Genomic DNA, 144,179 nt, shown 5'->3' on the forward strand with positions numbered 1-144,179 from the left:
CTTAAATAAACAAGGTATCATGGCTACTTTTTGTCAAAAACTTCAACCCTGTTACATTTGTTCAAGTAAATTCCTAGTAATTATTTTTATATTTTGTGCCTGAGGTGGGGAAATGTAAGTAGTCCACTACCAGATGTTATGACCAAACATTTTGGTTTCATTTTTCAAAGATATAAAGATCCAAAAGGCACCCGATTCAGAGAATACTCTAATTCCGCATACTGTAAGTACTTAGTTATAGTTAAGTACACAAATGACATGACCCATCTCTTCAGAGAGCTAAAGGTGACCTGTGCAGCAACACATTTCAATCAATAATTGTCAATACTAAGAGCTGCTAGATTGTGCTGCTGCAATGGAATATGTAAGGAGAATAAGAACATACCATGTGGTCCAGCTGGAGTTTCTTCTGCCTCCTGATCCCTGCCTCTGGCCCTCTTTCTGATACTTCATCTTTATTCCTCACATATATTTCTTCTTCTTCACTAATGTCTTCATCTCCTCCTCTTCCTCCCGCTTTGACCCTCCTGGTCTCTTCAGTGAACTCTCTTTTCCTTTTCCTCTTTCTGTTCGTCCTGATCTCTTCTCAGATATGTATTTTTGTTGTTGTTGAATCGCTCCTATACTCTGGCCTGCAAGAGTCTACTTGTGAAAAGCACTGGTACAAATGCTTGTATAACTTTACACGTTAGTTAGGGCCATGTAGCCTAGCTAATAAGTAGCATATCATCAGAAAGTATTCATCAAACGCACACAGGCAGCTGTGTTTGGATCCAGTTTTTACGGTAAAGGATGTATCCTGGTTTCATTGATCTGGCCTCATTGCTGTGATGTGTAGTTTACGTGGATTTAATAGTAGGCTACCGCATAGTTTAGCAAAGTGATCGATCTCCCAGCTAACGCTGTCTGCGTAGTATTTTGTAACGTAACGCCCCAAACAGCGCCCATCTGTTAAACGCTATCGATTCAAACGGCAGCGTTTTATTAATATTTAGTTTCAAGCTCTCGTCCTTAGTAAAAACAAAACTAGTGGAAAGGGAAATGCTCCCAGGGGAAGCTGACCCATCGGCGCTGGGACAGCTCGCTCCCTCTCTGCAGCTCTGTGAGCCGCGGTCTGTGTGAACGCCGCTCCGCAGTTTAATGCAAGGGCCGTAGCTGCGTTTTTAACGGGCCTAAACTGATATTTAAAATGATTCACTTTTAACTAATGTAATGCTTGTTTCGTTGCTTGAGAAGCTTGTGGAAATAGTGTAGGTTTGTTTTAGTACAGTTTTAGGGAAACAAAAGTTAGGGGGGCAGCTGGGGGGGAAAGGCTCTACAGTGGGGGGGGGGGGGCAGCTGCCCCCCTTGCCCCCCCGTAGATCCGCCCCTGACTGTAGCACCATTTAAAGGCCTTAAAACAGTGCGCAATGCCCCTTTAAGTGCCTCAAGCTGCAATTATTGAACAATTATTAGTAATAATTTCTGAATTATCGATGTAATTGATCAGATTTTAGTTTAAAGACTTGCTGGGATTGTTTGCAGCGTAACATTCCTGCGTAACATTTCACTGGAGCTCCGCGGGCAGCAGATCCATCCAAATCATGCAGAATGTAGTGACATCATCGATGACATCACAGAGCCTCTCCTGAAAGTTTGCAAATAGAACTCAAATAGTGAACTCCACCAAGCAAAAGACTACCAAGTGCTTGCCCTGTGTAAAAAAGCTGATTGGCAGCTTTGATACCTTGCGGAGCATGATCACGTTGTGACGTCACTCCGAAGTGATGACGTCACCGATGAATACTTGAAATTATTATGGATTAATTACTAATCCCTTTTGTATGACAAAAGCTTGATACACAAGCCGCTTGCCCTGTGTATCAAAGCTAATTGTCATCATGCTGAGTGTGATGACAATCAGCTTTGATACACAGGGCCTGTACCTTGCGGAGCATGATTGTCATGGTACAATCCTGTGATGGAAAGGTAAAAAAAGCAACAAAAAACACTGAGAGCACAGCAGCTAACCCTAACCCTGCTCAGCGAGGGCAGTACAGACTGATAAGTGTAAAGATACACTTAGACAAAAGTCCCAAGAGGCCTGTATTAAATACTCAAGGAGTTTAGATAAACTGTATGATTACGTATAGGGCAGTAAGCGACGGCTCGGCTATTGCCCCGATATTGTCTCCTAGTCGGTGGTGAAACGGAAAAGAGTGGCTGAGCAAAGAAAAAGCTAAATAAAACAAAAAAAACATACTAGCTCAGTTGAGAAAAAAGAAAAAAAAACAGAATGAAAACTGGAAAAGTGTGTTGTTAAATGGAATTAAAAGTGTGTTGCTTGTATTTAAAATACAAGTAAATACAAATAAAATTGAAATTCTTGCACTATTTTAATTTTATTTGTATTTACTTGCACATCTCAAATCATTCTCTTGCACTATTTTATTTATAAAAGATGCCCTTACCATCAGTTTATACAGCTTCACAAGGCACAGCCCATTCTGTGAGTGTAACACAGCACAAGGTAAATGCTACAAAACCTCTCAGCCCTAAATCAACCCTAATGGCAGCACTCTACCAGTGATTTGGATAGAGGATATTATATCATTTTTTTCCCTTGCAGTGGATCACTACACCATTGCAAAGCATTAGACTTGCTAATTTACTCAATTTCTCTGTTCACTACTGAATAGAGCCATAAATATGAATACTTTCACACTCCCCTCCTGGCAGCTTGTCGTGCGGTGAAGGGATTGCGGGTGATGGTATGATATTGTTAATTTGGTTTGCAGGAATAATGTAAGCAGCGAACCTCTGGACAGGCTGACATGCTGAGGTGATGACTTTCCTGCCGTTCCTAATACACAACAGTGTTCTCTGAATATACTGCAACAGAGAAAACACTAACAGGAGACATGCGGCGAGGCGGAAAAACTGTCCATCAAACTGATTTCACAACATTATTTACTTTTTTTCACATAAAAGGCTCCAATTAAATATAAAAAGGGGGAAGACATTAGCTAAGAAATTGTAATTATGTTACAGTGCAGTGAATATCAACAAGTACATAGTTCAGAGTGGACACTTGTCCACACAGATACAAATCCACCCATTAGAGTAAAATCAATTACTCATCTGTTTTTCCACCACAACTTTGACCAGCGTATGAGGGCACCAACAAACACTCAGGCTCTCGACTCCAGAGGTCGTTTTGTCACATGTCTTCAACATGTGGCCCTTTGTTCAGTCTCCATCATCAATAGCTAGCACACTGCGCTGCACTGCATAACACGTGGTTACTATCAAATACTATTGTAGCAATAGTTCTGCAGGAGCACTGCAAAATAGCAGAGGTGAAGTAATTAGTCACATGGTAGGTTTTCTGTTTCATCCAAATCTAAAGGGTTTTTATTATATTTAAACTAAAAAGGGTGGTGTAGAGGAAACTTCTGTGTAGCATGCAATGGAGTCACCGACTCAGGAAGGAGACACGGGAAGAGTCGGAGCTTTGATGTCAAACCACTGTGATTTATTTGGAGTTGGTACCAGAGTATTCACATCACAAATCCAAGAGTCAGAGGTTCTGACTTCACGGTAGAGTTGCCACGTCAATTCTGGAGAGCCTCTCTCTTGCCAGCCCATCTAACTGGTTTCGCAGAGAGTAAACAACATATTTGAGAAGATAGCCTAAACAGTGTGGGAACACTGAGCTACTTGCGTCGGACATTTATGACCTCGAAGATTTCACCTTGGAGTCCACAAATACAGAGAAGGAAGTGTCCCACTGTACCCACAACACAGATCATCTGTGACCCAGTATTGACCGGTCACAGAATGGGAACAATAACATTATTGGCTAAGCCGCCTGTGTCCTTAAAGAAGGTAAACAGACATCAAGGTTTGTCCTGTATGTTACAAATTGGTCTATGATAATTATTTCCATAACAGGTGGTTTAGTGATGTAAGAGAAGTTTCAGATTTGCTTCTCTGCAGGCCAAAGGGACATTTAGATTTTGCTTAAGAATTCCAAGAAAATGTGTTAATCAAATAGATAATATTTGTTTATTTTTAACCACCAGCTACTTTACTGTGCCGTGAAGCTGCAGGATTCACATTTTTGTTCAAGGACACCTCAGTGGGGTGATGCTTGCTGCCAAAAGGGCTCACACCAGGGCCTTCTACAGTAAAGACACTCTGCTTAATACACCACCTTGATGTTTAAAAAAAAACATACAAGGGTAAAGCAACCAGATGGAAAGTCATCCCAAGCCCTGCAGCAAACAGAGGTGGAGCATCTGTTGCAGGGATGTATCCAAGCCCACTTTTAAACCTCAAAACAAGTCCCGCCTCACCTTTCCTGCTGCTGTTACATGACGCAGACTTGGCAAAGAGATACAGATGGGATTGCAAATGCCCCCCGGATCACTTTGAGATAATGCAGGCGTCTCATTAAACGCAAGTCAGATATAATGCATGGTAAACTCCCATTATAGTTTGATTAGAAGGCATGGCGGCTGCCGTCGTGCTGATTGTGTTTTTAATCAGATCCTGCCTGCTGCAGAGAAAACAAGAGCTGAGAGAGAGGCAAAACCAAAAGAAGAAACAATGAAACAAGCTGAGCAAGCAGAAAGGATTGCTTCTCTCTCTAAGTATAATAGTGAAACTATTGTTTTTGGCATAATGAAAGTATATGAGAGTGGATTTTAAATGGATTTATTTTTCTACTGTTATTACTTTGTGACTGCAGAAACGAATAATTTGATGGAACAAAACCAATGTAGAAGCAAAAAGAGAGATTTATCATTTTAATGGTTCTCCTTTAAACTTCCTAAGCAAAATTGTGTATTTGTGTTTTTCAGGCACAGTTTTAGTTCTCAGGTGCATTCTATATCAGCGACATTGATAATATAAATAGCATTGTTTTTTTCTATGTATACCTCATGTTGTCCAATATCACCAATAGTCTGTATTTGCTCACTATATATCATGAAAAACTTTGCCATATAATATAATCTTATTTAAGCTGATTATAGGAATTTGTCTCAGGGGATTATTGATATGTTTTAAAACTGCCTGTAAGGAAAACAGCTGCGCCTTATAAGTTACACTAACTATCAAACGTATAATAAACTGATACTGTCAATGTATATGTATGTGTCCTGGAAACAAATGAAATATAAGGTCACACAACTTTATGTGTAGACCAATTTTGCCCGATATTTAAATAAGTGTTTTTCCACACAGATGGCTCATGGCTTTTTAACATGGTGAGGCAGAGAGGGCTCTGCAGTTGCCTCTGAGCTTGCTGCTTGTTCAGACTGTGATTTATCTTTGCCTCCGCACATTTTCGAGGGCATTTCGCTCAGCAAAGTCGAATCAAGTATATTTGTGTTGCCAAACATCTCATACACTGTCTAATTGGCTTTAAAAGGCACATTAATAGTGGCTACTATATCAGCCCAGGCTCTCTAAGAACACAACAAAATAGTTGGCAACAAACAACATTAGTATCTACATGGAAAAATGAACAGTATGTTAAAAAAGATTCATCAGGAGATGCCATTCAAGGAGAAATATTCCCTCCATTGACAGTTAGGGATGCAATGGGAGCTAATGAGATGAACATTACACCAACAACATCAACAACAAAAAGAACAACAATACAAAATAATAACAACAACACAGAGCCCAAATGTTGGGATTTAATAAATCACATTTAGATATATTAAGACAAATGTGATCAGTCCCAGGAAGTATGTGAAAATGTGTTTTCATGCCATTGAAGAGTTCAATGGAGGTCAGGTTGGCTTGTTCAAACAACTGCTGGACAGTGTAACCCCTCCAATATTGACAACAAAGTGAAAGGCAATAGTGAAATAGCCCTACTTCTGAGCTGAGCCTGAAATACACAGCAGAGACTTTTAAATCCCATCAAATTTAGAAAAAGTATGCACACTCTTAAAACAGCAAGAATAAATAGGTTCCGAGTCTGGATTTGATCATCAAAAGGAGGGCAGCTTTCTCGAGAGCAGCTGGGACTTTACGACAAAGAAGATGGTATTAAATGGCTCTGCTTCCTGAGGAATCTTTCTTAGTTTTGAGCATGTCCTGTAAAGGGACATACAGTACCGTTTTTTTTTTAAAGGTTTGTAGAAACTATTATTTCATATACTAAGAACAGAACTTTATAATCAAGGCTTACTGTACATCAATAGGAAGCCACAGTTAGGGAGCTAAGACTGGATAAATGTGTCATTAGTGACAAACCTGACCTTTTTTGGGGCATCATATAAGCCAGAGAAAATCACATTAGAGCAAAGTGTGTAAATTAAGGGGGTATTCTGTGAGGAGGATTGTGTGTGAGGAGAGACTGTGCTGTTTCTCTCTCTGCTTTCTGTCTCACTCAGCTAAGCCAAGGAGGGACAGAGGGCTTTGCAACAAGACATGATGAAACAACATTATTCTGCTGATTACAGCAGTTACAGCACATCTCCAAAAAAGAGGTGCTGAGACAAAGGAGAGAAAAAGGAACCGCATCTCATTAGGTCTATTTTTTATTTAACAACCTAAACATTTCCTACTTTGATTTGTAGCCTTGTTCACAACAAACACACATAGTAGAGAAACACAGAGGCGAGGCATGTGCTGTAGAAAGGAAGGTGTTCGTGAGAAAAAATACTTTAAACTAAAGGAGAATAATTAACACCAGTGTGATTTCGTGCAAAGTTACAGGAAGGGTGCCAAATCTGGCAGCAATGACGCCGGCTCTGCCAGATTCAGAAGCACTCCTGCCGGTTTTAACACCCTGAATCCAGAGTCAAATGTATTTTTTTTGCTTAAAAATGACATCTCAGTGGGTCAAGATGTGTAGTTTAGTATTGCAACTATTGCAAAACTCAGGGTGAGAGGAAACAAAGTCATTAAAAGAACATTTTTTAATAAGCTTTACGAGCTGCACTCTAGTTTTCTCTCTGCCAACACACTGCTCTATCCCTGCCTTTCTAACAGCGTGAAGCAGCCAATTAGAGGCTGATAGAGGTGAAACAGTAGAGGCGGGACAATTAAGGGAAGTTTAGATGAAAGATATTTCTTCTTACATGCACTGTTATAAATCACACTGTTGTCATAGAGCTGAGGGAAATATTCTGTGATACTGAATAATGAGGGAGTGTGCACTTGTCTGAATGGGCTTTCTCTGCTGATATTGGGGAATACAACAACAGTGGTTGTCAATGAGTAAAAAAGGTAGATATTTACTTAGAAGTATTCTGTGGCGTAAGAGTGATCGGAAGGCTCCAGATGTAACTTTCGTCTAAAAAATCTCAACTATTAAATCTGCTTCAATTACATGTGTTAATACACATCTATTGCAGCTATCCAGTGGATGGCACACATTTGTTATGGTACAAGACAATGTGCCCTTATTATTTTGGCTTCTGACTTTTAATATATTTTGTTTGATAAATTGAAGCATTGTTATGAACCATGTACAGCCTGAGAGCTGCTAACATGGCTCTTAGTACTAATCAACAGAGCATACACACAAATATCCATACCGTAATATGCATAGGCCTACACACACACACACACACACACACACACACACACACACACACACACACACACACACACACACACACACACACACACACACACACACACACACACACACACACACACACACACACACACACACACACACACACACACACACACACACACACACACACACACACACACACACACACACACACACACACACATACTTTTGTTTCAGGTTAATCCAATAGTTTGGCTCAATAGTGGCAATTTAGCAAAAAGTAGATACAAGAGACCATTGTGTTTTTTTAAAACCCCATAAATATAATAAAACACTATAATTGGTTAAGTCCAAGTAAGCGGTATAACAATTAGCCAAAACAAAACAGGATAAAGTTTAATGCAACCTGCAAACACAAATCAGTGTCAAGCCCATTGCAGATTGTTAATCTGAAACAATGATCAGAAATGCACACAAAGCTCCCTAATCTGCTCCGTGTAACCAGTGATGAATATGAATGAGTATATGAATATAGATGAGAACAAATATGAATATTGATGAAGGCAGTTACTCCTCCCTCTGACTGATGGTGTGAGGGCACTGAGTGGAATCAATCCATCATCATAGAGCTACCACATGATTGGCAGGCAGGTCTGTCTCTCTTGTCAGAGCACAGTACCAGCTCAGTGTGTGTGTGTGTGTGGCCTAGCATTACTATACTTGTGGGGACCTAAATCTGTTTACATAATCACGTGTGGGGACTCGCCTCCCTTATGGGGACAAATTGGAGGTCCCCATGAGGGGAATCATTAATTTTAGGGTGAAGACTTGGTTAGTTTTAGGGTTAGGGTAAGGATTAGGGTTAGGGTAAGGGTTAGGGTTAGGCATGTGTTGGTTATGGTTAAGGTTAGGATAAGTCTCCAGGAAATGCATGTAAGTCAATGTAATGTCCCCTGAAGTGATGTATACATGGTATGTGTGTGTGTGTGTGTGTGTGTGTGTGTGTGTGTGTGTGTGTGTGTGTGTGTGTGTGTGTGTGTGTGTGTGTGTGTGTGAGAGAGAGAGGCACATCTCAGAGGAGGAGCTGTTGGTCAGCTGACCTTTTCAGTGTAGTACTCATGGAAATCTCTTTGCTGCATTTGTAACACTTCACTTGAACCTTGCTCTGATGCAGCCTACGTAGTTAAGAAGGGCTGGTACTTATGCTGGTGCATTTTAATCTGTAGTAAACAACATTTAATGAATGCATCTACCCCAACAGACTAATGGCATCGCTACAGGATGTTTGCCTGGATGATGAATTACATGCAAATCAAGCACATGCATTTTCCTTAATGGTTTTATTGTCATACACTGATTAAACTAACGCCAGAGTTTAATGAGGCAAGCCAGTCACATGGCAGAGGAACTGATGGAAGTTATAGGACAAGGTCAAAGGTCAACATTTCTTATTGACCTGCTGATTAATCTATCCTAAGGAGTCATTTTTTCAGTGTCACTCAGTCCCGTCAGTTTGAAACTCCCTCTGAAACGAAAAAGGCTGTAGCTTCTCAGTGCTTCATTACAGAGCTAATGCAGCATCTCCTGTTATACTGCTGTGGGATCATTTACTACCTCTTTACCTTGTGCTTTTCTCCATTTACCCCTGGCCACCCATTACAAATAATGAGTCAAGAGGCACCAATGGCTGAGTGGAACGCATTGTTCGTCCACCATCTGTGGGATATCGACTGTGATGGCCTTGATCCCTGCAAGACAGAAGAGTGTCTAAGTCCAAACTAAAATGTCTGCATGAACACCTACACATTATTGCTTTACCAAAGAGTCACAGTGAGTTCAAGGGCTTCCATTAGAGGGCTGAGGTGCATATTTGCTCTTAGAGGAAGTGGATTTGTACTGATGCTTACCATAGGCTCCGGGATGTACACTGAAGGCAGATTTGTTTACAACCTTGCAAGCCTAAATTGGGTTAACACTGATCTATGAAGCATTGATAGATGATCTATCAACCATTAAATATAGGTAATTGTTGAATATTCACATACCAGCACATTAAATGCTCACAAAAATGTGTCTTCTACTGCTTCATAATGGAAACACATAAGTGTGCTATTGCCCTACACCTCCAACTCTCCGCCAAATACATTATCATACCGTATTTCTCCATTCTTTTAATAGGGTCATTTAAACCCTCTATTGTTAGAAAGGTTATTTTCATATAGGATATAGAATGTTTCTGAAAGCTTGAATGCCTTCTGTATTTGAAGTAAAATGCTTTATTTTCTTCAATAACAGGGAACATATTTGTATGTTGTGTTCTTTGTGATCTGAGATAAACATCTTATTATACAATACTGACACTGTCACATACTGCACATCCCTATTATCAATCTTTCACTTCCATCAAACTGTCAATCACAGATCTTCTGCAACAAGGACTGTATTGACAGTGGCAAGCATCCCCGTGACAAATGTGACTGTGGAAATTGTGACATGTTTTTGTGGTGTGCAATGGGCTATGACAGGCCCAGAAACAACTATACCCTGTGTCATGAGATAGCATGTCAGCACTGTGTGTGACATTCCCCCTGGGGCACAGTTTCTGTGAAAGACCAGTGTCCGTGTATAATCGGGTGTAAGGGCAATTTCAGAGAATGGCCACAAATTATAATTAAATATTTAATTAGACCCCATTGTGCACATAATTTGTGAACAACTCATAACTCATGGCTACCAAAAATAAAGTGTTACATGATCATCTCTAAAAGGAACATAATCAGCTTACATGGATGAAATTCTTTGTACATGTAGCCTCTCTAAAGGCTCTTAGCCCTCCAGAGGTGACATCACTCCGGCGTTGCCCATTTGTGTCTATTTTCTGCTTTACAACACACTTGGCAAGCAGCAAATGGCCACAATGAACTTGAGCAATAGAAGTCTATATCATGAGTATATATTAAATGGCCAAAGCACACAGAATGGCCTACGTGAGATCATGCACCACATTCTTTAATTGGTAAATGGGCTCTAAATTCGGGGAAGGATAAATATTTTTTAAGCGAGAAACTGCATTCGCAAGTGCTATAAATCAGAGTTGTTTCCCTATGGCTGTATTGTACCAATTAGTCAGATGGATGTGCAGTGTTATCTTCACTCTGGCTCATCTCCACTGCAGGCACAGCCCCTGTAAACTACTGCGGCCGAATGGGCCCAGATAACATCAGTAATGAAGAACCACAGTGCCGATATTTCTGCCATCTCTGCAGTTAAAAGATAAAGAACAGAGTTTACCAATATGTGGTGTCGTATATACTCTCATCTTATCATATCATGCAGTACCACTTAATACTGGAACATTATTGAGTGGACTGCTTTTGCATCCTCTACATTCTCTAACCCTGTTGTTAAACTGACTGCTACCGCCATTAGAGGGTTTAGAGTATAATTAAGTGTTTCACAAGATATCTCTTTTGATATTGTTTTAATCTTTTCATCTCATGGAACATAATGAGAATGTCTCCTATCTTAAAGGGATACTCCAGCAATTTAGTATTACACTTATAGTTGGGGCAATGGCAGGGGAAACATTTGAAAACAAATTGTTAAAAAATGTTATACCTTACAATTTGTTCAGAAAGACATTTGGGCAGCGTGATTGCATACGTAAATATTGTACATTTACCAAATAGTTCAAAAAGTGATTGGAGCTTCTTGTTAGCTCAGTCAGAGGCTGTGCTAAACGTAAGCACACAGAGGCCTGCCATCAGTGTGCCTTAGCTTGGTAGCTTCTAGCTAATTGCACCATGAGTTGTTAGGGACAAAAACAGGGACTGGAGAAGCTGGTCAAATGTGTGCGAAAGATGCAGGGCAAACATTTCCTTTGACCCTTGACATTGTGACCACACCATGGCTCTCAAGCTTTCAACTTTATCAATCAGGCTTTCAGAACACAGAAAATGAAAGATTTGTACAGGCAGAGCCACTTTAACAGGTTGGTTAAACTTTGCATGAGTAGAAATGCAACTATAAAACAATATATGAAGCAAAAGAAACATCTATTAACATATTGTAATGAACTAGTTATTATACCAGCTTCACTCTCTTGTTTCTTCCAATTGTTATGTTCCAATACAGCCTCACGCTTCCTCCCTAACATCTGCCATCCTCATTGGTCGCTCTTCTTTAGAGAAGACCAGGAAATTATGGATACACAGATCGTGTTAAAATCAATAGGCACGCAATGACTCTAAATAACAACGATCACGCCACCAAACACACATTAAAACTAAAGTAACGAGCCTGTTTTGAAAATGTGATAAGTAGAAAGTACATGTATTTGTGTTCAAAATGTGAGAAGTAAAAGTAAAAAGTCGTCAAAAACATAAGTCGTGGAGTAAAGTACTGATACCAGAATAATTTACTCAAGCACAATAACAAAGTACTTGTACTAACTACTGTCCATCTCTGGTGGCTGTGAGTAAACAGAGGTACTCATTAAAAGTGGCTCCAGGCTGTGCTTTTAGAGTGATAAACAAAAGCAGCATGTTTTTCTTATAGATTTATGTCAACAGTTCACTGCCCCCACAGCAGGAGCACTGCTTCACAATAGTCTGTGTGGGTTGCATATTGCATTACAGAAACTTTTAATGGATTTTCCCTCAACTTTCCAGACCACCACTTGGTTGAGAGCAATTTAAACTAATAACCTCATTTTGTAGTTTCTTAGGGATCAGTGTTTACATAAACAGATCATTTTGTCAGGAGATTTCTGATTTTACAACTTTAAATTAGTCAAATTAACTAAACCACATTTGAGATCGGAGTTTCACTTGTTAAACACAGTACTTTCAGGAGCTGTATTTTAAAACATTATTCTCTGACTTTCTTTAACAAAGCACACCATGTTGCACAATTTGGTGATTCAGATTATCCTGTAGAATGTTTGGCTACCTCTTTTTATTATTTTCTCTAAAAAACTTCACACTCCCCTCCTTAAGTATTAAAGCACATTGAGATTATTTATTTATAAAAACAAGAGAGGAGGAACAACCATATAAAGAGCCAGCAGGTCACATCAAAGATTGTTCACACCAGATACTGTATCGATCAAACATCAAATCAAATCAAATCAAGTTTTATTTATATAGCACATTTATAAACGATTTTTGGTCGAGCCAAAGTGCTGTACATATAATAAAATTAGCCCACAGTCGAGACACTTTACAGCAAATACAACAACACAGATTGTTCAGAATATCAGTATGAGAAAAACGACACCCTCTATCCTTAGACCCTCACATCGTACAAGGAAAAACTTCCAGAGTTTGAGGGGAAAAAAATGGGAGAAACCTCAGGGAGAGCAACAGAGGAGGGAAACATGCAGGCCATTGATTTACAGTTACTATATTTACTTTATTTGACTGAAAAGACAACTCAATGATCCCAGAGGTTGGCTATGCTCATAAAAACATCCTGCTGGGAAGTAAGAGTTCACTGCCACGCTCTTGAACACTGTTGACACGGTGTGACATCATTAGTTTAGATGCCTGGCTTTGTCTTTGCACTCCAAACCCTAAAGCACCCCCCCCCCCCTTTCCTCAGTGTATCGGACTCTGTGTAGTTGGGACAGATGCTCTTTTTCAGAGATGACGCCCCGCAGGAGCATGGGAACTCGTGTGAAGGATCGCTAGCTCGGGCTCACCCATGAGACTGTGGGTGGGGGTTTTCCTTCTGCCCTCTTCCACATCCTTTTGATGTCCTAAAGGGTCCAGGTTAGAGGTCAGCCCTTCAGAGGTGGCAGGGTCAAACCTCATCTCATGAATATGGAAGGCTGCTGGGAGTAGGAGGCCATCTGGTCGGCTCTATTGGAAGCCGAACAAATGAGCCTGCTGAGAGGGTGCCGTATTAGTGTAATTACTGTGGATTTCCCAGGCCGAAAAAACAACATCACTACTCACTGGGTCCCCCTTTGCACCCGGCGCCTGCAGGTGGATTCAGTCTAAACTGAGACAAAGAAAATAATATCATGCATTAGTTTAATCAGTTTGGGAATTTACTGTAGTTTGTTGGATGATTTGATTTATTTTCCATCCAAAGCTGTTCTTTTGGTAATTTCATTGTTGACAATGATACACTGATTGTTTTTACCTGCTATTGTCTATTATAATAAAACATTTTAATCAAAATTGTTGAACTCATTGGCTATTTATAAGATATAAATACAGTAGTAAACACAGCCACTAACATTGGAATACTGTGAGGTAGTACATATCAATTGAAGAGGACACAATTAGCCTTTCAGTCAAAGTGCATTTAAAGGGAGAGGAAAGACACAGTATTGTTACGGTGTAATGGTGTTTACTTAACAGAATTGTTGATATTTTTACGCGGGCAATTTATGTTCAAGATAGTTTAAGACACAATGTGGATACAAAGAGAAATGACCTTTCTATAGGCTATGAATGTGTAATACATTTAAGCAAGCGCAGCTGTCTGCTGACCTTGATAATAATCTCATCTTGTTTGTCACACTGTGAGTTCTCTTTGTGGGGACTTTCACCAGAGGCAAATAATGGGTTAACCTCTTGCTGTCATTCTGCTCTCCTCTCTCCGTCTTTCCATCATTTACACCTCCCAGGAGTGAAAAATATCAACGCAACTCTGTATGTCAGTGGCTGTCGGCATATTTGTTTGTCTCAAGAGTATTTTTGAGTTTCAATGCCGTGAGCAAAACCCCTATTCTTTTGTATTTCTCACTGATACAGGTGACCTGGAGTCGGTGAAAGCAGAAGCACCAGTCGGCTGATTTCAAAGGGAGATTGAGAGGACCTCATCTGACAGCACAGTCTGAGAGCTTGTTGAGGGAGAAAATACAAACATAGGTTGAAAAGAGCCAAGGTCACAAGAGAGAGGGTGAGCTGTGTACAATATGTTCATCTCTTTGTTCTGATAGAGTCCAGGGGGTTTGATCTTGGTAAGAATAAAACCCACGTTTTCAAAATTGTTTTTAAGTAAATGATTTCATATCAGACTGTAGCGCTTTATCTTGTCTTATCTTTATCTTTTATGGACTAGAAAAGCTACAAAATGTGTTACACTGAATCAGAGCCCACAATGAAAAAACGGAAACGTTTAATTATTTCTATTATGTCCACAAATTACATATAGTTTTATTAGGTGAGTTGAATGCAATCATATTCAGTTTTAATAAAACATATTAGGTTTAACTTAAAATTACTGCTTTCAGCTAACCTAATACAATTATGTGTAACTTGTTTACATAATACATTTCATTAAAGACTACGTTTCAGTTTTTTCAGTGTAACGTGACTTCAAATATAGGATTTCTCTGCCCAGTAGTCAAAAGTGCAAATGTAAGTAATTTGTCCCAAAAAATAAACACATTTAAGACGCTTAAACCACATTAACGTTGCCTCTCTTTAGCAATTATTAAATGGTTTATCAAAATCGATGCCTATTTATTATCATGCTACTGACCAATCCAATATCCTGACAGACAGTATATTGTATACACTTTTATAAAGGTGAGAGCAGGGTGAAAAAAGGGGGCCTGGAGACTGCCTGACAGGCTGAGAGGCACTAAAGATCCAGAGCATGAATAAATCACCACAGTTTGACCCATTTAAATACCAAATAGAACCATGCTCTCCACCGGGAAACCACATGCATGCTCGAACACACTGCTTCATTTCCATCATAGTCATAGTATTATGCAGCAGCCTTAAAAGTGCTTCTGACTGCACTGCTTCTGGCTCTGGGTCAAATGAACAGAGATGTCCCCCGTCTGCAGCCTGAGGTGGGTGGTAGCACAGTAATCTAATGATACTGTAACCCTGATGTGAACTCTCAGCTGCAGGGGCTGAAAGAAAATTCTCTGTCATGCCTTTATTTTTTTTAATTTTCCTTCACTACGCCCCAGAGCATCACCCTCAAGCCTCCGTCTGTAATTGGTCACGGGGTTGATCGGCAGCATAGTCATCAAAAACTGGCTCGCTGGCTAATGGTATCCTCTGTTCCCTTAACTCCACCAGTTTAAACAACTACCTTAATGTAAGCCAGAGCACTTCGAATTTGGCAAAAAACATTAATTTTTCAGTTAAACATGTAGGCCTATTTGCCATTTTCTTCTGCTGATATAGTTTTCTGCTCCCTCTGGAGAAGGTTTTCAAGGCTAAACTTTGTGCTTAGAAGCTTAATCCATGCCATGTGACTCATACCACATTGTAATTCTCTGATGAGATAGCTGTGGTTTGATTATAGGTGTAAAATGTATTTTGACAGAGCTGGTTTCCACCTGCCTCCACCACTACCACCATCTGTGTGACTGTCCCAGAGAGTGTGTCATTTCTTGTTTGAGGGGGTGGTTAATATTTAAATGTCATGTTTGCCAAGATGTGGTGAGTGACAAGAACCACAGCCCTGGGAGCGAGGGAGATGGTTAAAACAGCTGTGGCAGGTAGGGCGGCAGAAAGTCACGGAAAAGCCAGGGGGACGTCACTGATATTAACCCGGGACTAAATCATCTCACCAGTTCAGCTGTAACAGCAATAAAGACCAATTACAATAGACATTGCTGGAATGCGGAAACAGATATTTGGGATAACATCTGCTCTTTCAAGGAAGAATCATTTGAGGCATGTGAAAAAACCCGGTAAAGATGTTGTGAAAAAGCTTACTTTAATGATCCAATGCACAATTTTAAGGTTAGTCATTTCCTTTTGTTTCTTTTCTCAAATGTATATTTATCACTTATTCAAATGTAATGAGGCTTTGAAGAGTTATAACACTCATCGACTGTGTCCCCTTGAAGAGCAGTCTGTATTGATTCACCCTAATGAAGCTCTTTAAAAACTAATCCCAAATGCTTTCCAATTACTGCAGTGAATCCTGCAGCTGCAATTAGTCCCAGAGCTGAAGGAGTGCTTTGGACATGAGCACCTGCAGAGGTGGATCCCTACATCTACACCAACACACTACGAACATTTATGGATCCTGATTTTTAGTTTGTAACAAAAATATATATTTTCAGGAAAACTGTAAATAATGGGCATGTTTGTGTAAATAGCATACAAAGAAAGCCGCAAAGCTTGATGTTAGATCTAACACTTTACAGCTTGTCCTGTGTCTCAGGCAGTGTTTTCATAGTAGACTGCTCTTTTGTGAAAAAAGGTATCCTTGTGTTAGAGTTAAAAGACTTTCTTTTTTTGAGTTTTTCTGTCCTGGACACCCTCCATTCCCACCCACCTCTCTCTATCTTCAGCTCTCTCACTAGAATCAGTGTGATTTATAAAGGCTAATGGCCGCCCACTCCCTTCACCTCTCCATCTATTGATATTATACAACCAGGAAATGGAGCTAAATGATCCCATTCACCAGGTGACCTTAACAGCCCATAGGATTCCGATTTACCCTCTAAGGAATACTCTTGTACGTATCATTCGTACACACACAGTTACACGCTGACAGATCTTAACCCACTGACAATGCGTATACACATTGCAGTTGAATTATGCAGACATTATCATAGTGCTATAGAAATAATTAATCACCATACAGCGTTTTTCTTTCTTAATGGCACAGTGTAAATAACCAGCTATCAAACCAGCACAAAAAGGCAATTAGCATTCTCAAGATAGAAAAACAGGGAAAAGGCAGACAAAGAAATATTTCATAGGAAGACTATAAAGAGGCCACCCAACCCCCGTCTACTCCCCTTGCCCGAACAGTACCCTCAGAGAATAGATCGGTAACGCTCTCCACCAGCCCCAGCAGCATCAGTCTTGCCATATATGGCACAAAAAAATGGGTGGGTAAGCAGGGATAGAAAATTCCATCACACTCCCCACTTTTTCTCCTGATGCAAATCCTCTTCCCCGGTCCTATTAACCCCAATGTGTTTTTATTCACCTTGCTTTTCCCAAGTGGGACAACCCAGCCTGTTGTATAACTCAAAGCCTTGTGCATTTCTTTCTTAAATATAAGTACTGGCAGGCTGCAGGAATTAAGTGCTTTGGTGTGGTGCACATAAAATATATTGCTGTTTGTGGATAACGTATCTTTGACATCATCTCATCCTCTTGACAAGAAAAGTGCAACGCTTCTTCTTTTAAAATATATGATATTTTTAAGGTGAAGCACCGAGAGCAGCAGAACAAAGAGGAAGTGTGTTTTGAACAAGAAAAGGTGCTGGAAAAGCGCTTTTACAGGGACAGCTGCTTCAGCTTCGCACACACTCAGTCCCCCTTGAAATTCTCTGAAAAAGGCACTGATGCTCTAAACAAAAACCTAGTGGGCACAAGGTCTCACATTATCTTCAGGATTATTTCATCCCCCATGTCAGCTGTCCATAGAGACACACACACAAATAGTACACGAGCAGCAGTGCACTATCTATGCCACCAGCATCAGTGAAATAACACGTTCTGACTCCAACTCTCAGACAGAGCATGTAGCTAACAAAGAACAGTTGTCTTTGTTCAGCTGGCGCAGGAGAGGGAGGGGTGAACAAGGAGGGATAAGGATGGAGAGAGACGCTGTCTTCCCTGATTTCTGTTTGAGCACACACAAAAAGAAACAGACCAGCAACATTTCCCCCACTTATCACACACATAGACAATTGTATCTGTTCAGACCCTGAGATGCTTATTTGAAAGACTACTGTGCCAACTCAAGTAGGTTTACTGACAATTATGATATGCTAATGAGAAGCAGGTGTAATTATCAAATCTTAGTTTGGTGTGCTAGCATGCTTATATTTTTCAATTAGCGCTGAACGGAATGTTGTTAGTCTTGCAAGTATTCAGTCATAAAGTATAAGAACAAATATAAAAAGGTCATAGTGTCGCTGAAGGTAATGAGGGGAACATGAATGTGTTTATCACATTTCATGGCAAGCCAGCTAATACCTGTCAATAATAAAAACGAATCAAACTAATCAAGAGAAAAGTCACTCTCTTAACAGTGAGGGACACTGTCTATGAACCCCAAATCTTACAACATATTGTGCCAGTCCATTCAGTACATATTAATATACTCCATAGGTTGAGATTCAACTTTAACATCCTGATGGTGTCAGAGGAAAAGTCAGAGGTTCACCAAAGTCATTGGAATTTAGCTTTTGGGAAACGTAAATGTCTGCAGAAAATGTTATGGCAACCCCTCCGATATTTCAGTCTGGTCCAAAGTGATGGACCAATCGACCGTCATTTCCTTTCACAAATGTAGCCAGGAAAGCAAAAACCTTAGCAAGGGACACATTGTTATAGTAGGTAACAAACCAAAGCCTAAACATGTTAAATATTGAGCTTCCCAGCAAGAGAAGTACAGAGGCACTATGTTGGTGTGACCTACAGAGAAAACAAAGTAAACTTATTTCATTATTAACTCAGAACCTCTTTCCCTGCTTCAGTCTCTGGAGATATCACGCAGCCGCTATCCTTCTATGAGCTTAACATACTGTTGATAATTATTTAATGATGAGACACAGATGGTTAAAATATATTTTACTCAGTGCTGTCTTAGCTCATAATGGATTTCCTGGAGAATAACCTATTATTTTATATGTTATAAATTATTTCAAGCATATTTGAATAGTAGTTTCCCATCTGGGTCTGAAATGTGAGGTTACAAATGAGAACCACCCACAAAATGAGTTCAGATCTGTTCTCTCTTCCATCTTCTTTGCAAATGTAAAAGCTGCTGATGCCACATGTCAATGAAACATTAATGGTCTTTGTCCATTTTTTTCTTTTTCGGATGAACTGAAGAGAAAATAAAAACTTTTCTGGGGAATTTCAATGTTCGTCCGAGTGGGAACATAAAAAGGATGAACACGAGGCTGTTGATGAACTATTCTATTCTATCACTGGGCAGCACACCCAGAAACAATGAACTGTATTAATTTGTTTTTGCAAATGAGTACAAACAGCAATCTCAAACACACACATGCTTCAGAAACTATTTATAATTTTCAATTGGACCGAAACAAATCAAGCCCGGCCTGTGTTGGACAAACCCAAATGAAAGTCAATCCCCAGGAGTCTCTGCTAAATTGCTTTGCTCAGGAGCAATTATAAAGGGATCTGTTGATTTTGTTGTTAAGTGGCTCTGATTGGTTGCGGAGTGGCAGGCTCCTAATGTAGACACTAATGCAAAGTGGCATGTGTAACAGGAGTCAGGCCCTCATCAACTCTGTGGCTATTAAGACCAATTCAGACCAGACATTTCCCACTCAAGCTCACCTTGAGTCAAGCCCTTGGCTGTACAACTGCACGTAAACAGTCAATGCCAGTAGAAGAGCATTGCCTTACATTTGTATAATGATTGACACAGAGAAAACAATCAAATCAATCAAAACTCACATATTATACAGATGGCTCATTGTGGTTTGAACCATTGCATAGATACCATTGAATTGAACAGCAAAGGTTAGCTTAGATTAGCACAAAGACTGGAAACAGGTTAAAACATCTGATCTGGGTGTGTCTACTTGAATGACAATTTGCCAGCTGTGCTTAAGGTCACTTATTAACATTGTTCATTTATTTAACAAAAGGAAAGTGTAAAAACAGATGAAGTTTTACTGGGGGAAATGTGCCAGACTATGGACTCTTGACCAGTTGTTTTTCTCCTTGAGTCTCCTGTGGTCGCCATCGGAAAAACATTAGCACACCCAACCACAATTTGTCATTAACCAAATAAGATAATGTGTTACTAAGTGACCTTTACAGGTAGCTTTAGTTATCTAAAAAATGCTACTTCCCCCTGTTTCCATGTATTTATGCTAAGCTAATAGTCATCTGGCTCTTAGCCCACAGACAGATATTGATCTCTCAGTAAGGAAGCAAAAAAGTACATTTCCCAAAATGTCAAACTATCCCTCCCTAAACAATGTGCAATCTATGAGAGAAACAATGTAACTAGCACCCTTTCTTTACACTCAATTGCAATCCAATATAACAACACGACAATCAATTCAACCACAGTGAAACTCATAATGTTCAATTGGTGTTGAGCCTGGGAGCTGCTGATTCAACTCAGGGGGGATTTACTGAGGCTGTAGTCTCTGCTATTGTTGTGCTGGGCTGCATTACATTGTAAGGTGTTTCTGATTCTGTGCCCACCCCTGGGCAGATGCCTTATTTGTTTAACCAATCAACCTGCAGCTCAAGAAGGAGAGACACAGACAGAGATTGGGACCGTGACAAACATGGTATTATAAGGATTGACGATATTTGTTGTATTCATGTACACACAGGCATGTTTGTTTGTGTGTGTGTCAGTGACATAACATCTGCAGTTTGTTAGCAGTGTTTGCTCTTGCCTGGCAGAAGGTATTGATGGTACCAGGAAAGGTGTGGTTTTCACATAATGTAAACAAGGTATCAAATGAGCTACATGTTCCGAGGCAGGCATATGTTCTACTGCAGCTGAACACAGCATCAAGCTGTTCATATTCAAACCAATTTGTTTAATTTACAGATGAATTTGGTGAACGCACACAAATATTTCTATTAAAGTGGACCTATCATGCTATATGTGAAACATATATTGGATGCATGTCAATTTAAATCAATACATACAACTGTTTTTTAAATCAATAAAATCATTTTCTAAATCCATAAAAGCATTTCAATTAATATTGGGAGTCATGTCGTTACTTTGTTGAGAATGTGGCCATGTATTAAGCAAATTTGTGCACAGATGGAAAGCTGACAGGCAGGTAGGCCATCCAGTTATTTTAGCCGGGCCGGCTCAAATGAATGGTCGTGCTTTTTACAGTACTACGGCTTCCACAGATGACACCTTCATGCCGATCTAGATCCCTCCGATTCGCGTCGGGCTCCTGATCAGCCTGTCGGTGTTCTTTTCCCCATAATGACCTAGTCGCTGCACATTATCCCTTACATATGATTATATAGAGTCATTATTCATTTGTTTGAAAGCAGGAGGCGCAAACGCTTGCCTCGGGGAGGGAGAAAAAGAGCCACAGCGGAGAATAAACAGAAGGGCAACCATGGCAACCGTGCAAGGGAAGTCTTCTTCGCTGCTTTTCTGGCAGACTACAGCGCCATTTACAGGCCTGGCATATGTACTACAGCGTCTCCAGCGCTTTCGAACGGCAATGGCCGGCCGTGGCCCAACCTCTCATTCCCCTGATAGGTGGAGAATTGACCAATAGCCGTAGCGCCACCGTCCTGACGTCAGGACAGTGTTCAAATCTGGATCAGTCGGTATCAGATCCGTTGCAGCCCCTTTTTTAGAGATTTGGGTATTGAGGAAAATAGAGAGGGTTGTGTTTTCTGACACTTGGTGGGTTTCCTGGAACACCGGGGACACATATTCATGTATAAAAGACGTACAAAAGTGCATTTTGCATGATAGGTCCCCTTTAAGTTATTGTTATTTCTGACTGCATTACCGGACCTGGCAATGTGGCCTACATCAGAGTTTCTTCCAACATTCATCTCACCATTCTTCATCACTGCTCATTTAATATTCTACACATCTATGACAGAAAACAAGCGTTGACAAGAAAACTGACACCGTGTCTCCTCCTCAGCAGAGTGTAATGCGGCAAAATGATGAGAAGGCTTGCGAAAGGTAAAACGGGGGGCAGACGTTTCTGTGTGACTGGTTTTCCCAGATGGGCATGTGGAGGGAGCTGTGTGATCAGAGATCTAATAAACCGGTGGATATGCTGCATCGCCTTTCCTGGGAGAGAGTTGTTGCTATAGCAACCACACCACAAGCACTGCAGGTTAATGGTGGGAAATTATGATTTGCCGGTTGCAACTAACACACACTGTGACTGCTGAATCAACTTTCAGCTCTCTGTGGTGGCAGAGCGATACGAGGGGTTCCCACTGTGCTTTGTTTGGATACCAATAAGGTATTTGAGAAAGTTCCAGTTGGCCCCAGCAAAATAATTTCATAAATGCATTTCTTACAAAGAAACTCTTTGCTCTATGTTTGCAACTAGCATTATCATTCATCTAAAAAAAACTATAAGCATATATCAGTGAAAATAATCCTAAACAGGATTTATTTGAACAGGTATCTTATTAATGGTTCAAACTATAATTTTACAAACTCTGTGTCCTGTGTGTCAAAGCTTAAGACCAAATACAGACATCACAAAAACATGTTTTTCAGTTTTTGTTCAATTCTGCACCATGGATTTATTGCAGATTGGCCATACGAGAAACAGGTTGAAGGTCATGAAACATATAATTCAGAGCAAGTACTTTGTCAATACAACCAAGCAAGTAAACATATATGTGACTATACCCTCCATTACTTAAAGCTGAATTGAGTTAAACATACCTTATTTAACATATCAAGTGCCGACATTTTTTAAATGTTGCTGATTGTTTTTCCTGTTTGTGTAGTCTTTAGGGTAAATGCATAAAGCTGTGGTAACTTTTCATGCATTTGATCAATAAGGCCACTGCATAATTGTGTCAAAGATTCTCATGTTTTACCTATTTACTATTCAAACACAGGAAGATTCATTGAGAAGCATTAGAGATGGATGAAGCCAAAGTTGCTTGGGCTGTAGGAATAACTAATAAGAGAAATAACACTGACATGACAACAAATATGTTGATCTTCAGTAAAAAACTGAACTCTCTGCTTCATTCCAACAGCCAAAACTTGCATGCGACATCTGCCTAGCACCATTTCTTGTCTCAACATAGATGATCACATCTCTTCTCTGTAGCCAAGGAAGAAGAACCTGTCAGGCGGCTCCCAAAGCAGCAGCTCAAACAGCAAGTGATGAAACGTTGTCATTTTCACTGCTCCCCTTAGAGGAAAGGAGGGGGAGGAGCATGAGGAAGAATCCAAACAAGTGACAGGTCTGAAAGAAAACTCTTTATCTCTCTTTCAACATGGACTTCTGTATGCCCGTGTTTGTATTGAGACAAAGAGAGTAAACGAGATTAATTATATCCACTTTAAAGCCCATTTTAAATCACCACAATAATGTTGCTATTATGAATGATCAATTAGTAAGTTATATATATATATATATATAGCAGTGGCGGTTCTAGACCAATTTGACTGGGGGGGCCACTGGGGGGGCCACTGGGGGGCCAGTTATTTTCTGAGGGGGGCACAATAAATGCAGGACGAAAAAGAGAACTAGACAGTATGAAGTAATTGCGTATAAGAAAACAATGCAATACAGTTATTGGTATTTGTTTCAGTACACTTATTTATTTAAGATATATCTTATAGTTATTACTGTTAGCTTCAGCTTAAGTTATAGTACAATTTTTGCACTAACACCATATTTATATACAAATAAAGGCAATGAACAGTTACATCTCTACTTTACATCTACAATTACACGGATACAATAGTTCAATCAATCAATCAATGTTTATTTATATAGCCCAATATCACAAATGTTACATTTGTCTCAGTGGTCTTCACAGTTTGTACAGAATATCAGTATGACAATACGACACCCTCTGTCCTTAGACCCTCACATCGTACAAGGAAAAACTTCTGGAGAAAACCCACAGTTTAAAGGGAAAAATGGGAGAAACCTCAGGGAGAGCAACAGAGGAGGGATCCCTCTCCCAGGACGGACAGACGTGCAATAGATGTCGTGTGTAAATTGAAAAGATAATACATTTGCAACATAGGTAGTCCAAATGTTTGGAAATGCATGTGTGTATAATAGGAAGATGAATCCACGAGGATATCCATCCAGGACCTATGATCCAGGACCACAGCCACGACTCAAGATCCAGGGCTCGCGATCCAGGACAGAGGACCGCAGGATCATGCATGACTCCGGATCCCGGCGTATATAGACACCAAAAAGAAAGACATTTGGGGAAGCTGGGTTCATCGGAACATGAGAGTACACAGGTATAGACAGAGAGAAGGAAGAAGTAAGATGTCCCCCGACAAACTAAGCCTATATCAGCAAAACTAGGGGCTGAATCTAATCAGCCCTAACTATAAGCTTTATCAAAAAGGAAGGTCTTAAGCGCAATTATCGTGGTAGTCTCTCGAAACGTAGGTTTCAATCAGTCTTTCTTGGATGCAACAGCCTCTGATGATCCGAGATGAAAAGTGTTTGTTTTTCGCACGCTTCAGCCGGACAGTGAAAGTGAGTGCACCGCTCTAATGGGTCCGACTAAAATGACGAATAACGTTAGTTCCGCCTATTCCGTCATTCAATAAATCGTGTAATAAATCATACATTTTTCATTTTTTTCACTTTTCGTTTTTAGGGGGGCCACAGGGGGGTCAGAGGTCAGTGTTAGGCAAGGCAAGGCAAGTTTATTTATATAGCACTTTTCAACACAATTCAAAGTGCTTTACAAAAAATGAAAGACATTAAGAAAATGGCATTTAAAATCAGTCATTAAAAAGAAAAGCTAATAAAATAAATATTAAAAGAAAAAGTACATGGATAAAAGTTACAGTGCAGTCTAAGATATGAATAGTTCAATTAAAAGCAGCGACAAAAAGAAAAGTCTTCAGCCTGGATTTAAAAGTAGTCAGAGTTGCAGCGGACCTGCAGGTTTCTGGGAGTTTGTTCCAGATATTTGGAGCATAATAACTGAACGCTGCTTTACCATGTTTAGTTCTGACTCTGGGGACAGAAAGCTGACCAGTCCCTGAAGACCTGAGAGATCTGGATGGTTCATAATTTAGCAGGAGGTCAAAAATGTATTTTGGGCCTAAACCATTCAGTGCTTTATAAACCAGCAGCAGTATTTTGAAATCTATTCTTTGACACACAGGAAGCCAGTGTAAAGACTTCAGAACAGGAGTGATGTGATCCACTTTCTTAGTGTTAGTGAGGACTCGAGCAGCAGCGTTCTGAATCAGCTGCAGCTTTCTAATAGATGTTTTAGTGAGACCTGTGAAGACACCATTGCAGTAGTCCAGTCTACTGAAGATAAAAGCATGGACAAGTTTTTCCAAATCCTGCTGTGACATTAGTCACAGCATCCTAGATATGTTCTTTAGGTGATAGTAGGCTGATTTAGTAACTGTTTTAATGTGACTGTTGAAATTCAGGTCAGAGTCCATGACTACACCTAGATTTCTGGCTCTATCTGTTGTTTTGAACATTGCAGACTGAAGCTCAGCGCTAACTTTTATACGTTCTGCCTTGGCACCAAAAACCATTACCTCAGTTTTATCTTTGTTTAATTGGAGAAAGTTCTGACACATCCAGTCATTGATTTGTTCAATGCACTTACTCAGTGTTTGAATTGGAGCATAGTCTCCTGGTGAAATGGTTATGTAAATGTGTGTGTCATCTGCATAGCTATGGTAACTTATTTTGTTGTTCTTCATTATCTGAGCCAGTGGTAGCATGTTAAAGAGAAGAGGCCCCAAGATGGAGCCTTGAGGTACCCCACATGTCATATTTGTCAACTCAGATGTGTATTTACCTATAGAAACAAAGTTGTTTCTGTCCTTTAAGTAGGATTCAAACCAATTTAGAACTGTTTCCGAAAGTCCCACCCAGTTTTCCAGTCGGACTAGTAATATGCTGTGGTCAACAGTGTCAAACGCAGCACTGAGATCTAATAATACTAACACTGAAGTTCTGCCACTATCTGTGTTTAAGTGGATGTCATTAAAGACCTTTACAAGAGCAGTCTCAGTGCTGTGGCTTGGACGAAAGCCTGACTGGAACACATCAAAACAGTTATTTAAATGCAAGAAATTACTCAACTGTTGAAAAACAACTTTTTCAATGATTTTACCTAGAAATGGGAGGTTTGATATGGGCCTGTAATTGTTCATTACTGAAGCATCTAGATTATTCTTTTTTAAGAGCGGTTTAATGACTGCAGTTTTCACTGGCCCCCCCTGCCCCCCCTAGAACCGCCCCTGATATATAGGCTATTATAAACTATGTCCATGGCACCTTAATGTCTTGTGAAGTCCTCCTCACAAACTAAGCCTGATGAGGAATTAACTTTAGTTGACCTGAGGATTGAAAACAAAAACATATTTTTAAACAGGTCAACAAACAGAAATATTCAAACAATGAGATCATCGGTGCAGTGGGGGTGCCAAATAGTTCATCCAGCACTTCCACTTTAAAATTCGCACTTCGCTGCTCGTGGCCGGCAGCAGGGTGGGACTTTTTGTTCGCAGTGTTTATGATGACAGAACAGATGGTGAGGTTGCCTGTTTGGGCACCGCTGTGGGTGTCAGACGCGTTTCAGTCCAGCTGACCTGCGCCAGGCAGCTGCTCGTCACTGGAAGCTTTGCGCCGCAGCGTTTCCACTCCTCAAGTCTCACCGTGTCTCCAGCGCTGGAGATCAGAGCAGATATCACAAGCAAGGGGGGTGTTTTCCACAGATAAGAGTTCTTGTCGTTTTAAAGGCTGATTGTTTCTATTCTAAAACATAATCTGCTACCCCCTCGCGCATCATCCTGGAGCTGCGGATTGTGCACGGGTCAGATACAGTAGCCTGCAGCAGTCTTACGGAGGATTTAGCGCTTCAGAGGTGAGAGCAATGTGCTTATTTTATGCATGTGGTGACATTTTGATACCCATGTGTGTCTATAACATATCTAAAAGAATGTTCTTAATTCCTGCTCGGTAGAAAAGGGGGATTTGTCCGTCCAGTCTGGAGTGTAAAACTCGTAAAAATGTAGTCATCCTTTTTTTGTTTTAAGAAATACACACATCAACAAAGATGAAATTCAACAATAACGCGGTGTCTATCGATGGCATATCCTCGTGCAGCTCACGTTACCTCCACAAAAATGAAAAATGTTTACCTTTCACAAAGAAATATCTAGGCTAACTAAACGGAATGCAGCTCATAAAAGTTTATTTATCGATGTTTTTCAGAATTAATATGCAATGTGTGCGTCGGGTCAGTCTTTGATCAACAAAGCAGCCTACAATAGTTGATTTGCAAGGACACAGTGATCTGCATTCAATGCACATTAAATAATTATTATGAACCTTTGTTAGAATTTATAAATATCAACTGATCAGATATCAGAGGGAGGGGAACCAAACAAATACAATTTAAACCCGTGTTAATTGAGTTGCAAATATTTAGTTATAGCCTATACATGCCCTACTTTTACTTTATCCACAAAGCCAAGCAATACTGTTAACTGTGAGTCTCTGTATGGCTCATTATAAAGCTGCAGTCTTGCCAGCAGTCCTGACATTTCACTGCACTGACACCTGCTTCAACAAACGTGGTGTAACATTAACACAAACCGCAGCATCACTCCCTGCTGAAACAGCTGAGTAGCAGCAATTGGCTCGTGTGCTCCATCAAACCTACTTTGCATACCTAAGAGTCGAGACATTGGCATATGTCTGGGATGAAGACACAGAGGAGAGGAAAGACAATCCATTGTTTCTACTCAGAAGTTTGAGAAAGCAGAGGGAGTCACATTGTCATGTGATGCTTCAGTTGCTGCATGACACTGGCACCTTACTGAGATCAATAACAACCCAATGAACCCACTTATATCAGTACAGCTGTTCATAATTATATAATATATCTACATAGTTATATAGATTAGGAAAGGAGGAAAAGTATGCACTGCTTCACTTGCCGGTTGTTGTCTAGCAACTTCACAACTTGTATGTAGTTTACTTCGTCTTTAGAGTCAAAGCAGACAATTGATCCAGATGTCACCCAATGAGCCAATGATATGGGGGTTTAGGAGGCTCTTGCACCCAATCTGCACAATGCACAGTGATGTATAGCATCAGCTGGGCACGAGGAGTGTGAGAACATGCTAAACAAAGACACGTCTTGGTGTGTGTGTGTGTGTGTGTGTGTGTGTGTGTGTGTGTGTGTGTGTGTGTGTGTGTGTGTGTGTGTGTTTGGGTAGGAGCCATTGTGAGCCATAGGGCCTAACTCTGCAGCATGTGTTAGTGCTGGGGTTCCCACAGCAGAGGAGACAAGGGAGCAACAGCTTGACCTTCTCCCTTTGTGATCCTGATCTGAAGGGAAACATGACGATACACTGTGAGTTTCTTTAAAGATGTTATCACTGAGTCAGCTGTTTCGTCATCCTTTGCTTTTAATAGCAATAAACTGAATTTGTATTTTAGATACAAAGGTGATACAGTAAGAGACTTTAATGCTTTGCAATCTAAGTGTAGAATTTAAAAGTAAAAGTTTCACAAAAACCTGCTAAGACTGTCTTAAAAAACATTTAGAAGCCCATTCTGAAAATCTATTTCAAAGCATTATTAATGACACAATCTTTTTGATTTAGAGGCCAATTTGCACTGCGCAAGTTAATCTTCCTTGACCTCTGCATAGTTTCAAATAGGGATTCCCCTGAGATTAGAGACTTTTGCCCCGTCAGTGTGATTGATCGACGCTCCAATTACAACAAATTGGCTTTTCACAGACATTGCAACAGTAAGGATAGATGAAGTGGAGGGGGAGGATAAGGGCATAAAGGAGAGAGACAAAATGGTGAGCCAGAGAAGAAAAATTGTGTTGAGATCCATCTCAATTCCGCAGGGGAATAAAGCTACTATGGATTTGCAGTAAATGGAAACACAGAGATAATTTGCCTTGCTGTGACTTTTAAACTTTAATGCAGTTTAAAGAAACAGTGTATGCAACATACTTTCCTCTGATTCCACAAGGGGTTTTAGTTTTTCTCATTGTATCTTTCTGCCTTGTTGCATTTTGAGTTGAACACTTTGCTCCTGTGGCCCTCCAATTTAAGGAAGCAGAGCTCTCCATCTTTACTTTCTTTCCTCTCTCTGAGTGAGTCGACATGCATCCTTCTCTTCCTCGCCTCTACACCTCTGCCATCAGCAACTGCACCAAAGCCCTGTGTGATGTGAAGTGAGACGCTTGCATACTAATGGAGCAGGAACAGGATGTCTCTCAGGCAGGCCAGCGCAGTGAGGACATGGAGAAAACATCAGGCAGCACCACTTAGCTTCCCAGCACCACATGATAGCTCTGGGTTGACACTGATTGACCAGAAGAAAAACTGTTCAATTAGAAATGTAGAAATATATTACCACAATGTGGTGTAGGCTGGAGTCAGACATTTTAGAATATGTCAATGATGTGGTTTTGTTTAGTGTTTTTCAAATCATATGTCTGTCATCTTTTCGTAGCAGTTCTCTCTGTTCCTTTAGCCTGATGGCACTAATAGCTTTCTTCTCATTTGGTTATGAAACAGACATGCCGGTGGCATAGCCGTTGCTATGGTTATAGCATGTCTGTGAGCCTGTTGTGTGCCTGCCGATTCAGAAACACTGCTTACATTTTGCACCCAGTGAAAAAGCCCTCAGAAGACGGGGTAAAAGCATAGCCTTCTATGAAAAATGATGCAGTGTGCTAGCAAGAGATGTCCCTTCTGGCTGCACCAGGAGCAAATCATTTTAGCAGCACTGCATTTAAACTGTGTTAAATCAAGCCAGATAAAATATCTTCAAACTTTAAAATTCACATATTTAACAAATCCTTCAAAAGAATGAGTATTTTCTAACTTCTGAAAATAGTGTTCGCCGCTTGCACACACAAACACCTTCAAAGATCTAGAGAGAAATGCTCCCTGCATCTCACTGGAGGTCTGTTTCTTTAGATACTCTAATTAGCTTAATTGCTACCTATATTGTCCAGAGATTCTGTTTCATAACTAAATGTATTAGGGCCTTAGCATGAAGCACACAAAGTTCATTATGTCCCACAATTACATCTCGCTGACTAGCTTTGGGGCCAGTGATCCTCTGAGGCTTTATGGGAACCCAGTGGAAATATCAGCTACTAGGGGTTTTGTGTGTGTGTGCGTGTGTGCGTGTGTGTGTGTGTGTGTGTGTGTGTGTGTGTGTGTGTGTGTGTGTGTGTGTGTGTGTGTGTGTGTGTGTGTGTGTGTGTGTGTGTGTGTGTGTGTGTGTGTGTGTGTGTGTGTGTGTGTGTGTGTGTGTGTGTGTGTGTGTGTGTGTGTGTGTGTGTGTGTGTGTGTGTGTGTGTAATGTGTTCTTGGATTAAAACCTCATAAGGATTGGGTGAGCAAAGACAGTAAATCCCTCCTGGCTTCAATTCCGACAGTCCGCTGGATAATGCCAAGCTGTTGAAGGATTGTTCTGCCTCCTTCCAGAAGTCTGTGCATGCATGCATGCACAGAGTGTGAGTCAACGATTGGGGAAACAGAATGTGTATTTTGTGGCAGTGTGGAAATGGGTGCAGTATAGACAAATATGTACGCATGCATTTTAAATGATGCTTTCTACAGTGTCTTTGCTCTCAACCGAAGAGGCCTGTTTTGCAAGTAAGATAGTTACTGTGAACTCAGACGTAATCTTTGATGCAATCCCAGAGAACAGGGGGGCGGTGGAAGGCATTTTTTTTTTTAAAGAAAGATACCAAAAAATAGAATGTGTTTACTTGTGATGAGGAAATGATTTCTTGAGCTATTATTTCAGATTGTAACATTTATGTAACACAAGTTTCGGTTTTAAAACACCATGTCAAAGTGAAAGTCAGAGGTGTACCGTTCTTAGAGTTAAAAGGTGAAAAGTGAATTGTAGAAGATAGGAGAATCAATACACAATATCGTAGATGCTGTGTAGGGATGGATGGAGTTTGATTTTAAACACAATGTACTGTAGCAGAGGGGCAGAACCAACAGGTGGGAGGTCAGCCTGGAATTTGTCTTTGGTTTACACAGCTTTATTTTAAAAACTGAAAGGCATCCTTAAATACAATAGTTTATTCCAACCACGTCAGTGGAGCTGCCCTGCGGCTTCCAATAGGTATATGTGGGTGTACTAGTAAGTATGGATTAGTGTACTGCAATGATTTTGAAGAAGTCTATCAGTGAAAAAGAGCACATCTTGGTTGGAGCTTCTTGGTTCATTAGGGTCAACACGTACACACAGTGAGAGATAGGTGGGAACGGATGCAGACCCCCATAGTGCTGCCATTCTGCCAGAAACCTGGTGCCAAGAAACAAATATGAACCAAAACATAGAATAATGCACTACGTTGTTGTTTCACTGCAGGTTGTGGATCATCTCCTCCTTGGCAATAAGATGCGTGGTCTTGTTGACAAGGGTGCCAGGAGTTGTATGGGCTCAGCATGAAACCAATGATTACTCCACCTGTCTCCTCCAAATTTAATACCCAGCAGCGCAACACATGGAGGACAGATAAATATACCACTAAGTTCATCTCTATATAACAGGGCATAGTATATCGACGGGCAAGTAGTTAAATTGAAAGACATTTAAATGGATTGTTTGAGAAACTGAATGATGCATTATTAAAGGCAGAAGTGGTTGCCACATATTCACTGGTTAGGATCTGGGAATAGAGCCAAGTGAAGGTGCAGGTCGCTGCTGCCATACTGCAGTCACACTTTGGGAATCGGTTAGATCAGTTTGAGTGTGACCGGGTCATTGCAGAGACCAGCAACATGATACCAGGAACCACATGTGTTCACTTAAACATGGATTTGCAGTGAATGCTTATCCACTGTATTTGAGAAAAGCTGCTTTACTGCGCAGGGCCACTTTCCTGGTATGTTTTACATTTCTATAAACAATCTCATGATGTTGTTGTTCTGCGTAGCATAGTGTTCCATTTTGTATTTGCTGAGATGCTTTTATACAATTGTACATGCAAATGTGGAGAAGAAAATGTGAGGAGGTGTCAACACATTGCAGGGCGCGAACAGACAGCAGATGAAAGGAGAGGGAAAACATCTGTTTTGTGTTAATATTGGAAGAACTTGTCAGTTTTGACGTGAAACAAAATACACCCAGCTATATATTTCTGTTGCACACACAGGCACTAACTGGATGCTCAACCTCAGTTTATTTATCAGGATAAATGCAATTTTCTATGAGTGTGAGTCAGACTAGGAACTGACACTGTGGTGTTTAATGAGTGAGACAAAGCCAGGAGTCTCTCCATTCTCTCTCTTGTTAATGTAAACTACTCTGTAAGGTGATTGTTCCTTTTGTTTGTTATTATGAGAGCAAATGAACAAATGCTTACAACACCTGCACACAGGCATGTTTAGACATTTTTAATATATTTTTAATCATTTAAAGAAGTTTAAAATACAAGGCTCATGGACACATTTTAGAATTTGTTAAAAAAAAAGATGACTGATTTATTATCCGCATTGCTCATGGTTTCATATTTCCTCATGGAAACTGAGTACGTACCTGTCATCCCTACAGACGTCTATGAATTTCTTTCATGAAATTGACAAATGGAAGCAAAAGCGTAACATATTACAACTCCTTTGGGGGCTCAGCCTGTCAGTCCCTTCCAATCTCTCTCTGCTTGCCTTTCTTTGACCAAACCTGGACGAGTGTGGTGTGCACACAACGACCGCAACACTGCATGGCTCCGTATAAAAGAGCAAACAATCTAAATTCACCTTACATGTGTATGACTGCTTTCCATGGGTCTGTCTCATAAGTAGCAAGTGATTAACAGTGAAGAGCACACACTCCCTGTTCTGTTTATTAAGCCTGTTATGTAATGGGCTCACAGACAGAGCTGCGGGCTGTGCCCACCCCACACAGTCTTTGGAGAGGATCACTTGTACCAAGCTGGTATGAAGATACCAGCACCCAGCACCCAGCACAGAGTTAAACATGTTGGTAATCTCTAAGGCGACCGATACACAACACAACAGGGAAGCAGAACTAAGATCATCTTAGATCCTGATAAATCAGTAAAAAAGTCTGCTTCATTTCATGTGCTACTTAAAGCATATTCTATGGTTATCGGGCAGTAGGGTGGCACTGTTTAAAACTGTCCCTGTCCTCATTTGTTACTATATACGTAAGAAACCAAATATGTCCCTCTAATTTACTAATCACATCATCTATTTAGGTGTTTTTAAGTTTATCCAATTCACTTACGTTTTGCAAACAGAAAATAAAAAGTTGCATATTTAGGTTGTACTCTAACATTTTGTTCTCTGTCTTTTCTTAGGTTCAACTCTTTGCATGAGGAAGTGAAAACAGACAAAACTATCAGCAGAGATCAAGTTTGGACCAGATGATCTTCTGACCTGGCTTCTCCCAATACCTTTCTCCTGGATTTGAAGTCACCACAATCAATAGTGCCTGCAGCACGTAGCTAGCAGTAAGAAAGACCAATGCTCATGAACTTTCCCTACAAGCCTTTCTCTAGAACGCTGCCACTCATCTAAGCTGTGTGTGAGCAGAGAGAACAGAAACATGGCACTCAGCTCAGGGCCTCCTCTGCTCTGGCTGTGCTTGGGATTATTTATTTCTTTAATTTCGCCCATACATGGCAAAGAATGTCCTCATTTGTGTGTATGCGAGATCCGACCATGGTTCACCCCCCAGTCGACCTACAAGGAGGCGACCACAGTGGACTGCAATGATTTGAGGCTCACACATATCCCTACCAACCTGTCCACTGATACTCAGGTGTTACTGCTCCAAAGTAACGCCATCTCTCACACCAGAGGCGAGCTGGAGGCACTGTTCAACTTGACAGAATTGGACTTGTCCCAGAACAACTTCAGCACTGTGGAAGCTGTGGGACTCAAAGGCATGAACCACCTGACCACCCTTCACCTAGAGGAGAACCAGATCAGCAAGTTGCCAGATCAATGCCTGGGAAACCTCTCCAATCTCCAGGAGCTTTACATCAACCACAACCAGATAAGCTCAATTTCCCCTCGGGCCTTCGCAGGTCTGCACAGCCTGCTGCGCCTCCATCTTAACTCCAACAGGCTCCATGTCATAGACAGTCGCTGGTTTGAAGAAACACCTAACCTTGAGATCCTCATGATCGGGGAGAACCCAGTGTTTGGCCTACTGGACATGAACTTCAAGCCTCTAAAAAGCTTGAGGAGTCTTGTCTTGGCTGGCATGGACCTCACTGATGTTCCAGCAAATGCTTTTGTTGGCTTGGATAGCCTTGAAAGTATTTCTTTCTATGACAACAAACTGGTAAGAATCCCTCAACTGTCCCTTCAAAAAGTTCCCAATCTGAAATTCTTAGATTTAAACAAGAATCCAGTTCTCAAAATCCAAGAAGGAGATTTCAGGAACATGTTACATCTAAAGGAGCTGGGCATAAACAATATGATGGAGTTAGTTTCAATTGACCGCTATGCCCTGGACAACCTACCAGAACTGACAAAGCTGGAGGCCACTAACAACCCAAAGCTGTCCTATGTGCATAAGTTGGCTTTTAGGGACATGTCATCTTTGGAGAGCCTCATGCTGAACAATAACGCCCTCACTGCCCTTTACCAGCACACTGTAGAAGTGTTGCCTAATCTGCGGGAGATCAGTCTGCATCGTAACCCATTGCGTTGCGACTGTGTTATTCAGTGGATGAGTTCCAACAGAACGAGTGTGCGCTTCATGGAGCCCATCTCCATGCTCTGTACCTCCCCACCAGAACTCAGAGGTCAGCCGGTTCGAGAGCTAAGGCTGCTGGATTCCCCGGAGCAATGCCTGCCCCTCATATCCCACGACACCTTCCCCAGCCACTTGAACCTCGAGCTGGGCATGAGTGTCAGTCTTGACTGCAGGGCCATGTCTGAGCCAGAGCCTGAGATCTACTGGGTGACTCCTCTTGGGTCCAAAATATCAATTGACACTGTGTCAGAGCGGTACCACTTGAACAATGAGGGGACTCTGCGGCTGTCTCATGTTCAGGTTGAGGATTCTGGTCGTTACACCTGTGTGGCTCAGAACACAGAAGGAGCAGACACACGGGTTTCCACCATCCGTGTAAATGGCACTCTGCTCGACAGCGCCGAGGTGATGAAAATCTATGTCAAGCAGACCGAGCCGCACTCCATCCTTGTTTCCTGGAAAGTTAATTCCAACGTCATGTCCTCCAACCTGAAGTGGGCCTCAGCCACCATGAAGATTGACAACCCCCATATCACTTACACAGCTCGTGTTCCTGTAGAAGTTCATGAGTACAACCTCACACACCTTCAACCTGCTACTGAGTATGAGGTATGCCTCACGGTCTCCAATGTCCACCTGCAGACACACAAGTCCTGCGTTAATGTGACAACACGCATCGCTACCTTCGCCATCGACCTGTCAGCCCAGCACCCCAGTGCGGCTGTGTTGGCTGTCATGGCGACCATGCTGGCTGTCCTTAGTCTGGGCACAGTGGGTGTCTACATTGCCCGCAGATGGAAGAGGAAAAACTACCACCACTCTCTGAAGAAATACATGATGAAGACTTCCTCCATCCCCCTGAACGAGCTATACCCTCCGCTCATCAACCTGTGGGAGGCTGAAGGAGAGAAGGACAAAGACAGCAGCGCAGAGGGAAAACCCTCTCCTGTTGACACCACACGTAGTTATTACATGTGGTGAGGATTTAGTACGAGCCCTGGTTGCCTCTCCAGCAGCACAAAAAGACACCCTTTTGCCATTTTGGTGCAAAAGCCAAATAAAGTTGCAAATGTTTTTTTGTATTCTCAGCTTTGCTAATATGAGGCAGAGTGATCAAGGACAGGATTTGTATTAGTATAGCGTATCGCCTTTGTTGGTTTGTTTCTTTATCTTAATTGTTTTGGATTATCCAAGATGGCAGCTGTATTTAGCCTCCAGGTTGTATTAGTTGCTGTGCTCTTATTTCTGTGGTGCATTTTGACTCATTGTCTTTTGGGTTAATAATACAGCAGCAGGGGCCGATGGTCTTCTTGCAGCATTAGTAGCATCAGTGTTTCTTTTAATGTTGTGTAAAACAGGCAATCTGTTGTGCACTGATAGATAATGGAGTTTGTATGAACTTCAGTTAAAAGCTGACAGCTGAGTTAAGACTTATTTAACTGTCTACTGAATGTTAGCAATTGTGCAGTAATGTTGTATCAACTATACCTTTGAACTTTCAGATTTAAATTGCAGAAATTAGAATTTTAGTTTGCTGATTAAATGTAATGTTAATGCTAGAAATGCAAATGTTTGTTAAAACATTATGGAGGTGCACTAGAAACTTTTAGACCCTTTTCTTGTTTTCTCACTTATTTTGCTAGACTTATTTAGCTTATTGCTTAGTTTATTATTTTCACATTTAATCTGTATGCTGAAGAAGTTACAATAAATACTTTTTCTTTCTTTTGCAGACGTTTGGTATTTTTTCAATTCCCAGTTCAGTCTCTTATCCTGTCAGACAGACACTCTCACTTCCCACTGATATTCACTTGAAAACGAGATGGTGCATCTCAAGGGGTTTATCCCAATGAATACACATTTATATATATATATATTATGCTGTTGGTTTCATGCGGAGTCTTAACCGTATGTCTAGAAGAACTTAAACCCATCTACGTCCAAAAACTGTCTAAAGTAGCTTTACCATCACAGTGCTCACATCCTCACAGACAGAGCGTAATGTGTCAGCTTAACATCTCAATATGCACATCAAAGAAACTTGTACTGTACGCAAAGCACATTAATGAGACAGATAAACAAAGATATGCATATTCAAACATGTGCTGCCCTCTGGTGGATGCTACATGATAACTAGATAGCTAACCTGCATCATAATGTTTGTATAGCTGTCAACAATGATACAACACAAGGGTAATAGCAAAGCAGCCTCTTTATATTTAGCATTAAAGCTACAGTTTCCCATAAAAATCAAGTGCAACATTTTGACTCACATAAAGACAGCACTATTTTTATTATGGCCAAATATGACATTTAAGCTTGGGTTGTTTCACCAAAAATAAAAACAAGTCAGGATGATTCCCTGATTATATTTCTTTCACTTAAAATATAAATTCACAAATACAAAAAGGAGAAGGATGAATCGCATTATTTAGGATGCTGTTTGTCACAGATGTATCAGTAATTGTAAAAATGACAAGCTTTTACAGTATGTACAATAATCTTGCAGCAGTTGCACAGTATGCATTTGACATTTACTGTATATTTCACAATCTATTCAGTCAGGTCTATTAGTCTGGATCTCAGCTAACATTTGTGATGATTATAACAACCATTAAACTTCTTCCAAAGAGTTTTTGTCATTAACAAACCATATTGATTGTTGCCACTCCAAAAGCAGAAACAGCGTTATTCAGTGCCTGCTCCACCAATGCTCAGAGATGTTAGGAGAACAGAAATGTCATTTCTTATAAAAAATAAAGTCTGAAAAAAGTTACAAAATATTTCATTTCTGAGAATATCTGCTTGAATGGAAGACGATCTCTATGAAAATGAAATGGCATATATGAAGTCACTTTCATTGGTTAAATGTACAACCAACACAAGAGTTCAGGAGCAGCTAGAATAAGGTACCGTAGCTTTAAGACGAGCAGGTCAGGTCACCGTTTTTCCTGAGAGACACAGCGGAAACCAAGATTAGAGGCGGCACTGTCCGGAGTGTTTTGGCTACGAGCAGCACATCGGTATCTATAACAGTAAGACTGAAAAACAAAATAAAAATGACTGTCAAAACATTCCTTTTTCTCATCAGTGGAACCTGCTTTATTACAGTATATTAAACATTTTCATCCACCACTTCATTCACTGTTTGTGCATGTTTATTACCCATTTAAAAAAAATGTTGTCCTCCACTCCCTCACACAGTGTATCCATGTGAAACACACCAAACCAAATTATGAGGACTTCTTTTTCATGCAATTAGTCGCATTTCCATGGCAACTGGCAAACAGGTGTTGTCACCAGTGGGCGGCTAAAATGGTGTTGCAGAAAAAGTACTTAATAGAAGTTCTCTTTTCAAAACAGGATCTGACTAAGGGACTGTCCACACACTAACACATACACTACTCTAGCCTCAAGTATCAGGATGAAAAGAGAGAATAGGGGAGTGTGCATGTTCTCTGTAATCTAACAGGTGGACAGTCACTGGCTATGAAACAGATTTGCATTACTCAGGGTTCTTACACCTTTTCCAAAGTGAAATTCAAGCACTTTTCAAGGTGCATTTTCAAGCAGATTACAACTGTTGTAAATTACATATGTATGTGCACATTAGGGGTGTAACGGTTCACAGAAGTCACGGTTCGGTACGGGTTCGGTGAAGAGTGTATCGCCAGCCACTAGAGGGCAGCGTCACTGCTGTCGCTGCCCGGATATGCCGTGCTTTGACCCGGTACTGCATAGCGGCCATGTTAGCCCACATGTTATTCATTCACTCCGCCTCGGGTTGAGACGTTCGTCCACTCACACATGTAAGACTGTTTCCACTACCGTTTAGTGTGTCTTTAATATATGTATGTGAATATATGTGTATTGTTCATGTTATACTTTATCAGCTTATCCTGCGGCATTGCTCTATTTCAGGGTGTTGTCATCTTTGTCAATAAAGTACCAAGACTGACATTGAGGAGTGTGTTTCTTCATGACGACACCATGGTCGTTGTTGGATGCCCTGTCCCCGGCTGCGAGTTCGAATCCCAAGACTTATCCGAAGCACTCGTCACTGCTATACTGACGATTCATGGATTTAGCCACCAGCACGCAGCGCCTGTCATGGCCGCCCCAGCCCCTCACGGCCCGAGACTCGATCGGCCCAAAGTGGATGTAGGCGTATCGATAGAGGAATGGAACGTGTTTATCCGCCGTTGGGACGTATTCCGTGCCGGATCAGGCATAGGGGATGCCCAGGCCCACTTCCAGCTGTTTCAGTGCGCTGGGTCTGTACTTGGAGACAGCCTGTTGAAAGCCGCCCCCGACGCCGCTTCCGGACCTTTGCCAGACCTAATCACCGTCATGCGTTCCCTAGCTGTCATCCCAGTCGCTACATGTGTCCTGCGCACCGAGCTACTTCAGTTCCGCCAGGAACGCGATGAGACATTCCGTGCATTTGCTGCCAGAGTGAGGGGTAAAGCAGAGACATGCGCATATAACGCGGTATGCGAGTGTGGTAAGGACGTGGACTATACCGACCACATCATCCGTGATGTGCTGATCAATGGCATCTATGACTCGGACATACGCCGCGAGACGCTGGGGACACCTGACGTCCTGATTAAGCCAGTTAATGTCGTAATCGCACTCGTCGGGAACAGAGAGATGGCCCGTAACGCCCTCCCGTCGTCCTCCCTATCAGCCATGTCGTCATTCCAGCGCCTGAAGACGACTCCACAGACGAGCCCCGCCCCGAGCCCTGCGGACGGGGCTAGACGTGCCTCGTGCCCGGAATGTAAGAGCGTCTTCAACGTCTTCACGGAGGGGCCTCGCGGGTGGAATCCTAAGCCTCACCAGGTGTGCATCGGCTGCTACAGAGCCCGGCGTCAACAGCCGTCGTCCGACAGTCAACAGGCCGCCATGGGGTCGGAGCCGGTCTCCCAGGTCTCGTCGGTGCAAGCCGGGGCCCGCCCTGGCCAACGTCACAGGAGCCATCGCCGGCACCGCGCCCATACGTCGCACGGATGTGTCAACAGGCAAGCACCTATCAGACTCGAGCACCACATCTTCTCCAAGGGCGAATGGAGACGGGCCAGGCTGAGAGACCACCCCCGAGCATTAATCACCGTCTCAATGGACATGCCAGTCGGGCTGAGGGATGGCACCGGCAACCGGGGCACGGCCGACGGAGCTCGGATATCTGCCGTCGCGGACACTGGCGCGCAGTCGGACCTTTGGTCGCTGGAGGAGTACCTGGCCTGCGGTTTCTCGCGGGACGACCTGCGACCCATCAGCCTCAGCCTGTCAGCCGCCAACCGCTCCCCTATATCCATCGAGGGAGCGTTCTTCGCTAGGCTCTCGACAAACTGCAGCGGGGGGCGTGTCACATCCTGCCGTTCCATGGTATACGTGAGCAGCTCGGGCCGGGCCATGTACCTCTCCTACGAGTCATTGCTCAACCTCGGCCTCTTGCCCGTGAACTTTCCATCGGACGATGTTGCAGGGGGGCACAAGGACAGGCGTAGCTCTGACACGGCTGACACGCCAGGCCTGCCCCTGTCCGTCAATACGACGAGGTCAGCCAACGGCGGCTGCGTGGGGCCAGGTGACCCCCGGGACGCCCAGTGCACATGTCCTCAGCGCACGGTCCCCCCGGCGCGCCCCGTAGCACTGCCGTTCCCCTGTAAGCCAGAGAACAACATCAGGATGAAAGATTGGCTACTCGGGAGATATGCCTCGTCTACGTTCAATACTTGCACCCCATCGAGCACTACCATGCATGGAGGGGCCACCTATCGAGATGCACGTGGACCCCGCAGCTACGCCTAGGGCATGTCACACCGCGGCTACAGTGCCTTTACACTGGCAACGGAGGGTCCACGATGACCTACTGCGGGATGAAGCCCTTGGGGTCATTGAATGTGTGCCATACGGCGAGCCTGTGACGTGGTGCCATCGTATGGTAGTCACTCGGAAGCACGACGGTTCCCCACGTAGGACCGTGGACCTCTCCCCCTTAACAAGTTCTGCCAACGTGAGACCTTCGCCACTGAGTCCCCGTTCCACCTTGCACGCCGCGTCCCGAAGGGCACCTGGAAGACCGTAACAGACGCCTGGAACGGCTACCACAGTGTCCCCCTGCGTGAGTCGGATCGACACCTCACTACCTTCATCACACCCTTCGGCCGTTGGTGCTACACCAGGGCACCACAGGGCTTCCTGTCATCAGGGGATGGCTACAACCGTCGGTTTGATGCCATCCTCTCGGACTATGAATGCAAGGAACGTTGCGTGGATGACACCATCCACTATGACACCGACCTGGAGCAGCACTGGTGGAGGACCATCGACTTCCTGACGCGTGTCGGCCGGTCGGGTATCTTGTTGAACTCAGACAAGTTCCAGTTCGCGGAGAGGTGCGACGATTTTGCTGGCTTCAGGGTGTCGGAATCTACCATCGAACCGCTCTCGAAATACTTGGACGCCATCCGTGACTTCCCCACCCCTGGCTCCACGACAGACATCAGGAGTTGGTTCGGCCTTGTCAACCAGGTGGCCAACTATGCCCAGTTGCGTGACATGATGGCCCCATTTAAGCCGTTCCTCAGCCCACGCTGTGTGTTCCTATGGTCCCCCGTTCTGGAGGAGGCCTTCCAGGCGTCTAAGCATGCCATAATGGAGGCCATCCGTGAGAGCGTGGAGATCTACGACATGCAGAAGCGTACCTGCCTCCGCCCCGACTGGTCCATGCGTGGCGTAGGCTACTTCCTGCTCCAGCAACACTGTCACTGTACCTTGGGGATACCGGACTGCTGCCCAGGTGGATGGAGGATCACCCTCGCGGGCTCGCGTTTCCTGTCCCCTGCGGAGCAGCGCTATGTGGCCGTCGAGGGAGAGGCCCTAGCTGTGGCCTGGGGTCTGGAACAGACGCGGTACTTCACGCAGGGGTCCGACAACCTCGTCGTGGTCACCGACCATAAGCCGTTGGTGAAGATCTTTGGCGACCGTACGCTGGATGAGATCACAAACTCGCGCCTGTTCAGACTCAAGCAGCGCACCCTCCCATGGCGCTTTGACATTGTGCATCTACCCGGCAAGAGCAACTATGCCGCTGATGCCACGTCGAGGCATCCTTCCCCCTCGGGCTCAGCAAACGGCCTCTCATTGGGGCTGCCGAGCGGGCCTGACGCCGTGGAGTCAGCACTCATGGCCTCCATCCGCGACGACGCACGGGAGCTCGGAGCCGTCTCTTGGCCCCTCCTCGCACGGGAGACAGCGGCTGACGGATGCCTCGGCCACCTCCTCCAACTCATTGAGCAGGAGGGTGGGATTGATGTGAATGACCCTGCCCTGGCGAGTCTGTCATCGGTCTGTGAGTCCATCTACGCACAGGACGGCGTCCTGCTCTATCGGGACCGCGTTGTGGTCCCCCTCATCCCTCCATGGGAGAGTCCTTCAGCATCTCCATGCCGCTCACCAGGGAACCTCAGCGATGGGGCAGCATGCCCAAGCCATAGTTTACTGGCCCGGGATGTCCGGGGACATTCAGGCCACCAGGGACGGATGTGCAGACTGCAACCGCAATGCTCCGTCACAGGCGGCTACACCCCCCCTGCCGTCCTCACCCCCGTCCACGCCATTCGAAGCGGTGTTCGCTGACTTCTTCGACTATGGGGGCCGCCACTACCTAGTTGTCGGGGACCGCCTCTCGGGCTGGGTAGAGGTCCTGAGCTCTACGGCAGGTACTGCCCTGGCGGGCTCAACCGGCCTGGTTCAACACCTCCGTTCGTTCTTCGCCACCTTCGGCGTACCGGAGGAGCTCTCGAGCGACGGTGGTCCAGAATTCAAGGCGAGCCACACTGAGGCCTTCCTCCGCTTATGGCACGTCAAACACCGGGTGTCGTCCGTCAGCTTCCCGCAGTCGAATGGGAGGGCAGAAGTTGCGGTTAAGACCGCTAAGCGCCTCCTAATGTCCAACACCGGCCCGTCGGGCGGCCTTGATCAGGACCGCTTCCTGCGTGCTATGCTGCAGTTGCGAAACACACCTGACCCCGACTGCAACCTCTCGCCAGCGCAGATCATCTTCGGCCGCCCCCTTCGTGGCTCGCTCTCCTTCGTGAACCGCCTTGAGAAGTTCTCGAATCCGCACATCCGCCTGCTATGGCGCGAGGCATGGGCGGCGAAGGAGGACGCCCTTCGGACCCGTATGTCCCGTACCACCGAGTCCCTGGGGACTCACTCAAGACCGCTCCGCCCATTGGCACTTGGCGAAAGAGTATTCCTCCAGAACCAGCAAGGCCCGAGCCCCAACAAATGGGACAGGTCAGGGATCGTGGTGGAGTCGCCAGGCCACGACCAGTATCGGATCAGGGTTGACGGTTCGGGACGTCTGACACTGCGCAACCGGCGCTTCCTCCGGGTCTATACGCCGGCCACACCCTGCGCCCGTGAACAGCCGGCTGCGCCCTTGCCGCCGCCCGCTGCCCTGGGCCATCAGGCCCCATCAGGCCCCACCTGTCCACCCGGTCTGGTCGACGCCCCAAGGGATCGCTCAGCGGCCGGCTGTTGGACCCCGCGACTCGGATAGGGGCGCTCCCCCACCGGCACCTGCTGGCGAAGCATCCTCTGACCTCACCGTTCCTACGGGTGCCGTCCTGGGCTCTCCGGTGCCGCAGTCGCCGCCGATGCTACCCCAGCCTACTCGGTCAGGCCGCGTGAGAAGGCCGCCTGCACGGTACGAGCCCGAGTCCGGCAGCTGGATTTAGACCGTTAACCTATTCCGGCCCATAGTTTTCCGGTCTGGGGGGGATGAAGAGTGTATCGCCGGCCACTAGAGGGCAGCGTCACTGCTGTCGCTGCCCGGATATGCCGTGCTTTGACCCGGTACTGCATAGCGGCCATGTTAGCCCACATGTTATTCATTCACTCCGCCTCGGGTTGAGACGTTCGTCCACTCACACATGTAAGACTGTTTCCACTACCGTTTAGTGCAGTGGTTCTCAAAATGGGGGGCGCGCCCCCCCTGGGGGGCGCAGAGGCATGCCAGGGTGGGCGCGAGAGACCAGGAGGAAAAATGGTATTACAAAAACAAAAAAAAAATCATAATTTGAAAGATTATTGATTTGAAAATAATATGATACAGTACTATTACGTCTGGGTCTCTGTGTTTCATTAAAGCTCGTGTGTGTGTGTGTGTGTGTGTGTGTGTGTGTGTGTGTGTGTGTGTGTGTGTGTGTGTGTGTGTGTGTGTGTGTGTGTGTGTGTGTGTAACGAGCCATTTTGTATGCGCGAGAGAGAGAGCACACCAGTACTGGAGATCGTTGTTGTTAGCTTCTGGTGCTAGCGAGCTACGCTAACAGATATAAGGAGTTTTATCAACAACAAAGTGGAGGAGAGTCCTCTCCTGCCAGACTGAGAGACTCAGTGAGCTAAAGGACTCTCAGTGTCATCTCAGTGGGTCTCAAACGTTTTGGTCACCATTAATGTAAACAATTATTTCCGAGGCACACGTTTATATGATCATTATAGTTATACAAAAATAAGAGAATACATGAAAAACAGGTATGAAATACTATAATTAAAAAAAGAATAAAGTTTAAAAGGGTGAAAATATCCATAAAGAAAAAGTAAATCTGTTTACAGTTCTGTTTCATCTGGGTGTTGAGAGATGTATCCATAGATCTCTTATTTTGCTCTCAAAGTGCACCAGATTGATGCTTTTAACTCAATATTTAAAAATAAATCTTCCCGGGGGAGCTTGCCCCCGAGAAGACACCACACCACCTATAAAAATAGCACTTTACCCCTGCTTACACCTATATGCCGTGAGCTAATTATCGAGCCTTCATTGTAACAGTCACACTGTGTATTTGCGTGAGGAGTGTTGCAGTAGAACATTCCTCTAGCGCCCGGTCCATTAATGGGAAACCCTAAATGTTTGAGCACCCTCTATGAAACGTCAAGCTACCCCACAGCACCCCAAAAGAAATCTCTGACGCCGCCACTGAGCCTGACTATTTGTGTTGGGGGGGCCCGACTTTTTTTTTTCTCCAAAGGGGGGGCCTGACAGAAAAAGTTTGAGAACCACTGGTTTAGTGTGTCTTTAATATATGTATGTGAATATATGTGTATTGTTCATGTTATACTTTATCAGCTTATCCTATAACAGCGGGGATAAGCTGCTGAACTGCTGTTGTCTTTTGCCGGTGTCAGTACCAGATATGTTCGGGCTACCAGATATGTTCGGGTGTATTTCCGTCGCATCCGTCATCCGTCATATTCGTCATATTTTACGGCAACTCAAGAGGGCCATCACGGTCAAATTCCGAACATTTAAACATAGCCGACACTTCATTCTTTAGTTTGTCCGTTATTATATGTAGAAGATTATACTTTTTCTCCGTCATGTTGTTTCCTTAGCAACAACTTCAAACAGGCATAGCCTACACTTCATTCTTTACTTTGTCCGTTATTATATTATGTAGAAGATATTAATTGTTTCTCCGTCATGTTATTTCCATAGCAACAACTTCAAACAATAACAACTAACCGCTAGCCGCAAAGCTAGCTTCACAGCCACTGCTCCGTTTTCGGAGACTTTGCACACGTTTTTCACAAACATTTTCACACGCTAGGAGTACTTCCACTATCTTCGTCTTGATCTGTAGATGTGATTTGATGTGTCGTGTGTCCCCCAACTCCTCTCCAAAGTTCAGATATTTAATAAAATACTCAGGGGAGTTTCCTGAATTTTCATGCCCAAAGCCAAGCACTAAGCCCTGGGTAAATTAAGAGGCTGATCTCGGGCACTTTTGTCCACTTTCCCTGGTGGTCGAAACTCAAGCCAGACATCCCTGGAATCGTCTCAGAGAGTAGATGATCAGTGGGGCCTTGTTTTTACTGAATGATGTGTTTTTTTATGATGAATTCAAATATGAGCTTATTTTTAGGATTTTCGGAGACTTTGCACACGTTTTCACAAACATTTTCACGCTAGGAGTATGGGAGTACTTCCATTCGCTTCGCCTTGATCTGTAGATGTGATTTGATGTGTCGTGTGTCTCCCAACTCCTCTCCAAAGTTCAGATACTATATAAAAATACTAAAAGGTAAATAAAACATTAAACATAATGACAAAATAACAACCTGAAATATATGTATTCTATCTACACATTTCGTAATTATCTAATCTAGTGGCCTTATAAAAGTGTTGGCTAAAGTAACGCAGAATATATATATTTTTTTATTGTAAATAATTAGAAACATTATTTATGTGCACAAGTACATGGGACCCCACCACAGCACCCCACACATAACAAGCTGTCCCGAGTTCCTCCGGCTGCAGTTCCGCAGACGGCCGGTGTGTGGCAGCAGAGCGCTGGGAGCAGAGGGAGGTGAGTATATGACGGATATGACGGAAGACGGATGCGACGGAAATACACCCGAACATATCTGGTAGCCCGAACATATCTGGTACTGACACCGGGCTCCGTGATTGGCAAATCTGGGTGATGCCTTCTGATATGATTTAGCATGTTCCATTAGCACACCGCACCGCTGTCTAACAATGCCGACACACCGACCTCGTCCGATCCACCACTCGCGCACTTCATCGTTATTGTAGTCCACAGGGAACCCGAAATGTTCCCACACAGCTGATTTAAAAAAAGCAGGTGGGTTCTAGCTCCTGTGTGTTACCTGAAATCGCCATACTAACTTTTCTTCTTCTTGTATTTTGTTCGTTTTGTTGTTGTGTTTCTTTTTGTTCTTCATTTGTTGTTTAAGGGCGGCTGGCAAACAGCTTTTAGGCGCAATACCGCCCCCTGGATTATAAATAGTGTAGTGGATACTGCCCTGAATGACAGACTTTTTTCCCACTCGTAAAAAAAGGCGTATTCGTCGTGTGACTGCTTGTGCCGAACCGTGACGTCCGAACCGTGACGGTACGGAACGAATACGGATACCGTTACACCCCTAGTGCACATATACGTATACTCAAATGATTATTTCCCTACCTCACATTAAATCAGATGTTCTTTATGCTATAAACAACCAAATGTGTGTTTCATAATAGCATTCTACATAAGGATGAAACATTTAAAATGAAAGATAAGAAAACAAACCGCATTTTTTTACTTTTTTTTTTTTAATACCAAACAGCATAGAAATATATTGAGGTAAACAAACCGACATCTTACACAGCCATGGTGACAATTAGTTCCCTGCCTTCCTGACTACTGCGACACTACGAGGCCTACAGAGCCTGACTGTGGCCGAGATGGGGGGGGAGGGGGGGCGACTGAGGGAAGGTCCTTGGGTCAGTAGGTTGTGTGTGTGTGTGTGTGTGTGTGTGTGTGTGTTTGCTGTGAGCTGCAGCAGAGACAAGGCGTATACACTGAATCATTCGAGGCTAAAATAGCATACGGCCTATTAGGGAGTGTCTTTCAGTTCCTTGAGTTTATCAGTTAGCTGTCTCTCCAAAGTCTCCAGATGTCTTTCCTTTTCATTAGCAGCTCTTCGAAGGCCATTGGACTTGGAGATGAAGCTTAGTTTTCCTTGTGACTCAGCTTTTTCTGCATTATGATCAGCAGACTTCATGAGGACCCTTATGTCTTCCTCCATTCTCTTCTTTTTGGCTTTTATCTGTGTTAACTCCTCCATCATTCCTTTCCTCTTCCGTTTATTCTTCTCATCTTGCTTTAGACGTCTTTGGTCATCAAGATACATGTGATATTTCTGCCTGGCAGATGCTGCAGAGAGGAGCAGCTCTTTTGTGTAGGCTATGTTGAGCAGCCCTCCAACACTGTGCACATGGTCATTAATGACCCGCTGAGCAATCAATGAATGCTCTTTGAGGTTCTCCACCATCACTTCCTTGTTAACTGAAAACCCTCTCTCAACGGATGCTTGACCATGTGAAAGGACCAGGACGAGTTTTACCACCTCCCATAGATGATGACACTCTGCTTTGTTGGATAAATGCTCCTAGTAGAATTCATCCAATCTTCCACTTTGTGGGTTGAAGTCCCTGAAGGAATCTGACGCTGACATCAGGCTGTGGTCATAGAAGTGACCAAACTCCCTAATGATCTCATCGCAACATGTTTCTTCAATGCGGCCAGTTTCCACAAGGAGCCGCAGAACAGTAGTGAGTTTTCGTGTGCTTACTTCACCCTTTGTGCGTGACCTGGGCATTCAAATGAGAGTGATTATAGATAACAGTATGCCAGGAGGTTGCCGTTTTAACGAGCGTTGGCTATCCGAAGAAAAATACAAGCCATGGCTAAAACGAGGATCAACCCAACGAATAGCCTCCTGCAAAGTTTGCCACAAAGAATTTCAATTATTCACGATGGGAGAGTCTGCGCTGACAAAAAACACTTGCAGGTCGCAAGCATAGCGCGGGAAGGCCGGAAGCGGAACTGTTTGATGTTGCGATTTGATGTTGTAGAAGCGAAGCAATTATTTTCTTTTAATCTAAAAAGCGAACTATTCAGTCAGACAGCAATTTATTTTAAAAGTAAAGCATTTACAATTTCAAGCACTTTATCTCAAATCCAAGCACCATTCCCAAAATTCCAGCACTTTTCAAACCTTGAAAACACCACGTACAATTTCAAGCATTTTCAAGGATTTCCAGCACCCGTGGGAACCCTGATTACTACATCACTCACAACATACTCTATTGCCCATTTAAATCTAACCACCTTATGAACCATTATAACTGTTCAAACATGTACAGTGGAGGAAATAAGTATTTGATCCCTTGCAGATTTTTTTAGTTTGCCCACTTACAAAGAAATTAACAGTCTATAATTTTAATGGCAGGTTTATTTTACTAATGAGCAGTGGCGGCGCCAGGGTATGGCTGGGGTAGGCTACACCCATACCAAGAAATGGCTTAGCCCCACCATGAAAAATGATGTTAAAGTAAGCAAAATAAAGTCCGCCAACTCGCGGAGTAAATTGCACAGACAGTTAGTAAGATTGGGGGGGCGCCAAAGCTCACAGGAGGGGCGCCAGGCCTCAGATGATTTGAGGCCAAATATCATATTTAGACTTTCTTTTTTTCTTTACTTATAATTGTAACGCAATACATGATTGTCACTAAAAGCCTTGTCTCTACATTACAATAAAATATAAAAAATAATTGATCTATTAAATTTGAATAAAAATTCAAGTTAGTAGCTAATAAAGGCATAAAAAGACAGAAATGTATAATCTTTTCTTTAATAGAAATGTTTCTTCTGCCCGTAAAGTGTCCAAACCAGGCTTTTCTGGATAAGCGCATTTTTAAAAACATAGTCATTGTCCATGCCGGTTTCAGTTGGATTATTTGTCACAGTTGCTCTGATCAGATTGGTCTCCTCCATTTTGTAGATTATTTACGACTTTTGAATCCACATAAACACATCGGCAAAATCCGGCTTACTTTGAGCATGTGTTTTAAACAGTTTAATCCCTTTGTGAATTGTTTCCACTTCTGCGCCGTCCTTTAATTTCTTCATACAGCGGGAATCCAAATTAATTAATCCTGAGTCCAATAACCATCAAAGTCACTCCAATAGTGCTCCATAATTACGCTTTCATCCTCCTTTAACAAAATACTTCACATTCATCCAGTTTGTGACAGTAGTTGTAGCATCTTTGAGACTTTTAAACTGTAATTATCATTGTTGCCCTGTGGGGAAATTGCAGGATTGGCTCCAGGTCGCCCTTTTTATTTACTACAAGACAGATGTGCCTTTTTATTTCATACAGTTCAATTTGGATTGAGACAGGGAAATAATCTAAACCTCACGCGTGGCGTTTCACTGTCAAGGGGAGCGTGTATGTAATTACATCGCAAATACTGACTTGAGCCCCACCACTGTATGGGTTAGCCCTACCATAGATTACCCAACAAAAATACTCTGGCACCGCCACTGCTAATGAGAGAGAGAATATCAAAAAGAAAATCCACAAATGGACATTATATAATGACCTCAGGGAAAATCTTGTCCCTGAAGTCCTTAGACAACTCTTTGGTCTTGCCCATGGTGGAGAGGTTGGAATCTGATTCTGTGGACAGGTGTCTTTTATACAGGTAACAAGTTGATATGAGTACTTTCTTAAAAGGACGAGGACTTATGTAACCGGTTTGTGGGAGCCAGAATTAAATACAAATCAATTACAAATCAATTTTTATCTTTTATATAATGTCAATTTCTGGATTTTCTTTTTGATATTCTCTCTCTCATTTGTAAAATAAACCTACCATTAACATTATAGATTGTTCATTTATTTGTAAGTGGGTAAACTTACAAAATCGGCAAGGGATCAAATACTTATTTCCTCCACTGTATGTATACACTCGGACTGTTTTTTTATTTCAAGTTTGATAAAAAAAAGAAGCTATATAGCATAACAAGCATTTAAGTTATAGTCTACTTTACCTTGTGGCACATATATGACCCTCCCTTCTTCACCTTGTCGGTGCCTGACGAAGGACCAATCTGAAGAAGAGAAGTTATTAGATATTAGCTCAAAAAACCAACCTGAAGAACTTAAAAGCTTAGAGATAACATGTTTTACTGGGTTTTGTTGATGCTCTGTGGTGTGATGAACAGTCCACCAGTCTGAGGTCCATTCCCATGCATTCCCCACAATGTCATGCAGACCGAAACCATTGGCTGGAAAGGACATCACCTGCAGGGAGAGTATTGCCACATTTTAAAGAATTTCATTTGAAACAATTGTATGTTCTGAACGTCTCTTCATTTGATGTAAGCCCTATGGATGTGTACTACTGTAGGTCCATGTATGTATGTTTTACCAGAATGAATGAAATGATTTCGAACTAATCTAGACATACAGCTCATCTAGTGTTGAACTAGATTTCAGGTGATTCAATCTGTTTTTATCCTTCTTTACTATTGCCAAGCTGCTAAAATCAGGTGGCTATTTGAATGTTACATTTGTATCATCATAATAAAAAAAAGCCCCTTCTTTTCAGGTAGTGGGCTCAGAAAAAAATGCAGAAGTGTATACTGTACCATTTAAACATCTGAGTGCATTTTTTCATGCTTGATATCTTTAAATCATGGCTTCAAACCTCTCATGATAGAAAAATAGATTGGATTAACATGATGTGATGGTTTTGCATTTGATATTCTTGTAGGACTCAATCAACTTCTGAGATGAGCTCTTATTTCCGGAAACCGTTCTTTTCCTGTAGCTTCTAAAGGCAGAGACTAAATTATCAACCTTATTCCAGTTTTATGACAATTGCTTATAAGCCCCTCAGTCTTTCATACCTGAAATATGTTGCCGTTTTAACACACCCATAACTACATCCTCTTTCTATCTTTCCTTTTTGGTCTTACTGGTGAAGTTTGAATGTATCCATCCTCTGCAGAGTTATAGTTGGGGAAGTCCCCCTGCCAGAGGTTGGCGTAGTGCTGTCCTTTCGGGTTCAACTTGTTTCCCCAGGGGTAAAGTCTACATGCGAGACATTGACATGGGACATACTGTATGAAAACCACAGCACATTGGAAGCATATTGGCGTATTTTAGTCATATAATGAGTAAGTATTGTACCTGTCTTCAAGGCCCCCTCTGCAGGCGTACTCCCATTCTGCCTCTGTAGGAAGTCTCCTATTGGCCCAGGAGCAGTAGGCGACTGCATCGGCCCAGGACACATGTAGAACAGGATGGTCCAGCCTACACAAACACAGGTTTAGATTTAATTACTGGAGTTGTATTTGCTGAAAATAAAGAACAATTATAATCAAATAAAAGAAGTAGCTTTGGATCATAAATATTCAAAATGTTCACATTCATGTTTCAAATCTGTCTAAAGCAATGAGTGAAATAACTTCTGGTTGTTTGAACTTAACCTACTTGTCCACAACGCTTGTAATGAAATCCTTTCTTACTGTGAATCCAGTGTAAGTGATAGAAAACTAAATCCACAGTCCTTGTGCTCTTTAAAAAAAATGGATTGTGAAGTGCAAGTGAAGCTTACAGCAGTCGGAGTTAAATTATTAAATGGATTTCCTCCAATTATATATAAAGTATTTTTCAAGTTCCTAATCCCCCGTGTTTCTTTAAAATAACGTATTCAGGGACGGCTGTTGATAAGGCTTGCAGGTCAAATAGAGTTCAGAAACAGCAGCCCCCTCAGTTTTTATTGGACAGCATGTCATGAGCCAATCAGCTACTTGGAAAAGTTTAGTGTTATATTGGCTTGGTTTTGTAGTTTTTGTCTGCCAGTTCACTCCAGAGTTTGATGGATATATGTGAAGTAAATGTTGTTTTTCTGGTTGTTTTAGGGGTTAAAAATATGTGGGTTTGCTTTTCTTGCATCCATTGTCAAAATATGATTCCATCAGTGACTTTTATAATGAGGTTAAAAACACTATTGAAAGCAGGGGTTTTCTACAAAAAAGGGCCATAACTTTAGATGACCCCACTTCTTATTGTATGTCTCAATCACTGCTTAAGCCTTGTCCTTGCTTAAGCTAAACTTGGAAGAGAACGGAGAGTGTGGATTTTGTGCCCTATCACTTAGACTGAAAGCTCATCCAAGGACTATTTGGGTTTCAGGGATAAAAAGAGAGCTTTCTACCGGTCTGTGATGTTGGAGTCTGGACCATTAGGGTGCCTCCAGTTGGCACCTTTGACTGGAAGCCACCAGGGGGCAGCAGCCACCTGAAAACAGAGTAATATAGATATAATGGTTACAGACTGATATTATTTTTCTTTCATACTCTTCATTCCATTTTCTCTTACATTTACATGTCATTTGGAATTTTCTTATGTCCACAGATTTGCAATGGTACTAATGGTTTCCACTATGCCACACTAATGGGTACACAGCACTTTCCCTGCCACATGAGAGCTGAGATGAAGCAGTCAATACTCTGCTATCTGGCTTACATCTGTGGGAGGACTGTGGCCTCAGGCTCTCTGTGAAGATTCCCAAGACTCTTAAATAAGATAAGTATATGTTTACATTATATCTGTTTATGACACCGACCATGGGGCAAGGAACGTTAAATAAATATCAGTAATAACTATAAATGCACTTGGAGAGCTAAGATCTCAGACAAGGCCGTTTCCTAAAGTTAAAATAATGTTTCTACAGTATCAGCCCCTTGATTGGGATCGGACTAAAAATGCAATGTGTCCTTCTTTGACCAAGCTACACCCATGCAGCAAGTTCAATGAAGATCTTCCAAAAAATAAATAAGGTAACCCCCCCCCCCGCAACCTACATCTGAACAGAGGGTATAACACTATGATACATCTGGAAGACAATGAAAAGTGTACAACATGTCATATATATTTCTCCCCACATTTATCATTCTTTTAAAAATGATTACGTGTTTCTCAACGAAGAACAATTATCAAGGTGTACATGGCAGGAGTTTTTACACAGGGCTACAAAAGGATGACGCCAATAATCATGGTACTAACAATGCTTTATCTGGATGTAGCACAACAAAATGAGCGGTACAGGACAGTTGAATAACTATACTTACAGCTTGGGTGATTTGTTTTTTTACACTCTCGCTCAAAATCCCCTCGAACACAAATGAGTCTCCGAAGTTCTCTGCCTAAAAATACAAGGATAAAAACAATATGAGCAAAGGTGATGCCGATTAAAATCATAACACTGAAACATCACCATTGCCAAATATTTGTTTTAATAACGATTGGTTTGATTTATTCAACTAATTTTTTATTAATTCAAATCACAGTTTATGGGTTAATCTATAGACAAATACCTCAGTAATGAATCCTGTGGCATTGACAAAGCCCTGAAACTGTTGGTTTGTCACTTCCTGGATCTCCATGTAGAAGGAGTCCACGTACACCGGCCTCTGAGGGCCCTCGCCATCTGCAGGGATGGCTGGGTTGTCCGTCCCCATCAGGAACTCTCCTCCAGAAATCTGCACCATCTGTATGCATTAACAGACCAATGAATCTCTTCACTTTAAAGAAAGTAACAGAAGTGATGAGATACTTTAAAATGGCTGGGAACCTAGTTTATTCTAAGTGCAAATATCTATTTGAGAGCAAACCACTACGCTTCACAATGTTTCCATACACTTCAAAAAGACAAAAGCAAACAATACAGTTTTATACGGTATCAAAAGCAACACATTCAGAGATAAAATATTGTAAGTAAATGAATCAAAAACCAACCTTAGGAGAGGATACAATTATTTGGTTAACGTTCGTACATAGCCCAAAATCAGATTGTCAGTCTGCTATTTACATATTTGTGCAATTCAAATGCAGTGTAAATGCAGCTTTTAAGCACATGGTTTATATGCTGTTTTTCTTCCAACTGATCCTACACAGTGGCACCAGATGTGACCTATATTTAATGACTGTGTATTGTGCAGGGCCTATCATGAGGGTTTTTTTAAACACAGGAAACCCACATGCCTCTGAGGCAGTGAGACAAGGATCTAACCAAAGCCAAAACTAACAATCCCATTGGTGAAGCTTGTTGAGGGACACACTTGAGCAAAAAAACACATTGTCTTCCTGAGAACCAGCTAAAAGGTTATATATTGAAAAAAGAAAAATAACTAATATTGCATACTGATGTCAACTACAATGCCACCAACATGCAGTCTTTCTCATAAACATTTTTAAAACAATACTATGCACTGGGAGACACTTTTGTGTTAAATGTAAAATACAAGGGACTCAGATCATGCTTTTTCAAAATGGAATTAGACATGTTTAATGTGGTCGGAAAGGCTGTCTACATTTCTGCACCACTTTTTAGAACAAGATGGTGGTCTATTGAGCAAGTGTCTCAATAGGGACTTTGTTATATTTCTTCTCAAAGGACAAAGAGATGACTTACCTGACTAAGTATATTCTCGTCATCTCCCTGAGCCTCCTGCAGCCTCTCATTGGCGCCTTTTGAGTATTTGAGAGCTGGGTCTGCAGACACCGTGCTGTCCTCCACAGGCTCCACAGCAGCGACTCTCTTCAGGTGCTCACAGCCGCAGCTGGTTGCTCCCTGAGCGGCTACGGGTTCTGACTGAGCCCCGCCTGAATCCTGAGTACAAAACACTTCGTTCACACAACAAACGATGAAAAACAAGACAAAACATCGCACCATCTTTGCAGGACACGGCTCAAATTCTGCTCATGATGTTGATACTCTTACTTCCGCAAAGTCACGTGATAAGTCAGCTGGTTGCAGTGTAAGAAAAAGTAGGCTAACTCTTTCCTGCCCGAAGTGAATATGTGTTGTGTACTTTTAATTAAAAAAGTAATACAATAGCAAACTATGAGTAGGGCCTGCGAAAACAGCAAATGGTGTTGGTTTGAATTAAATGAAATAATTTCCTTAAACACTATTAAATAAAATACGTGTTCAAAACTACAAGTGGTGCAGTTTGACAGTTTATTTAGTTAAATAGTTTTTCTTCACCATTTAAAGCAGGACTTCGCGCTGGGAGTGGTAACACAGCCTGGATTCTCAGAGGGATGGGACCACATGGACATCATTTCCCAGCTTTCAACACTACGGCCGCTTGAGAAAAAGAGGTGGCAGCGAGCCAATGAGCCGCCTGCCTCAGTGCACACAGCCCCGAGCACCGACAGGCGCGGAGAGGCGAGAGAGCTGTCATAAAAACTGGATTATTACAATCGCTGACGCCTGGATCTCACCCTCGGGCCGGTGGTGAAGAGGAGAGCCACAGTCATGTTGTCCTAGCCGGTCGAGAGAAGGCTGAGCACCCCAGCGTTTACCCGGACCGAGGTAAAGTTGAGCTCACAACTTGTACAGTTGACCATCTTCTCTTCCTATCCGTATCCTCTCGTAGAGGAGAAACACAGTTACTTCGCCCTCCTTAAATGATTATTAAAGTGCTCACAGCGCCCTTGATGTCGTCGTTAACACAGTAGGAACAACAAACGACCAAGAAAACGATAACTCCTGATTACTTTAAAACGGTGTGATTGCAGATCCCGAAGCAAAAGACAGCCTACCATCGTTTACTCAAGTTTCATGTGACTTTCATTGGTCTAACACTAACAGGCCTGTAGGAAAGATGCGCGCGTGTGCTTTGTAATAGCTGGTAATTTGGTGTTGTATGTCATTATTTTAGGCTTGCGACAACGCCGTTAGTTTATTTAGTATACTTTATCGACCGCAGTGAGAGGCAGTGGTTGGAAACAGACAGATAACCTGAATGGAGTGGACCTGCGGTGCACACATATCAGCTTCAGCGGCGATGACCTGTTGCAGGTGCATAAACCTTCCTGCTAACTGCAGCTCATAATCATTAACTGTCCAGCCTGAGCCTCTACAAACAAGTAACAGTAACAGCAGAGCATTTCCCTGCAGCTTCTATTCAAATTCCAGAGAGTGGTATCAGTGTAGTCTCAGGGAAGCCTCTCTTTTTCAAATCTCACGACTGATCAAACGAGGAAATGTTTCTGTGAATGTTGTGAGTGTATGATCATATCTGCAAATGCCCAGTAAATAAGAGAATCCACCAATTGTTACTGACTGAAGTTGAATGAATGTAACCATAGATCATCATCATCACACTATACTATCAGGAAATAATTACAAATAAGGAAGCTTTTTCTGCTTTTTAGACTTTTGTGGTAACATATTGAGAATATCATATACTAATCTTCACTCCTTTCTCTTGCTGTAGGTGTCCTCTGTGTGTGTCAAACATGTCGGATAAGATGTCGAGCTTCCTACACATTGGGGACATCTGCTCCCTGTATGCAGAGGGATCCACCAATGGCTTCATCAGCACACTGGGGTATGTCCATTTTGCTGGCCGACCATTATGTGTGGGCCCACTTCACACTTTTCTCTCTTCTACTGCAAGCTGAGCAGTATGTCCGAGAAGGGAAGTCACACTAGTAGTGGCAAGTGTTAACCACTTTTGAGAATGTCTGATATTTTTGAGAGCCACATTGTGGTGCCATCAGGCATCACAGACGTCGCTGCCCACCATCAGGGACATTATGTGATTAAGTGGTCTGGATGAAAGTTTGCAGTTTATCTCACAGACAAAGCTATGGGCAGTGGGAGGCCTTTGAAGTGCTGCTTTGGCCATGGCTGACCCCGCCACTGATAGTGATGGGAGAAAAGGAAATGTAGGGGTGGAGAATGTATGTGTGTGTGTGTGTGTGTGTGTGTGTGTGTGTGTGTGTGTGTGTGTGTGTGTGTGTGTGTGTGTGTGTGTGTGTGTGTGTGTGTGTGTGTGTGTGTGTGTGTGTGTGTGTGTGTGTGTGTGTGTGTGTGTGTGTGTGTGTGTGTGTGTGTGTGTGTGTGTGTGTGTGTGTGTGTGTGTGTGTGTGTGTGTGTGTGTGTGTGTGTGTGTGTGTGTGTTGTGTGTGTGTGTGTGTGTGTGTGTGTGTGTGTGTGTGTGTGTGTGTGTGTGTGTGTGTGTGTGTGTGTGTGTGTGTGTGTGTGTGTGGTGTGTGTGTGTGTGTGTGGTGTGTGTGTGTGTGTGTGTGTGTGTGTGTGTGTGTGTGTGTGTGTGTGTGTGTGTGTGTGTGTGTGTGTGTGTGTGTGTGTGTGTGTGTGTGTGTGTGTCACAAACCACTCATTTACCCACACAGTCGCATCATTGTTTTGTTGGTTTCGTGAATTTGTTTGAACTCCTATTTGGAATCAAATATAAAGCAGTAAGGAGGGGTACGCACATTTCACTATTCAATTCAATTTTTGGGATCATGGTTCTATTCCCGATTTAAAATCAAATCTCCACTCAATAAGGATCTACTTTAGTCTGCTTTGCGTTTATAAAGTCTGTGCGGCAAATTGTTGCATGAAAGCAGAATTACAGTGTGTAATTGTTCAGGGAGCTTTTACAATTTAAAAAGATGTATCAACTGTCGAAACACACAAAGGCCAACCCAAGACAAAACCTAACATTTATTCATGCTAAACTTGCACAAATAAACACTTTTTAATAAAACATTTTTAGTATTGCTCCATTTAAAGTGATTTCAAGTGTTACAGGTTATGCAAAAAGCCTGTTACTCAACATGAATACAATTCAAAGGCTTCGACTGGCTACCTTTTGATTTGACAGGAACTTTCCAATTAAAAAAATGATTGTTATTCATGTGTTTATTCAACAAATCAAACGATAGTGCTTGACACTACTTCGACTTGGGCAGTGGTATCCATCAGTAGCCCCTTTACAAAACGACATTTTGTAGAGGGTTGTGAATCGATTAAAAAACTTTCATTAAATGATTTCCCCCCCATGCAACAAAAGCACTTTTGAGTTCAAATGGTAGGTGCCGTCTCATGTGTCCTGCATCTGTAAAACTATCAGGGAATCAGCTAAGCGTCCAGGACCACCCCTGCTCATGAAAAATGGAATGACCTACAGCAAAGACTGAGTCACTATAGAGAAACTGTGGCCTTTCTCGAGTTTAAGCTCTTCCCACGTACACACTCTCTCACACACACACACTGTACCAGCGAACATATTTACAAAACTGTCATGACAGATTTGGCCCGGGGCCATCTATTCCACGCACAACCACCAACTCAGCAGCATTCTCCAGATCTTCTGCCCTTAGAGGAGGACATAATTTTCCAAATAGAGAAAGCTCTTTGAGTATTTCAGCTTCTTTAGCGGAGCAGCATTTCCAGCTCCTATTTGGTTACTGGGTCTGTAAGAGAGCTAATTAAAGATACAACATGTTAAATATGCTGTTGTTCAGTGAACCCTCTACAGAACCTGTCTTAAGGTGTAAATGAGTGTTCCTAACTGGATTAGTTATGTGCATCATCCACACATTGGATGATCGCACACGCTGTATGTTTCTTCTTAACATGCCCTTATATTTTCTCACTCTTTATTTAAGTCTGCAGCCTTGTTCCTTGAGGTGTACAGACTGGAGCAGTAGACAGGTCTGTTTGGACAACTGCAGACATTCCCCGGGAAAAGGCCTGAAATGGATGTGGGATTTGGCCCATGTCCAGACGAGTGTTATTCTAAGCCAGTAAAAGTTCAATTTGTCTCTAGAAAATCTAGCCTGCCCAAGGGTCATCTAATCCCAAATGATTTCATTATTGTTTGGAGGCATAGGGTATTAACATGCTGCAGCTAGAGCTCTCAATGAAAACAGCAGCACCAGTAGAGTTTGTTTACATACAAAAGCTTTTTTTGGAGAACTTTTGTGTATTGGCCACTCCCATGTTTAACAATCACCCAAATCAGTTTAAATTGAAACCTTCGTGATCTGTTTTCAAATAACAAACACAATCTTAATACATCTCTATAATTAGTTTTAATCATTTTTTCAATCATGCTTACTAAAACCTTAAATGTATTTTTCTTCAGTCCAAAATCCTATAAAGCTATTCAATGTACTATTATAGAAAACTAATAACACCACCACATATTCACATTTGAGAGGATTATAGGTTATCAAAAGTGGTTGTAGTTCAAGTGTTTACTTAAAGAATGAAAAAACATATTTTACTATGAGAAGCAGCTTAGTGGGCCATCAGTGATTGGTTTCATTCAAAGATAAGACATTAGAAACATATTGTACCTTTTTATTTTCAATATGCTAAACAAAATTCACAGTTAAGAAATACAGAACGCGGTTTACCATTTTCTGTGAGTGTGTCTGTGCTTGTGTTTCCTGCATGTGATAACCAACGTTATCCCGTGTTTATATCCTTAGTTTGGTGGATGATCGCTGTGTCGTCCAGCCTGACGCGGGGGACCTCAACAACCCTCCGAAGAAGTTCAGAGGTAAGAGACTCAGAGTCCCTTCCTCTCCTCCCCCTGAGGCCTGACATCATCACACTAACTGCTGACTGTTTATACTGTGGCTCTGTGAGAGAGACGCTGCTGAATCTGTTATGCTGTGTTTCTTTGGTGACAGCCACAATATCTCTGTCCACTGGACTTCAAACAGGGCTGTTAATGGTGTGTGTGCATGTGCGCATGCACAAGCATCCATGCATGTGTTTATAGCTGTGTGTTCGCTTGCATCCATTGCTTGCAGAGGTATAGAGGCGGATCAAGAGAATCAGCTCTGATGTTGATTTGTTGGAAAACATCATGCTTGAAAGGCTGCTTTAAGAAGAAAAGACTTAAGATGTCTTCATGGGGGAACCCGCTATTTTTAGCTCCCATACAGGAAGTGTAACTCATGACCCTCGGTTCTCAGGCTGGGGGTTTATATCTCTGGGGAGAGGCCTGGCCCGACTTTATACAGAGAATAAGAGTGTATTAAAGGCAAGTCTAATTTATCGAAGAGGTTCAAAAACAGAACTTTTTCTGGTCACTGCTGAATGAATATTTGAGTAAAGAAAAAAGCAACATCAGAGGATTGTTGGCCGGTGAATGAGGTCTGTGGGTGAATGAAATCTGATAAGTTTAGAAAGTATGTAAAACCAAATGTAGTTTTTCATCAAATCCGTAGGCCATGTGTTTTATCAGTTTGACTTTGAAGCTTGTTGGAGAGTGAGCATACCACACACACTTTGCATTTAGGATGCCTTCTGCTGTCTCCAGACTATAAAGAAGATTGCACCATATTTAGATAGTAGAAAGCTTTGATCGAAGCAGTGTCCACTCAGCTCGGTTCTTCAGTGGCTCTTTGGTGTCCCGGGACAGGTTATCTCCCCCTAGAGACAATTACTGTCAACACGATAAACACAGGCTGCAGACTGATGCCTCCACCTCCTGCAGCGACATGAAGGACGAGTCTTTCACTCTCTGTGTATGCCGCTGTGTTTCAGATCTGGACACAAAGATGGGAATACATGTCAGAAAAGCAAGCCAGCAGTGTCTATACCGGTCTTATATCTGTAGATGTTCTTCTAAACCATGTTCCCAGTCATCCAAGCATAACAATGTACAGTTTGAGGTAACGTTCATTGTGTTTTCTCAGACTTTATAAAGGCTCTAAAACCATACAATCTAGATGAACTCGTATAGAAATGTAAAAGTGTAGGCTGAATATTTGATATCTTAAATAGTTTTGTGTATTAAATTGCAGTACTCAGAACATTTCATTTGCAATTTAGTTAGTTTAGTTTATTTTATTTTTTTCATGCGTGTAAAACCAAAGAAAATACAAATGAAACAAAAGATGATACAGACATGATACAGTACTATACAAATGAATGCATAAGATACTAAAGGGACTTAAGTGTGGTAATAATATCGTGGGTCCCCTAGTTCTTTGCCTTAACTTGGACACCATTATAACTGTTTAAATCATGCACTATCCTAGTCTTTAGAGTTGATTATTTTATTTTGTGTGACAGCACAACATGTTAATAGGGACTAGGGAGCTTCCTATTGGCTCGCTACATACAGGAAGGCTTTTAGTAATCACTTTGCCTCATTTTATCTTCTTCACACCCACACTAGGTTTCCCTCAAGTCACTAGTAAAGCTCCTCACAAGTCACAGTGCACCCAAAGGAAAATGTGACCAACTGCAGTACACAACATGTTTGCCAAATTTAAAATGATTGCTGGATATTTTAGATATGTGTTTTAAAGTTGTGCTTCCTTTTTATTTTATTAAACTTCTTCAATATCTGTGCAGCAAAATAAATGTAGTTAAAGTTGTACATTAGAGAGTTGCCTTTTAATTGTTTACGTGTCTTGACAACACACTTGAACATAAGCTATGAGTGCTGTTAAAGTGGCATTGGTAATTAATTGGCCACGCCAGCTGGTGTTGACCAGAAAAAGCCTTCATGTCATTGTGAGAGGCTTCTGGATGTCTACCAGTATAGGTGAGGATAAGTTCTATAGTAGCATATGGACACATTGAGGTGGTTGTAGTGAAGCCATAAATAGTTTGTTTGTTAATAAATATTTTCATTTTGCCAGATAATAATAACTTAACATTAAAGGGCAGTTCCTTGATTTTATTCACACATTTCAGTTTACTCCGCATGGGAAGTACTACTTCAACAGGCCGGCAGGAGGATTGAATGAAAATATGGTTTTGTTTGCATTACGGCATATTTTAGTAAATGACAGTTCTATAGTAACAAAAAGTCACAATATCTTAAGAGCACCGGTGTTTTCTTTTTGTTTCCCCTCCATCTATCTCCCTTTCGTCCCCCAACTTCATGAAAGTGCAGCTCCAAATAAATTGCTAGAGCTCCCCTTTTAAAATGGCAATGCTTATTTGATAATTGTCTTTTTGGCACAAGTTCCAATTTTCTGATTCCATACTAATTGCATACATTTTAATCTCTATATTATATTGTTGCAGTTTTTATTTAACAAACCAAAATACTTTATTATTTCATCATACAGTAGATTTAATTTCACAGAAGATATTTTGAGATGTCCTTTTGTGTAAAACCCAGGTGTAAATTCACAAATGTATTATGTTGAAATTTGATCAGGCTTCTTCAGTTTCAGGGAGCCTGGTTTAGTGCATGCTGACTCGCCATCTGACTCTCATGGCCTACTATGACACTTGAATAGAACAGAGCCATCGTTAATGTCATTAGCAACCTGTGTTTTTACTGCTGTGAACTGTCAAAATGTGGACTCTGAAAACAGCTGATATGTTCACCATTGAACACTTACCAGACGCAGACTTCAGAACCCTGCCGCCAATTAAGCTTCACAAATAAACTACAAAATGTATCTTTTGTATGAGTATAGCTGTGAACAGGGCCTCACTTTATAGATTGCTTTGTCGGACATTTTTTTTATTTCAACAGCACAATGCAAAATCAAACCTTATTTTTGTACAGTTGCTGGCTTTGTTGTGTTTCATGTTTACATACTTTATATGCAATGTAGTTTTACAATAAAGGAAAGGGAAGGATTGTGGTGAGGTCGTGTGAGGAAATGTACTTAATTCTATCTTCGGAACTTTTCAGCAGTGCTGTAGTACAACATTGCAAGTGGTTTAATAAAAGTAATAAACCATAAAAGCAGTGTTTTTTTGAGAACCTCATTTATGTGACTTTTGAGGAAGTATTTGCCTTACTGACTTCAACTTCCCATATATGACCCTTGAGAAGTGTGAAAAGTTAGTACACCCAAACAAGAAACAGGGGTTTTCCTGTTTAAACATCCACAAACACAGTCTGGCTAAGTGTTCTTACAAATCTGTATTTTGCTCTCCAAACTTCTTTGGGAACTTCTAAATTGGTTCTCCTGTTCCTCCTCATTTGGGAGGCCCCTCAGCTGTTGGAGAAGGACACAGTTACACAGTATAGTGGACGCCAGACTAGCCATGTCCACATGCAGGGCCTTATACTGTCATTGCTGAGGTATGCATAACATTTCCTCCTAATGTAAACACAAGCACCCTCCATAAAATCACACTTTCACTCCTGTAGTCTGAGTGCATACGCAGGGTATTATGAGCCTTGCTTTGTATTTCAAGCAGACTGTTTTTGAAATGCCATTACACACTGAGATTGCACACACTGAGAATGCAGAGTACACTGAGCAGCAGTCAGCACATAATCCCATAATACATATATCAGTTTATGCAACCTAGTAGTATTCATAATGTTGTTTATTGACTTATTTATTTGATAGGCAAGGGGGAAAACAATGAGGTTGTATTCATTTACAAAATATTTGACAATGCGAAAATGTTGATTTTAAAGCTCATAAATCAAAAAAACGAATCAAAAAGAGGACATCAAAACATATCCTGTTATCCAGACAGAGCTGCTTTTCTACATATTTGTTTTTGAACTGAAACTCATTGCTGAACAAGTAACATGTGAACACCATTATAGTGGACAGCATCTCCTTTGTCCTGGCTTTTCATGTGTCTTGTGTTGCTTATTTTCTCCTTCTTTGTTAACCCACTCCATATCTCATCCCCTGCCTTAATCTACTCAAATGGCTGTTGCAGGTACACAGAAACATTCGAGCCTCATAAACCACAACAATCTTTGTAACATGAACCTCTTGACCCCACCTCTCAGCCCAAACCACTGTTGCTGTCAGAGCCACACTGCAGGTTCATTTGAGACAAACACCAGCAACATCTCTGTCTTTAGTCCCTTCCTCTGCTAATGACCACATATATTGCTTTCCTGGGAGCAGATAAGTCTTGCAGGATACAGGGAAGCTGTAGTCGGTGGACCAATTTATTGTCTTAGATGCACTACAAGTGATTAGTTGCTTCCTCCATAATATCTCCAACAGGATAAGAACTTTGTTGCAAATAACAGTTTACAAAAGCCAGATCATTGAGGATATTGTTGATTTTACACTGTTTCGAAGTAGTATTATGCAATGGGTTTGTCTAGGTCTCTGTCCAGTGGTGTTGGTCGACAACTGCAGATTAGCTCAGATATCATAGAGAGGTTCATGAAGGCTCCCTGCTTCTCTCTTATTGTGGACATGTTGGGAGTTCTGTCTGAGAGGATGTGCAATATATGCTTTTATGACAGGTAGAACTGATAAAAGACACATCTGCACCATGCTTTGTTTGCTTTATTGTCTACCTTTCAGAGCATACATCCTGCAGTATGAGGGTGCCAGACAATGTAGATGTAATTACATTTTGATCTGAAACCATGACCTTATTATTTTGTGTACCATTGTGAATTGTGCAGCCATGTGTTGACACAGTAGCAGTTAACACACACAATTGAAAGCTGTTGTGTGTGTTAATCTTCTTACAGTATCACATTATTGTGGCAGTTCTTATGTTTGATTAGCTGTTCTAGAGGTGAATCATCTCTGTTGACTTAACATCTTCTCTCAGTAGTTTTTACGGTCGCCACGGCTACAAGCATCTTCCTCTTGATCCTCTTAAATCTGGTGAAGTTTGGCAGGGAGCGCAGGAGTTTTTATTAGCTTTTTGTTGAACTTAGCACGTCTACAGAGCATGTGTAAGGGATCTTTGTGGGTCATCTGCAGCCCTTGTTAAATAACATTCAAAGCAGTGTTGCAAGATATCACAGAGACATCCCTTGAAAAGATCTACAAACTTAGTTATTCCTTCATTGATGTCAGGTTTTTTACTTTTTTTTACTCAGTTAAAACCAATATCATTCAAATATTTTTCATCTCTGAGGTTTACTTCTGGAAAGTCCATTCTGAATGTGCTCTGAAAATATATACACTAAGAATTAAATACAGAAATTAAATAAATCTGTTTTATATTTTCCTTAAATAATCCCAACAAAGAGGGAGGAGCAGTGTCGTTGACAGTTTTTTTTAAATAAGGGTAATTATTATTAACGCATGACATCTTTTCAACACGCTTCATCCTGCTATCATAATTCATTTCACATACTGACCAGTAATGGATCAAAGTCCTACCTAGTCATGCAAATGCTTGATTGTGCATCACTTTGACTGCATGTATGTGAGCCGAGCACATGGTCCTGAATATGGGAACATTTGGAGCTGTATTTGCAGACTTAAAACTTTGACTCAAGTACTGCAGGCCTAGGCAATATGGCAAATATCCTCCTATCCTTTTATCTCCATAATGATTTATATCACACTATATCATGCTTTCTGTTAATCCTAAGGAATGTATGACTTGGTTTGGCTTCAAAACAGTCAAAAACAAGGCTACATTAACTTAGGTTAGCCTTTGTCAGAGCATGCGGGCAGCTGGTATCAAAGAAAGCTTTGTTTATGATCTAAAATAGATATTTGAGTGACAAATAACATGGTGGTTATGGGCTGGAGGTTTGAGTCGTAAATGAGTGTCTTAAGTTCGAGGAATGTGAATGAATCATTTGAGTTTTCTGCCCTGTGGACTAGCCCCACCACTGCTCCTGTCCAGTGACCCCAGAAGGAATTCTTAACCCAAATTTCAGTTTTACGGAATGGACATATTTTTCTCGCAGCTGACTGTGATTAAAGGCAAACTCTCTGTCACCCTCTGCACTCATATGGCAGCTGTGATTGTGTTTTTAGAGTATGATAAAAACATCTCTGTCAACTTACAGGGAGTCTCACTCGAAAGACAGAACTTTCCAGTGTGTGTTGATTTGTATTTGCTGTTTCACTTAGTTTAATACAGTTCTGGTGATAATTTACTTGAGTTTCATGTATTTGTGTGAACATACTATATGTGGGATGCACATGAACACAAATATATTCAGTCAGTTCCTTCTTCCCTTAAGCCCTCTCTCCATTTCACATTCTTTCACTCTCTTCATGTCTTCATCATTTCTCTTTCACTTCCTTTTCCTTGTTGTCCTAGCCCTATTTTATGTCACACTAAAGTAAACCTCGTCTTATGAGGGGGCTGTAAGGGGGTGAGATGAAGATTTGCAAAATAGAGACCATTAAGTGGGAGCGGGAGAGTGGTTTGTGAAATGGATAGAGGAATTCAAAAAGGAGAAGGAGGGATGACTAAATATCGAGTGTGGAAGATAGGGAGTCCCCACCCTCTTCTCCCGGCCTCTGTCATCCCACTCCCCTTCTCTGGGCTGGCCTTATTTGGTCATGTTACTGCGGCTACAGCAGGAGGAGAAAGAGAGAGAGAGAAAGGGGGAAGGATGAACAGATTGTTCTTTTTTCTACTTTTTTTTAACCTCTCACAATAAAGAGCTTTGGTCTGATGAGTGGTGAAGTCAGAGGAAAGCCAGGACTCAGAGGGAGGAGTCGCTGATGGGCAAAAGTTTAACTCTGCAGGCAAAATGTCACTGTAGTGAATCGAAAGCTAAACTAAACTCTGCCTGTTTAGTCTTTGTGTGCTTCAGCTGCAGTGGGTAATGGAGAAGAGGAACTATTTTCAGAAGAGGAACTCTGTTATGCTAAAACTGTGTCCACATGCAAATAGTAGGCCGTTATCCCTCCAGGCTTGTTCTGTGGTATCTACATGTATGAAAATAAGCAGCACAATCAGAGTCCTGCTGATGACGGCAACATCTCACGGTCCCTGTGGTCACAAACATTGACTGAACACAAATAAAAAATACACACACACACACACACACACACTCTGAGGTAACTGTGTTGCCTCATTTAAAACAGTTAAACCACATAATACTGTACATGTATATCATGAGCACACAAATACAATAATGTACATACAAACACACAAACACATGCTTGTGTTACTCATTATTCCTCCCCGATTAAGAAAATTCCTTAAGAGAAATTAATATTTGATAAAAGTGCACGTACGCACAAACCATGCATGGATGTGTTAGTGAGCAGCGTGTAGAAATAATGTGTGTTTATATTGTTTCGTTATTAGATCTTTGAATACATCACTTGACATGTCAGAGAGGGGTCCTTTTATAAACTCAAGCCTGTTCTTTCTTTTTTGTAGATTCTCTGTTTATTCTACAAATCTTGTATCATCTTGTTATAGCGACTAAGCTGTTGTTGTGATCCCACGCTGTGGCACTCAATATACTCTCATTCACCGTGCAACAACATACACTATTCTTATTTCTGTTTTTCTCTTCTTTTGATTTAAACACACCCCATCTCAACTATAAACATCTTCCCTAAGATATTGTCAAGGTCTCTGTTTCTGTCTATCTATTTATTTGTCTTGAATCTTGGTTCTTCTTCGTGTATGCACCACTTTTTTACTCTATGTAGTGATCTCGATCTCTATCCATGCAGCTTCATGTCTGTATTTATTTTGTCTCTCTGTCTCCAGACTGTCTGTTCAGACTGTGTCCCATGAACCGCTACTCGGCGCAGAAGCAGTTCTGGAAAGCGGCGAAGCCTGGAGGAAACACGGACACGGTGCTCCTCAACAAGCTCCATGTAAGTGAAGTGACGACATGTTCACCTCTCTGCAGACAGTAAGCCACAAAGACCTGTCCTCGGGGCTAACAGGGTCAAGAGACCACACACATATGAAGAAGTAGAGTACGTTAGGTTGAAATTAAATTATCTGCACAAATGTTTACTCTGCAATATAGTTTACATTTGTACCTCAGTTAATAAACATGATAACTTTGTAACCTGCTATTAGAGTCCTTTTATAGATATCTATGAAGCATTTCACTCCTTCTGCCCTCTCTGTTCTCTTTCTGTTGCATTTCAATACCATTTAAAGCAATCTGTTATCGGACCAAGCAGTCATAAAATGGAGGATTGCAATCCCGCCCGTGTTTCCATAGAGCCAGAACTTTCTGTTAAAGCCGTCTGTTGAAGCATACGTTTTTGTCTAAGAACCTTATTACTTCTGCTTTGTTTAACAGCCCACAGATCAGATTACTTGCTACTACTGTACAGTGAAACTGGTTTATGTGAACAATGCTGCTGGTCTTGATTTGATTCTCCTCTTTTTATCCCATTCTTTCCTTCCAGCATGCAGCTGACCTGGAGAAAAAGCAAAATGATTCTGAAAACAAAAAGCTGCTTGGAACAGTAATTCAGTACGGGAATGTCATTCAGGTTGGTTTCACTGGAACAGTCCTCATGTTGTTGGCATTTAGTCAGATAAACTTTGTTTAGACTTCCACACAGTTGGAGGTGGGTCGGACAGGCCATCATTTGAGGTGATTTTTATCATAGCTCTTATCTTGAATTTGAGATATGCCTCAACATGTTAAGCATGGTCACAAATGTTAACTTGAAAATTAAAAAAAGGAAAACCATTCAAACACATATTCTAGTATTATTATTTTGGGAATGTTGACATACTCCCAAAGCAAAATAAACAAGGCCCAAACCTCCTGGAATCACAGTCAAACCACAGATTAATTTGATACACCCAACCACAACATACCGTATGTATGTACTGTACTGTGGGCTTGTGCGTTGATCTGCAGTCAGCATGTCACTGTGTCTGTGGGCAGGACACTTCACCCCAAATTGCTCGTTTGGGGTGAAGTGTCCTGCCCACAGTATTGAATGTATGAAAGTCGCTTGTGTGACATATAATGTAATGTAACATCGATGACATTCATAGTTTATTAAGTAATGGCTTTCAGTGTAGTTCTGCAGGAAGTCGGTGTTATTTCTTACATGTTGTTTGACATTAGTTAATGAAAACGAACAATGTCAGTCCATTTCTAAGAGTGCCTTTTTAAATACAAGCTCATGATCTCACCATCAGAATCACTTACTTCTTAACTTATATTTGAACATTTGTTTGTTTAATCACACACTGTATCTTGTTTGATCTGCTCAGCTACTACACCTGAAGAGCAACAAGTACCTGACGGTGAACAAGCGTCTGCCTGCGCTGTTAGAGAAGAACGCCATGAGAGTGATGCTGGACACCGCTGGAAACGAAGGCTCCTGGTTCTACATTCAGCCTTTCTACAAACTGCGCTCCATCGGGGACAGTGTGAGTCATCACATGTAAATGCTATCGGAGTGGTGCATTGTGGAGAAACTGTTTTGTATGTCAATTATATCAGGCCAAGCAAAGGACTCTGATTCATGGCTGAGATTGATAGGTATTTTCGGTCTTTAAATATATGTACTTTTTTTAAATGTGTGCAACCTCTCTGTCATGAAAATCCTAAGTCTTCTTTACTTAAGCTTCAATGTGAGACATCACATGGAGCTCTGCCAGCACCCGATCAGGGTTTTCCTGATCACAAAGCTCTTGTTGGCAGAGGACAAAATGAACCACGGAAGAAGTCGGGCTTCTCTGCTAAACTCCTCTTAAATTAGGTATGGCCTAAGCAGGAGGCCGTGGACAAAAACAAAAGTTGGAGTCACTCCATACCTGCTGAGAATAGACAGAAGACAGTGACATGCAAATGGGTATTGATGCTTGCTCACTCTTCAGAGGTTCAAGGTTGACTGCATTACTGTAATTGAGTTTCTACTCATTGTGCTTTCAGAGTAGACCGTAAATGCAGTTAAATAAATGTAATTAAAACTGAATGAGATTAAATAAAAATACAGTGCAAGTCCCTGTTACCTTTGGAGCAAAGGACCGATGAGTTGAGTATGTACATTATTGCATGGTGTTTTCGTCCAGCATCATGATATTTATAGCTTCCCAAAACATTTGTGTGTGTGTTTGCAGGTGGTGATCGGGGACAAAGTGGTCCTGAACCCAGTGAACGCAGGTCAGCCTCTCCATGCCAGCACACACCAGCTCGTGGATAATCCGGGATGCAATGAGGTTTGTTCTGAGATGCTGCAACTCATCTACACTCCTCAAATGCTTTCATGTGGAAGCGCCGCGATCTAATTATAGCTTTTTTTCTCATAACCGCTGCTTGGTTATTAGCTGTTTGATGTGAAATACTAAAGCACTGTTTCCCTGCCCTTCGCATTTAGCATAGTTGTGAACTGGGCTACAGCTTACTCTGCATCTTGAGAGATGTCCTGTTTCTCTCTCATAACTGTAGACTGCTCTGAGCTACTTTAAAATACATAATATCAAAGTTCCTTTTTAGAAACACAGAGAAAGCGAATTCGGTTTGGGGCAGTTGTGCAATTTTTGCTCATAACCATGATTGATACCGACTTATTTATTCCTTATTCAAGACTCCACAAGCAGTTTAAGTAGATGTGAAATGGGAGTAATGTAATCACAAATCATTAATGTTTATGATATCAAGTGGTTACTCTTAACAAAGAAAGGAAGTAAAAAAATTTCAAGGTCGGATTTGACTCTCATTCTTTACAAGTACATGCAATAGACGAGCCTTGAAGTTATAAATGACTGTGTATGCTGCCTTGGCTGTTGCTTGATGTGGAATATATTTAATTGTATTTATTTAGAAAACCTATGCATTTGAAGAGAAAGTTGAAGGTTTTCTCCTTGACAGTGTTTTAGCACTGCTCCTACTGTTCAGGACATCTGCCACAAGATCATACCTTCATTCATTCAAACTCTGATTGTTTTTTTGCAGGTGAACTCTGTCAACTGTAACACCAGCTGGAAAATCGTTTTGTTTATGAAATGGGGCGACAATCAGGAAGTCATCCTAAAAGGGGTTTGTTTCACAGTAGCTGCCAGAAATACTGATCTCATATGTTTTTAAAAACTGCGAGTTTCTTCCAAACATGTATGAAACTCGCCTACATTCTGCCATTTTCTTACAAGGGGTGTTGTGTAATGTCCCTCATCAGAGCTGAGTGGGCCGGTGGCCTGCTTTGTTTTCAGTTCAGTATTATCAGTGTGTGTGCTTATACATGAGATTATGTTGTATTACTTATTCAACAGCTTTCCATTAACGGCTTTAACGCCAAAAATAGCCGACTACAGTAGGTCTAACCCAGGGGTCTGCAACCTTTTTGACCAAAAGAGCCATTTTGTCCCCTTTTCCACCAATTTTTTTGTCTGGCGCCGCAAAACATATTTGATAGCTTGATGGCTTATAAAGTTGTATATATTGTTATATCATAGACAAAAACATTATAGAAAACTGTTTACCAGTCTAATAATAAACAAATAACTCTTATAAGGAGAATTTAAAAAAATGACACAGGCCTACTTTAAAATAAATTAAACCCAGCACTTGGGTAGTCCTCTGCACATTTGAAGAAAATAAATAAAATTAAAATGGGCCAACTTTGAAATAAATAAAACATATAGCTGCACCCTAGAAAGAGTTAACTGATTGAATTATGACTGAAGATCGTCAGCTGTCTTCCTCTTCCGTGTTGTTCCTCCAATACGTAAAGGCTGCAGCACCTTTGACAACTTCTCTGCACATATCAAACATACCGGTAAGCCAGCATCGTTTGCTGTGAAAGCAGATAACTCTAACCACGGCGAATTAAACCCTCTGTGTTCTTCCGATACTTTTTATTTTCTTTGATTTATCCATAGTTCGCTCATCGAGCCGGGGGTCAGGTTATTCATCTGCAAGAAAAGGCGCTGGCACGGGACCGTAGCAGGATATGATGCATATTTTAGTTTGTTTTTGTATGTGTCACACTATCACCTCAAAATACAAGATACGAAACATTTTCAACCCTGCAACAAAATATAGATAGTCCTACAAATATTTTCATTTTATTTCCTTCTTATTTTTGTCTAAGCTCAAGGGAGCCAGAGCAGAGGGCTTAAGGAGCCACGGGTTGCAGACCCCTGGTCTAACCAAATGGCCTCTCCAAAATATGAGTGATCTAATATAATTATTTTAGGAAACTTCTGGAATATAATAATAATACATGTTATTTGTGCTGAGAGGTACTCAAAGACACTTTACAGATATATATTACTATTAAACATGTATTTTAGAAACAATGCACCTAAAATATAAAACACACAAGGTTATTAACACGTTTAAAGATATTCTGAAGGGTTGAGATTTAAATGAAGATGGATTGGTGCATTGTTCTTACAAAGAATGTATCTTATATGGAAACACAACATTAAAAGTTGTTTTTTTCTCTGTAATGATTTGGTTTTAAAGTTAGGAATAAATATGACAGTAACACATGTTCTCCTCCTCCCCAGGGTGATGTGGTACGGTTATTTCATGCCGAGCAGGAGAAATTCCTCACCTGTGATGATCACAGAAAAAAACAATATGTTTTTCTCCGCACTACTGGGCGACAGTCAGCTACCTCAGCAACAAGCAGTAAAGCCCTATGGGAGATAGAGGTGAGGAAGAATTTTTAAGTTGATTTTGCCAATGGTGCTATGTATTGTACTGTGTGGTGAGGAAATTCAAAATGCTTTGTATGCCAGGGGTTAACATAAAATAAGCATCTGTCCACCACATCTTTTATATAAATTGCATGCATTGGTTTAATATTGGACTGCTTCTGTGCTTCGGTGTCAGGTTGTGCAGCATGATCCCTGCAGAGGGGGGGCCGGCTACTGGAACAGCCTGTTCAGGTTCAAACACCTGGCCACCGGACACTACCTGGCTGCAGAGGTCAGAGAAGCACAGACACTTTTTAACTCATTACAACAAGCCAACACATCAAACACTGTCAATATATTTTATGCATTTTCTTTGCGCTGTTCGAAGGCATTAACATTGCTCAGATGATATTGTAACTTGACTGTAAAGGGCCTGTAAGACCAGGGAAACATACATTAAAGTTACATTTTGAATGTATTGACACTAAAATAAGGAAGTATTCTAGGTTGTGAACTGCTCTGTGTTTTTGCAGGTGAATCCAGATTATGAAGAGGAGTGCCTGGAGTCCCGCTCCTCAGTAAGTGGAAAATATGAATATTGTAAAGTTACTTTAGTAGAATACATTTCCTGCTGGAGACTACTGCATGTCTTTTTGCAGCCTGTGGTTGTATTATACCTCAGTCACCGGCAGATGGCAGCCTTTCACCATGACTGCTTGCTTCTGCTTGGTGCTTCAGTCCTTTGCCACAGCTGCTCACATCTGCTCACATCTGCTCACATCTGCTCAAAGTTGCTCTGCTCTTGAGGTTATTCCCTCATTATAACATTTAAAAACAAAAACATTAAAACTTAAATTTGAGTATGGGTTAGGTCCCTTTCAAAAGCAAATAGCTCCCAAAGGATACTATTTGTATTTGAGCTGAGCCTAAAACAGGACTCAACTAAGTAAACCAGACTAGCCAGCCTAACTCTCATACTGTATATCTACAAGCCACAACAAATATTTTGCAGTGTTCAAATATTGAATTCTGGAATCTGGAAATGAATTAAAGGCGTTTAGATCATCATTTTCTGGCAACCATTTTTTACTTGGAGAATGATTTTTATCTAGGAAAAACTTCAAATAGAAATGTCATGTGTTCTTTTGAGAAACGGGTTCGTTGAAAATCCTTCAAATCTTTTTAAGGTTTAATGCTGTCACTGATTAATAACTCTTAAAAATCATGATACAAGTGTGCCAGATGATATCAGTTGCTGAAAATGAAAATCTCTGTCGTTTTAAAACTATTCTTTGTTATACCAGCTATTTATAATCATGCTCTGTTTGATCTTCCCTCCAGTTGGACTTGGAGCAGGAAGCGTTACGGGCTCGATTGAGAAATATCCAGGACAAAGTAATGTACACCCTGGTGTCTGTGCCCGATGGAAATGACATCTCCTCCATATTTGAGCTCGACCCTACCACCCTGAGAGGTGGGGACTCACTGGTACCAAGGTAGGAAGGCCGTAACCGTAAAGAAGTGTTTTTTTACCTGCTCAGACCTTTGTTACAGAGAAGAGCACGGTCCATCCCTGGTGTGTCACTGAAACCCAAACAGCAGCTACATTAGAGACTTCCATTGTACAGTTAGTCAGCTTAACCCTTAGATGCACGAGTGACTGGACCCTACACTCTTCCAGAAGTGGGTCTAAAAGGACCCGTATTAGAATAATATGTGTTTTTATGCCATTTTTGTCATTTTGGTTAAGTAAAATCACTTGTATAATATTTAGTATTATATTTTGGTTCACACTAGAAATATTTTACATTTCATTTTTCACTATTTATAATTGTAGACATTTTTTTACATTTTGAAAAAAAACGAAATTCCATAGAAAATGCATGCGGATCATTTTTGACCCACTTATGGAAGCTTGGGGTAGTAATACGAAAACTAAAATTTAAAATTTGAATGGCATGATATCCAAAACATGTTTTTTGAGGAATAGCTGGAATATGAAACGATAAAAAAATGTAATTACAAAGATACTTCAAGAAAACCACCTCACCGGGTCAAAAAATACCCACTTATGCATCTAAGGGTTAATATGTTTGCAATACTGTGTGTGTGTGTGTGTGTGTGTGTGTGTGTGTGTGTGTGTGTGTGTGTGTGTGTGTGTGTGTGTGTGTGTGTGTGTGTGTGTGTGTGTGTGTGTGTGTGGTGTGTGTGTGTGTGTGTGTGTGTGTGTGTGTGTGTGTGTGTGTGTGTGTGTGTGTGTGTGTGTGTGTGTGTGTGTGTGTGTGTGTGTGTGTGTGTGTGTGTGTGTGTGTGTGTGTGTGTGTGTGTGTGTGTGTGTGTGTGTGTGTGTGTGTGTGTGTGTGTGTGTGTGTGTGTGTGTGTGTGTGTGTGTGTGTGTGTGTGTGTGTGTGTGTGTGTGTGTGTGTGTGTGTGTGTGTGTGTGTGTGTGTGTGTGATCTTGGCTTGTGCTTGAGCAGATGTGTTTGTGCTTGTTTGTGGGGAAGATAAATGTATTTCGCATCAGTGACAAATTATGTTCAACAATGTGTTTCTTTGACATATTACTGGAAATAATTTACTTTGAATTTCACTAGAATAGTTGTACTGTAAGGCTGGTGATTATCCTCTTAAGTTGGGTTGAATTAGGCTTCACATGTGCACTCCCTGATAGACTGATCTAGCTCTACTCTGTCTTTAGGAATGCACTACAGCTATATTCCAATTATTATGTATTGCTCTCACAGATAATATTGTAACCTATCGTAGTCTCTCTTCTAATAAATGAAAGCCAAACATTGGTCTTTAAAATTAAAGATAAACCTGAGAAATTGAAGAGCCTAACAATAGTGAGAGAGTACTTTATCAAGTTTTCATGCACATTTGACCATTGTCGAAGACACTATTTATTCATATATTTTTTAACAAGGTGCCCATGAGACCTTACCATTTGTTGCTCTTTATTAGATCTGTATGTGTCTTCTCCAAAGACCTAGACACCTCATTGAGAATACTGCTATGTGTTCCTTGTGTGTTACTTATTTGAACACTACTTTATCAAGGGTCAGTATGTACTGTCTAGGATTTGTGCTACAAAACTATTGGAAATCATCAATCAATACTGTAAGAAATGTGTTTTCAGGAACTCCTACGTGCGCCTCAGGCACCTTTGCACAAACACATGGGTTCACAGCACCAACCAACCAATTGACAAGGAGGAGGAAAAGCCTGTCATGCTGCGTGTGAGTGACAGCTCATTTGCTCTAATATGCAACAGTATATCTCTAATAAACTGCAGGCAGCCTGACTCTGTATAGTGCTGAGGTGAGACCCTGTCTGGGTTAATGAGATGTAATAAGTCATCAAGTGAGGCATCAATAATACACGTCAGCTCTTTCCCTGTTGTGTAGTTATGGGAGTGTTTTGGAATTCGATTTTTAATACAAGTTCATTTTTTGTGATGGCAGTTTTAATTATGGGTTTCTACAGTATTTGGGAAATACATTTTAAATATAGCCCTGATTGAAGATAACATTGTGCATTACTTTTCTTATTTAAGATCGGCACTTCTTCACTGAAAGAGGACAAAGAGGCTTTTGCCATCGTGCCCGTCTCCCCCGCTGAAGTGAGAGATCTTGACTTTGCCAACGATGCCAGTAAAGTGCTGGCCTCTATCGCAGGAAAGCTGGAGAAGGGAACCATCACACAGAATGAGAGGAGGTAAAAAAGCAAAGTGGTGTCACAGTGTCAATTGCTAACAGAAAACTGAAAAGGGAAGTGTGTGTTTTCACCTTGTTCCCCTCTTTTCTATGATTATTCAGAGCGGTTACCAAGCTCCTGGAGGATCTGGTGTTCTTTGTTGTCGATATTCCCAACAACGGACAGGATGTTCTCGAGATAATGGTCAACAAACCCAACAGGGAACGACAGAAACTCATGAGGGAACAGAATATTCTCAAACAGGTAATGCAGTAGTATGGTTAATGTAATATTTGAAACTCTTTAAAGATTAAGGACATTTTAATTTGCAGATTTAACATCATACCCGCTTACCTACTACCCACTACCTTCTATCTGTATCAGCATGTTCTCCTTTCTCTAACTTCAGTGTGATTACATGTGTCACAACCTTATCCCTGTATTCAGATCTTCAAGCTGCTGCAGGCTCCATTCACAGACAGTGGAGACGGGCCCATGCTGCGCCTGGAGGAGCTGGCGGACCAGCGCCACGCTCCCTTCAGACACATCTGCCGCCTGTGTTATCGAGTTTTGCGTCATTCTCAGCAGGACTATCGCAAGAACCAGGTGAAGTTTGTCCGACCTCAGATCCTGCTTTATGGGCAGCGGAACTAAATAACATGTTTTTATGAGCAGCCATAGTTTGTGTAAAGGTACATTGCAAACTACCTTGATGATAGCAAGTGAAGAGGGCCTTTGCTTTGTAGCAGCTGTTATATGATGACGTGTAACTGAATCTCATATGTATTTCGCAAGGCTCACCAACTAATCACCTGAATCTCCTCCTAGAGCACCATTGTGTTCTTCTTAACCAAATATCTCTCAGAGGGGCGTGGGGAGGGGCTCCTTATTTTCATCTAAAGTAACAGACTGAGAATCAGCACTTTTGAAACAGGGCTGAAACAGAGAGGATTATGGGATGCTACAATGCATTGCAGCAAATAGGACCTCATCGGATCATGATCTGTTTGGTATTTGGAGCCAAACACTTCAGAGACATGTTTTGTATATAACTGAGAACGCTAATATATTGATGAAAAACAGTATAATAGGAGACCTTTACATGTTCTGCTAATACAAATAGACTGAGCCACACAGTGGTATGAGCTTGTCCTATGACAACTGTGTGTTGATATGAAAAGCAACATTGCCATTTCCCATGAGAAATCGATTCCTCTTAAACACATTATAATGTAATGATTACAGGGGTCATTTAATTAGCTTTATTAAGGAAGCCGTCTCTGTCTTTCTAAACATGCTCTTGTTTTACTGCATACAGATGAACAAGGGTCAACATTGCCTCAGTCAATATAAGTGATGGATAAAGACATAACAAGGTTATAGTCCCCCTGGAGAATGTAAAGAGATAAAGATATAGTGGCTTGGTAAATAATGACATTTTCCACAGTGTCTGCCGTCTTGTTTCAGTTTGTGCATGCTCAGACTGTTTTTCTGTCTGTCTCGCAGGAGTATATCGCCAAGCAGTTTCGCTTCATGCAGAAACAGATTGGCTATGATGTTCTGGCTGAGGACACAATCACAGCTCTGCTCCATAACAACCGCAAGCTGCTGGAGAAACACATCACTGCTGCAGAGATCGACACGTTTGTTAGTCTGGTCCGCAAGAACCGTGAGCCCAGGTTTGTGTGCTGTTTTTCTTCACAGTATGTACAACATTCACATGCTGATATAGGTATGAAGCCACAATAAACAATACAATTATTCGCAAGATAATGTGCTTATAGTCATCTTATTATACTCTGATCAAAACTGCATTTAGTTCTACACATGTATTCACAAAATATTCACCAATACATACAAGCAGAGGGTACACAAGAACTTCCACAGCCAGCAACTGACAACTAAAGACAATTCAATTTAACATACAACTTTAAGATGTGCACCTAAATTATCCTTTAATTGTGTTTTGAAGAGTACACAATAAACCTGTTTGCCATGGTAAATTGGTTCCTTTTTCACTCTGCAAGGAAATTACTGAATGCTTTTAAATATCTCCGGGACTTGATTTGATTTTGGGTTGATTTCCTTTTAAAAGCATCGTGGGTAATTACATTTAGCTTTTCTTGTGTTTGTGTCCAGGTTCCTGGATTACCTCTCAGACTTGTGTGTGTCGATGAATAAGTCCATTCCTGTGACCCAGGAGCTCATCTGTAACGCAGTACTGGATCCAGCTAATGCAGACATCCTCATAGAAACTAAGTGAGTAACCCCCCCCCCCTCTCTGCCTACACCTATTTATCTTTATTGTAGGCTAACACTTTGGCTCGACCAAAAATTGTTTATAAATGTGCTATATAAATAAAACTTGATTTTTTATTTTTTTTATTTTGATATCTCTCATCTGCATCCTAATGTCATTTAAAGATATTACCTTAAGCTCCAGAAGTAGACTACTCAATAATGTAGGTAATTGTTTACCGCAGCCATAATGTGATAATAATAAGATATCTGTATAGCAGTGCAGATGTGTTTACTAGGCTATTCCTATCCTTGTTTTTTATCTTGTTTTACAGCTTCTCAGGTTGAGTGCAAGGAAATTGGCAGTTGTTGTATCCTAATCTTGAAGCTTTTTTATTGATCTACTTCCAGCAGCCTTTTCACCAAAACATAAATAATCCCTTCTTCCTTCAGACTTGTGCTATCGAGGTTTGAGATTGAGGGAGCGCCGCTCGGGGAGAACTCTGTGGAGTCAGAGGAGGACGAAGAGGAGGTGTGGTTGTTCTGGAACGACAGCAATAAAGAAATCCGCAGTAAAAGCATCAGGGAGCTGGCTCAGGATGCCAAGGAGGGCCAGAAGGAGGACCAGGAGGTGATCAGTTATTACAGGTAGGTACTGAGATACTGCTCAACCCACACCACATCGGACTTGGCATTAATGAGGTGCCTCCATACTAGTAAATGCTGAATGGGTCACATGTGAAGGTAAAAACAAAATGATAGCTGTTTTTAAATGATAGGCCCCCTGTGTGTATTTGCTGCTGCAGGTACCAGCTGAACCTGTTTGCCAGGATGTGTTTGGACCGTCAGTACCTGGCAATCAACAAGATCTCTGGCCAGCTGGATGTGGACCTGATCTTGCGATGCATGTCGGATGAGGACCTGCCCTATGATCTGCGAGCATCTTTCTGCCGCATGATGCTGCACATGCATGTGGACCGTGATCCTCAGGAGCAGGTCACTCCTGTCAAATACGCTCGACTCTGGTCTGAGATCCCCTCAGAGATTGCCATTGATGAGTGAGTGATTGGACAGATGTACTGGATTGTTTGTTGAATATGTTGTGCATTGTTGATTATTTTATGTGTTGCTCTTTTGTTGTAGCTACGACAATGATGGAACATCTAAAGATGAAATCAAGGAGCGTTTCTGTGAGACCATGGAGTTTGTCGAGAACTACCTGAGAGACGTGGTGTGTCAGAGCTTCCCTTTCGCAGATAAAGAGAAGAACAAGCTCACCTTTGAGGTCAGCCTGGCACATTGTAATCTAATGTAATCTCACTCAGGTCATGTTTTGATGATGAAACCCTGCAAGCCTTTAATGAATCTGTTTTCCATGTTCAGGTGGTGAATCTGGCCAGGAACCTGATTTACTTTGGCTTCTACAACTTCAGTGACCTGCTGAGACTAACGAAGATCCTGTTGGCTATTTTAGACTGTGTCCATGTGAGCACAGCTTTCCCTTTCACCAAGCCAGACAAAGAAGATGAGAGTAAAGGTATGAACACCATGGCTGGCCTTTGGAGGACCTGTGTGTCTGTATGTGTTGATGTCTGTATGTGTGTGATTGTTTTCAGGCAGTAATGTGATGAGGTCCATTCACGGCGTAGGAGAGCTGATGTCCCAAGTTGTCCTGAGAGGAGGGGGCTTCCTCCCAACAACTTCAAACACCAGCTCCACTGGAGACAAAGTGAAGACCCAGACTGAGCCTGAGAAACAGGACATACTGGTCATGGACACCAAGCTCAAGATCATTGAGATCCTGCAGGTGAAAGACATGCAGTATTTGTATTGAATGCACGTGAAAGCATATAGTGCAGTAGATTCAGTACACATACTGTAGATTGCATACTCAAACACAATACTTCCATCCTCTAAAACATTCATATACTTCTTTCTGCCCGGCCCTGCAGTTCATCTTGAATGTCCGGCTGGACTACAGGATCTCCTGCCTGCTGTCTATATTCAAGAGGGAGTTTGATGAGAGTAACTCCCAAACTGAGTTGTCTATAAGTGGAGCAGTGGAAGGACCGAACAACATGCCAGGTCAGGGTAACATTCATGGCTGCATTTTAGAAAGATGCTGGGCCAATAAAAAAGACTCTGCTGGTTACATTAGTTGTTTTCTCTATTCCAGGGGCTTTGGATTTCGAGCACATAGAAGAGCAAGCAGAGGGGATATTTGGTGGAAGGTAAACTCAGTCAAAATACATGAAAAGTCACAAATACATAAAGATGTGTTTTTTATTTCAGTTTGTGTTGTGTGTCTAGTGAAGAGAACACCCCTCTGGACCTGGATGATCAAGGTGGCCGTACCTTTTTGAGGGTCCTTCTCCACTTAACCATGCATGACTATCCTCCTCTGGTGTCCAGAGCCCTCCACCTGCTCTTTAGGCACTTCAGCCAGAGGCAGGAGGTCTTGCAGGCTTTTAAGCAGGTATACAGCGACAACTGAAGCAATGGATATCACACCATTTGAGCTAGTTTGTTGTGCATGTCATTATTTTAACCACCTTGCATACAACCCCAAATGCATAAAAAATAAATGCTTGAATGGGGGATCAGCGTCTTCTTGATATCTTTCTGCTCTGTTATTGATATTGTAACATTTGTGTTTGCAGGTCCAGCTGCTGGTCACCAGCCAAGATGTGGAAAATTACAAGCAAATAAAGTCAGACTTGGACCAGCTTCGCTCTATTGTAGAGAAGTCTGAGCTCTGGGTGTACAAGAGGCAGGGGCCAGACGAGGGCATGGACGCTGGAGAGGGGCTCTCCTCTGAATCAGAGCATAAAAAGGTGCATCATTGTACATCAAAAGAATTGCACACTAACACTGAAAAGCCTGTTGCCACAAGATAACTTTCCACAGTATGGTCTCTTCTCTGATGCTTTGTCTCTGTTATACTGTGTAGGGGGACTCAGACAAACCAAAGAAAGCAGAAAGCACCAGCAGTTACAACTACAGGGTGGTAAAGGAGGTAATTCTCTTACTTTTAAGTATGGTTAACAAGCTTTTATCGGCCTATGTTGCAAATGTTGTTTCACAGCCCTATAGACCCTTTTCAACATAACACATCCCCTTTCTTTCTTTCTTTTTCAGATCCTGCTGCGGCTCAGCAGGCTTTGTGTCCAGGAAGGCCTGTCGGGTAGAAAGAGCAAGAAACAGCAACAGAGGCTTCTGAGGAACATGGGGGCTCATGCTGTCGTCCTGGAGCTCCTACAGATCCCCTACGAGAAGGTATTAATCAATGTCACTTTAAAAAAAAACTCTCAATGGCAAGTAGACACAACCTCTCATCAGATTTTTTCCCCTCTAGGGAGAAGACTTGCGTATGCAGGATATCATGAAGCTAGCTCACCAGTTTCTACAGAATTTCTGCGCAGGAAACCAGCAGAACCAGGCCCTGCTGCACAAGCACATCAATCTTTTCCTCAACCCAGGGGTGAGCAGTCCTGCCAGGTTGCACAGTGTTACTCTCGTACTATCATTCCCATCATGCTCCTCTTTGTTTTTCAGATTTTAGAAGCTATCACCATGCAACACATCTTCATGAACAACTTCCAGCTGTGCAGTGAGATCAATGAGCGTGTGGTTCAGCACTTTGTCCACTGCATCGAAACACACGGCCGCAACGTGCAGTATCTCAAGTTCCTTCAGACTATCGTCAAAGCAGAGAATAAATTCATCAAAAAGTGTCAGGACATCGTCATGGCAGAGGTCAAGCCTTGTTACCAACTTTCGAATGTTTGAACTATGCTACAGTCTCCTGATTCCCAGATGTAATTGTGTGTTTTTGTTTCTTCCTACAGCTGGTGAATGCTGGCGAGGATGTTCTGGTCTTCTATAATGACCGCGCCTCCTTCCAGACACTGGTCCAGATGATGCGATCAGAGCGGGACCGCATGGATGAGAACAGTCCTCTGATGTACCACATACACTTGGTGGAGCTCTTGGCTGTCTGCACTGAGGGAAAGAACGTCTACACAGAGATCAAGTGTAACTCTCTGTTACCCCTGGATGACATAGTGCGGGTGGTGACCCATGAGGACTGCATCCCTGAGGTGAAACAAAGATTTGACTGCATCTGTAAAAGTAAACGATAAGCCAGTTATGGAGCAGATTCAGGAAACCATCATAAAACAATTCACAAAACAACTCTCTCCTTGAATATTCTTTCTTTTTTTTTTTTTGACTGTCAAAGACCCTTGACCATCACTGCATTTTAACAATAAACTCAATCTTAACATTTCAGGTGAAGATTGCCTATATCAACTTCCTGAACCACTGCTATGTGGATACTGAGGTGGAAATGAAGGAGATCTACACCTCTAATCACATGTGGAAACTCTTTGAGAACTTCTTGGTAGACATTTGCAGGGTAAGTAATATCCACATTTTCTCTGGCTACTTGTCACCTAACTTAAAATATAAGGATTTATAAATCAAATGCTTTTTGTTATGTTTTGGTGCCTACAGGTGTGTAACAATACAAGTGACCGTAAGCATGCAGACATCATTCTGGAGCAATATGTGACGGAGACGGTCATGAGCATTGTAACAACTTTCTTCAGCTCGCCTTTTTCTGATCAGAGCACCAGCCTGCAGGTATGAAACCACAACATGTCTTTAGGGTTTTAAAACACTGTGTAAGAAAAAATACATTGAAGTTTAAAAGCGCATTCAGTGACATCGAGAGTAAATGGTCAAATTAACCCAATGTTAATCCAAATACAAATGTGTTTTGAGCTAGGCCAGAATACTTGATTAATATATGTTTGATAAATATGGACCTTTATTTGTCTCAATAGTATTTGAACAGATTGACAACATTGAATGTGTTAATTTGTAATCCGTAAAAGTAATACACTATTCATGAATACAAAAAGGTTTCTTGGCTCATAAATTATTTAGCCAGTTCGAAACAGTTCTTAAAATAAAAATCTATATAATGAAAAATTCCACAATTAAAATATAATATAAACTTGCGGATTTGCAATCTACCCAAAACAAGTTTGTTTTGAAACAAACTTACCCCCGGTTTGGGCAAAAGTCCTTCAAGTATGCATTTTATGAATAAAAACTGGAAGTGCAATTGTTGGGAAGATTGGTTAACAAATGGTTGTCATGTATTTATCAATTAATTTAATGTATTAACTAATATTTTGTATATTTGTGAAACTTTTTTGTGAATTACAAATCAATTATATATTGTCCAAATATTTTTGTGAGTTTATTCATAATTTATTTGTATTTGTAAAAAGTGTTATATTTACATTTTACACATTGTTAAAACAAATGATCTTGAGATAAACCGTTCCCTGTGACAGCAGCTGTAGAAGTCACACATGCAGATTTGAACATGATGTACTGTATGTTAACCAAAACAGGTGTAATGTAAACGTACTGCTATGAACTTTACATATAGACTTGATCTCTAACTCACACAGCATGTCTGAAATGTCCTGTGCCCGTTCTTGTTAAAGGTCATCCTTCTCAGAATATACTGATGAAGAACCAAACCCTACCATTAAGCTGTTAATTCAGGGCCTTATTTGGTTTGCAGGCCGAGGAACCCTATGAATAACATTTAGTTGCATATTAAACTGGGACTACAATAATGTGTAGGGTGGCCTAAAATGTAATGTATATTAAATATACCTCTTATGTTGCATACAATTATAATCTATTAAAATAATACTACTGATACAGTAGGTGCAGCTCAGTTATTAAGCATAGTTTAGCTATAGTTTACGTGATTGCAAAAGGATTGATGGGTAACAGGTAGACGGTGTTGTGTAAAAAAAGTTGGCTGTTTTTAATAAGCCAATTTATCTTTGCCTAAAATATATTAGATTCATGTTACCTTAATGTGTATTTTACGACTGTTAGGTCATGAACCTCTTGTTGAAGACCCTTTTAATAATATGTGGGGGGGGACTTTATACTGTAGATGGTTGACATTCAGGCATCATGTCTATAGCATATTTGTCTTAAGTGGACATCCCAAAGAATGTAAGTACAGATAAAGAGAGTATTAGCTGCCTAATGTGATTTTAACCAAATAGCTTGACTATAGAGAAACCCTTCATTCATAAGTCTGACTTTTAGATTAGAACCAAACCATCCACTTGTGCTTCCTTAAGTGGTTAAATAATGTCTTCCGTAGAGTTTCTGAGACATGTTTGGTTCTAATTACATCATGACCAGTGGGGAAGGAGAATGAATGTTCCCCTTATCGTCCTATTAGGTAGTGTTAATCAGAGCAATGTTAGTCACGGCCCCTCGGAGGTAGTCGGACATTACAAAGTTAAAATCAGTTAGTTGCAATTGTGGTTTATGGCATCCTGTTGTGCTGATAAATCATTTACTTTCTACACATACAAAGTTCCCCTTCTTACCATATAAAGGAACTGTCATAGATTCATAGAAATAGTCTTTCGTTCACAAGATATATATTTTTTGGTGGTATACTCTTACAGTGAAATTTAAAACAAAAAAGAAAACATAATTTGGACTCTCATCCCACACTTTTTTACAAAAAAGATCACATTGTTTTATGAATCTAATCTTTGCATGCAGTTATCTCTGTTCTGTACAGTAATGAATGTGTAAGTATGTTTGTGATGCAACCAGGTTGTTTTATGTCTCACTGCTTGTATCCTCTGCTGCAGGCCGCTCTGTTGGGAAAAATATGTCAGGTATTTGTTCAATTTAGCTGCGAAAACACAGAGTTGGGTGTTTAAGATCATTGTTGGGTGTACGAGAACACTCTTTACCTTTTGTATTTATTTACTTTTGTGTGAGTTTTATGAGAGGTAACTCATTTGGGGAAGGTTTTGGTTAATGTCTGCTCGGGATTAATGGGTGTCCTTTTAAAGGTAACAAATCACAACTCAGTCAGCATGCTGTTCTGACTGCAGGTGCTGTCACACCAGCTGAGCTACATCACTGTGTAGAGAGGTGTGTGTTTGTGTGTGTGATCAAAGCCCAGTATCGTGCAGTTTGTTGGTGCTGTACTGTAGACAACAGATGGGTATCTTTCATGTTGCCAGGAGACATCTTTCTTTCTTTAAAGATCAGTTATTCCAGTTAAATATAATAATCTACACCCTCTGCTTTTTCCCTGCGTCTTCCTCTCAGACCCGGCAGCCAGTCTTTGTGCAGCTGTTGCAGGCAGTGTTCAGGATCTACCATTGTACCTGGTTGGTCCCAGTTCAGAAGGGCTGTGTTGAGACCTGTATCAAGGTTCTCTCTGATGTCGGTAAGATCAAGATCCTGACATCGATGGCTGTCTCACAAGCCCGTTCTTTTTAAAGTTTGAATCAGTCAGTAGAGTTAACAGTTCTGTTTAGCAGTTATGGAAGAAGTACTTTTATCCTCTAAACAACAATATTTCCCTCTGAGATGTGTTGGAACAGAAATATAAAGTGGCAGAAAATGTTAATTCCCAAGTTAAGTCTTTAGTTACAGTCCACAACTTGTTTTAAGTAATGCTTCTTCCATTTACCAGTAAGGCAAAAGGTTTGAGTAAAATATACTGGAGCTGATTTATCTCGACTCACTGCTTGTGTGCGTCTCTGTTTGTACCCGGCAGCCAAAGGCAGAGCAATAGCCATCCCTGTGGACCTGGACAACCAGGTGAGCAACCTGTTTGTGAAATCCAACAACATTGTCCAGAAGACGGCCATGAGCTGGAGACTCTCGGCTCGCAATGCTGCCCGCAGAGACTCTGTGGTGACTGCTTCACGGGACTACAGGAACATCATCGAGAGGCTGCAGGTAGAGTATTTCTGAGCATTTGCGCTTACTCGTGTGTGTTCAATTGTTAGAGGAGTAAGACTGTGTCTTTGGCTGACCTCTAGGACATTGTGTCAGCTCTTGAGGACCGTCTGCGCCCGTTGGTCCAAGCTGAGTTGTCAGTTCTTGTCGACGTGCTGCATCGTCCCGAGATGCTCTTCCCTGAAAACACAGACTCACGCAAGAAGTGTGAGAGCGGGGGTTTTATATGCAAGTAAGCACTGAAAATATCTTCCTCAGCTCAATATGTCTACTATTGCTGTATGGGTAAGCATATTCTTATTACAAATGAGATGTATGAGCTAATGTACCCGTGCAGGCTGATCAAACATACAAAGCAGCTGCTGGAGGAAAATGAGGAGAGACTGTGCATCAAAGTTCTGCAAACGCTGCGCGAGATGATGACTAAAGACCGAGGCTATGGAGAGAAGGTAGGGGAAGCTGCAAGGCCACTTATGGTGGGGTGATGTACTTTATGAGCACGGTATGACTGTAACAATACTTTTTATTATACTGTATATCGTGCATAAACACAGTTCTACATATAGAAAATGTGTCAAGTTTGTATTTTTTTTTTTCAAAAGGTATTTTGATGCTGGTGCATACATACAAGATATAGTATTTCTTTTCAGAGAAGAATATCAAGTTTGCAGGAACTACTGTATAAATAACAGAAACACAAATGATCCAAATCAGAATGATTTCAGAAACTATGGAAACCCTGAAACGGGTGTAGTTGTATAAAAGCTGCATCACACGCACACTTTTTACACTCCAGAAGTGCCCTTACTTTGAGGGGTATTGGTCTTCTTCTCCTGCACAGTCACCTCATAGTCAGTAAGGCAGGACTGCTCACTTACACAGAAATGCTTTATCACTATATGACACTGCACTAATTCTGCTCACCATGGCTTATTCAAAAATACAATTTATTCTGTGTTGTTGATGAGTATGTTCACAGTCTTAACTCACGTGACTTACATGACATGCTGTATTTTTAACTCTGCCTGAGCTTCTTCCCACCTGTGTTGTTATCTAACCCCTCAAACCCTCTGCTCTCTTTCAGCTCAGGGCCTTTGATGATGAGATGGATTTGCCCAAGGTTGTTTCTCTTTTTCTTCTACTCATGCCCTTATTTCCCTCAGCTGCTGTCTGTTATGTCTGTGTAACACTAGTAGTTGTTCTGTCCTGTAGCAGCTGCTGTGGCTGTGTGTTGTAGGTAGAGGAGGCTCTAGATACAGCAGGTAACACATAGTGGTAGGGCTGATTCCTGCTACCGTAAAACGCTGTGTAGATCACCTCACAACAGAGATAAAGAAAGAGAGAGAGATTGATATGGGGGGATGGATCTGACTGCATGTTGCGCAAAAGAGTTATTCTAAGTTCCAAGGTGAGTCACTTGCTGGCTAGGCAAACTGCCAGTGCTGCCTTTACATGTCCTACCTTCAAGTAAAAGTCATGTCAGGACATTTTGACTGTTTATTTTTAAACTAATTCCAATTGTCTTGCTTCTTACACTGAAGAACATGGCATACAAACAGGTAGCAGGTGTGAAAACAGCTACAGGCTTGTATTTATGAAAAAGACACAAATGAAAGGTGAATAAACTGCATTCGTATTAAGAATAAAGAACATGAAGAGGCCAAATGAACAAAAAAAAAGGATTTCAAAATGAAAGAGATCTGAATTATGAATTGGTGGGACATTCCATATGTCCCCAATATTTATTTGACTAAAAGGAATGTAAAGATAGCAACGCCATAAACTCCTTATCTTTTTCTTCCTTCTCTTTTTCTTTTCATCAAAGTGTTTCATTGTGCCTCATCAAGGTTCAGCTTTCTGAAGGGTGTTTCCCCTGCATCTCCTTAAGGTGCCAATAGGGGGCACTGTGACTGTGTGCCGTGTGTGTCTGTGTTTGTGTATTCATGAATGTGAGGGGCTGTGGCAGTCATTGAGGCTGTGTCCTATTTTTGCTTGCCTGAGAGCTGCACGATTCCTGAGCCCCTGCCAACTCCGAGTTGAGGTTACATAAGAACCAGGCTTTTTTCTCCTTCCTGGAACTCAGACCCTCTGCTGATGTGTGACCTTCAGCAGTAATTGCCAATCAAAGTGTGGAGGAGTTATTTACCCACACTGCCGTTGTGTATGTGTGTGTGCACCTGCATGTATAAATGCGTGTTGCAATCATGGGGGTGGGGGGTGAGAGAGATGATCCCCTCACACACCTGTTAAATGTTGTATCTCCGTCTGTCTACACATGAGAAGCAGCTCTGATGTGAGAGTGGCAGACGAGTGGAAATGTGTTTCTCTCCAGTGCCAACTTTGAGATGTTTTTTTCTCCTCTTTTGGCTCTCCTAAATCATTGTGACACAATTTCTCAACTACTCCCCACTTCCATTCACACCTTTCCTCACATGGATGCAAACACACACCCACGCTGTGTAAACTTAATGGAGTTGGCTGCTAGTGTGTGTGTAGGCGTGACATGATAGTCTGTAGTTTGCTTGAGTGTCCTCTATCAGCCTTTGTACAAAGCAGAACTGCATTGTATGTTATTATATAGGAACATGGCAAAACGTTGGTTCAGCTTTTTAAGTAAAAATAAAGACATGAAATATTGTTGAGATGAGTTGTTTTGACCTCTCCAATGTGTGCAAACCACACCGTTTCTAAATATGAAAGGTTGTATTATCAGCTAAATGTGTTGCTCTTTGGCTGATCATTATGTAATAGGAAAGGAGTTTATGTTACAGTGTTGGTCTGCCCCTCTTCACCTGGCCTCATGTATGTGTGTGGTCTTGTCAAAGCAGTTATGCAAGCCCTCCATGTTGGGAGTAAATCACTTGTCATCCCTTTTACCTCCCTGTCTTGTCCCCTGGGGAAGCTTTTTGGTGGATGGATTTAGAAAAAAAATATTTTCTTCAACTTTAAATTGTAAAACAACATCTGGCTCACTCGTTTATCCGCTAGACAATTTTCTTTCCCACACAGCTGAGCTTTGCACACTCAAGACAGACACTTTATTTTATAGTGCTGGTATAGATGTAGGTCAGTTGCAATGTAAATGAAAGAGTGCACTCTTTTTTTATTTGGTCTGGTAAAGCCCAGAATTCATGTCATTCTCCACTGGTTTAAACATGACTCAGTCTCAGCCCGCAAATGCGCAAAGACATGTTTGTTACGCACTTTCAGAAAAGACACCTAAAATGTTGAATGCAGTCTCTCGCATGTGAGTTGGTGTGTATGTGTGCACATATTGTTGAACTGTGAAGTGTGAGACTGATCAGGGGTTTGCCCCGGGAGTTTCCATTTTGGTGTAATGTGCTGTAGTGGGGCGGATGTGGCAGCTGGGTTACCCTGTGGTGTTTATGGTCAGACGGGGAGGTTCGCTGCACATATCTACTCTGATCAGCATGCTGTTTGTGGTTCGATGTGGTAACAGTAAGGGTTTGTCCACAGACTAATGGGAGATGTTGCTCATGTGTGGCCCTCTGACCTGCTGCTGAACTCTGCCGCATGACTTGTTTTCAGGCATCAAGAGAGTTTGAAGTGTTGACACTACAACATTCAAGTCATGTCTCTATTCAAGGCAGGTGCAAATCCGACGCCAGCTCATGAACTTTGAGTTTAGTTTGTCAACAAAAGAAATGGAAATATTTAGAATATTAGTATTGGTAATATTAGCTAAAAGAAATGGCATAATGCTGGAAAAAGTCATTTTTTTCATAATAAAAAAAGATATAGATATTTATAAGACGTTGGCTTCTAATTAGGGAATCATGTAATCCTTGGGTTGACAATATTCTCATTTGGGCAGGGGGCTGTGGACGCTTTTTCAGGGAACCTCTGTGGCATTATTGTTAAAACACCTTGTTATCTTTTTATTTTTGGTCTAAGAAACAGTGTATCAGGTTACAGCCTTAATTCATACCTTAGGAATTTCTGAAAAAATGTCAAAGAAATCAAAAGACATCAGATTTGTCTATCTGACTTGACTCTACTTAACTCATCCAAAATATAAACCAGAGTCAATGCATCATATAGATAAACACTGGTTGATCATGCAGGGGCAACACTGAATACCAAAGTAAACACCCTTTGAATAAGCATAGATACTCTACTGTACCTCATGCTCTCCACCCTGGCTCCCAGAGAGGGTCAGGGTTTGATCATCCTCCTCTGTTTGTTTCTCGCTCTCACCCTCCCTTTCTTTCACTTGCTCTGCCTCTTGCCCTCTGTGTTTTTGGTGACAGATGGCCACTGTAAGCAGTTCTGTGTCACTGGTTTTTAGTGACCTGGTTCCTTCCCGAGTTATTATGTAACTCTAACCCCATCGCCTCTCGCCAATCCTCTCTCCTCGCCTGCCAGTCCTAGTGTGTCCTTTTACATAACAATTGATTTGGAACATTTACCAGTTTCCCTTTCCTCTTGGTAAATACTTTACATGGAGGCCCTGAATTGTGATACTGCCAAATAATGTCTAACCTGATTTCTCATTGTTTGGTCGAACCATTAAGGGAATTAGAAAACTAACAAGGGAAAACACAATATCTCAGACTCTACATTTGATGATGTGCGTTTCATCTTCCTCAGAACATGGCTTAAGGAGGGAACCTCTTACCTGGTGTTTACTCATTACTGACTTATCTAGATTTTAATAATCTTGATGATTTGCAAATAAATTAAATGTTTGTTTAGTCGTTGACCATTGCTGAATGGTGTAACTCAATAATGATTGAGCCTATGGCCCACTGATGAAAGCCTTAATAAATAGGTGTCTGGTGAAAAATCACAAGCACTGCGCACTGTTACAATACTTGTGAAGTGAGATCCAAAATACCTCTGCAGTTACCGCTTATCATCAGAGGTCTTACCAAAGAGAACGAAACAGCTATAGCTTCAGCTTCATATTTATTTTTTAAATGAGTGGTATTGATCTTCTCTTGATATTTTTGTCCAGGAAGCAAATAAGTATAATCCCAAATATCTTATTCTAAAAAGGTAATTTAAAGATAATTGTTGATAATTCTTTAGGGATTTTTGAAAATGAACAAAATATCAAATCAAATTGGACATGTCTTAATTGATGATATTATTGGCAACCCTGTAAAGCTCTTCTGTCTCAGCTCGCTGTGCCCTGCAGACCCTAATGCTTCGCTGGTTTCTTACAAGGCAGTAAATGCATGGCAATTCACACGGAGCAGATCTTTGCATGGCCACCTAAAACAGCTGATATGGTCATTAACCTGACAATTGCCTGCATGAATACTAACCCTGTGTTTGTATCTGTTGGACCACTGTGCTTACACTCCTCACTGCACCCAGCAGCTGGATCAGAACCAGCCTGAGAAGCTGTTGGAGGACCAGAAGAGGGTAGGTACAGTACAGCACCAGCTTGGCAGCTAAAAACGTCAATCCTTCAGATTCAGAGCAAGGTATCAAGTTTTAGACGTACAGCACCCATGCATCTTGAATGAAAAATTACCTTTTTCTCACTTTCTCTTGGCTTTTTTTCCTATCCCACCCCTTCACTGCTTGAAATAACCGACTAAACAACCAAGCCACAGCCAACTAATGTTTAACTGAAGGAACCATATTTCCCTCTGCCTCCTACCTCTCATGGCGTTTATGGCAATGCAGAGATTTTACAAAGCCTCAGGTGTTTTCATTTCTGAGACGAGCTCTAATATTGCTTATCCAGAATAACAACTATTGATTTTGAGTTCATCAATGTGTAATTAACATCTCCAAAAGAACAACATTATTTATCAATCAGGTATGTTCAGCGGCTGTTGATTAAATGTCCCTAACAAGCAGTCCTCATTATATTACTCACAGCCATGCAACCATTTTGTTTTACCATTTATATGTGACATTTATTTGTTAATTTCCCACCAAGACAACACAATTAATATTTGTTTGCTGGTTTCAGTAAATTGTTTATTCTTGATACAGGCCAGGTCTTTGCCATCAGTCATTGATTTGGCTCATGAAAACGGCAGTATTCTTGAGTGAAACACTACTCCTGTCTCACTCAAGCTCCTGCCTACTGTGATCATACTGTGCTCATACACAAAATACACCGTTGACCAACTTCCTGCTAATAAAAGATGAAAAAAGTAATACCTACATAAACTAATCCTGACCTCAAGAGCTGTGGCAGCGGAACTTACATAGTGGCGCTGTTGTCAATTATCGACCACCCACAGTTGACAATAACTTGCTCATATTCATGCACAACGCACCAAAAACTCTCCTTCATTTCCTTCACTTCATCCCAGGGGAGGTCTGTCAGGTAGCTATGGGCTGTGGTTGCCATAACAACGACAAAGTCGTGCTGCGGACTGCTCAACCGAGGATGAGTCACCGTGTGAGGGCTGGCCCCAGGTCCATCTAATATGAACACCTCACATTGTCCCCACACAGTGTTACTGCTGCTGCCGATAGTGACGTAACCGTTGTCGTGTCGGTGGTGTATAACATAAACTTTGGGTTGTGTCTGCAAGTTTTTCTATATTTAAGATAAAAAGTTGATGTACTTTCTCCATTTCTCCAAATATGAATCAAAGAGCATAGTCATTATAATTTTCTGAGGTCAATGGGTTTGTTGATGCATGTTAGCTGTTTTAAAACATCTCCTCTCTCCCTGGTGCTGACAACATGACATTACATCCTGTCCTTTCTTTCCCTCTCGTAGGGCGAGGCTCTGAGGCAAATTCTGGTGAACCGTTACTATGGCAACTTTTATCGAAGTGGTGGGCGGAGGGACAGCCTGACGTCATTTACCAATGGCCCCCTCAGTCCGGTAGGACCTGGCAAAAGCCAATCAGGTGGGAAGCTTTTGCTCTTTTTCAACATCATATGAAGGAAGTGATGATGGAGTTTAGTTTGCACAAAAGTTCCTGAAAACACTGATTTCAACATATCATATTGAGCTGTGTGTGTAAAGCTCTAACCAAACGCCTCTGCCAAAGAGATGCCTGATTTGCTGCCAGTTCTACTACTACTACTACTACTACTACTACTACTACTACTACTACTACCACCACCAGGAAGCCAAGTTCACATAAACCTTTTATTTTTGCTCAGCCTACATGTTTCCTGCCCTTAAAGTAAAGCAAGGTCCTCTGAATAGTGTTATATAAGGATAAGACCCTATCTGTCTGGCCCTGAGCAGGTTATCAGCTGCAGAGTTGTGAGCTGCCCTTTGAGCATGCAGAGCACAACACTCTTATCGCTACCTGATAACAAGGCCATTGGGTTACTATCTGCAGTCAAAATAATACTGAATCTGTGTGGAGTCAGTGTTTGAGTTATTGGTTCTGATATGTTAAATGTATTATGTAACATTTTATCTGCATGTAGATTTTGGAGGAGACATTGGTGCCAATGATATGAGCTGTGAGTATTTTCAATATAAATTCAGTGCTGCCATATTGACCTAGTTACCAGAACGGCTTGTTTTTTCTGCTGTGGCACAAAATGCAGTCTTTTCACATTCACTGTACAGTAACATGGGTGTGACACCATAATGTGGGTCAATTATGTGTATTAACATGTGGTAAAGGAGCCAGGTAATGTGTTTGTAACTGTACCAAAAGACACCATCTCTCTAATGTGCACCAAGATTTTGGCAAACCTCCAGACGACAGGACGTTAACCCTCCCCTGTGATCTACTTTTCGCTGTTGCTAAGTGACAGACTGCTACTTCCCAGGAAAACAGTCTTTTGCACCTGTTGCAGAAACAAGAGCCAGGCAGGCTGAGAATTCCATATGTACCATGAAGCTGAGGCCTCAGGGGGAAATGAGCAGGCAAAGTCATGTACAATGAGTCACACAAATATACAGTTACTGTGGTTTGCATACAGCAGTTAGAAATATTTGTGGTGGCCCATTTAGATAAAAAGTTGTTGAACTTTGTGCGTACCAACTAAACTGCCGTATGTTAACCGGTATCAAAACATATCTTGTCCTGTATACTTTAATGAACTATATGTATTGTCCTTATTATTTGGTTTCTGTGTGCAATGTTTTATCATATCTCTATCAAGCAAATAGATTACTATTTACAATTGATTACAGAATTATAAAGTTAATATATTAATTTTTCATAAAGATAAAAACAATGTAATTGGCATGTGTTGTCTCGTTTAGCTATATTCTTTGTTAAATACCTGCAAATGACTGAATATGCAATTACAATTTTAACTCCTGTTTAATTGCACTGGATTTGCACATGGGCATTGGAAGGTATTAATCGCACAAACCATATACCTGATACTGATCTGTCTCTCTGTCTCACATTTGCAGCGTTAGGAGGTCCTGGGGGTCTGAGTCGTGGGGAAATGAGCCTGGAAGAGGTGCAGTGCCACCTGGACAAAGAGGGAGCCTCTGACCTGGTCATTGACCTCATCATGAACACCACCAGTGACCGAGTCTTCCAAGAAAGCATCCTCCTGGCTATTGCCTTGCTGGAAGGAGGTAACACCACCATCCAGGTCAGTTGACCCCTCTCAAATCTCTTACCAAACTGATCAAACAGTTGTGTTAACTGTCTACTTTTGAATAACTTGTCTGCTAAAACACGCCTGAATCTTCGATTGTAAAACAATACAAATGACACACTTAACTATTTCGCCTACTGTATCTAATCTGCAGTGTTTTAAGTGCATGGACTGTTATCTTTGTGAGGCTCACCTTATCCCACAGTGCATCTGTGTATGATCTGCTACAATTTAGAACACAAGGTACCATGGATGGTTTCCATTACAACAGGATCTACAGTATGTGGGTCAGTGTGCCACCATAGCTGCACATACATTACCAAGGCGGCTCTCCTCCCTCTCATATCCAGCACATATCCAGCACATATGTTTTTGCTAAAAGGCCAGGCCAGCTGCTGATCATGTCATTCGTTTTTAAAAATGCAAAAATATAAGATATTCTTGATGTTGTCACTTATTGCTGATGTGTGCAGGAGGCAACATAAATGATGTTTCTTCCTTATTTCCCATATTAACCTGAGCAACTCTAGCCCCTCTGTATCATGATGTTTCTCTTTTTAAAGTCTGCAGTATCCGTCTGATGCTTTGTTTATCTCCCTGTCCTTCCAAACGTCTATCCGTCTGTGTGTTGTTGTGTAAGTACTGGGCTTGCATAATGAGATTAAAGCAAGGAAGCCACTGTGGCGAGATAATGCTTTGGCTTCCCACGGCTGCTGCAGAGCTACGTCACGTGATCCGTCTGCGTTACATAACGCCTGTGTGAATGAACAATGAGGAATGTCTCAGCCTTCAAAACATTCCAGCCTCTCCCTCGATCCCTCGCACTCTTGCCGGCCCAAACTGGGTCATGCTGGGCCTCCGGAACTGGGGCAGTGGGGAGAGAGGGCGGAGGGCCGGGGGAACACAGAGGGGATTGAGGAGAAACTGGAGCTCCTCTCACCCTTGCATTCTTAAGTTTGTTCTGAAAAGGGAGGTTTCTTCAGGAGGGGGGGGAAACTACTCTGCATGCAGTGCTAGAAACGTGCCGCATAGTACAAATATTTGCGTTCTTTGAGTTACTGGATCATTTCCGAAAAAGAAAGTCTTTGCCCTGACAGCTTGAAGCTCAAATTTGTAAAATAAGCATACCTTTTCCGCTTGCTTAAAGTGTCATCATGAACGAAAACATACTGCTTATGCTTTCTGCTCTCTTCAAGAAAGCACTCCAAGGTTAATGGGAGTTTTTTCAGTGTCTGCATCCGACATGCCAAGCTGAGCACCTGTTGGGTCTTGGATATCCTGCTCTGGCGTAACGCAGTTAACTAGTCACTGGACCTACGTAGCGCACAGAAATAAAACACGGAATAACTGAAGAGTCTATCCACAGTCACTCATTTACACACTCTCTCATTCTGCTGTCATGCAAAGCCATTACATATGTCCTTGGAAGTCTTGAATATTTTACAGTCAGGGCTTTCTAGACTTGTTGGCTACTCATCACTCGTTTTTATGTCTGTCACATGCCAGCTTTTCTCCTACAGCTATAAGAGAGCTTTAAAAGCTGTACATTGTGTTGTGACAACATTTCACTGGTCAGACATCTGGTGGGCATAGCTGCATAGCATGGCTTCTGTTTCCCTCCAAAACTCTGGCATTGCAGGTGCGTTTGAAAAACACAACAAAGCAATAGACATTTTCTCCCAGGTGAAAAGGAGAGGTGGCTGATTTGTGAAAGGAGGAGATGGAGTTGGAGGACAGCAGAGCTGCATTTGGTTTGCATGTGGTGCTGCCTGATATGAGAGGGAAAGGGAGTGCAAGTATAAATAGCTGTTACATAACATCCCTTTGTTGATGCCAAGTGGCGGAACGGAAGGAGAGAAGGGAAAGCGCTATGACCTTGTTTTTCAGTGTAGTCCGCCCCCACCTCGCCCCACTCAGAGTATGTCTCCATGGATACAGACAGGGACTGTGTTTACCCAACACTGCAGGGGGCCCTTGAGATGCTCCTCTCTCATTCACCCTCCTCTGTTACTGTCCTCCATTCTCTCCTTGACCACCATGTATTAAACCATAACGTCATCCCTCCATCCCACTCCTCTTTCCTAGCCTTTTCCAGTGATGTCAAAACACAGATGGTGTCTTGGTTTTGCATCACAGATTTTGATACTGTTTGTGTAAGGACAAGCATCGATAGGCAGCACTGTGGTTAGACATGACAGTTTAGATTCTCATTTCTGAGTCAGCGTAAGACGCAACCTTGCATTCAATTCTAAGGAAACTTTAAATTGAAAGTTAGCTCTGGTGTTTTTCTTCACTGTGATGTTCCAGCTTTATGCACAAGGCTTTGTTTCAGTGACTCACTCAATCCACGAATCTCAGCTCAGTTCTTAGAAACAGTGTTCCTGTTTAAAGAAGTACTCAGTCTGCTGGTGCCAGTGAATACTTTCACTGCTGAACCCAATAACTCCCAGCTTCCCAGCGTCCATCAATCAAACACACTCACTTCTACCGCAGTGAAACATAAAAGCTCAGCTAACACTGAACCATGAGATCAAATACCCCTGCTGCATGGTGCGAGTCCTGCTAACCTCACAGAATAAGCCCAACCGCACCTTAAGGTCCTTACACACCAAAAAACACCAAAGAACACGTCCCGACGGAACGTCGCCTCGCCTCACGTGTCCTGCGTCTTGGCCATGTTTCGCACTGGAACACACGCAAAGACTTGAGCCAACGACCAAGTGATAGGCAATAACTCTCCTTACCAGCAGGCGGCGGTAGTGTGTATTCGTCATTCAAAAGAGGCAACAACCGGAAGACAGACTGCGTGATATAAACAAACCACAAATAGCGTGTGCGTTCCATTTTCACTCTACAGCGAGAAGCTCATGGGGCTTTCCCGAACCGGTGTCGAGAGCTGGAGTTAAATGAAATCTCAGATTTGCCTTCTTAATAGTTTGTTTGGGTCCCTCACTTCCGTTTCGCTTCTCATGCCCTGATTCGCTAAGCTGAACAGCCAATCAGAGTGATTTCTTTGGCCGACGGCCTTTAGCCGACAGCCTCCCGTTTCAACATGTCGAATCGGCGGCGGCAGGTGTCGGCACGGCCTAAAAGACACAACGGTGCGGGACACACCGTGGGTGTTTCGCAATGTCGAGTAAAGCTGCTCCAGAGCCACTATTTCAAGCATACTAAGTCATTGAGTGCCGCCGAAGGACTGTTCCAATGTCCAGCATACTTGGAATTCTACAGACCCCGGCGTACTTCGTAGCGAGAAATTTCTAGGCTGCACATGTGACTCCGCGGTCTTAAAATCCCCACAATGCTTTGCGCACGGACCAATTTCCCCAAATCTGTGGCAAATGTAAGGCTCTCATATGACGCCACACCTGCACACTTGCTCGCCTGTTCCACTCTTCGTTTTCCGAATGCCAGGAAGTATTCTTGCCTCGCTGCTGAAGCAAGTGACTCGGAAGACATGTGCTATCAAGCAAGCGTACTCGACATTGAGAAACACCCCGTGGGTGTTTCTCAATGTCGAGGAAGGCTGCTCCAGAGCCACTATTTCAAGCATACTACGTCATTGAGTGCCGCCGAAGGACTGTTCCAATGTCCAGCATACTTGGAATTCTACCGAGACCGGTGTACTTCGTAGCGAGAAATTTTGAGGCTGCACATGTGTAGACTCCGTGGTCTTAAAATCCCCACAATGCTTTGCGCACGGACCAATTTCCAAATATTTGGCGGAAATCGCGCTCCATTTAAGGCGGGGCATCGCATATGACGCACACCTGTTCCACAATTCTTCGTTTTCCGAGGCTAGGAAGGATTCTTGCCTCGCTTCTGAAGCAAGTGACTCGGAAGACATGTGCTACCAAGCAAGCGTCCTCAACATTGAGAAACACCCTAAGACACACCAATCTGAGTAGGGCGACACGATGCTCATCGACGGCCCGACATCTATCGACGGCCGAAATCGGCTTGGTGTGTAAGGGACTGAAGGCATTATCTGTAACCTGGGATATCCCTGAGATGTGGACCACAATATTAATAATATGACCGGCATGGGAAAATAACCGTGATTACATAAGAATGAAGTTGGCAGAGTTTTAGGGAGAATACTGTAAAAGTGCATGTGTGATACACCCATATGGGTGTGTCTTCTCAAAATTGGCATGTGCCAGAGAAAAGCTGACCTAGTTTTGGGAGTGTGAAAGTAAGTCAGTGGGCGTGTTAGTGTACTGCTCTTCAACTTGCGTTTGCTTGTACTCTGGGTTTGTGTTTATGTGTGTTTGTGAGTGAGTTATTTTACAGTTAATGTTGAGGGGGGGGTCATCTGTGTGTTTTCTGTGGTCCAATCGATGTGAGTTGATAACCCGGGCCTGATGCATCAACCCCCACCCTGCAGCCCCCTCCTTTAGCAGCCTGTTGGACACTGCTATGTGACCAGTGACACAGAGGTAGAAATGACCATTGCCCCCCCCCACTCACACCCCCCTCCTCAGCATGCTGTAAGCTGTAAGTGGCTTGCCAGTGGCGGAGCTAATCCTTCCCTCTGCGCTCTCCACTCTGTCATCTAGTTGTTTATGGCATGATGGCCTCACCCCCCCCCCCCCCCCCCCCCCCCCAAGCTGCTATCTGCTTGTCCCTGAGTGTCGGCAGAGTGTGTACGTGCAGGAGGACTGCTGCTCAGTGGTGGAGGGCCTGGGTGGGGCACTCTGGAATCTGCTTCAGGGCACAAACACAAAGTTATGTCATTGTTTCTCTGCAAGACACCCTGCTGCAAACCTGTTAGCTCTGCTCTTTGTTCTCTTATTAAATTGCATATTATAATCTAAGTTGCATATTATAATCTAAGTCCTCTGCATATAACCCTTTGAATTTTAACATACCATTAAACTTTCCTTGAAGTACAAACCATTTTCTCTTGTGACTTTCGTTTATTTGTTTCCTACAGTAGCCCAGTTTTACATCTAACCTGGAAAGACAGATGGTTATGTAATAACTTTGAGAGCTGGCCTAGATAGTGTCTGATAACATTCCCTCCCTATCTCTCGTTTTCCCGCTCTCAATAATCTTTTTTACAACCCCTAATTCTTTCTTTGGTGTCAGTCTTTTGCCTATACTGTAACTCTTTTTTTTCCCTCTCACACCATCCCTGTTTCTCTATTTGTTTAAGTAGTCTAGGCTTCTCTCTATTGTTTTATGTTTCACCTGTGGTCGAAGCCTTTCCATCGGCTGCAGCAGATAACAACTCTTACATAATCATAACAACAGTCCTGTGGGTTGGGACACTGTGTGTGCATTGCGCCCGTAGGCTGGAAAGTGTTCTGATTTGACCCCATTTCACTGCCATACAGCGTTTAAACCTTATTACTGCAGTCAATCCAGACTTACAGTACTTCACTTATTAAATAATATGTTGTTGAAGTCCTAGTCAAAACAGTTTCCTGCATATGTATTAGTAAAGTAATTATTAGTCTATGTTACTTAATCCAACATCATGTTCAGTGGTTTTGACCTTATTAGTTACTGCACTCTTTATAACTTACTATTTGCATAATACAACCTTGGTAAGGATGGAGGAGGCAGGATAATATATGTTGACCGTTAAATGTATGTGGTCATTTTTCATTAGAGTTGAAATGCATTTTTTTTCATTATCAGTTAATCAACTTTTGCTCATTTTGTTTTTAAAGTGTCAGAAGTCAATGAAAGATGTTCAATATAATTTGCCAAACATTTCAAGTGACATCTTTGAATTACAGACTGAATTTTTATTTTACATTTTGAAATGCAATAGAGTAAAGCAGAACCAGAGGAGTTTGTTGTTATGCCTAAAGAAAGGATTGACACAATAACTACATGATCTAAATTGTATTTAGCAGACAATAAGATCCATAATATCCTTTATTTCTGTTCTTGTCCCCTGTGTCCAGCGTTCATTCTTTTGCCGTCTCACAGAAGACAAGAAATCAGAGAAGTTCTTCCGAGTCTTTTACGACCGTATGAAGCTGGCTCAGCTGGAGATCAAAGCCACCGTGACAGTTAACACCAGCGACCTGGGAAACAGGAAGAGAGACGATGACAGCCAGGACAAAGACGTGCCTGTTCGCAAAAAAGGTCAGAGGTCATGTACTTTGATCTGAAGTAGGAATTTATTTCAGGATGTTATCAACAAAAGATACAATGAAAAGCTGCAATTCCTTACATTTCTAGAAAATAAACAATTAAATAACTTGTCAATCCAGAGTAGAAAGAGCATTTCTGTTGCTTTTGACTGACTCCTGACTCCCTGCTTGGCTCATGTCTCTGTTCAGCCAGAGACTCAGCAGTGGTCATGACAGAGGATGTGAAAGAGCAGCTACTAGAGGCCTCGTCTGCCACCAAGAAGGCCTTTAACTCTTACCGGCGTGAAGCAGACCCTGAGGATCATTTCAACTCTGCTGACGGCCAGCCCAGCACCGGCGATAAGAACCAGGACGAGGGAGAAATGAGTTTCGTTATCATTATCATGCAACCCATCCTCCGCTTCCTCCAGCTGCTCTGTGAGAATCACAACCGTGACCTACAGGTGGGAAAGATGTACTTTTACACTCTGTTAGTTTACAGATATAGACGAGTGTAGATCACACTTGGCTACAATACCTTCCTTACTCTAGGTAAAGTTGGCCCTGTCATATGGTCATATTATGCAGCCAGATGTTTTTGGCAGAATTTCTTTTTATTAATACAAAAAAAAGAGATGTATATTATATTTATTTAAATATGTACAATCCCTAATTATTAATTAAAGGTGGGGTAGGTAAGTTTGAGAAACTTGAGATCCCGATAGCAATGAATATCTTAAGTGCTTTGACAAAAAATCCATAAAAAAATGTCATCTGCTGAAGCCGTAGTACTGTAAAAAGTATGACCAATCATCTGAGCCGGCCAGGCTAAAATAACTGGATGGCCTACCTGCCTGTCAGCCTTCCATCTGTGCACAAACTTATCTCGTGCCCTCATTGGTCATGTGCGCGTTCGTGTGTGTTGGAGGAGGGGCTCTGTAAGGAAGTAGCCGATTTCTTCCGGCTGTGTATTTTCAAATTCTAGCGCACTCGAGCTGGTTTCTCCAAAATTACCTACCCCACCTTTAAGCTTGTACGTGTTACTACATCTGAACAATATAATATAATACAATAGGTGATTGCTTTTGGCCAGTTACAGATAATCTAGTTTCAGTTTGGATCTCTATATATTGTCATATGAATGAGGCCAGGTCTGACTTCCTTCTGATAAAATACAATTAAAAAAATGTATTAACTGCTCACTTATGTGTAACGGAGATCTATATTTTAGTTTTTAGGGAGATAAAGCAAGTTAGCCTTGTTGCGTATTTTGCAGAAATGGAGTATAATGTTTGTCTCAGGACGAGCAATGCTTTGCTTAAAATAATAGAATCCCTGTAAAATTCCTGTCAGTGCACACAGCCCACTGGAAAGATTTACAGCACATGAGCATGCAAAGGCTAAGCTTTGTGGCCACTGCCTGCCTGCACAGTGTGGGCTGTGGAGTTCAACAGTGCAGACGAGGTCTAAACAGAATTATGGGTGCTTACTTGTCTGTCTGTGATCTTCTTACAATTCTATTCTATTCTAAAACGTATGTTGACCTTTGACAGACAGAGGAGTGTATTGTTAATGGCAGAACTCATTTTAACCTCTTTTTTTTTATTTGTTTGGTTTATTATTGCTTTGAATCCAGATAGAGTTGAAACAGTTATATTCTTGTCAAACAAACCCAACAACTTGTATCTTCTCAGAACTTCCTTCGCTGTCAAAACAACAAAAACAACTACAACCTGGTGTGTGAGACTCTGCAGTTCCTGGACTGTATCTGCGGCAGCACCACAGGTGGTCTCGGTCTGCTGGGACTGTACATCAACGAGAAGAATGTTGCCCTCATCAACCAGACTCTGGAGAGTCTCACAGAGTACTGCCAAGGCCCCTGCCATGAAAACCAGGTACATAAAGAGACCAGCCAAAGCTGATGAATGGGACTGTCCAAGAACACTTTTTCATAAACACTTTCTTTCTTCCAGAATTGCATTGCCACACACGAGTCCAACGGTATTGATATCATAATTGCCCTGATCCTCAATGACATCAACCCACTTGGGAAAAAGCGGATGGACCTGGTGTTGGAGCTCAAGGTGAGTTAGCTGGGTTGGTGTACTGTGGTACGTCCAAACGGTTCCATTGCGTGCTTCAACGGAGACGCTTCCCATTCACTTTGAATGGGGTGACGTCAAGCTTTGCCGAACTGCATTGTGGTTCCGTTGCGTCGCTTTGCCTCCGTTGCTCGCGTTGAAAGTTGAGAAAAGTTCAACTTTTCAAGCGTCGACAGAAGCGCCAACCAATCAAATCATATGCCAGTACAAGCGATAGCCAATCAAACCGTGTGCTTGTGTGTCCGGGGCGGGAGATTAATGTGATTGGTTGTTGGTCGCACACCAGACACGCCCACCAGCAAGCTTCAACGCGAAGGAACCGTGTGGACGTACCGGTTTGGAGGAAGGTTCTACATCTTCATAATCCTCTGGGGTCTTGGGCTAAAATAAATTAGAAAAAAAACTGTGCAGTTGTTTCATTTCACAGCAGAATGTAATATCAGTAACAGGCTACTGGTATAAGAGCTTGACATTCATTCGTCTGAGCTTAACTAGCTTTTGTGCTTGCATGCCAAGGCAAATAGCTGTCTGTTTTCTTTGGATGTAGAAACTGACAGGGCTTAAGTTCTTATCTTGGAGTTTTCATTTCCCCGGCCTGCTTTCTCTCCTTTTTTTCACTCTCAGAACAATGCATCCAAGCTGCTGCTTGCCATCATGGAGAGCCGCCATGACAGTGAAAATGCAGAGAGGATTCTGTACAATATGAGGCCTAAAGAACTGGTGAGGATCTGCTGATGTGCATCTTTTCCTTTTCCCAGTTGCTCTTTACATCTCAAGTAAAAGCGAGCTATTTCCAAGGTTGTTCAGTATCATATAGGTGTGTTTGTGTGTTCAGGTGGAGGTAATAAAGAAGGCCTATCTGCAGGGCGAGGTAGAGGTTGAAGACACAAAGGAGGAGGAGGATAACGGGGAAGAGGAGGAACACGATGCTGCTTCTCCCCGAAATGTGGGACACAATATCTACATTTTAGCTCACCAGGTCAGCACCTCATCTCAGAAACATGTTTTTTACAATACCACATTGACAATCCTAGAAAACATTTTTTATAGTATCCATTCATACAGGAATGTAATGAGCCACACATTATCCATGTGATGTTTTTGTGATGAGCTCACTTCTGGTCTGTGTGTCCTCTGTACAGTTGGCGCGTCATAATAAGGAGCTGTCCATAATGTTGAAGCCGGGAGGGGCCAACGGAGAGGGAGATGAAGCCTTGGAGTTTTACGCCAACCACACTGCTCAAATAGAGGTTATAACACACAACCATTGCCACAATAACTAGTTAAAGCTATCTGTCGTAGCATTTCACGGAAATTCTGAGTCTGGGGGCTTTCCCTCACACAAAGCTTGGAAAGAGGCACCCCAACAACCCTCTTAGTTATTAACCTGCTTGTTGTCTTGTGTTTGCTGTGTGCCTATTGGATCGTTGTGTTCAATCTATCCCGTAGACACTCAAGATTTGAGCAAATATAGCTCAATATGGCTGTTTGATAATGCAGCTTCTTATGTTGTTTGGAAAGTGGGAAAACCACAAAAACTACTATATCTCTAACATATCTTTATACCACAATCTCCCCTGAAGCTGTTTGTATATTCGGTTACAGTTTATTTGCAAATCTACAATAAACCTGCCGATGTCAAGGTGAATGTGGTTGTCTCTGTTCAGATTGTGCGCCAGGACCGCACCATGGAAGAGATAGTGTTCCCCGTGCCCAACATCTGTGAGTTCCTGACCTCTGAATCAAAGCTGCGAGTGTACTACACCACAGAGAGAGACGAGCAGGGCAGCAAGATCAACGACTTCTTCCTGTCAGCAGAGGACCTTTTCAATGAAATGAACTGGCAGAAGAAACTCAGAGGTAGGGTCAACATGTACATGTGTTGCTGCTAATGTTCCTTTAATGCAGGATCACCATTGTACAAAACATAACATAACTATTCCCTAGAGTTTCCTTATTCACTTGATTTTGTCTGTACTGTATAACCTCTTTCTCTGTCGGTTCTTCATAAATTGAAGCTCAATTAGATGAAAAAAACAACTAAGATATACGATTTTAAAGTATATCAAACTAAATATATAATACTTTTAAAACCAGCAAATTCTCAATGTGAGAAATTGGAAGTAAATGCAAAATTGCTCAATAAATGATCCAAACAATTGGCCTATTATTAATACATTTCCCAAATGATTGTCTGTTAATTAGCTAATAGACTAATCGTACAATTGTTTCCATACTGTACTGCTTTGGACAAGGTGTACTGTTGACAATAATCTACATATAAGCTACAATCGTAGATGACAGGAGTGGTGGGTGGGAAATGCAACAGCATAATGATTAATTTGACTTTTCCATTTATCATGACCAATTTTTAGTCTCCAAATTAACTATATATTTTGTTGTGTGTCAAATGAGGGACTGCGTGTCCTAATGAGGGACTGTTGACATGTCTAGGATGCACTCTTCCTCTTGTCCAATGCATGCTGGGATAGGCCTTTAAATACGGCGGGCCTGAACAGGATAAGCGGGTATGGAAAATGTATGGAAGCATGTGTCCCCACCTCGACAGCAGGGCTAACAATGTCATCCTGCGTGTTTACATGTTTCCACTATCTAAACGCAGACAGGGGCTTTCCACATTCTTTGAGCCGTGAAACATTTGTACAGTAATCTTATGAATCACAACTGATAGTGTGCTCACACACACACACACACACACACACACACACACACACACACACACACACACACACACACACACACACACACACACACACACACACACACACACACACACACACACACACACCCACTCAGTCACAGTTCTAATTCAGATATGAGACTGCATAACCCACACAAAGCTATATTTTGTCTCTCACTCAGAACAGGGGATGGACAGAGAAAAGTCCCTGCATCTGTTTCTCTTTTCCACTAATGCCAAATAATTGAAAATGTTCTATTAAAAGTTAGACTGTCAAAGGTCAAAGTTACTTGAGTTTCTTCTTTATTTGAGCTTTATTATACTATGAACATTTGCACATGCTTTATTAAGAATGGTGGCTGTTTGAAGTTCTGTCTAGTACTCCCTATGTCATTTTTGTCAAAGTACTGCCCATGCCCTTAAAATCTTGTTCACGCATTTTCAAGATTCAAGGCTTTTATTGTCATTCGTACATAGCTACAGTGTAGTTATGTCGATTAAAATCTTAGGTCCCAGGCTCCACCAACAGTGCAACACAATAAACCAGATAAAAAAGTAAATACAATAAAATAGAATAGAAGTATTGCCATAAGAGTCTATATACAAGTGATACATAATTAGTGAGTTGCAAACCGGTGAATGTTATGGATGTTCTTAGTTCAGGTGTTTAAAAGTCTTATGGCCTGTGGGTGATGATCCATTTTAAAGTGCTGCAACAATTAGTCATTTAAACTGTTAAAACTCAGTTGAAACATTTATCATCATTACAAATATTATCAAATCCTGGTGTGTTTATTTTGAAGATTTGCTGCTTAAAATATACTTTGCTTTGGACTGGTGATTGGGCAAAACAAGCAATCTGATGTTTTGGGGATTTTTGAATTGAAGTGACCAAATGTAAGAGAAATGTTCTACTTTCTCTCTTCTGCTCAGCCCAACCCGTGCTGTACTGGTGCTCCCGGAACATGTCGGTGTGGAGCAACGTTTCCTTCAACCTGGCTGTGCTCATGAACCTGCTGGTCTGCTTCTTCTACCCCCTGGAGGGGATACATGCAGGTCAGTCGCAAATGAGAAGAAATCTGACCGTGAGATCAAGCTTTTTAATACTGAGCCCGGACCCTGCTGACATCCTGTCATTAATACATCTGTAAGATCTCACTCCACATCTCCAGACTTTATCATTTTGAATAATATGTACGCTCTTTTTCTGTGAATTGTAATTCAGCTTAGTCCTCGTCCTTTTTGGTGCATATGAAACCTTTACTGTTTCTATAGTGAATCATGTTGTGCATGCAGATGTTGTATTGATGCTTCTTAGATAGAAGCTTATTTGAATGTATTGCACTCAGACTGTTTTTGAAACCAGGGTCAGACAAAGGTGATGCGCTCAACAATGCAAAACAGGAAGAACAAGGGCTTGCTGACTTGTTGTTCTGCTGCAAAAAGGCTATGATCTTTTTCAGCCTGCTTTTTTAAAGATCTGAGGTTTCCTACAGTGATATTTAAAAATTGGAGCATTAATTTCTATGAAAATCTAAGTCGTGAATATACATCCAGTGATTAGAAAGTAAGGAGTTGTAAAGTCATGTTACATGATGAAGTCACACAAAAATAAAGTTTTAGACGAGCTGACTCTCAGTCCAGCAGTCTCAGCATTGACCCACTAATCCCTTGTTTACAAACAATGCTCTAAATACCTGACTAGGATTAGGAGCAGGATCTGAGAATCTCTCTCCTTTTGTGTACACACACACACACACACACACACACAAAGGAGCACTCCGTGTCATTTTCAGTCGTGCAAACAAAGCTTGCATTGGATCAGGTGATTCAAATACATGGACATACATCATGTGTTCATACTTCAAACAAGGCAAGCTACTCAGCGAATAGAAATCCTCCTCAGTGATGTTTTCCTTTTCTGTCTGTTGGTTTGTTCGTCCCTTCTAAGAGTGTGTCGTGATCAAAAGTATGCACATTTGAATCTATGAGATTAAGAATGCAATCTAAGACATCATAAAACAACTAATGTCTCCTTTACCTACATCTCATATTAGTTCTTTACGAACCCAGATACAAAAAATGAACCCATGTATATTGTTATTATATTTGTATAACACATGGTTAGTAAAATTAGGGAGTCTAGCCTGCAGGTCATTTCTAAAGGGCCATAAAAGACTCCTTTTTCAAGTGTCAGTCTGTACATGTGGCACCTTTAAGGTCAGTTGTATTGATTTTCTAGTAAATTACAAAAAATACATAACAGAGTAAAAAAAGTAAGACTAAATATGATATTCAGTAATTCATACAATCATATGTTTTACTTTGTGACAAAAGAACAATTACATGTTGTCTTTAGTTATTGAGTGCACATCATGAGTAAAGGCTGACTGCTCCCGCTCTTCCCTGGAACTCTTTCTGTGTGCAAAACATCATCACGTGAGACTCCAGCATACCTTTGGCCTGCTTTTACAGGCACTTTTACGGCTTTGGGCCCCTGCCCTCTCTCTCTCTCTCTCTCTCTCTCTCTCTCTCTCTCTCTCCTCTCTCCTCTCTCTCTCTCTCTCTCTCTCTCTCTCTCTGTCTCTCACACTCACACTCACACTCACACTCTCACACACACTGGTGTCCACCCTCCTTTGCTCAGAGCTTTAGACTGAGTGTAATAAGAACAGGAGATACAGGGCAGGGTTCTCTGACTGTATTCATGGCTGACTGCCATTGGACGTAGTGCCTCCTCAACTGTGGATTGTACAGATGTTCACGCACAATCATTAAACTGAAGTGCATGGTAGCTACAGAGCCCCTTTTGAATCTGCCACATCACCGGAGCCGCGTGTTGCTCCCTGCTCGCTTCCTCATGAATCTTTCAGCTGAGGTATTTTTAGAGATCGCTGTTATGTAAGTGGCACCTGTCATGTGATCTCCACATCGATTGGGAGGGAGAGCAATTTAGAGGAAGGGAGAGAGGGAAGGAGACAGAGTTAAGCAAGGTGGGAGGAGAGGAGAGTTCCCTTACCCGCAGTACTCCCCTTCTGCTTTCTCATCATCTTTCTGTCTTGTATTAATCCTTGAAGTTATGCTTTATTTGTACGTCTTCTTTCACCGTTTCCTCTTGATGTCCTTCTACCTTTCTAACATTATTACACAGTTGTGTTTTTCTGTTACTCAAAATGTGCTTACAAACATACAGACTTGCACACATGTTAGCTTTATGTTTTAATAAAGGGATGGTGAGTAGAAGGGGCAGCAGGTTGGGTGTGTCCCTGCTTTAGGCCTGTTCAACCTGGTTGAGTGTTTTAGCCTGAGTGATATTCTGCCACATGAAACCCCTTTCACTAATCCTGGATTCACCCTGAGATAATTTGGAAGCTTCAGGTAGGCTCTCACTAAAGCTTAAAACACACATACATCAAAAAGTATGTCATATACTTTTTGGGTGTTATACAACTGGCTCTCTTTCAGTACAAAGTCTCACTAATGAAGGCCTGAGGCCTGCCTGAGAGGCAGAACTTGCCTTCAAATACAGCACTTTTAGCAAGTCTCCTTAATGGCTTTCATTTGCATTATTACATACATTTATTTCTGAGCAGGTATGCTGGATCCCCACCTGTCTGCGCTGCTGTGGATGGGAGTCTTTGCCACCATGGTCATTGTGATCATCATGCCCCAACCGCTGGGCATCCGTGCCCTCGTCATCATCACAATCCTCCGTCTCATCTTCTCTGTTGGCCTGGAGCCAACACTCTTCCTTCTGGGTGCCTTCAATGTGAGTATTCTAAAGGGTCTCTTTAGCAACTTAGCAGTTACCCAGCTTCTGAGTGATCCATTGCTGACATTTTGTTTTGCAATCCCAATATGTTTAAAACAGAAATGTAATTGTGTAAAGCTGAAACAATAAATGGGTTATGTATGTATTAATCAAACCAAAAAACATCACAGAGCGGAGCTGAACACACACACACACACACACACACACACACACACACACACACATCATGCGCCCCGGTGACAGGACATCTCCTTCATAAAACGAGGGGGAATACTCTGGTAGTTCGATGTGTGTATAGGTGTGTGTGGTTAAACGTAGCAGCCTCGATCTCTATTCAGCTGTTCTAATGAAGGGAAACGCAGTGAAGTAAACAGTAAAAGGCACAGGTCTTTGCAGCTGGTGCTGCTCTTCTCAGATTCTGCTGGGTTACACGTTACTGCCTCCAGTGCCCTGTACGACGAAGCCAGTTCAACAGACCCTGGATATGTTTGATTTACCCGGCTTAACTAACCCTAACAAACGCGATGTCGATAAGCGGTCCTACGAAGCTGGTTATCAACTCAGCAAATCAACCAGGGTTTCTCTGTCCGGCTGAGAGCGCGTTCACGTGAAAGGGACGGGTTACCATACATTTGACCAATCACAAACATGGAGACGCGTGCTGACAGCGCAGCGTCATACTTCATGAATGAATAGTGTAAATAGCAAATCCTGCTTCGTAGTACAGGCCACTGGTGCCGCAGAGATTTCATAAAGTGAAGGAGGTTTTCCTTCTATAGAACAGCTGTGGGCAGCAGATACTGTGAGTCACGGACAGGAATCCCTCAATTTAAATAAAACGAGGCCACGCTTTATTAACTCGTGCGAACGAGAAAGTAAAACGTGGCCACGTTTTATTTATTTTTCTCTCAATGAACCCTCCAGGGCTCCGTAATTTTGTATGAGCTGACACTTTGACATGTTCTCATCTGTCCAGTGTGTAATAGTGTGTGTTTGTCTGGTTAATAAAAAAAAAAACATTCCCCAAAGAAATGCTAAAAACATACCATCTATTTTCTACTACTTTCAAATACTGAGAAACTTGCACCACACTAGTTCCAGTTCTCCTTTCATCTCTCACTCACGCTGGTCCCCGCTCTGCCTGCGGTGTCGCCCCCTGTCCCTTCAACTTCTCCTTGGCAGAGCCCTGCTGTGCTTTGGGTGTGAAGTGCGTCACTGGACCCAAGAGGGAGTGACACCACCCCTGCACCCGCTAGAGATTTCTAGATGTGCTCTTAAACACATACACACACACACAAAATAAACACACTCATCTTTACTCTCAATCTCTATGTTGACATGTACACAAGAAAGCGATCACATAGAAAATCAGAGAACACGTCACAATGGACTGCAGTAACGCGTTACTCTCTAAAAACTAGTTTATAAGCAACGGACCAAAAGTCGTTTATTTTTAAATAGTGTTATTTTCCTTTTTTATCTTCTCATCTTTTCTATGCCTCTTCCCACTGCTGTCACAGTTATACTTTCCCTGCACTAAGTATAAATCCTGTACATGCACTCTTGTTAAGTGAGCTCATGATCAACAAGTCAGTTTCTTTTTCATGTGGATTCGTGTTAACTGAGTTTCAGTTCATCCCTTTTCCCCCTGAGTCTTGTTTACATGACATTTTGATAAATCAATTACTTATGTTCATGTATACACAGTCAGTGTGTCCTCATTGAGCTTAAAAAAACGACACCCACCATGCTGAATAGTTTTTACCATGCCTGCGCCCCCTTAAGGAAGGCAATCCGTGATTATCCTTTATTCTTGTTATTAAGGAGAGTTGCTTTTGTCTTCCAGGTGTGCAATAAAATCATCTTCCTGATAAGTTTCGTGGGGAACCGAGGAACCTTCACACGAGGCTACAAAGCAATGGTGTTGGACGTTGAGTTCCTCTACCACCTCCTTTACCTCATCATATGCTCTCTGGGGGTGTTTGTCCACGTCTTTTTCTACAGCTTGCTGGTGAGAGACACACACACACCTTGAGAACACACACATTCTAAGAATCCTTTAACACCTTTGCAAACACACACACAGAACTTATTTTATTACAAGATGCTGAAAACTAGTTATGCATGTTAGACAAAAAAACTATTGATTTAGTGTAAAAGCAAAATGTATAAAAGCCACATAATGCTAGCAATGCAAGCATTTAATCCAGCAGACCAATTGATTTCTTGCCACTTGTGCATTTTTGTGTTTTCTCACATTCACAAATACAGGTAAAACTGTATGTAGAATATAGCAGTCTGTAACCTGAATTATTTCTTACATGTTTACAATTTCAGATTTTTCCTTTTGAGAGCCATTAATTAATTTTACAGTTAACAAATTGCAAAATATGTATCGCTTTGAATCGTAACATGTGCTTTGCTCCTGTAGCTGTTCGACCTGGTATACAGAGAAGAGACTTTGCTGAATGTTATCAAGAGTGTGACTCGTAATGGACGCTCCATCGTGCTCACCGCTGTGCTGGCTCTCATCCTGGTCTACCTGTTTTCCATTGTTGGATACATTTTCTTCAAGGACGACTTTATCCTGGAGGTGGATCGTCTCCCCAACACAACTCTGAGTGAGGACAGACTTCTGTCATTTGCCATTTTTACAAACAGTCCTAAAGGAATATTGATTTTAAGTTTTTCATTTTGATCAGACAAGAAAATGTAAGCACTGTCTCTTCCGACTTTCTAGAAAATGGAGCCAGTTTGGCTAGTGAGTTTCTGTCTGCAGGAATGTGTCAGGGAGGGAATGATGAGAACTGCACCACAGAAGCCCCGCAGGAAGGTAATTTATACTGCAACAATGGGTTTAACAGCATGAAGATTGTGTCTTTATCTAAATATTTAAATCCCTAAAAAGCTTTGTTCTTCTGCCAATTTCCTGTGACTAAATTAAAACAACATTCTTACAATATCTACATAGTATCCAATCCCAGTTTAAAGGGTTAATGTTAGTTGCAAAGTTAGAAAAAAGCTTGGGTTTAAGGTTTTTCTAGATTATCCTAGATATTTGAAAATTAGGACAAAATACAAATAACAACCTGGCAAGAATTTAATGAAGACATTGATATGGTGAAATCAGTGAAACTGGAAATCATTTATGTGAATCTTACTTTGCATTGTCAGGCCACAATACCTCCTTTTGTCCTGAAGCATCACACTAATTTACACCTTAATTCATGTGAATCTGACAACTGCCACATAATGGCTATTTCAATTAACACACATTTCCTTGTGACCTCTCCAGCTCTCACGTGATATTCATTTGTGATCCAATTTAATAAAAACAAAGAAAAACAGCATCAGTTTCTTTCCCTTAGACATTAAAAGGATAATCAACACAGTTAGCAGGGATCATGATATGTTGTTTCCTGTCCAACATTTGAATATCTCTTAGGTTATTCTTCAATGACCTACAAACCTTATCGAATTGGATAAATCTTTTAGAAATGTTAATCTTTGTTTTTCTGTTTAGCTCAGAACAACAAGTTCAACCAAGGCCATTTGCACATTTCATCTCAACAAAAACACTTTTGCTTCGACTAACCGCCTTCAAACTGTCCCCCAAAACATGTAAACAAGGTTACAACAGATAAAAGGTTCTGCTACTAAGTCAAGGATATTTAAAAAGTAGTACCTTATTTACACAGAGACATAAAATCCCACTCATACACAGATTACAGATATTTTTGACCTGAGAAAATATCATCAGGCGTCTTTAATAATTTGACGATGCCTGATGAAGGTCTCTGTTGTTGAAATGTTATAAATCATACCTTTCTTCTTCCGTGAAGCAATACAATACGTTTCTTAAGTGGTACTCTTGTGGTAGTCCTCAGGGACTGGTCAGCTTTCTGTCCCCAGAGTCAGAACTAAACATGGTAAAGCAGCGTTCAGTTATTATGCTCCAAATATCTGGAACAAACTCCCAGAAACCTGCAGGTCCGCTGCAACTCTGACTACTTTTAAATCCAGGCTGAAGACTTTTCTTGTTGTCGCTGCTTTTAATTGAACTATTCATATCTTAGACTGCACTGTAACTTTTATCCATGTATTTTTTCTTTGAATGTTTATTTTACTAGCTTTTCTTTTTAATGACTGATTTTAAATGCCATTTTCTTAATGTCTTTCATTTTTTGTAAAGCACTTTGAATTGCCTTGTGTAGAAAAGTGCTATATAAATAAACTTGCCTTACTTTTATGTCATGATATACATTTTATTATAGATGTAATGAATAGATAAGGATTTCCTTTCCTTTTGGCTTCCTTAGATTTGGGGCAGAACATTGAGGTGGAAAGCAGCATGGAGCGGACGTGCGACTCTCTACTAATGTGCATCGTCACTGTGCTGAGTCATGGCTTGAGGAGTGGGGGGGGGGGTCGGGGATGTGCTCCGCAAGCCTTCCAAAGAGGTACATGCTACTCTAATTAGGTGCCTTACTGTGTGTGTGTGTGTTGTGTTGTGTGTGTGTGTGTGTGTGTGTGTGTGTGTGTGTGTGTGTGGTGTGTGTGTGTGTGTGTGTGTGTGTGTGTGTGTGTGTGTGTGTGTGTGTGTGTGTGTGTGTGTGTGTGTGTGTGTGTGTGTGTGTGTGTGTGTGTGTGTGTGTGTGTGTAGTGTGTGTTGTGTGTGTGTGTGTATGTGTGTGTGTGTATGCTGTGTGTGTGTGTGTGTGTGTGTGTGTGTGTGTGTGTGTGTGTGTGTGTGTGTGTGTGTGTGTGTTGTGTGTGATGTGTGTGTGTGTGTGTGTGTGTGTGTGTGTGTGTGTGTGTGGTGTGTGTGTGTGTGTGTGTGTGTTGTGTGTGTGTGTGTGTGTGTGTGTGAATGTGTGTGTGGTGTGTGTGTGTGTGTGTTGGTCGCGAGGTCATGTGACGCTGGCTGAAAACCCCTCACCCCCTGCGCTGAACTTGTTTTTTAACAAAGGTTTCACCAATCTTTCCTTGCAGCTGCTCTGCCTCCGCCTGTTTTGGGAATTGAACATCAAGATAGATTTCCACCGAATACAGGCTCAACCACTAATGATGTCATAAGAGGATGTGAATGTCTTGCTCACGTATGAACAGCATAATGCAACAAGGGCCTGAATATGTGAGACTGCACTCGGCTAGCATTACTTTAAAGATGATTAACTAGAAGTGGAAAATTAATGAATGAAACAATGTACTTACAGCACAGTTTGAAGTCATTGAAGTCCATTGTAGCTCAATTTGCTAATGATTTAAAGTAGAACATCTCTATTTAAACTGTGTCTGACCTAGACAGAAACAGGCTGCATCTGGTTGATCGGCTAAGGTAACAGACCTGTGTTTTTTTGTTTTATATTAACATCCATGATCATTTTCCCCAACATATGTTTATTTATGTAAAGACCTGCCCTTTGGCTCATACATTGAAATGGGACAATCATTTCACTCCTTGTCGATGCTGTACAATCAAAATAAACTAATTATTATGATCTGTTATTCTCTAGTCACTACCTCTAAATAATAATTGTGCAGAAGTTACTGTTTTACTCATTTTTGTTTCCTGTTCCTTTCAAAGGAGCCTCTGTTTGCAGCCAGAGTGATTTACGACCTGCTGTTCTTCTTCATGGTCATCATCATAGTCCTCAACCTCATCTTTGGCGTTATCATCGATACCTTTGCTGACCTGAGGAGTGAAAAACAGAAGAAAGAAGAAGTCCTGAAGACTACCTGCTTTATCTGCGGTAAGACTTCTCTGATCTGTTGATACAATTATTTGTCGGCCTCCTAACTAACAATAGTAACCTCGTGAGTCTGTTCTTACTATATAGTTCCTGCATCTTTTAACTCATATTTAGATATATTCACAATCATCCCAATAATGTGAATTCAGCAAAATCAACCTATTTTGAGTGTTTTGAATCCGAATCCACAAAAATATTCATATTTCCTTTCATCTCTACACATCTAGCTTTTATTATTTTTGGCACAGCTCTCTTTGCCAAGCAGTCAGCATGTTCTGATCCATCCTCTAACTTCCAAGTGCCAGGATTACTTCTGTAATCCTTAGGGCATCCTGTCTGCCTGGTATAGGTCTGTGCTCTGTTGTTGTAATGACTCTATTGCAACATTTCTGTGCGTCATTAGCACTCTTCAACAATTAAACTCGTCTCACTAGGTTACTTTAATTCCCAAATTCCCCTGTCTGAACATTTGATTTCTTGTTGTGATTGTGGTTTGGACTGTATAGGTGCATGGTGTTTTTCTTCACCCCCTACCCTCTCTCCCTCCCCCCTGTTTCACTTAGCTGTTCCAAAGAAGGCTGAGTCATGAGAGCTTCCTGCCACTGCTCTGCTCGCCTCCATAATTCATGTCTGTCTCACACGCACACATTTTCTCCCACTACCTCACACACACTTCATTTTCAAACCATATGTTTGGGCATCTATACTCATTGCCTATTGTGTGACCATCTGCATTTCCTTATATGTACATTATATTTGTGAGTGCCTAAAAAAAGGACACCGTGCTGCTGAGAATGTGACGGACTGTAAAGTACATATGTGTGAGCCCAAGAAGAGTGTGCGTGTTGGGTCAGGCTGTCGGGACAAGTGGTAAACATATGGATGAAAACAGCATTATGTCACCCAGCCAGTCAGCCAGCAGCTCCTCTGACTCACTCGTGTTAAAGAAGGCCAGGCCACATGGGGAGCTGCCGTCTCTATGGTTTCCTGAAGAACCACAAGGGAACGGGAGATGCAGAGATTAGGAGCCGACCTCCGCAGGCTTAAGGGGCTCTCCATCCTCTCCAGCTTGGTTTTATGAGACATCGATCGTTCTCTCAATCTTCTATTAGTTTTAAGGCTTTAAGGTCTGTAGACAATGATTATGATGTGAACCTCCTGCCATGGTTTCATTTGTACCCGTAGCTAAAAATGATTTCTGTTCAGGAAATCAGGCATAAATAATGTCATGTATTTGGATTAAAGTACTCTGTCTTTAAAACACATATTAATTAATTTCACCATAAAGCCTTCTTGATTTTATCATACATTTGTTCACCCTTTTGAGCTTAAAGCAATTCCCTTCCCTTCTCTTTGTTCTGATGAATCAGTGCCTTAACTCTCATTATAATAACCATATTTAGGTATCAACGTTATTGCATCAGTCATATATTATAAAAGTATTATTGTATGCCTACATGTGTACTATCCTGACATTAGCCATATTTCCAGATACTTTTTATTTTGAAATGATTAAAAGACAAGGAAATACAGTTCATGCCCACACAGGATAGAAGAATGCTGTCTGTACAGGGAGGGAACAATGTGACATCTCTCATTTTTGAAGACAGGAAAAGGAATAATAATATCAACAATATTGTTGAAATTTCAAATGAGAGATAAGACTTTTGTTTTATCTCTAATGTGTTCCCCTTAATTGAGCAGATTTGGTGGGCTAAATAGGGAAGCTTACCCAATATGTAATTTGTTCTCTTGTTTCTTTTGTAAATGAGACCTTTACATCAATGACACTTGAATACATGTTTTCATTTACTTTACATATTTTCTTGTCACCTTCACACTTCATCACAAAGTGTCATGTTCCCCTCACCAACGTCAGAAACTGCTACTCTAGAGGCTGGCCATTTTTTTTCTTAAAGCTACTTTTCAAACTTTGTGCCATTAAAACATTTGTTATTCCCCCTTTTACAGGTCTGGAGCGGGACAAGTTTGACAACAAGACGGTGACTTTTGAAGAGCACTTCAAAGAGGAGCACAACATGTGGCACTACCTCTTTTTTATTGTGCTGGTAAAAGTTAAAGACTCCACCGAATACACAGGACCCGAGAGCTACGTGGCTGAGATGATCGAGGTGAATGAAAAGCATTGAAACACTCTCAAACAAACACACACTTTTCAGTGCAGGCCTAATTTGTTTAATGAGATCAGGAGCAACAGGATGGTTGTCTACAGGGAATACAAATAGTAAAAAAACATGTTTTTCAGCACGGAAATGTTTGTCCGGTCCACTAAGTTACTTCACAGCTTGATGCTCTATATTTCGTCCTTGTACATTTTTTATTTGTATAGACATTCTGTGTGCCTGTGCTGCTTCTGTCGATGCTGTTCTGGTGCAGCAATGCAGAATGAATGAACAATCAGATGGGCCTTTACATTTGTGTCACGTTTCTGTTACAGTAAAGATGTTAGGTAATGCTTTGGAGTCAGAATGGTAAACCTGTACAGACATGTCTCACACACCTTTGAACACTAATGTGTTCCTCTTTTCTTATCTCAACTGACAGACATGCCGCTCATCAAATGTAATCACGCAAACAGACTTGTGCAGGCAAACAGGAAGACAGTAGATGACGGTACATGAGTTGCCGTGTAACCCTAAAACTGATCAACGAATGATAAGTAATCGTTGGTCAGTTCGCTGGTATTTCCATTCGTCGTTCAGGATTTGCTTAGTCTAAGATCATTCACTCCCCATTGTTACTCCTGTGGCAATATACCATGCAGGCATATTTCTTCAAAAACAGACTGATGCCATTGTGAAATCAGATTCAAGCCCTTGATTTCCAAACAAGCTCCTGTTTAAAATGACCAATACTTTTTTGACATGACGTAACTTTAACAATTCCTAGTAAATGTACTGAAGTCAGTGGTGTATGTGCTTGGTCGACCACAGGAGCACAACCTGGACTGGTTCCCACGAATGCGAGCCATGTCACTGGTGAGCAGTGATGCAGAGGGGGAGCAAAATGAAATCAGGAACCTGCAGGAGAAGTTGGAGTCCACCATGAGGCTGGTGTGCAACCTGTCAGGACAGCTGACTGAGCTCAAGGAGCAGGTATACAGTGTGACAGTAAATCATGCACTCCCTCAGTTTGTTATACACTAACATTTGAACAGGTTGGCTTTTGTTCAGATTCATTTAGCCTTTGGTAATGTTTTGACAACCTACACCCTAGTACTGTGGTTACTCACAACCACAAAGCTGTTTATACGGGAAAGGCCATTAAGGACTAGTTACATTTTTATAAATATCAATACAATTACCATTACATTACCACCACAATCATTATTTGAGTATAAAATTATTCGGATGTGGCGATCGATACCTCTGTAAATTGAAAGCTCCTTCCAGCAACCAGTTAGCGTAGCTTAGCTTGAAGAATGGGAAATTGCTAGCCTGACTCGTTCCAAAATAAACAAAACGTGCCTACCAACCACCATAAAGCTACCTAATGTAAAAACCCTGTAAAACCACAACATATCAGTTTTTGTCTATTTGACATTTTGCATTGATTTTTATCCATGTCTGCTAATTTGTAGTCAACTACCATTTTTCGTTTTCCCTGTGCAGATGACGGAGCAGAGGAAGCAGAAGCAACGGATTGGTCTTCTTGGTCATCCTCCTCACATGAACATCAATCCCCAGCAGCCTGCCTGAGGGCCCTTGGGGCCAGTTTCACCAGTGCCTGAGCACTCCTGTCAGTGCACGTCATGTTGGACAGGAGAATGCCAAATGATGTCCGTCTTCAGTATGTATTTAGGTCAATGTCTGACTGTATACTTCACCAGAGACTCCTACAATAAGTGTTTCTACAACATGCGTGCTTCTGAGTGTCTGGGTGAAGCGAAAGTTATTTGAGTATGTTACTCGCGGACTGTAGTGTGGATGTGTCTGTGTGGGCGGAGTGTGCTCCAAGTGCCTCGGGACCTGAGAAGTGAGTCCTGTGGGTTTAGGAGATGAAAACACTGAATTCAGCTTTACTACCCCAAATGCCTTCTGCCTTGTATCATACTAAAACCATGCCAAAGGTCAGCCATTGTTCCTGGGGGTGTAATCCTCCCAAGTAGCCTTGTAATGGATGTTTATCATCAGTGGTGCTCCAGCAAACTCATGTCATATGAGGACAAAACCTTCGTGTTTTTAGCATTTAGCTTTTGGCTGATAGGAACATAAATACTTACATAACAGGATTGTCCCAATAACAATTAATAATTTTGGGATATGTATTTTCTATTTTGTATTTGAAATATGGAGACACACAACACTTGTCAACAATCCCGAAGAGGTCAACATATTTTTTGCAAAGTTTCATAATCACTTTCACAATATTTTGCAATCTCAAGTACAACTAGTCTTCATTGAAAGGCTCTTACGATTAGAAAGGCTTCTGAGGAGACATTTATATTTGTTAGGAGTACATACTGACCTCTTAGTAACTTTTCTTCAATTATAAATGTTGATATAGACCCACTGTTGAGAAGGAGCCAATCATGTGACTGCTTCCCTCTGAAGCTGGCTCCATGTTGTACTGTATGAATAGAAGTGATATGAAGTCACATCGTACAGTTGAACCAAATGTATAGGATTTTGGGAGAAATGTTGGTTAAATTAGATATTATTCTCTGCACTGAATTATGTAATCTTCCTTTCATTAATTTAGTCCTAAAGCACTGATATTTTCTGTAGCACGCAAATGATTGTTACGTCACTTTGTAAAGACCCACTAGAGAATGACTGTTTGCGTGTCTGAGCATATGTGAGGGGAAAATAGAGAAATCTAATAGATATCATTTTGGAGTGCTGCTTGACCAAACTGAACTTTTATATTAATAGATGGTTTGTGTCTGAAATGAAACATTCCATTGTTGGAGTCTATTTAAATAAACAAGTGTGCAAAATAATCTGTTGCCGAGTGTGAAAGAGTATCTGCATTGATTTGGAAGTCCAGGCAAAGACCAAAACATAATTGACAATAAAATGCGTCAGTCAGATGAATGAAGAGCTTCACAGGAAATTGATGGAAGATTAAATCTTATCTGTAGTCTACAAATCAGGAATTGTCCTTATCTTATAATGAGGAAATATGTTGGCATGTTGAGCATCAACAGAGGTTGCACAGTTTTAGTTTAACTTGAACTATTTGGATTTTATCACATCACCGACTGATCATATAGTTTTTCAATTTAGAAACTGACTTTTTTTGAAAGACTGACAATATATTATAAATACAGCTTATATCACATAAAGAGAATTTACTCAACTAAAATGTATTTTTGAAATGGCTTATTGTAACACCTTTAACAACATTACCAATCAAATATCTTTGTCATTGGGTTCATTTATTACAGAAACATTTATGAGCAGCTCAAGCTTGTGTCCAATTAATCAAATTAACATTTTATCAGTAAATATAAAAAACTGAATATAGACTTTTTTTAGCTTTATGCTGATACAATTATGGTTACAAAATGATTGAACTAAAACAAAGGTGCCATTGTCGTGATTTTATTATAATCTAATTAGACTTTCTTCAAGGGGCTTTCCATCGTTGTTTTCCGATATACCATCCTATTTATATTTCATTTACTCAGGAATTCCTGGTTCTCATCCGGCTTTCAGTAATAGACTTAAAAAATAATTCTCCAACCACATTATAATTCTAGCTTCAGTAGGTCATTAATCCAAACAAGGTTACCTTCCTTCTGTGGCTCTCAATTTGACAGTAAAAAAAGGTCCATCTTCACAAGTTACAATTCACAGACCATTGTAACTCAAAGTACTGTTTACCTATGACATTTATGAACTGTTTGTGTATCAGTGTAATTAGATTAAAGGTCATTAAGCTGTTATAGGACCGTAATAGTCTAATTCAGGCTGAAAAATGTGTTTGTTACAATTGTTAGAACATAATCAAACTATATGCCCACTTCATTATCCTATTATTTTATAGAAGAACATTGTTAATGAGAATTTCTTACGTAGTAGTGGTTTTGAAGAAATTTTAGAGTGTAAAGAGATATTATTCTATTGCCCTAAAAGGACAAAATCAAGGATTAATCCTGTGTTAATACAACGTTTGATGTTGCAACAAAATGTAGGCCTACTTTCTGATAATCAGCGTTTATGAGAGGGTATGTTTGTGATCAGTGCGTATAGCCTGCAGCAGACAGGTGCAGCCGCCTTGTGCTGGATGAGCTAGATGTGCACGGTGCACTCAGCAGGCTCCTGGTGCCATGAGGAGATCAACATGACAGCTGGCACCGCCTCATCACAACAAACCCTCTCCACACTATCATACCCTCAACTACACATGGTTATCACGCCCTGGACACACTGTTAATACCTCAGCACCTGCCTGCTGCGCACTTTTTGATAAAGAATACTGCTGAATGTACTAAATATTAATCTATGCTGAAAGTGTTATCAAATATTATCATTTATTATGTTCTACCAGAACTTAAAAGGAAAATAAATAGTCAGAATCACACAGCGGGGACATTTACAATTTAAAAGCAATTGGACAGTGCAGGCTAAATACAAAGATGCCTACGATTACTAGAGTAGAAGACTAACATTAAAAAAAGAGGCAAGCACACATTAATAAAAGAAAATCAAATGAGTACATCAATCAAAACAAAAATGAGTAGCAGCACTATAAAAGTGAACATAATCAAATTAGAGAGTTGGCAGAGCTGATATTGTTCCTACATAGTCAATGAAATGTTGAGTATAAATATGATTAAAATATTTAAATACACACATCTATGCATCAGAAAACACTATTTTTTAGGGATTCCATTGTACTTGATGACATAAAGCATTACTGCCGTAGGCCTATAATAAACCTGCAAATGAATAGTATAGGCTATAGACATACTATAGTATTTTTAATGGTGTAACTGTATGTATTTTTGGCGCCATTCCCTCTCGCCTCGTGCTCCAAGCCCATTGAAGTCATTCGGTCTTTCACTGCCAGCACGTTCTCCGAGCAGTGGCGCATGCAGCCTTGTTTCAATACACTTCAGCATGGAGGTACACGGGATCGGACACGCGCCGCCCGCGCTCTGACGTAGGCCTCCTGCCGCCCACTGAGACTCCTTATCGGTAGAAAGTGGGCCGTCCCTCCGCCGAGGATACAGAGCCGTTTAACACGTGAGCCTCATGTGACAGAGGTAGGTCAGGCGAAGCGGAGAGTCAGAGGGTTTATTTAACTCGTCTCTCTGTCCTCCCTCACTTTCCCAACGCGCCACCAACAGGGTTACCTTCCTTCTGCTGCAAGACCACAGCGTGGACATCGCAGGAACTAACTTGGACCCATTTTCACAAGCAAAATAACCTTTACATTAGTACGATTGGTATTAATAATAAATTATTACAAATCTTGCACGTATTAAAAGGCATTTTAGTGCATTTTCTCTTTTCCAACTTTTTTCATCACACACACATAAATTCGTTTTTATTTCTGAGTGCCTCGACTTTACTGCGTAATTGGAATAACAATAATGGAGCGAATTCCCAGCGCACAGCCTCCACCTCTGTCCAAACACCAGGCTGATCTGTCGGACATGCAAGGGTAAGTTATACTTTGAAAATATGCTTTCCTTAAACGCACTTGATATGTTATTTATTCTGTACCTTATACTTCACCAAACCATTACCTCATAGCTAACCGTTCTGTCTCCGTATGTTTTTAGGATGGATTTCCCGATGTATGTTTATAAACCCAGGCGAGGAATGAAGAGAGGAGAGGAGAGCAAGGTGAGATATTATTTTGCCTTTTACTACCTTGTTACATTTTAACAACATGTATTTTTGATAAAGGATCTGAACTGCCTTGCAGTATTTTGGTAGTCCCATAAATGGTTGACCTACTTTCTGCAATGAAATAACTTCTGGAGTCCTCCCTGTCGGAGCTTCTAAATATAAAAAAGACTATCACTGTGTGCTCTCAGATTATCTGAATTTAACAGTCATGGCAATTTCTTTTATTGCAGGAAACCTACAAGCTGCCTCACAGACTTATTGAGAAGAAAAGGCGTGACCGGATAAACGAGTGCATCGCTCAGTTGAAAGATTTATTACCAGAGCACCTGAAACTCACGGTAAATTCATGCTGTAGCTGGAAGGGATAATGGGATTCACTGTATTGAGTTGCATGCACCATCAAGTGGCTGTTCAGTGGTATTACATCATGTGTGCGTCAGTAAAGGACAGTCCAAACTGAAAAGAATGTACAAAAAAAGAAGAAACGAAAGAGGATGTCTCCTGTCATTTGTAAATGTTTAAACTTGGCCATTTAAAAACAATATGCAGTCAAAAAACAAAAGAACTGCAATAAACCTTATGCTCATGAATCCATGTTGCTTTTACATATGGCCTCTATAATGTTAAATATATCTTATTGATTATGCTGTCCTTTATGATTGCTGCTGTAGTGTTTTGGTGATGAGAAAACTAAGAGCATGTGTAGCGGAGCAGTAGAGCATAGACTCTATGTATTATATAATAGATGTGCTGACTGTGTTTGTTTCCGACAGACTCTGGGCCATCTGGAGAAAGCTGTGGTTTTAGAGCTTACACTGAAGCATGTGAAAGCCCTCACCTCTCTTCTGGAGCAACAGCAGCAGAAGATCCACGCTCTGCAGAACGGCATGCAAATTGGTAAGCTGCAGATCACTTGCACACAGAAATGCACATGCAGCAGGATGGTGTGTTGGACAGAATGCAAATGACCAAGTTAAATATACAATGACAGAATGCTGAAGAGCCACAGGTTAATAAGTGACTTGGGATATAGTGTTGGCACCAGAGGTCGCGTTAACCGAATATATTCCGTCTATGACGGAATTCTTTTGACAATGACGGAAAAATCTGAAAGCAGTCCGTCATTTTGACGGATTAGAACAAACTCAGAACAGCGCCAAAGTTTCCCCGCAGCAGGGCTCCGGTGTTATGCCCTTATGTCGTTTCCAGACCTAACTATGCCGTACAAATCATTGAAATGTCTGGGAGTTTATGCTTTACGCTGTGGCGCGCTCCCGCGAGGTGCAGTGGGCATGCACAACACGGCATAACACCGGCGCTAATCCCCCCCCCCAGTTGACAGTTGTGTACAGACCGACGGGTAATAATGGATTTTGACGGAAATTTTACGATCCTGTCCGGCAAAATGACAGGCAGCGAAAAAGTCTAGCGCAACCTCTGGTTGGCACCATATCAAACTGCAAAAATTCTGACTGTGTTCTCTTGTTGTTTTTACAGAGCACCCGTCTATCAACCAGGAGAAGTCAGAGGAGATGTTCCGCTCTGGTTTCCACATGTGTGCCAAGGAGATGCTTCAGTTTCTTGGCAATCATGAGACGGATGAAGACCTCACCCCATCCCATGTCATCAATCACCTTCACAAGGTAGCCGCAGAGGTGCTGCAAGGTCCGGTCCGACCCCGCACTCCTCTCAGCCCTCAACCCGAGGAGACCCCTGCATACCACCAGCACCAACTGCACAAAGAGATGCCCACCAGCTCACCCCCTAAGCCCAGCGAGGGCTATGGGAGGAACTGTGTGCCTGTCATCCAGCGGGCGTACGCTCCAATGAGCAGTGAGCAGAGTGGCAGTGATACGGATACAGACAGCGGCTATGGGGGAGAGCTGGAGAAGAGGCCACAGGGACGGCCAGATGTATACGGTCAGGAGAGCCAGCTGAAGCGAGGCCTGGGCGGGACGCAGAGCTCCGGCATAAAGCAGGAGGACGAGGAGCCGCAGCACAAACGACCCCGGGTGGAGTCGTCTGAGGATGAGCTGCTCTCGGGTGGAGAATCATCCACATCATCGTCCTCTTGCAGTTACGGCAGTTACATGAACGTGTCCCCTAACCATCAGCCTCCTCCTCACCCCCTCTGCATGCCTTTCTACCTCATCCCCCCTTCTGCTGCAGCCTACCTGCCAATGCTGGAGAAATGCTGGTACCCCGGGGCTGTGCCCATGCTCTACCCTGGCATGGGAGGCTCTGCATCGTCTATGACAAGTGAAAGACCATCTCCACCTCAGTTTGTGTTGTCTCAAAGGGGAGGTTCTCCAGCCCCAGCCATATCTCAGACCCCCATGGACTCCCCTGCCCTCCTTCAGGCACTAAAGCAGGTACCACCCATCAACCTGGAAACCAAAGACTGAGACATAAGAACAAACAGGAGTGAAGAGACGATCCTGTTCTAGTAACTCGGAGCAGAAACGGCAGTAGGAATGAGAACATGACTGATCCTTCCCATAATCCATTCTCATTCCTGTCCTCTGTTCCTCAGCCTGGAGGTCAAACGGCAAACTGGATAAATGATCAGGAAGAGATGGAGGAGAGGGCAACATCCGTCCACACTTGGAGGATGTAACGCTCTGTTTGAATGTCAAATGCTCGGTGGTATTAATCAGTGCAAATGTATCTCATGAACTGGACCACACAAACACACAGACACTTGGATGAATGTAAAGAAAGAAATGTTAGATGCTGCTGTGAAAGTAAACGCTGAAGACACTGATGCATCGCCCTTGTAGCTGTTGCAATAGACACACGCCATATTTGTACTTTAGAAAGTGTTGCACCAAATGTTAGCAGTCATTTTTCACCCAAGGTTTGTTGCCTACGCCCTTTAGGTCATCATTATCATAAATGAGAATGCCCTTTAAACCAAACACTATGATGACTGGCCCCATAAGATAATAAAAAAAGGAGTTTCTTCAAGTGTGCACCGAAGAGAGTACACCCAATGAATGGATGAAGGAATGGGCCACCATATGACCACACTGAATGAGAAGTCTTGTTTTTCATTGACAGACCTTTGAGATGGATTTTCTGTAACTATTGTTCTTAGACTTCTTGTACATTTCTATTTTTTGATACCTGTTGCTGCACTCTGTCCGCGGGAGAAACAGAGGGGGGGGCAGAGCGTGGACAATTGTACGTCGTGTACTCAGAACTGTGTACATACTGTAGCACTGTGCTGGACCTGGTCTGCATACACAACATCTGTTTCTGCTCAAGTCAAACCTGGTGTTTGTTCTTGCTTTTGCCTTTTACTTGTGAAAAGCTGAAAAATCTAAGATGTTTATTCTCTGTACTTTGTATGAATACTGGATTCAAAAGGAGAGCGGAGGAGAGGAAGTTGAATGTAAACATTTTACCATAAGACTAGTTTTCTATAGAATGAGGTACTTGAAATGTTATATTTTGGGACCTACATGAAAGATGTTTGATGTACATATTTTGTCTATAAATGTTGGTATACATTATAAGTGTTTTAATAAAGTATTTTTTTTCCCGTGGAAAAACGCTTTGACTATGTACAGTATGTGAAAGAAAAGGAGAACATATCAGTGAATAACTAATGCAATCTGTTCTTTAACAGCTCCACAACATTCTTGTCACAGGGAACACTTATATAATGGCAGATCTGTAGCCCAGCTCTCCTGCTGATTAACCGTCTGCGCCCACTCACACAACAAGTAAATACATATACGTGAGTGTAAACAGTTTGAGTGAATCACATGAGGCAATGATCAGGATCCATCTGTGGCCTGTAAACAGCCTGGACTGATTTTTTTTTTTAATCATATGTACGATTTAAAATGAAATGCTATTATCCCAGAATTACAACATCTCACTGTTTTTACACTCCCAGCACTGTAAATGCATACATTGAAAGAAATACAACTTATAATAACAACATATATTGTATTGTGCAATCACATGTATTATCTATGTGAGAGCACCTACAATCAACAAGGCTTATCTCATGCTGAAGATTTCTACCCAGGTCTCCTGCAACATCATAAACTCTTATTATTGTTTCCGCTATCATTTCTGGGCTGTTGGAGTGTTGTCTACCCTGTTCACATAAACTGAAGGCCATGACATGCATTTTAAATGTCATTAGTTCCTTCTAAACTGATACTCTAGAGATCTACATGTCCAGTCCAGTCATTTGTTTCCAATGAGTGATCATTCGCAAGCTAATTTTAGAGCTGTAGTAAGCCCATTATTCCAGCTAGTTAAACACATCTATACAGTCAAATAATTATTTTAACGCTCATCTCAGTAGTTGGTTACGAGGCATACCATGTAACCACAACATCAACATCTCTCCCTCCCTCATTGTCTCCTGTCTGTTTCTATTTCTGTCAACCTGTCCTATTAAGGGAATGAAACTCAGAGCTATTTATTTTTTTACGAAAACGGTTAACGGTCCATTTCTTTTAAAATATGTTCAATAATGTGTAAGAATGTTTATTGATGTTTAAATCATTCACGGACTTTCCGAACAGGCTTAAAGACCATGTTCCCCAGGTGTTGCTAAAGATGTAATATAATCTGGATTAGAACTGCCAATTATTTTATTTGTACTTCCCCTGGACAGGCTTTACCATTAACATGCAGTCTGATAGTTTAGCCTTTAATGCCCCCTACTGGGTATTACATATACATACATCCTGTTATTATGAAAATGACCACTTCTCTGCAGAACCAGTGATCATTTTATTATATTATTTTCTGCCCAGTCAGCTTGAAATGTATTATTATTTTTATTTTATTTTTTACTGCTTTTTATTCTTTCTACCTTCTTTCGTGTTGTGTACTGTTTTTATTTTGTTCCATGCTAAATGCTTGTAGCACTTCGGGATCTGAACTCAGATATGAAGTGCGTTATAAATGAAACCCATTATTATTATTATTAGTAAATATCTGCTACACTGGAGACACTTCAATTAACTTGTTTGGTTCATTTGTTTTAATACAGATGAACTTCCACCCAGTATCGCTCTTACATAAGCGATACACAACATAATCACAAATCATTCACATTTCCAGTTAGGCAAACCACATAGTTCAGATATACCACTTAAGCATACAGTATGGATTGTGTAACACTTTTCTCTTAATAAAATAATGTAGAATTATTCATATTAACCTGACTGTTGTAAATTGAAAGCCTGAGAATGATTGGAAAATGTCTCACTTGAAACATGATTGTCTTGTTTCTTTTAACAAATCAAATCTAAAGCCACAAGAACAATGTAAATGATCACATACAGTAAGTAGTATGTTGTGATATATATACATCTTATTTGTTGTTTGTTAGGCATGATAACTGTTATTGCTAACAACATTTCTTTAGCACTTTCAACTGTTTGTTAAACACTCAATGTCAAGGTTTATGTTCCCCTGTGCACTGCCCTTTAAATGTAGCCATGCTTTGCCTTCGAGAGCAGAGGAATAACTGAGGCCTGTGGACGCTGAGATGAGAGGACAAGTTTGGATTAGGACAGGCTGTGTTTCCAGCCACTATGTTAGGTCGCAAGCTTAAGACCTCCAGGGTAGGAAGGGGACTGCGGAGGGAAGGAAACACCCGGGTAGGAGTCCTGTGTTGAGGATCAAAAGCTGTCTGTGGAAGAAAAGATCTAGTCTTGTGTGATCCATGGCCTTGGTTGGCCCAAGATTTGCAATCTGACATGTTGTGAGGGGGGCTGAGGGAAAAGGAGAAGCTCCGTGGGACCAGAGTTTCCCCGTTGGCACCAAGACTCAAACCCAACCGTCGCGCTTTCCTCTGAGGTTCAGTGTGTACCACCAGGGGAATTTGACTTGCCAGACTGCGACCCAACGTGCGAACACAGGAGGTATTCTGAACATCTTTCCTCCCTTCGCATTCCCTTTTAGGAGATGTTGATGTCAGCTGCCTCTTTTTCTCTCCAGCAGCTCGGTTCTCTTTGCCTGAAAGACAGAAAGCAGAGTCTGCACAGGACCTCTGACCTGATAACGGTATATGTGTCGTTTCAACCTCTTCTGAAGACTGGTGTGGAGGGAGCTGCATGTTGAGCGGTGGCTTAGAAATAACAGTTTGTCTATGAAGTCGAGATCTAGATCGCCTTATGGGGGCTCCTTCCACCACCAGGTTTACTCCTACATACTGAGGAACTTCTACTGCAGCCTGGTAGAGGGATAAAGACACAAATATATGCACTTGGTGTGGCCTCTATAATTCAGTGTACTTCCCATGGAAATTCTAACATGATATTTGAATATATTCCTACCTGTTTGAATATTAGCTGAAATCCTCCTGTGTAAGCACCAGGATCAGTGCGTCTGTCGAGCACCACCCTCAGTGTGTCCAGCTGCACAGCAGGGCAGAGGCGGGCGGTCACAGCGGTGGAGCAGGACATGGTCGGACTGGCGTTGATCTCCAGAAGCCAAGGCCTCAGATCTCTGCCCAGCATAAAGTCGGCTCCATAGAGCTCGAAGCTCGCTTTGCGGGGCTCTACGAGGTCCTGGGATGTCTGCAGGGCACGGACCACCGCTTGCTTCATGCCCGGGACCACAATTGACTCCCACTCTGCCCCAAGGCCCTGCAACTGCAGAAAAGCCTTAAACTGAGAGCAGGACCACATGTTATCCTCAGGAACCCCTGGGTGGCGCTCACGGGACGGCTGGAAGTGCTTCTGGATGGAGTTGTTGCACAGGTGGACTGAGCTGGGGAAACATAAAAGAGATAAGGCCATGAAGGTTAGTGAAAATCATGCTTTAAATGAAACTCGATCCTCCTTGCATTGTTAAATCATATCCTCCACAAAGCAGATACAATATAGAGCAAAGGTCAAGAACAAAAGAAAAATGTACTTGTCCAGAGTTTTTGTGGAGTAGGGCTGAGTGGAGAACCGCAGGTAGCACTCTCTGTAGAACCAGATAGTCAGGGGGTTCCAGTCCGTGACCAGGAACCACTGGCGGAGGTCAAACTTGGTGCCATGGACCAACAGAGGACGCTCCAGGTATTTCTGAATAACCCACTTGCTCTCCTTACTCAGGGCTCTGTCACTGTCCACGAGTGCCAAAATCTCTTCCATGCGATTCATGCACATTATACCTAGAGGGGTGGTTGCAACATGATTACATTAAACTAAGAGGATATGAGGACCAAAAAAGCAGGCTTGAATTAGTACAAGTACAAGTAGAAAAATAAAGCAATAGTGACATCCTCATGTCAAAATGTACTTTGCAATAATACAAGTCACCAAAAGACCACCATATTTATATAATTATTAATGTTATTTGTATTTCTATTTCTTTAAACCTCACCTCGTCCTCTTGACTTGGCACCTGGTTTGATGATCCATATGTTGTTTAGTCCATCAGTATCAAGCTGAGGGCAAACTTCCTGCAGTCTGATTAACATGGCCTGGCAGCGCTCCACAAACACACCGCTACCCCTGATTGATGCACCTTCACTACAAACATGAAGAGTGTATTATTTTAAGAAGGTGAGTTTTCATTAATTCCTAATATAATGCAGTCCTTCAGACAGTCATTATGCTTCCATACTGAAGAGTTATGTAAGTAGGCATACTGGTTATTCAAAGAGGGGGAAATTATATAATCCAACATTAAAAGTACCAATGCATAATAAAACAAGTTACTGTGTGGTGTTAATAAGACATTAATGTCCAATACAATGCACACAGGAAATTAAGTGAAAGAGCTACTCATAGTTCAGAGTTGATTTAAGATTGAAATAGGAAATATTGTTCTCAATGGTGGCTGTTTGCATGCCTGTTTATACAGCAGGGCACTATTTATCTTTTTTATACCAACTGCCAATCATAGTTTAAATATTAGCATGCAGTATCTTGTTTACTTTATAGTATTTGTACAGAATAAACAATAGTGTGGGACTGGGACATGCTGTATATTTCCAGTGATGTCTACTTGGGCTGTACTGCAGATGCACTAAGTGTGACCTCAGCAGGATCATTTGAGCATTCCCAGGAAGCTCCATGAAAACATACTCACTGCACAACCATGTAGTAGTCTCGCAGAAACTCAACCCAATGCTGTTCCTTCACTGATTGTGGTGTTTCTGCTGTTGAATCAATATCGCTGTGCTCCAAAACACTGAGAAACTCTTGACACACGTGCAAAGCCATGTCAACCATTCCTGGACCAACAACTTGATGCTCCACATTATCCAACTCTGTAGAGAGAAACAATGCTTGGTCTCAATAAACATTGTGTGGTCATTTACCAAGAACACTGTTTTGGCTTTTTGTTCCTCACCCTCTGCTTGGTCTCTCGTCCTTCTACTTGTCTCAACTACATGCTGCAGCAGACTGGTGCATGCTGTTCTCCTGAAATCCTCTTCATAGACAACAGAACGAGAAGAAAAGAGCACACAGAGAGAGAAAGAGCATCTGTTTAAGATGATATCATCACAAAAAGGGAATGTGCATCTATTTTTCCATGTACCCTTTACACCTGTCTTTGCATATTTGATTCAGCATTATATTGACAAACTAGAGAATCCAATTCCTGAAGAAATTGCTAGTGGGAATGCTTTATGCTGAAAAGCTGACACTAAACTGCTATGCTGAAATGTAAAGTGTAAGAAGAAAGTGAAGAATTTAGATTGAAATTATACATGAACACTGGGGGCTTGAATGTGTGATGAGAGAAGAAAAGAAAGTGAAAAGGCTTGGAAAAGCAGCAGAATATTTGAACTGCAAACTTTCATTCAACTTGATGGTGAATGATCTGTCGCCATGCCAACGGCATTTTATGACATCCCATAATACGCTTAGATGCGTTGATGGCTGCATCGTTACCAAACCTGGGAAGTTTTGGGCCATTTGGAGCATTTTCACTGAAGTTATGAGAAAACCGTTTTTCATGGCGAGCATTGTGTTGCCATGGCAATGGAATTTGAAGAAATCTCAAAACTGTCCCGTAGATGTCTTCACGGCTGGACTGTTAGCACACATGTGAAGTTTGAGCACTTTTTGAACATTTTCATAGGAGTTATAGCGACATCATCTTTTATGGCGAGGGATGCGTTTCCATGGAAACGGCATATGATGAAACCCCATAATTGACGTAGAGCTGTTGAGGGCAGGACCAGTAACCATTATCTGAAGTGTGGTGCTATTTTGACCCTTTTCATAGGTTTAGTGAGAGGAAAGCATTTTCATTATTCTGAATGAGAGATAAACCTGTTACATGTGAACGTTTTGTTGAAGAACCGTAACAGATATCGGTGACATTTCAAAGCGTGAAGCATTTCAAGGAACTTGAGCATCTGAAGTGTACTTTTTGTGTACTTTCAGGTTAATAATGTGGCCTTTTTGCAGATTAACTAAAGGTGTGCGGCTGCTGTGGTGGGGAAAGATGAGGCTGAATTTACAATGGAGTTTAATGGAGACATGTTGAAAGTTGTTGTCACTTCATGCCCTCAAGAGGCATTTTGTTTAATTTTTTTTGCTTAATTTTTTTTTATCTTTCAAGCTACGAGATGTTTTCCTACATTTGTCATGAAAAATTATGTCTCAGGAATGTAGGGTTTTGGAATTATGGCAGGTTTAAAAGAAAATATGAACACAATTAAATCTGTCCTCTAGCTGTGACATCACGCACTCTAAAATCTGAAGAAGGCCTCTTTACCAAGGTCTGAACAATGTTTAATATCTGTAAAAGTAAGAATCAGATTTAAAAGTTGTGTTACACGAATAATGTGAGAAAGATGTGTGACATGTTAAAGTTGGAATGAGGTTTCTGAGTGAAAGTATGAAGGAGCAGTTAGCAGTTGAAGAAGGAGCAGTTAGCAGTTGAAGTTGCATGAAGATTGTTCAAGTCTGAAGAGTTTCTCCATTGACTTCCATGTTAAAAATGGGATGTATTATGGGATGTATCTCTTGAATTATGAAAGTTATGAATGATAAAAGTAATAGCCATTGATTCACGACCGAGCTGAACGTTTTGATGTTCGAACGGAGTTCTCATTCATAACACTCCGTTTGATGTCTCACTATGGGATGCGCCTCATCGCGGAGCAAACAGAAGCATCAATCTCATTACGCCAATCCTGATTGGCTGGAGATCTTGACGTCAGCGTCAGGGAAATCACCCCCTATAAGTAGCTTGCGCCACAACGCATTAGAGATGGCAAATCCGGATCATTTTATGGACTCGGAGTCTTCTGAGTCAATCATTGAAGAGATCCGGATCATACGAGTCATTTGAGTCATTTGAGTCATATGAGTCAGCATGACCAAGACCGTAGAAATCCTACCGGTGAAACCGAAAAGTTGTTGCATTTAACCAGCATATTAAACTAACGTTACATTAACCTCCGCTACACAGTGTCTTTTGCTTTAATAAAACATGTGTGTGTGTGTGCATTTTAAAAAATAAGTGTTTTGCATTATATGTATATAGTTATTTTAATATGTTCCTGTACTTAAGCTAATTTTGCACAATTGTGTTTTCATTTAATAATAATAATAATAATAATAATAATAATAATAATAATAATAATTGTATAATTACATTTTATATATTCTAACTGTTTTGCAATTTTCTATCATTTGTTTCTTTTTGTGTGCCATGTTCAAAATAAACGAGTTTCCAAGTAAGATCCTTATTGGAAATGCAGATATTATTACAGGAGACTGTTGCACAACATGACCATTTTGTTAGAAGTCTACACTGAAACTTAATTTAGAGCCGGAAAAATCGCGGGATCCGTGAATCCAGGTCAATGATCGAGAGAGACCAGTAGCCTACGAGGACTCAGAGCCGTAACATATAGCAGGCAGCAGATCCAGAGATCCAGCAGACTCGTCCCCATGCACGAATCTACAGCAGACTCAGCCCCTCCTCCGGCTCGCACGGCTCCCGCGAGTCCCACGGCTCCCGCGAGTCCCACGGCTCCCTCGACGAGTCGCAGCAGACTCAGAGATTTGCGGACTCACGGCTCACTCACAGCTCACGGCTCACTCACGGCTCACTCACGGCTCCCGCGAGTCCAACGACTCACGGCTCACTCACGGCTCACGGGACTCTCGCGGGAGCCGGAGGAGGGGCTGAATTTGCTGTTGATTCGTGCATGGCGACGAGTCTGCTGGATCTCTGGATACAACAACGTTGTAATGTGATTGTACACGTTATAAAGAGAGTAAAGAGTGACGCAATTTATAGTTTTAATTGTTACGTCACATCAGGTGTAGGACTCAAAGGACTCGGGTTAATCGAGAGGGAGACTCGTCACGACCGGCTCATTACTAGGATCCGGGTTAATGATCCGGATGAATCATGACTCGCCCATCTCTACAACGCATGCGCCATTCAAACACCTCTTCTCGCTTCAGAGCACATCTCTATAGTAGCCGGACAAGCTTAACGGTCCACAGACTGAACCCAAATATAACCATTTCGGTCGACGGGCGCTCGCCGGCTACTCCTTCTGCTTCGCAAGAAGACGGTAATACTAACGCCATTTAGTATTAAAATCGACCTCGCCGTTCTTTCCCCGGAAAGTAAGGTAAGGTTTGGATTTTTCTCAAGCTAGCTACGCACCTGTTGCTAGCTATCTTCCCCTTACTACCGACACCACGGTAGCGAGGACGCTTTTCTTTTTCTCTCTCACGGAGGAGAAAAGGATTAGAAGTATATTGACACACCAGTCAATATTCTTTGAGAACAAAGGACCCACACCGTCCCTTTTTCTCCGGATTAAGGACGGGTTGGTAACACTTTTTCTCTCAACGACGTACCTGTTACGAGCGGGTCCTCTCCACGCCACGAGGCGAACAAGATGGACGCCTCTCCCCCTCACACCAGAGGAGTCAGGGACTCGGAGGCTCGGTCATGCGGCTGCGGGTTGAAGATAGCAGGCACAGACTCACACCAGGTCTGCTCGTCCTGCCTCGGGCTAGAACACGCCCAGGAGGCTATCGACAACCCCGGCTTGTGCGGGCATTGTGCCCTTTTCACCCGAAAGAGCCTCCACCGACGGCTAGCACACCAAGCTAGCTTGTTGGAACAGGACTTCCTCATGTCCACTGATTCGCCGTTTGGCAATCAAGACACGGGGGCGTCCGCCGCAGAGACTGAGCCCCTCACTGTGTCGGTCTGGGGCTCACTAACAGCGGCAGCTGCGGAACCGGGATCCCACGCCGTTCAGGACGGGACCCGGTCGCGGCAAGAGACGCGGGAACGGAGCCCCACGCCTCACCAGGCGGGAGCTCCCGGCGAGACCTCACCATGGTCTCGCCCTCAGAGGCTCGGCCTGCTCCGCATACCGCCGATGGAACTGCTGGTGGCAGCCCACCTCCCACTGAGGATGGGTCACCAAGCAGGAACCCCACGCTGCCAGCGAAGGTGGACCGTTTCCAGTCGACCATGACTGAACGTTCCTACAGAGCCGCAGCGTTGTCCGCCAAGGCTCTGAACGTTGTTCAGGATGTGCTTGACATGCCCATCGTTCCCGAGGGGATTTTCGGCTCCGCTCTTGCCTCCATGCAGAGGAGATGCGAGTCGAAAAAGAAGGAGGACGAGGCCCTCCACCTCTGCCTCCCTCGAAGGGCCCAGCCACTGCCTTCACAGCGGCAGCCCTTCGTCCAAGCTGCTCCAAACCCTGCTCGGTTCAAAATACCGAAAACGCAGAGGTCGCAGTCCGCCCCGAGTCCCCAGCCCAGGCATGGGACGAGGGCGAGCTGGCCTAGAAAATCTCCGGTTCCGGCTGCAGCCCAGGCGCAGCCAACCCAGAATTTCGGCCAGCAGTCGAGGAAGAAGAAGCGAGCGGCGTGACAGCCCCTCCTTCTCCCCTCTGTGACAGAGCTGGAAGTCTACGGTTCCCCAGCTCTAAATGTGTTCCCGCCGCCTTGAGAGATGCCTCAACACCATCCTCAAGTCCGCGTAAACACATGTCACACACTTATTGATTTTTCTGTCACAAATCATTTTCCGCTGACGCATCCAGGCTTCGAGCCAAGGGCGCAGCTCGAAAATGAAAAGAAAAACAATAAAAACAATAAACAGTCCGTCAACTGTTCCCCTTCTGAGAGCAGCTACGGCCTCTCTCAAAGGGCGGACAATTGACGGGTCTGTGAAGGCACCACCGTCACGCGCATGCGCAGTGCCGGCTGGGGTCGTGAAGAAAAGCCCGCCCCGAGTCCCCAGCCCAGGCTGGAGACGAGGGCGAGCTGGCCTAGAAAATCTCCGGTTCCGGCTGCAGCTCAGGCACAGCCAACCCAGAATTTCGGCCAGCAGTCGAGGAAGAAGAAGCGAGCGGCGTGACAGCCCCTCCTTCTCCCCTCTGTGACAGAGCTGGAAGTCTACGGTTCCCCAGCTCTAAATGTGTTCCCGCCGCCTCGAGAGATGCCTCAACACCATCCCCAAGTCCGCATAAACACATGTCACACACTTATTGATTTTTCTGTCACAAATCATTTTCCGCTGACGCATCCAGGCTTCGAGCCAAGGGCGCAGCTCGGAAAAATGAAAAGAAAAACAATAAACAGCCCGTCAACTGTTCCCCTTCTGAGAGCAGCTACGGCATCTCTCAAAAGGCGGATTACAGGCGGGTCTGTGAAGGCACCACCGTCACGCGCATGCGCAGTGCCGGCTGAGGTTTTTAAAAGCACCACCGCCACGCGCATGCGCAGTGCCGGCTGGGGTTGTGAAGGCACCACCGTCATGCGCATGCGCAGTGTCGGTGGGGATTGTCGAAAAGGGGCACCACTGTGTTCAGACACTAGAGGGCCCCATAACACAACAAATAGAGACTCAGAGGGGAAGAGATGTGACATCTCCACTGGCTCTAAGGAGCATGCAGTGGAAGATGCTCACATCATCTGCCTGGGTTTTCAAGACAGTAACACGGGGCTACAGACTCCAATTCGCTGTCACCCCCCCTCGCTTCTCGGGCATTCTGCATTCGCAGGCCCGAGGAGAGTCAGCCCATATTCTGGAGAAAGAGATTCTCTCTCTCCTAGAAAAGAGGGCTATATCTATTGTACCCGCCGAGCAGAGTCAGGGCGGCTTCTATTCCAAGTACTTCCTCGTTCCCAAACGGGGAGGGAACGGAATTTGGCCAATACTTGATTTGAGGGCTCTGAACAAATATCTAAGAAGATATAAGTTCAGAATGCTCACTCACACATCTCTGCTGCGTCTCGTGCGACAAGACGACTGGTTTACATCAGTCGACCTGAAAGATGTGTATTTTCACATCCCAGTATATTACCCACACAGGAAATATCTGAGATTCGCATTTCAGGGGATCTGTTATGAATACAGAGTACTCCCCTTCGGTCTGTCTCTCAGTCCAAGGGTGTTTGTACGATGTACGGAAGCCGCGATAGCCCCGTTAAGACAACAGGGTATTCGCCTGGCGACCTACCTGGACGACTGGCTGCTTCTCGCACAGTCGGAGCAGGAGGCTGTTACGCAGACGAATGTCCTCGTAAAGCACCTGCTCAACCTGGGTTTCATATTAAACACAGAGAAGAGCATGTTGTGCCCTGCGCAGACTATACTCTTCCTGGGTTTACGCCTGAACTCGGTGCCCTTTTCAGCCCGCTTGTCAGCGGATAGAGTGAAAGCTTTCAGAGCTTGTCTCGCTCTTTTCCAGCTGCGCAAACATGTTCTCTTCAGATCATGCCTGCGATTGCTGGGGCTCATGGCGTCAGCCATCCTGGTCGTACGACTGGGACGCTTACACATGAGGGAGTTTCAGCGCTGGGTGGCCGCCCTAAAACTAAACCCCGCGCGTCATGGCGCGCGGAGAGTGATGGTTACTGTGAAATGCGTAATGGCACTGCGCCACTGGCTGCACCCGACTTTTCTAGTACGAGGTGTGCCTATGGGTGCTGTCCTTTCACGGAAAGTGGTCACCACGGACGCATGTCTGACAGGTTGGGGAGGTATTTATGAAGGTCGCCCGGTGAGGGGTCTCTGGAGCAGAGACCTCCAGCGGGCACACATAAATTACCTGGAGCTTTTAGCGGTGTTTCTCACCCTAAAACGCTTTCTGCCTTTCCTCAGGGGACATCACGTCCTCGTGAGGACAGACAATACGACCACGATATCGTATATTAACCGCCAAGGGGGTTTGCGTTCTCTCCAGTTACACACACTGGCGCGCAAACTTATCCTATGGAGCGGTAGGTGTCTCCTCTCTTTGAGAGCGACGCACGTACCGGGAGTGATGAACCTCGGGGCAGATCTACTGTCCAGAGGTATACCACTTTATGCAGACTGGACTCTACATCCAAGGATTGTGAGCCAGCTGTGGGTGCGTTACGGCAGAGCCGCGGTGGATCTGTTCGCATCGAAAGACAACGCTCAGTGTCAGCTGTTCTTTTCGATGCGCGATCTAAATGCACCGTTAGGCGTGGATGCACTCGCGCACAATTGGCCCCCGGGCCTTCTGTATGCGTTCCCACCCCTGGCTCTGATACCCCCAACTCTGGCCAGAGTGAGAGAGCAACGCCACACACTTATCCTGATAGCTCCGCACTGGCCAGCTATGTACTGGCTAGCGGAGATATATCAGCTGCTGTGCGGGCAGCCATGGCAGTTCCCACTACGCAGGGACATACTGTCCCAAGCGGGGGGGGCGATCTTTCACCCACACCCAGAGCGCTTGGCTCTATGGGCCTGGCCCGTGAGTGGTACAATCTGAATACAGTGTGACATGAAGCTGACCCTGGCAGCTGCCAAGCGAGCCAGTGGCACTCATGCACTATCTGTACAGTTTTCATGCACTCAGTTTGCCCCAGGGCAAACAGACTGTGGTTGAAGCCTGACCCTGCCTTTATCTTAAGGCGGTCGGTTCGGGTACCACATTTGACATTAAGGCATCCTCCCCGCCACTGTATTCCTCCGGGGAACAGCGGCCGGATTTGCCGTGTCCAGCCCGTGCTTCACGCACGTACAGGGACAGATCAAGGGTGCTTTGTCATAATGACCAACCCCTTGTGTCCTGGGCTAACCCTTATAAGGGCAAGCCTGTTACTAAGCAACGGCTCTCCCACTGGTCTGTGGAAGCAATTGCTTTGGGGCTCATACGAGTCAGAGTTCGCAGGCACCCTCGGGTCCGCGAGCTCTTTCGACTCAGAGTCTGGCTGCATTCTGGACTCTGTCCAGGATGTCTCCCATCAAAGACATTGGTGCAGCGGCGAGCTGGTCCTCGCCGCTCACTTTTGTCTGCCTCCTAACAGGCTGGACGTTCTGCTCCCAGTGTGACTCAAGCAGTGCTGGGCACCTGGTTGAGTCAGAGCTCTATCTGTTAAGTTCTGGTTGGTTTGGTGATTTTCGAGATAAGCTCGTCTGGCAATACGGGAGCTACAATTTCCCATAGTGAGACATCGAACGGAGTGTTATGAATGAGAACTATAGGTTACTTACGTAACCCCAGTTCTCAGAGTAACATGAAGTGAGATGTCTCACCAGACGGCCCTCCTTGCTATGGTGAAGCGAGAAGAGGTGCTTATTTTGAATGGCGCATGCGTTGTGGCGCAAGCTACTTATAGGGGGTGATTTCCCTGACGCTGACGTCAAGATCTCCAGCCAATCAGGATTGGCGTAATGAGATTGATGCTTCTGTTTGCTCCGCGATGAGGCGCATCCCATAGTGAGACATCTCACTTCATGTTACTCTGAGAACTGGGGTTACGTAAGTAACCTATAGTTTCTGTGATGTTCAATGTGGGAGAAGAAGCAGCGCAAAATAACCCGGCGGAATAATAAATAATTTTGTGCGTAGCATAACAGATAGTTGGAATGAGTAAATAGAACCACACAGCAGACCTATGAATGCGTGCTGTTCATCCTCTGCCCCAAGCCTGTAGCACCTTGGGAAGAAGGTGTCGGGATCAGCTGTATCAAACCACTGAAGGTTACGCAGGTTCACACAGAGCCCCACCTGGAATTAACAGACATATAAACATAGGAGTTAGAGAATACTGGTTAACCTAGGGCTATTTTGGTACATAATCATTGGAAACTCTTATGGGATGATACCTTGGTGGTAAATGTCCCAGAATTTGCATAGTGGTTGATCATTTGGTCATTCCGTAGGGATCGACAGTCGATGTAATCCCGGCGTGTTGTCCAGTGGAAATAAATTGTTTCATTTCGAACCATGCGAGACTGGAAAAGGTTGGGCAAAAGTGTGAAAAATGTAAATATGCTGTTAGAATGAACGGCAATTCAAAAAGACACATGGAGATGAAGTTTTCGGAGAATGCAGTAATAGCACATTTGATTGCTCTCACACTGCACAAGATGTCAGCGTATTGTTGGTTCACTAGAACATTATCTTACCATGAGGTCGTACATGTCATCGAGGGTCTCGTCTTTCTCGCCTTCATCCACTCTCTCTGTAGAGCAATAAGTAAAGAGTGTGTTTGTGTGAGGGTGCATGTAGACTAGGACCGGGGGTAAAAGGGTAGGGGTCTTTGTTATAGGTTGCTGTCTGTAACGTGGGACCCAATGTATCATTTATCAGGTGAGGGGTATCCTTGTATCCATCTAATCTAGTGCTCGAATTACATATATGCTAACCTCTCCTGCATTTTTAGCTCTGAGAGTTAAGAAAAATATAACTGATCTTTTTATTATACCAAATTTAAATCACCAAATGAACTAAAAGATTTAATATGGATGACTTTGTGGAAAAGGTTAAATGTATGTTGGACACGAGCCCATATGTAGGTGCTGTCTTCCTTGATCTCAGGAAAGGCATTTGACACAGTTGACCACCAAGTGCTCCTTACAAAGCTGACTCATTTCAATTTTTCGGCAGTTTCGATACATTGGTTTAAGTCTTACTTATCGAACAGAAAACAGTGTGTTTTGGTCAACGGTGCCAAATCCCCCTACCTTGTCAACCCTGTTGGGGTTCCACAAGGTTCCATTCTTGGACCGTTACTTTTTTCACTGTACATTAATGACTTGCCTAATGTATGTCCTGAGTTGAATGTGCAAATGTATGCCGATGATGCGGTCATCTTTATACACGGGAAAAACACTGAAATTATCTCATCCTGTCTCTCTAATGCTTTGGACAAGGTTCAACACTGGCTGAACAACATTTGCTTACAGTTAAACGTAAAAAAAACAGTATGCATGACGTTCAGTAAACGACCAGTCAAAATAGAAGGATCCAACGTGTTTTTAAACGGAGCAGAATTAGAACTAGTCTCCCACTTCAAGTATCTTGGAGTCATACTGGACTCGAACTTGACTTTTAAGAAACATATCAAGAAAGTATCCAACACTATTAAATTCAACTTGCAAAATTTTAAACAAATTAGACCCTTCTTAACTGTCAATGCTGCAAAGTCATTCCTCCACTGCATGATTCTATCCCACATTGAATACTGTTTTACAAACTGGTCGTTTGCTTGTGCCACACACCTGAAACCCATAGAACAGCTGTACAAGAGAGCTATCAAGGTGTTTGACAGAAAGCCTTATTCATACCACCACTGTACCATCCTTGAAAACACAATTTCTTGAGCTTTGACAATTTTAAGTCTTTTAAAAGTATGTGCTTTATTTATGAATGTTTATATGGACTGTATATCATCATATCATGTATTTTGTTTGTAAAATGTAAACTTCTTAAATGTTTTATGTGAGGGACTGCGGATGGAAATGAGCTCAGAGCTAAATCTGGCACAGTTACGCTTGACACATTTTAATGTTTTAAGTGTTCATTACTGTGCATTGTCCCTGCCAAATAAACGATTAAATAAATAATATATATTGTTAACACTTTCTATGACGCCAATGATAATATTCATAATGCTTTATAAACGTGATGATAAGACATAAGATTATAAGATAATTGTTTACAACAATGGGAATTATGAAAGGATATCTTACTTGCAATTAAAATGTCAGTTAATGACCAGCAATTATGTAAAAGTATACTACCTTATTAGTGATTATAAGATATAATAGTTATTTGTTAGTAATACTGTGAGGTTATAATGCACATCTATTCCGTCCCCAGTATATCAGTCGCTCAGGCACAGCTGTTTTTTCGGGTGTTGTTTACACCTACACTGCATGTTGTTTTCTCAAAGGACTTTGTCCTCCATTGTCTTACCAGTAACATGAACACTGACATCACCATCGCCGCCATCTTCCTCTTCATTGCCATGGTAATGAGGTGCTCTCTGGGTAGGATTAGGCAAACGGCGTTCAACCCACCCTCTGGCCCATAGGGCAGCACGGATCACTGGGTAGGGCCCCTGCACTGAAAACACCTTCCTCAGCTGAGAATGAGTGGAGGAGTCATATAAATAAGAGTCAAATACAACACAACACATAAAAAGATAGTGGGTGTAAATGCAGAGGTGTACAGTGACGTCTGTGTTTCACATATAATCACCTTCACTGCCTTCTCTACCAGTGTTTTGGCTGTTTTCAGCCTGTCAGGCTTGATCGCTGGCAGGCTTGGCACATTACGACGTAGCCTCCCTTCAACTGGAGCCACTGTGGATTGTAACACTGAGACAAACTGCTTGGTGAAATGTCTGTATAAGGCAACTGTGTGCAGGCATTTGTATGCAGATCCATCCACTTACCTGGCACTTGTTGCATTTTCCTGATAAGTAATCTCTTCAGCAATCAACATAGCGTGGTCAGTTCTGTGGGGATAGAAATATGTTTACAAAAGCATCATTTTCTGATCATCATATTATAGGATATTATCATTCATAGAACAGAAAGACATATACAAAAACATGTTTACTCTAAGACCAAGACCATGTACAGTAGCTACCATTTCATAAACTGGAAAATGTGTGGGACCTAGCTGAATCTAAATCTGAACAGAGCTGACTGAGGCTGTCACAGCACTCAAGAAACCCATGCTCAAAACACACACACACACACACACACACACACACACACACACACACACACACACAAACACACAAACACAGACATGTATTGGTCTACATGCACAAAAGCAGGTATAGTAGGAAACACATGCTCAACGTGTCATCTATGACAACAATAACATATCTAGCTATGAACAATAGCATATTCAAACCTGTCACATCGCCACTGTCCCGACGACCACTCTGCCCACAGTTTCACACAGTCCTGTTTCCTACCCGCTGACCCTTCCCATAGCAACCGTGCACACTTTAATGTTTACAGTTGCCACAACAACAGTACCCATGAGAAACAGGACGCTGCGCATGGCAGTGAAAAATATTTCATCTTTTAGCCACGCGCTGAACAAAGTGGATCACTTATCTGATCTCACGCTATCAGTTGCAGTGTGGCTTACACGTGCGGGCGTCCACTCGGGTGTGACAATGTGGCAGGTGGACAGCCTCATGTGATCGAGAGAATTCATGCTGAGGCCAATGTGGAGGCTGCTCGGTTTGAAGTGCTTTCGTTGCGACCTCAGTAGAGGTTAAACAAATAATAATTACGTGTCCTGCATCTTTAATAGCACGCCTGTATCACCGTCACTCTGTAAAACATGTGAGCTGCATACCATTTAGATTACATTGAGTATAGAAAAGGCAGATATCCTGCTCTGCGTAATACTCTGCCGTCCCACAAGGTGGCATCCAAGGCTTGCTAGTATTTTCTATTCAGTTCTAGTGTGTGAGCTGTATCAATAATGTGGCAGTTCTCTCTTTCATGTTATGTGCTCACTGTTCACTTTTGCAATCATGTTTGTCACTACTTTACTAATGATTGAAGAATATATCGCCTTGTCTACATATAGACATACTTTTCTTAAGGAAAATGTTAGTTGATTTAGACTAATTAGTTGTTCTTAACGTGTATTCCCATTTAATCCTGTTATCAAAACAAGTATAATATAATAGCCTACACAAAAAACTGAATACAATACAATTGAATGGGACAATAGCATAACTAAAAGTGAATTTGGCAGATAATATTTCTCCTTTTACTCTATACTTTCACTAAACGTTTGGATGATCTTACCTTTAATTGAGTTGTTGTTTTTGTGTTGTGGTATTGATACTTATACAAAGGATCTAAACAATTTTCCCCAGCACTTCTTCTTTGAAACAAAGAAAACAAATAAGTTAAGAGGATAAACAAAAAGTGTTGAAGGAATATATTCTATAGCTTCATAGATGCAGAGTGCAATATGACAAAAGAAAAAAAAGAACAAGCAGCTTAACAACATTTGCTATGCAATAGTCCAGAACATCTTAGCATGTTAAAATGTGAGAAGATGCCAAAC

The 144,179-nt window shown here is 42.1% G+C and overlaps 5 protein-coding genes across 7 annotated transcripts; 3 read left to right on the forward strand and 2 right to left on the reverse strand.

Moving 5' to 3' along the window:
* The first annotated feature begins 26,570 nt into the window (after window positions 1-26,570).
* Window positions 26,571-36,641, forward strand: LOC117551048 (leucine-rich repeat neuronal protein 1-like). Of its 2 annotated transcripts, XM_034223716.1 has the most exons (3): window positions 26,571-27,042; window positions 28,403-28,539; window positions 33,502-36,641. In XM_034223716.1, exon 3 carries the CDS (start codon window positions 33,750-33,752, stop codon window positions 35,889-35,891), a length of 2,142 nt encoding a protein of 713 aa, XP_034079607.1. In that variant the 5' UTR covers window positions 26,571-27,042; window positions 28,403-28,539; window positions 33,502-33,749; the 3' UTR covers window positions 35,892-36,641. The 2 variants fall into 2 exon arrangements, with proteins under 2 accessions (XP_034079607.1, XP_034079606.1); XM_034223715.1 differs by lacking the exon at window positions 28,403-28,539 and having other exon boundaries at window positions 26,572-27,042.
* A 463-nt stretch (window positions 36,642-37,104) lies between these two features.
* On the reverse strand, window positions 37,105-55,097 carry sumf1 (sulfatase modifying factor 1). Of its 2 annotated transcripts, none has more exons than XM_034223719.1 (9): window positions 54,766-55,097; window positions 53,669-53,842; window positions 53,423-53,497; window positions 52,507-52,589; window positions 51,477-51,599; window positions 51,263-51,377; window positions 50,472-50,585; window positions 50,333-50,392; window positions 37,105-37,861 (listed from the first exon to the last, which is right to left on the reverse strand). In XM_034223719.1, exons 1-9 carry the CDS (start codon window positions 55,024-55,026, stop codon window positions 37,850-37,852), a joined length of 1,017 nt encoding a protein of 338 aa, XP_034079610.1. In that variant the 5' UTR covers window positions 55,027-55,097; the 3' UTR covers window positions 37,105-37,849. The 2 variants fall into 2 exon arrangements, with proteins under 2 accessions (XP_034079610.1, XP_034079609.1); XM_034223718.1 differs by having other exon boundaries at window positions 37,105-37,951.
* Window positions 55,098-55,190: 93 nt separating this feature from the next.
* On the forward strand, window positions 55,191-120,021 carry LOC117551047 (inositol 1,4,5-trisphosphate receptor type 1-like). The gene is given in 62 exon segments (XM_034223714.1): window positions 55,191-55,671; window positions 56,579-56,692; window positions 59,592-59,662; window positions 67,507-67,616; window positions 68,166-68,252; window positions 68,992-69,150; window positions 69,844-69,942; window positions 70,679-70,762; window positions 72,235-72,381; window positions 72,563-72,658; window positions 72,900-72,944; window positions 73,708-73,862; window positions 75,506-75,605; window positions 75,923-76,083; window positions 76,185-76,326; window positions 76,510-76,668; window positions 77,569-77,741; window positions 78,202-78,321; window positions 78,754-78,948; window positions 79,107-79,358; window positions 79,444-79,585; window positions 79,684-79,837; window positions 79,917-80,107; window positions 80,253-80,385; window positions 80,477-80,531; window positions 80,611-80,776; window positions 80,961-81,134; window positions 81,251-81,316; window positions 81,439-81,576; window positions 81,656-81,781; window positions 81,856-82,056; window positions 82,149-82,400; window positions 82,592-82,717; window positions 82,816-82,944; window positions 85,480-85,600; window positions 85,934-86,118; window positions 86,202-86,350; window positions 86,456-86,567; window positions 87,203-87,238; window positions 91,462-91,509; window positions 92,834-92,966; window positions 93,502-93,537; window positions 94,448-94,635; window positions 100,560-100,743; window positions 100,941-101,194; window positions 102,425-102,625; window positions 102,704-102,814; window positions 103,457-103,552; window positions 103,668-103,811; window positions 103,975-104,082; window positions 104,500-104,692; window positions 106,467-106,589; window positions 109,127-109,302; window positions 111,152-111,316; window positions 111,737-111,926; window positions 112,046-112,138; window positions 113,625-113,722; window positions 113,724-113,765; window positions 114,893-115,058; window positions 117,030-117,190; window positions 118,013-118,174; window positions 118,691-120,021. Coding segments are annotated over 61 exon segments (8,262 nt in total). The 5' UTR covers window positions 55,191-55,671; window positions 56,579-56,600; the 3' UTR covers window positions 118,778-120,021.
* A 2,247-nt stretch (window positions 120,022-122,268) lies between these two features.
* LOC117551049 (class E basic helix-loop-helix protein 40-like) lies at window positions 122,269-126,440 on the forward strand. Its single transcript, XM_034223717.1, has 5 exons — window positions 122,269-122,693; window positions 122,815-122,878; window positions 123,115-123,222; window positions 123,658-123,781; window positions 124,382-126,440. Exons 1-5 carry the CDS (start codon window positions 122,623-122,625, stop codon window positions 125,287-125,289), a joined length of 1,275 nt encoding a protein of 424 aa, XP_034079608.1. The 5' UTR covers window positions 122,269-122,622; the 3' UTR covers window positions 125,290-126,440.
* Window positions 126,441-127,915: 1,475 nt separating this feature from the next.
* Window positions 127,916-143,175, reverse strand: ttll3 (tubulin tyrosine ligase-like family, member 3). The gene is made up of 13 exons (XM_034223864.1): window positions 142,998-143,175; window positions 142,528-142,590; window positions 142,332-142,450; window positions 142,047-142,215; window positions 140,255-140,310; window positions 139,952-140,080; window positions 139,739-139,853; window positions 131,210-131,290; window positions 130,946-131,126; window positions 130,235-130,383; window positions 129,779-130,022; window positions 129,196-129,631; window positions 127,916-129,092 (listed from the first exon to the last, which is right to left on the reverse strand). Exons 2-13 carry the CDS (start codon window positions 142,541-142,543, stop codon window positions 128,313-128,315), a joined length of 2,475 nt encoding a protein of 824 aa, XP_034079755.1. The 5' UTR covers window positions 142,544-142,590; window positions 142,998-143,175; the 3' UTR covers window positions 127,916-128,312.
* Window positions 143,176-144,179: the final 1,004 nt, after the last annotated feature.

This window comes from Gymnodraco acuticeps, unplaced genomic scaffold (genome assembly GCF_902827175.1).
Source record: "Gymnodraco acuticeps unplaced genomic scaffold, fGymAcu1.1, whole genome shotgun sequence".
Lineage (NCBI taxonomy): Eukaryota > Metazoa > Chordata > Actinopteri > Perciformes > Bathydraconidae > Gymnodraco > Gymnodraco acuticeps.

Coding starts and splice junctions, on each gene's coding strand:
- ttll3 (XM_034223864.1), bottom strand. Junction 140,311..142,046: donor TGTCAGTGTTCATGTTACTG/GTAAGACAATGG, acceptor ATTGCTCTACAG/AGAGAGTGGATGAAGGCGAG. Junction 139,854..139,951: donor CTGGGACATTTACCACCAAG/GTATCATCCCAT, acceptor TGTTAATTCCAG/GTGGGGCTCTGTGTGAACCT.
- LOC117551049 (XM_034223717.1), top strand. CDS start 122,623: ATGGAGCGAATTCCCAGCGCACAGCCTCCACCTCTGTCCAAACACCAG. Junction 123,223..123,657: donor CAGAGCACCTGAAACTCACG/GTAAATTCATGC, acceptor TGTTTCCGACAG/ACTCTGGGCCATCTGGAGAA. Junction 123,782..124,381: donor GCAGAACGGCATGCAAATTG/GTAAGCTGCAGA, acceptor TTGTTTTTACAG/AGCACCCGTCTATCAACCAG.
- sumf1 (XM_034223718.1), bottom strand. CDS start 55,026: ATGGTGCGATGTTTTGTCTTGTTTTTCATCGTTTGTTGTGTGAACGAA. Junction 51,600..52,506: donor GACTCCAACATCACAGACCG/GTAGAAAGCTCT, acceptor GTGTTTGTGTAG/GCTGGACCATCCTGTTCTAC. Junction 51,378..51,476: donor AGAGGGGGCCTTGAAGACAG/GTACAATACTTA, acceptor TCTCGCATGTAG/ACTTTACCCCTGGGGAAACA.
- LOC117551048 (XM_034223716.1), top strand. CDS start 33,750: ATGGCACTCAGCTCAGGGCCTCCTCTGCTCTGGCTGTGCTTGGGATTA.